Genomic DNA, 144,179 nt, shown 5'->3' with positions numbered 1-144,179 from the left:
CTGGGTATTACATGTCCTTGATCAAAACCTATTTCCATATTGTTGATGTTTCACTAGGGTGATCATTTAGAGTCTACATCCCCAATCACATCCTTGCTGGCCCATGTGATCAAGCAGTTGTTTTTCTTCTGTGTTTCTACTCCCACAGTTTTTCCTCTGAATGTAGATAGTGTTCTTTCTCATAAATCCCTCTGAATTTTTTTGGATCACTGCATTGCTACTAATAACGAAGTCCATTCCATTTGATTGTACCACATTGTATCAGTCTCTGTGTATAATGTTCTCCTGGTTCTGCTCCTTTCACTCTGTATCAGTTCCTGGAGGTCATTCCAGTTCACAAGGAATTCCTTCAGTTTATTATTCCTTTGGGCACAATAGTAATCCTTCACCAACATATACTACAGTTTGTTCAGCCATTCCCCAATTGGAGGGCATCCCATCATTTTCCAATTTTTTTTTTTGCCACCACAAAAAGCATAGCTATGAATATTATCATACAGTTCTTTTTCCTTATTATCTCTTTGGGGTATAAACCCAGCTGTGGTATGGCTGGATTAAAGGGCAGACAGTCTTTTAGTGCCCTTTGGGCATAGTTCCAAATTGCCTTCCAGAATGGTTGGATCAACAACTCTACCAGCAATGCATTAATGTCCCAACTTTGCCATTCATTACTTTCCTTTGCTGTCATGTTAGCCAATCTGCAAGGTGTGAGGTGGTACCTCATAGTTGTTTTAATTTGCATTTCTCTGATTATTAGAGATTTAGAGCACCTTTTCATGTGTTTATTAATAGTTTTGGTTTCTTTAACCAAAAATTGCCTATTCGTGTCCTTTGTCCATTTATCAATTGGAGAATGGCTTGATTTTTTTGTACAATTGGTTTAGTTCTTTATCAATTTGAGTAATTAGACCTTTGTCAGAGGTTTTTGTAATGAAGATTGTTTCCCAATTTTTTGCTTCCTTTCTAATTTTGGTTGTATTGGTTTTTTTGTACAGAACCTTTTTAATTTAATGTAATCAAAATTATTTATTTTACATTTTGTAATTTTTAAAACTCTTGCTTTATCTTAAAATCTTTCCCTTCCAAAGATCTGACATGCATACTATTCACCTAATTTACTTAAAGTTTCCTTCTTTATATTCAAGCCATTTATCTATTCTGAGTTTATATTGGTATCGGGTGTGAGATATTGATCCAAACTCAATCTCTCCCACACTGTCCACCAATTTTCCCAACAGTTTTTGTCAAATAATGGATTTTTGTCCTCAAAGCTGGGATCTTTGGGCTTGTCATAGACTATCTTGCTGAGGTCACTTAACCTGTCTATTCCACTGATCCTCCTTTCTGTCTCTTAGCCAATACCATATTATTTTGATGATCACTGTTTTATAGCATAGTTTGAGATCTGGGACTGCTAGGCCACCTTCCTTCACATTTTTTTTCATTATTTCCCTGGATATCCTTGATTGTTTATTCTTCCAAATGAACTTTGTTGAGTTTTTTTCTAATTCAGTAAAAAAAGTTTTTTGGTAGTTTGATGGGTACGGCACTAAATAAGTAAATAAGTTTGGGTAGGATTGTCATTTTTATTATGTTAGCTCATCCTACCCATGAACAATTAATGTTTTTTCAATTATTTAGATCTAGTTTTAATTGTGTGGAAAGTGTTTTGTAGTTGTGTTCATATAGTTCCCTTTTCTTTTTTAGCGAAATTAATTTCTTTAGAATTTTTTGGTCCATTTACCAAGTTGTTAATTTTTTTCATTATTTTCCTGTATTCCTCTCATTTCTTTTCCCAGTTTTGCTTCTATTTCTCTTACTTGCTTTTTAAAATCCTCTTTGAGCTCCTCCATTAATTCTTTTGGGGCTTGAGGGCAATTCATTTTTCCTAGAGGCTTTGGATACTGTAGTATTAACTAAGTTGTCTTCTTCAAAGTTTGACTCTATCCTGTCACCAAAATAATTTTCTATGTTGAGCTTCATTTTTTGTTGCATGACTTTTTCTGCTTTTTTCTTTTCTTTTAGTTAAAGTTGGGCTCCTTAACTAGGGCAAAGGGAGCACAATTACAAGGTTCAGGTTCTTAGCTGCCTTCAGAGCTAGCACTGGGTATCAATCTGCTTACAGTTCTTTCAAGGAGTTATAATGAAAGGAGAGATATGTTTAATAGTCTCCCAGACTGTGCACTAGTTTGTGAGTAACCCCAAGCATTCTTTTATCCCTTTGAACTGTGACCAGGGTTCTTTGCTCTCCTGTGGCCACAGTGTTAGGTCTGCACTGCATCTGATGTGAGTTGTGCTGTTCCAGAATTCGTTTTGAGGTGTTATAACATGGATTTTTGGAGGGTAATTTGGTATATATCAGGTGGGTCCTTGTACTTTCTCTGCTATCTTGGCTCTGCCCTAACTCATACTTTAAATCTACTGTCCTCCCTGGGTCCTCCCTCTCTCAGTTTCCAGTCTTAAAGCTATCATTGAACTAATAATACAAATTAACTTTGTTTTTAATGGTCATCCAGATTTTAATCTATACACATGCACACATTGAGAAAACCCTTAAAATAATATGGATTACAAGCAGTTTTAAGAGCAGCCATTAAAAAAAGAAGAAGAGCAACTATAGTCATTGCTACAAGATTAGAGAAGCGAGTCATGGAATCTGGTACTCCTTTAGGGAAAGGCTATAGCTTGGGAGTATGAATGTGTTTGTGCATGAGTGTGTGTGTTTGTGTTTGTGTGTGTGTGTGTGCTTGTGGTAGGGAGGTAGGGTATCTAATAAGTTGGAGGATCTCTGCTTCCAGGAGCATTCAGGGATGGGGAAAGAGGATTGGAGAAACCAATGCATGGTAGTCTTAACACTCCATTCTTGAACCTTTAATGGTTTTGGAGGGTTCTGGGATTCAGTTCTGGAGTCCACATTGTTTCTCTCTGTTACAGGAGATGAGAGATGTCTGATAGTCCTTGGTTCAACCTACATTGGCAGAGTACAACATATAAAATTCAGCTGGGATGCTGCTGTGGCTCCAATACCTCACCATTCTTACCTTTTAAATCATGTCATACTCTTTTGTCCTTTGTTGCTTGTTTCTTTCTCCCTGTAGCTGACTTGGTTGACTTTTTTTTTCTACCCATATCAGGGTCAGGTTTCAAGAAAAAGTTCTCTGGGTAATTTTCCTTCAAGTAAAATCTGGAACCTCTCAGAGCTTAGAAGGACCTGGAAAGGGGACTTGCCCAATAGCCAGCAGGCTGCTTTGTTTCTGATTGTCCTTGCTCCATGTCCTTTTGAGGGAATACAAAAGGGTGAGCTACATTTAATTAGGCATTATAGGTACTTAAGGTCAAAGTCTGGTTCTAGAAAGTTTCACCTTCCTTAGATGAATGTTTTTGCTGGTAAAAAAAAAAAAACTTTATTAAGGAAAACATACAAGGAACTGGCCCAAGAAGACAACTAGGTAAGTGTATTTTGCTTACCTGATGTTTGCCTGAACTTTTATTCAGAGCCTAAAGTTGCGCAAGTTTCCAAAAAGAAGTTAAACAGTGTAATAATTCTGCATTTTTCTAATATGTCAGATCTTTCTATTTACTTTCTAATTATCACTTTAATTTATTTGTATATAACTCCTACTAAAATGTCATCTCCTTAAAGGTAGGGATTATATAATTTTTCTTTATCCCTTTTTCATCATCTTTGTATCTCTATCATTTAGTGTGATTAAGCCCATAATGCTTAGTAAATATTTTAATTTAATAGCTCCAAGGCCTCTCAAATTAGCAGGCTTCTTATATTTTCCATCTGTAGAAATCTTGTATCTCCAGAAAGCCATGCCCATAAAGCTGAAACAAGCCAAAAAGAGCAGAAAAGAATATGGGGATGGGGTGGGAGGATGAAAGGGGGAGTTAAAAGGTATGTATATAGCCAACACACCAATTTTGAGGGAGAAGAAGAAGCAAAGGGAAAACAGGGTGGCTAATGACTTTCTGAGTTTCTCTCTTTGCCTGACCTAATTTCAGTTAGACACTCAACAGCTCTACTAGTGACCTACAAGTTTCAAGGAGGTGGTGGGGATCAAAATCCTATACCACTAAGTGATAAGCAACCATATTCCAAAGAAGTCATCAAAGGATCAAGAGTTGCTGTCTTCACTGGAAACCAAGTTGGAAGCAACAGGAGCTGCTTGCCAAGTTCCCAAATGATTAGACAGATGTAGTGCTTCTTTTAAATGCATCACTCACAGAGACTACAGATATTATTACTGTAGCTAAAGGCTAAGGAGTCTTAAATGGAATGCTGAAACAGCTGGCGTTGGCATTTGAAAAAGTCAGCTTAAAAAATAACTCAATTTTAAGTGGTTCCTGTGGAATCAGGGATAAGGCATATCTTTTACCAGTGATCCATGAAATCTATGAAAATACAGGTGAGAAAATGATTTATTATGAGAAACTTCTCCCTGAGATGAAGGTGTGTAGTGCATCTGCAATCCAGGAAGAACACTATGAAGAATCTATGGAGAAGACATGGAGAAAGGTTATGTAAAACATTCCTCTTCAGGACTATTATTAAAGAAGATGTGCATTTTATCTATGAGAATCTCCTTGATAAACCTTGGAAAGGAATTCTAAGAATGGTAGCTTGAGAGAAGCTGAGGAGATTGTTTCCTGGGGAAAAGGTGATAAAGACCAATAAAGGAGATAGAAATATTTTTTCTCTCCTGATGAAGCTGTTTTCTACTTTATTTTTAAAAGTCAGAAGAGATTTTTAAAATTATGATTCATGCTGTTTTCTGTGAAGAAAAACAATGTTATAAGAATAGTTTTTACAAGTGAAAAGTCAATCGACATTAATATTGAGAATGTGAAGTGACATTGAGTTGTGATATTGATCATATCCAAAGTATTATGAATAATTATGTCATGTTTATTAATTATCTCAAATCATGTTAAATAATAGTTTTAATATAGAAAAATAAGAGTAATTACTATGGGAAAGGAGGCTTCATTAAATAATTTGTATGACCTTGAGTTGGGGCTTGAGCTGATTTCATTCATGAAAAATAAGTTAATATGCCCCTAGATTACTTCAGAGCTCAGGAGGATAAAATTAAGTATTTAGCAATGAGTCAAGAGGCAGGCTCATGTTGGTGACCTACAAGTGAGTGTAATTAGATGCCATTTAATCTTGCTATGCATAAGAGATTGTGTGTGGCATGACCCCTCTTCTCTAATTTGTTAGACAGTGACTCCCCTAGAGGCCATGTAAGGGAAATTCTGGGGGAAATGCTGACATGGGTGGGTCTGACTCAAGTTAGTCTCTTGATAGTTTGAGCCCAAACTTGAAACAATATGAGACATTTATAGTCCATTCAGTGGTTAACAAAAGTCTTACATAGACATTGCAATAGACAGGCATTCAGAGCAGAGGAGGCTGGGCAAGGTAAGAACAGAAGCATTTATTAAGCATTTACTGTATGCCAGGTACTATACTAAATACTGAGAATACAACTACAAGCAAAAAGAAAGTCTCAGGGAGTGAATATTCTATTGGGGGAAAATAATACACAAAAAGGATGAGGTGAGGTACTCTGAAGGTTATAGTATATACCCTTGCAGGGTACACTATGCAGGGGCATAGGGACAAAGTCCAGGAGAATCAGATACATAGCTGGGAGGGGAAAGAACCAGCCTAGACTCATTCCAGTTTGAAAAGGAAACCAGCATGGCAGAAGGCTATTCCAGGATGGAAAAGTTCCAGGAATGGAGGAAAGTTCTGGGATGAAATTGAGCCATGGTAGTGAAACCTTGGTGAAACAGAAGCAGAACTAGGAGAAAAATAAGAGAAGGGCTATCAATCCATATATAACCTTAAGCTATATAGAGGAGTTAAGCATAGATTTTCTGTTATTAATCAGACTGGTGGACTTTTGTCAGAGGCCTGAGGAAAGACCTCCAGTCAGTCCTTTGCATCTTGGCTTTTGTACCCAAGTGAACAAGAAGTTTCATCAGTGATATGAATCTTTGTCCCTTGAGCCAACTAAATGTCATGCACACTTTCAATATTTTAAAAGAAAAACTAGCCCCAATTTAAATGGGTGGTGGGAGGAGGCAAGGTGGTTAGGATATTTCTTCCATCTTACTTCATCCACTAATAGTAAGTTCCTAAAGGTTTTTTGGACACCTTTAAACACTAAAATGCCTTTAGTCACATTATATATATGTGTGTATATATGTAATATCTATATCCATATATATGGACAACTATGACCTCAGAAATACAAGAAGCCTGGGATAGGTAGCAAAAAAAAAGCAAATAAAAACTAAAATAGAAAGATAGAAAAACAAACACATCACCTGAAACAATGACATAATAAGGGATAATGAAAACCCCAAACCCTGGACTTTATCTTCCTCCTTCAGAAAGATGGAGTCTCAAAATGAAATAATTTGGTCTATGTGGTGAGTGATGTCAAATCTTTGCAGGTCAGGATGGGAGATCTTTAGATCTCCAGAAACTCATCATGAAACCAACTGAAACTTCTACTTCCTCAGCACCCTCCGTCCCTGGGACTTATCATGTCCCTTTTTTTCCTCAAGAGATTATGAACTTTTTGAGGGCAGGAATTGTCTTATGCTTACCTATCTTGGTATCTCCTACATTCAGCACAATTCAAGGATTTAGTAAATATTTATTGATTCTGACTCAGACCCTGAGTTTCTCAGTATAAATAGATCACCAACTGGAGCAATGCCAGGAACACCAGGGCTACATAGTGAAAATGAATTCATCTTATAAAACATTACTTGTTATTATAGACCAGGGTCATATCTAATACAATAATTTAAAAGATTGAATGAAAGTCTGAGGATAGGCCTCCTGCAGAAGGTAAGATTTTAAGTAAATCCTGAAGGAAGGCAGGGAAACTAAGATCTAGAGGGGACAGAGAAGAGCATTCTAGGCATGAAGGACAACCAATACAAAAACCCAAAGACAAAAGATGTGTCATTTGAGGAACTGCAAGTAGGCCTAAGAAGCTGAATTGCAGAGTGCATGAAGGGGGCTAAGTAAGAAAAGAAGGAAAGGGAGGAAGGGGCCAAATTGTAAAGGACTTATGGTGTTAAATAAGGGACTTCATATTTCATCCCAGAGGTAATAGGGAGCCACTGGAGTTGATTGATCAGGGAGAGAATACAATTCTACACTGTAGATAAACTGCCTTGGCAATTTAATAGAGGGTGATTTGGAAAGGGGAGAGATTTGAAGCAGGGAAACCAATTAGAATGGTAGTAAAGTAGTCCCGAAGGCAAGTAATAAGGGTCCGAACTAGGGTTATGGCTTTAAAAGTGGAGAGAGGGAGCATATATACAAGAGATACTGAGAAGGTAGAAATGACAGGATTTGGGATAAGTTTATGTTAAGGATAACGGTTGTGAGACTAGATACTTGAGAGGATGAAAGTATCCTTAATTATAATAGGGAAATTCAGAAGAAGAAAGGGTTTGGAGGGAAAGATAATTCATTTTGTTTTGAATATGTTAAGCTTGAGAAATCCATAGAACCAGGGTCAATACCAAGAATCGTCCTATATCACTGTTCCTTTAATGTTTCTTTGCCTACCACACAGGATCTTCCCTTTTCTAGGAGCCCCATGAGATGGGAAGGATAAGATATAAAGTCTTTGCCCACTTGAACCCTCTAAGAGACTGCATTTTTCTTCCTCTGGCTGGATAGACACTTGGACAATCCTCTTCTCTCTAGAAATCATTCTACCTCCCAACAATGCCAATTGATCCTCCAAGGTCTCCCTGGGGAGGAAATGTCCAATTAATGTAGAGTACTATACTATGAACAAGGTGGAGGGGCCAATCAGCTCCAGATTACCATAACCAAAGAACTGTAGACAGGGTCTATCTTAACCACTACCTATGCCAATACTCATTATACTGGGCTAAATATCTCTGTGCACTCCTCTTGCTCCTGGGGTTTCTTCCCTTGCCCACTTCACCAGGGCCCTGGCCAATGCCTATCATCACTTCTGTTGGATCCTAATATGTTAGGGTCAATTACTGCTCCATATTGCCAAGGCTTGGGCAAACTCACATTGTTGCCATTGAAGCTAAGAATGTCTAGCTCAGGATTACCTACTTATACTCAGGAAAAGCAATACCTCTCCCTTCAAAAACAAGAAGATACAGATGCTTCTCTAAGTTATTATTAGTGTTTCATCTGCCATGGGCAAACAGGAGCCATGTCTGCTAGGCATGAGGAGGATATCTGCAGCCCGAGCTCCAGTGCAGTTTTTTAATGGAGGGAAGAAGGGAGGGAAGAGAAGGGAAAGGGAGGGAGAGGGAGAGAGAGAGAGAGAGAGAGAAAGAGAGCATTGGGGTCTCTCCTGATCCTGCCTCTGTCCCCAGATTCCTTTTCTCTATATACCATGTGTTTCTTGGTGTTGTTTGCTTTTTTTTGTTATTGTTTTGTTATTGAATTGTTCTGACATCCCCAACCCAACTTCTCTAATCCTTATCCTACCCCTGCTTCCCTGGATTGCAATGTAAAATTCTTTTACCATATCAAGAAATTATTAAAAAAAAATACAATTACTTTGAAAATGAGAGAGAGATTTAGTTAACAATTGACTTGTAGAAATTAACTTTCTTTTAAAACTTTTTTAATTGATGTAGCCCACCCTTCTGTACATATCCCTAGTTCAGGAAAGGTCTCAGGATTCCTAGGGAAGGTCAAGTTATAGCTCCTAATGGTTCCAGCAAGGACAAGGTGAAGTCTCATTTTTCATCCTTTTTCTTCTTCTGCTGGGAATATTTGTTATTCTCAGATTTCAGTCCCTTCCTTCTGTTTTGAATTCTTTAAAAATACCTTAGCAGGAGGCTTGAATTACCAGACTAGAAGGCCCAAGGCCAAAAAACCTAGTAAGTATGGAGATTACTACTATCTGCAAGTACTAGAAATGATACAAATTCAACTAATAATGGTTAATTATAGTAACCTTTTAGGATATCATTTTTTAAGTTACACAAGCTATATTTACATCAATCTCTCCCTGCTGAATAGCTATAAACAATTTATTTACTAAGTTCCCTCCCCTCTCCAAGGGATCAAGGAAGTCTCATGATAAACTACCATCATTATGAGAGGCAGTACCAGAAGCACAGAGACCAATCAAGGTTTACCTTCCTCACATTGTCTATACATTCCTTTCTTGTCTCCATTCCTGCACAACTATCACCAAATGTCATGGGCAAGGACTAACTCAGGTCATCTCCCTGGTAGTTTAGGTCAAAAATAAGAATGAATTAAGACATTTTTGGTATATGTATTCGGTACAGCTGGATGATGTAAATGAAAGAAAAGTGACATAGTCCTAGCAGGGGAAGGACTTTCAAAACTGAAAAGACGTTCCTCTACCATGTAGCCTTGCTTTAGCTGGGCTCTTCTGTGCTAGTGTTGATCTTCCTACTAGATTTCAGTTAGAGTCCTGAGGGAAGAGCTCTACCTCTTTGATTCTGACTATTTTGTATGGGAGAGACCAAGAAGGCTAAGCCAATGGTTGAAGTCTTAGTCCCTTGAGTCTATAAATCTCAGAAAGCTTCACTACCTTCCAAATGAAAACTATCTAAATTTGTACGGCAAGGCTCTCAAGCTACTCTCCCAATCCCCACTTGCATTGGCAAGTCACGTTCCTAGAGCATAACTACTGTGTCTCCCCCCAAGGGACTAGGGTGGGGGGTGATTTTGTAAAGCTCTAGTTCACCAGGCCCACCAGCATCTTATCACATTTTGGAGAGGGATAATTGATTGATCCACTCAATGACCTCTACACTTACACTTGCAGTGGTAGGGAAAGCCTTAGACTGTGGTACAAATGCTAAGTCTTTGAATGGGAAAGCACAGGGGCTAAATCCAGCATTTAAAATAGGACCTTTTCAGCTTTTGGTAGAAGTGGTTGAATCTAGGCATCTGAACTGTACATGCAGACTCTTGAGTTATGTCATGAATCCTCTAGATAAACTCATAGTACGGGTAGGAAGGGAGAAGTGGACGTAACAACACTAATGGGGTACTACATGGAGGTATAATAGTCAGCACTGTATAGGACTTGGGGCCTCACAAGTCTCACCATTGCTATCCGAATTTGGCTCGTTCTTCCATCCTACTCCAATGTTAGCAAGAATAACTTCCCAGAACTAGACCACTACAACAAGGTTATTTTCAGACCCTCTCACAATCCTGGGGATCTCCTCATTGAGGAGAAAAATACTTTCTCTACATTAGCTCTAGAGCCTCTATTCATTATTTTCTGTGTAATAAGCTAATAATAATTACATACACCATAACTTTCCTCAAACATTCCACAATTGATGGGCATCCTTCAGTATCCAAATCTTTGTTACCAAAAATAGCTGCCATAAATATTTTTTGTATGTGGGTCATTTTCCTTTGATCTCTTTGGAGTATAGACCTAGAAGCAATATTGCGTGGTCTAAAGGTACACACATTTTTATAGATCTTGGAATACACTTCCAAATTATTCTCTAGAATGGTTCAACTAGTTCACAGCTCCATGAATAGTGTCTTGGCATACTTGTTTCCTACATCTCCCCCTCCCCCCCCCAGTATTTTCCATTTTCCTTTTCTATCCACTTTGACTATCTGAAATGTGTGAGTTGGTATTTCAGAGTTGTTTTAATTTGCATTTCTCAGATCATTTTTTTTAAATTAAAAAAATATAGGAACCTAGCATGGAAACATGAGGGAGGAAAATTGATGGACTAGAATAACTCTAACAGGAACATGAATAGAGGATAGAATAATTCGTATCTAGATTGCAGACTTCATAATTTTTGGTCAAATCAATAATAGTTGCTCCATACAAAACTGCTTTCCTGCTCTTTCTTGAGTCTTAAACTACACCACTTTCTAGCTTATATATATATATATCCTTTTCTCTTTTCTACTCAAACATAGTTGTTATAAGATCTTTCAATTAGCCCTTACCCTTAAAAGGTATTTAGAAAGTATTAGCTGTTGCGCTCTTTGTCGTGGCCAAAAACTGGAAAACGAGGGGATGCCCATCAATTGGGGAATGGCTGAGCAAATTGTGGTATATGTTGGTGATGGAATACTATTGTGCTAAAAGGAATAATAAAGTGGAGAAGTTCCATGGAGACTGGAACAACCTCCAGGAAGTGATGCAGAGCGAGAGGAGCAGAACCAGGAGAACATTGTACACAGAGACTAATACACTGTGGTATAATCGAACGTAATGGACTTCTCCATTTGTGGCGGTGTAATGTCCCTGAACAACTTGCAGGGATCCAGGAGAAAAAAACACCATTCATAAGCAAAGGATAAACTATGGGAGTGGAAACACCGAGGAAAAGCAACTGCCTGACTACAGCGGTTGAGGGGACATGACAGAGGATAGACTCTAAATGAACACTCTAATGCAAATACTATCAACAAAGCAATGGGTTCAAATCAAGAAAACATCTAATGCCCAGTGGACTTACGCGTCGGCTATGGGGGGTGGGGGGGAGGAAAAGAAAATGATCTATGTCTTTAACAAATAATGCTTGGAAATGATCAAATAAAATATATTAAAAAAAAAAAGAAAGTATTAGCTGTTAATGTGAAAAAAATGGTATTTTTCAACTTCATCACCCTGGTTATGTCTGGGCTCTAGCCTGTTATTCACTCATCCAGGGTAAAGTCCTGATAAGAACAGAATTCATATCTGTTCACGCCTGAGGTGGCCGCAGACAGGCACAAATCCTAATAAAAAGCTTTGCCTTTCTCCAGCTCTAGGTGACACTGAAGGGCAGTAGCTGCCATTTGAACTTTTAGTGAATGACTTCAAATCTCTCCAACCCATCAGGAATCATTCATCTGAAACCTTTTTTTATTCTGCTGACTGCCTTTAACTGCCACAGTTCTAACTGAGCAACTTCAACTGAGGTTCCTCATCCCCCCATCCCATCCCACCCCAATCTCGTGTGATGCCTCTTTCTCCAGCCTCTTTTTAATTATGTTCAAAGGCTTAAATGAAAGTATTAAGGTTTCAAAAGTCACAATTCTCCATATTTCCTCTTTCAAGTTGATAGTCCTTTTAAAATCATACTCCAGGCTCCAAATATTTATGTGATTTCTCATTTTCTCTGTTTTATTCTCTTTAGACATAAGCAAGTCCTAAAATCTATACTTCAGATCTTCTCTCTAAAACTGTAAAATCCTGTCTGAAAATGGTTTCTTAGTTATTTCCCACTTTTATTAGGTTTCAAAATGTTCTTAATAATAGCAATATTTTGTATTCTTTCACAAAAGTCTCTTCCTTTGCACAAAAAACTCTTTTTCTTCCCTTTGCATCATTAACTGTTCTATTTGAAAAGGACCAAAAGTTTGGTTTTGCTTAAAGAGGCAGTGCACTTTACATATAGTCTTAGGAGTATAGATTCCTAAAGTATCTTAACCCTGGAATACATTCTCTGAAGAACCCAAACAGGAATTCCAAGCTAAGGAAGTAGTCCAGAGGAGCTCTTCATTTATACGATACAAGAAATACTTTTTATGCCATAGATATGTTTTTTTTAAGTTTTATTTTATTTATTAAAAGCATATAAATTTCTCTGGAAGTAGCTGAGCTCTCACCTAAGTCTGGGGTATTTTCTATGTTGCTGCATATACAAGAAGATGTGACTTTGGTGGATAGAAGGCAGATATGACACTGAAGACCCATGTAAGGAACAAAGTTGTTACTAGAACTTCTTTAAGGAGAGATATTCATGGTTCAATACATTCTTCAGAGAGGAAAAAAAAAAGACTTTGGAAGCTGCAGATATATAGGGGAAGCTATATCTCAACATGTACTTGGTTTCCAACCTGCTTCCCTAAGGATTTTGGAGAGGTAATTTCCCTTTGGGTAAGAGTGGGTTTAATATAAGGAGTCAACATATCCATACATATTTTCTGGCATATTATAATCTGCATAACCTCTTCAATTTCCATTTACTATTTGCTTAGATAAATGAGTTTGAACTCGATTCACAATTTGTCATGGTCTTTCATGTAACCAGTGTTCAGTAAGAAGGAGGTAAGCTGACTAGTGTTAACTACAAGCTGTTAACCAGAGGAGTGGCTTTTGTTTTGGCCCATCTTTGTAATCCTAGCTCAGATATTGCTTAAGGAGTAGGGCCTGAAATATACTGATTTGTGTTTTAAATTGTTGCTTGGCTGGTTGGTTAAATATGAGTCTGTGTACTTATAATTTACTTATATCTGCATATAATTTGAAGCCATAGAATCACTTTACTAATAATCAGAGCAAACATGTATACAGCTCTTTAAAGTTTACTGATACTTGATAAATATTATCTCATTTAATCTCTCAACAAGTTTTTGAAGTAGGTGCTATTATTATTACTCCTATTTTACAAATAAGGAAAGAGAAACTTGGCAGAGGCCAAATGGCTTGCCCAGAATTGTACAGCTAAAATTAAGTGTCTTAATGGTCAGGTTTTTCTGACTCCATATCATGCTACTTCCATGCTGTAGTAAAAATAATTAAACTAACAATTGAACCATTTGTCTCCTCCATTCCATTTGAAGAGAGTTCTAATTGTTAGGAAGCTTTTCCCTATATAAAGCTGAAATGTTTCTCTCTGCTACTTGGTCATCCTCCTTTGGGGGCATCTTAGCTTTTGATCTTCTTAAAATGTTGCCTACAAGAACTATGGTATATTTCGTCTTGTGGACCATGTGATATCAAGGATAGACATAGACAGCTAAATTGATGGCATAATGAAGAGAGTTATCTTCAAAGTCAAGCAGATGAGTTCAGACATTACGTCTAACAAATGCTGGCCAATGACTCTGGGCACATCATATAACCATTTAGTGCTCTAGGTAACTCTCTCTTTAAGACTTTAAGTTGCAAAGAAGGTGCCCTTCTACATTGGTAGAGGAAGTTTCCTCACTTGAGAGTTCCCTATATCAATCAAATCACAGTTCTAATTCCTTTCCCCTAAGACATCAATAGACAAGATTTTAGAAGATCAAAGACAAGATTCATCAAAGGCAATCTTTCAAATGACAGCAGGCAATGTAAAGAAGGGTATAATTGGTGCAGGTAGATGGTTCAGTGGATTGAGAGCCAGGCCTAGAAAGAGGGGGTCCTGGGTTCAAATTTAGCTTCAGACACTTCTTAGCTGTGTGATTCTGTGCAAGTCACAATCTCAGTTGCCTAGCCCTTACTGCTCTTCTGTCTTGAAACCAATACTTGTATTGGTTCTAAGACAGAAGTTCCAGTTAAAAAAATAAAAAGAAGGATATAATCATCAGGAAGAATGGCATTCAAAAAGATTAACCAAAACTATAGCTAATAATAATAGGGATAAAAACTAATAAAAGGCACTTTTATCATAGAACAACAGAACCTCAGATCTCATAGGTTAACTTCTATCCATTGCATCTAGTTTTGCTTTTGAGGCCAACCAGAACAAGCCTGAGCCCTCTTCTAACAATAGCTTTTCATCTTGAAGTCAGGAATGTCACTTTTAACTCATATCCCTTTCCTCCCCAACTTATCAATGTTTTTCCCAAACATGGCACTCAGTACTGAACACAATACTTTAGCTTGGCTCAGTGTAAAAAAGCATGGAATCTTAAGCTAGAACACCTAGGTTCAAATCTCATCTCCAATAGTGCCTATGTGACCTTGGGGTTACTTAATCTCCCTGGGCTTCAGCTTCCTCTACTGTAAAATTAAGACATTAGATTAGATGGCCTCTGAGGTCCTTTTTATATCTAGAACTATGATCCTATAGATCTGTGTTGGTGAAGCATGGATGCCCAGGTGCAGGGGTGGGGGAACTGCTCTGTTCCCCCTCTCCCTAGTGCCTGAGGACATTTTTCACATGCCCTTCCCCTTTGCCTAGCAGCTTGAAAGTGCAGTTTGGGCATATGATTTCAAAAATGTTCACCAATGCTGCTATAGATGAAATGTAGGACAGAGAACATAGAGACCTCCCCTGCCCTGAACATTGTTCTCTGTATCACTTGGCAGACACCCCATAAGCAGAGTCTATTACCATTAATCTTCAGAATTAAATGCATGCCCCCCCCCCTGAAAAAAGCAATTTCAGATCTTGATAGAATCATAATGTAAAATAACATTGATAGAAAGAGTAGAGGATAACTAAGGCAGCTGCAAGAAAAACAGGATGATAAAATTTCTCTTCCCAAACTCTAGAGAGAAGAAAGAAAGACAATGGGGGCTGCTGCAAAGGGAAACTGCTCTATATATCATGGAAGCTCATCTGTGTGGTTGAAGTTGCAAGTCAGAGTCACCAAATTGCAGGAAATGTGAAGGAATTGAACTGACTCTAACTTCCTTTCTCCACTTACTATTTATTAACAAAAAGTAGTTTGCATTTGTTTTTGTGATATAAACAAAGCTGTTTTCCTTTATACTGAATTTTGTTCTTTTCCTCTAGTGCAGTGTAGTTAACTTGCATTTGAGTTTTCTTGTGTCTCTTGATTCAAGGGGTGTGTGTGGTGGAACAGCTCTAAAAATTTAAGATATTAAATTTTTGTGCAAACCTGGGATTCCAATATACAGACCATTGTTAGAGACTCCTTTTCTCTAAATCGGGGCATAGATATATAGTTGTCTAACTTTTGTAACTTTCATAGATTTATTTTATATTAAAAGTATACATTTATTCCATTCACTGAGAATAGTCATTATACAAATACTGTAAAAAAACTTTTTTAAAATAACAAAATATTACAAATTTTAAAAGTATAAATTGCATTACATGACCAAAAGTAGCTGAAATTGGAAATAATATAGCTTTAAGTTGGAAACATTTGACCCAGCAAACCATATAAACTCTTTTCCGATAGTTTTAGCATAATTCAGGACAATTCCATTCTATCCTTGAAAATATATCAGCAGAATAGAGTACAAAGATAATATTCTCTTGCCAAAATTAATTGCCATCAGGGGCATTTATACTGTGAATGAAAAATAACTTTTAAAAGAGAATTCCAGGGGGCAACTGGATGGCTCAGTGGATTGAGAACCAGTCCTAGAGATGAGAGGTCCTGGGTTCAAATTTGACCTCAGATGCTTCTTAGCTATGTGACCCTGGGCACGTCACTTAGCCCCCATTGCCTAGCCCTTACCACTCTTCTGCCTTAGAACCAATACCCAGGATGGATTCTAAGATAGAAGATAAGGGTTTAAAAAAGAGAGAGAGAGAACTCCAGCCTATTCATCATCCAGTTTCTCCATGAAAAGAACTTAACTTCCATTGTTGTGACTAGCGTTTCTGACTTTCTTATAAGCTCCTAGAGTAGCCTTGGGAAGGGTTTGTAAGAGGAGATCCTCCCATATTTCATTTGGGAAGGAGTAAGAAAGGGTCATCTTTCCTTCCTTTTTTTTTTTTAATTTACCGGCCACAAATATTCCTAACTCTAATCCTAATTTTATTTCTATACACACATATTATATATGCATACACATATTTTATGAAACAGTGACACCTAGTGGTTAGACTTCTATCAATACAGACCAAAATGGCATTAATTTTTTTTTTTGACTCATAAAAAGCTAACAATACACTTAAACCTCTAAGCTATCATGTTACCTAAGCAAACCACAGGGAAAAGTAGTTGTGGATATTTCTGTACAGGGATTTCCTGGGATTCCTGCTTTTTAACAATCTCAGAACACTGCTGTTCTCCAAACAATAAAAAATGTATTCATTTTATATAGACATGTAAAGGTCTATATGTGTGTGTGTATATATATATCTGGGATTTTGAGTGAGGGCTTGGGGGGGGGGATTGTCCTGCATTATTCAATTCAGCAGTTGACTCTGTGCCCAACTCTGTTGAATGCTGTTTGGTATACCCTCATCCCCCCAAAAGAGATCCAGTCTCTGACCTCAAAGAAGTCAGAATCTATGGCTTCTTGTTTTAATTGATGACTCCTTTTCTGGGACCAGCATTTTAGGAAAGACCACAGCCATGTGTTCTCCATTCATATCTGGACTCCCTCTCCAGATTCCTCATCTTTCTCACTTCCTGCATTGCCCCCATTCAGACACTTGTCTTCCCTCCAACTCCCCATCCCATGATCTCCACGTCCCCTTCATTTGTTGCTTTGTTCCATTAGAATGTAAAGTTTTTGAAAGCAGGGACCATCTTGCTTTTTTTTTTATTTGTGTCTGACATATAGTAAACCTTTAATAAATGCTTTTTCTAACTGCCTGTCTGTCTCTATTTATAATATATTTGGGAAGATAGGACACATGTATACTCAATAGTTAAACAACAATGTGCAATAATATATGCTTAAGCACCCAAATAAGTGGTATGGATTTAAGAGATACAGCAAATTAGAATGTTTTATTTATCATCATCTTAGTTACAAGTTTCATGCTTGATGCTTTATGAAATAATTTATTATTCAGGACACATATGTAGGTTGTGAGCAGGTTGTATTCCAAAAGTGAAATTTTTGTGTGGAATTAGGGATATATTCCCCCTAGGAAAAATGTTACAAATTGTACTCAGGTTCCCAAGAAAATGAAAGAAAGTCGATTTAATATATAATATATCTGTTAGAGCACTTTTCTGAAATTTGGATCCTGGAAGCAGTGATGTATAATGTATAAGAGGGAGGGGGAATAGGGAAGAAGAGAGATTCATTCTCCTTTCCTGGGTTCAAGGCTAACTCTAAGTAAAATTTATAAAAATTCTTCTATCTCCTTTTAAAAAAACATTTTTATTGCTCTTTTCATTTCCTATGTCACCATAGAATCCCATGTACCCTCTTGCTTCCCCTCTCAAAGAGCCATCCCATAGGAAAACAGTATTTTTTGGAGAAGAAAAGTCAGCACAACTGATCAATATATTAAAAAATGTTAAAACAAGTGCAATGTGTAACACTTGTGCACCTCAAACTTCCACAAAAAGATAGTTTGGGGAATGTCTTCTTCTATCTCGTCATTTGTGTCCTATTTGATCTTTATTACTTTGTTTATTTTTGATTCCTTCATTTATGGGTCCCCCCCCCCATTTACATTGTTGTTTTTCCTTTTCTATCATAATAACCAATCCAATAGGTGCAGGGCATAACTCAGTTGTTTTAATGTGCATTTCTCTAATTAATAGTTATTAAGAGCATTTTTTCACATAACTACAGATAATTTTAATTACTTTGTCTGAAAACTGCCTGTTAATATTGTGATATGGAAATCACTTTAAAAGACTGATATATATTAATTTAAGGTCGCCAAGGAATTCAGCTATGTAATTCCTTAATGAAAACTCAAGTCAGCAGTCAACCTTTTATGGAGTTTTTAATTACAAACAGGAGGAAAAAAGGTATTAGAGAGAGAGAGAGAGAGAGAAAGGGGAGAGAAGGGAATAGGGCTTAAATACCCACTCTGCTTAGGCTGGGCCAAAGGCCCAAGGCCTTGGATAGCAGAGGCAAAGAAAAGAGATCAGTCCCTATCACTCACATGACCAAAATGGAGAAACAGTCTGAAGGCCTCCACTCCAAGTACCAGGCCCCAAAAACCACCTCTCTCCCACACAGGAAGAAAGAAGCCCTCCTCAGCTGTCCTCTACCTCACTTCCTCTGTCTCACATGTGCCAATGGTGGCTCTAGCTTAACCCAGGACCACCCAGAGGTCTGTCCCCTTTGCACATATCTGTTGAAGGCCATATTCTCAAATAATTAAATCTTGAGCTTTGCTGCAGCCCTTCCTAAATCTTGTTACCCTGAGTAGGGTGGAGATTGTAGTTTCCAAGACCTGATTCTGTTATTCCAAGTATCTCTATTGTTATTGATCAGGAAATAGCCAAATCCCATCCTCTAAAGAATGGTTTGAACAGGGTTGAGTAGTTTTGAAATTCACAATATCCTTTGAACATTTATTAACTGGAGAATGACATATTCTTATACATTTGACTCATTTCTCAAAATACTTGAGAAATGAAGCCTTTATTAGAGATACTTGTTATGCAAAATTATTTTCATCATTATGATTACTATGTATTACTCTGTCCCATTTTCCCCCTTTATCCTATCTCTTCTTTTTTCATGATTTTCTGCATCACTTTCATTCCTTTTCCCAATTTTTCTTCTACTTCTCATATTTGATTTTTATAATCTTTTTTGAATTCCTCCAGTAATTCTTTTTAAGCTTGAGACCAATTCATATTTTTCTTGAAGACTGGATACAACAGTATTGACCTTGCCTTCTTCGGAGTTTGTGTTTTAGTCCTCCCTGTCACCAAAATAATTTTCCATGTTGAGTTTCTTTCTTTCTTGCTTTCTTTCTTTTTTCTTTTTTCTTTTGTGTTTGCTCATTTTCCAGCCCTATTCTTGTCTTTTAACTTAAAAAACAAACAAACTTTTATAGATAGTCTGTTACTGTGAAGGAGACATTGTCCCAAGCGTTAGATTCTTTGCATAGCTGTCTTCTGGGGATCTATATGTTTTCAGATCTTCCAAGGCTGTATGATTAAGGAGAGGTGTGTTTAATACTCTCCTGGCCTGTGCTCTCATCTGTGAGCAACTCCTTTCCACCCTGGAACTGTGGCCAAGGTTCCTTGCTCTCCTCCAGCCACAAGTGCTGGTGTGTGTGCTAGTCTCTTTGTTGCCCTAGGACTTGTGACCTGGATCAGGGCTATGCAATGCAACAGAGGCCTGCACCCAGAACCAGCAAAGGGACTCCTGTAATCTCCTTCTGACCAGTTATCCAACCTACCTTACCATCTAGGGCAAAGAACTCTGGAAGCCATTGCAACTGATTTAGCCCAAGGCTTGCACTGATTTGCAAGGCAGGACCTGCCTTCCTATGCTATACAGAGTATATAAGATATACTCTGTCAGGTTTGCAGCAAATACCTCCTGCCAACCTTCTAAGTTATCTTGGCCTGAAAAATTGTTTCACCCAGTCCTTTTGTGGGTTCTGTCACTCCAGAATTTGCTTTAATATCAAAATTGTTTGGAGGGTAATTTTGTAGAAATCTAGCAGGTCAGTCCCTACCATATTGGCTCTACCCCATCCCCATTTAATAAAAATGTTAAACATAGAGTCAAGCACTGATCTCTGGAGTATTTCCTTGGAGACCTACAGGGAAGCTAAGTGGACCATTAATTACTCTCCATTGAGTTTAGCCATTTGATGTGTTTTAAGTCCATTGTATTATCATCTGCATATTTCCATCTTTTCCATGAAAATAGTATGAGTGATTTTATCAAATGCTATGCTAAAATCCAAGTAAACTATATCTATGACATTCCTCATATATAACAACATTGTAATCTTATACATATCAATCAAGAAACATTTAGGTACTTCTTAAGTTCGAGACATTGTATTAAGTTCCGAAGATACAAAGAAAAGCCAAAATAGGAGTTTACATTCTAATAGAGAAGACAATATAGGAATAAATATGGACACAAATACAATAGCCATTGAACATCACGAAAAAGGAAAATGAATAGATGAGGGATAACGTTAGAGGAGAAGGCTCTAGTAGTTGGGAGACCAGGAAAATCATTCTGTACAAGGTATCATTTGTACCTTGTCTCAAAGGAAGTCAAAGGCAGATGTGAGGAGAGAGTAAGTATTCCAGGGTTAGGACATAGCCAGGGCAGTCGGTTACAGAGGGAAATATTTGAGAAGAAACAACTAGAGCCAGTGCAGTATAGCTGGTCTAACCGGTATAGAGGGAAGCAGAGTTTATAAGACTAGAAATGTAGGGAAGGGTAAGGTAGTGATGACCTTTAAATGCCAAAAAAGGAAATAAAGTTAATATGGCATGACTTGCTCATGCTGGCTCTTTGGAATTACCACTTCTTTTGTTAGATATCAGCTAATCATATCTTTAAAGCAGCAGGAGCACCTAGTGATGTGGAAGACAGAATATCAGGTGTAGAGCCAGAAAGACCTGAGTTCAAATCTTGCCCCAGAAATTTATTACCTGTGTAATTTTGAACAAATCATTTAATCTCTGTCTCAATTTCTTCAACTGTAAAGTAGGGGTAATGGTCATATTTACATTTCAGGGTTATTGAAAAGTATAAATGAAATAATATTTTCAAAAAGTGCTTGATCTATAGCAGTCACTCTAAAAATACTATTTATTCCCTTCCCCATAATGATCAATTCTAGAATTTCACCAGGAATTAATCCGAGCTTATTGGCCTATAGTTTAGAGATTCTCTTCTCTTCTCTTTTTTGAAAACTGGTCTAAGATTCTTCCTTTTCTAATCTTGTAGTCCATTGTTTCCCATGATCTTTCAGAACTCTACACATCTGCTGGTTCTTTTAGTTCTAGGTGACTCAAATTCGCAACTAGGTTCTCTCATACTATAGTTTGTCACCTCTAATATTTCTAGCACAAAGGCCATTCTCCTTGAAAGAGAATAAAAAAGCTTTGCCTTTTACCTCCTGTCAGTTTTGATAATCCTATTTTCCCCCAGCAATAATCATGTCCCTTATTCGATCACCCTCTTCCCATCCCCCCAACTATAGAATAAAAAAAACAACCAAGAAACCAAAACAAACCCTTTTTCTTCCTTTAGTTTCTCTTGCCAGCCTTTGTTCATTCTTAACTTTAACACTATTGACTTTAGTTTTACTGAACTGTATCAAACTGTTACATTCATTCTATTCTGTTTTTTAAAAAGCCTTACCTTCTGTCTTAGACTCAATACTAGGTATAGATTCCAAGGCACTAAGGGCTAGAAAATCGGGGGTAAGTGACTTGCCCAGGGTCACATAGCTAGGAAGTGTTTGAGGCCAAATTCGAACCCAGGACCTCCCATCTCTAGACCTGGTTCTCTATCCACTGAGCCAAAAAGCTCCCCCTTTATTTATTCTATTTTACCTAACCTGATTTCTATCTTCTTTGTAAATCTTTAAAAATTCTAAATTGGTTGATGAACTCCTTGACATGCATATGAGTTTTTTTAGACACTTACTTTTTCATCATTGGGATGATTTCTATTTGTAGCTTCAGAACTGAATTCTTGATTTTTTTTATTTTGCCCTTTCTGAGCTAGTTTTCTCTTTAGAATTGTAATACCTGGGATTCTGCCCATCCTTCCTCTGAATCATGACCAGGGATTTGCAACCTTTTCAGGGTCCCAAAGCTGTTCAATTCCTACGTGAACTAATATATTAAAAAGGGGCATCACCAAATCTCCTAAATGCTAACCCTGGCCATTGAACAGTCACTTTGGTGGGAGCAAATACAATGAAATCCTTACAAAAATGAGAATTTTCCAGACCTTAATCCACAGAGGATTTTGGCTTTTGATTTGAACTAATCTTTCTTCTTCACTGATGCTGTCAAAGGGAAAGTCCTTTCTTGGATAGGATGTGAAGGGATAAAAAGAAAAGAGATCTTATTCCTTTTTTTCCTTTCTGCTGTTTTCTGGTGTCTTGATCTAATAGACATTTTCTATTCTTGATCTAAAAGACATTTTCATATTTTATAAAAGTGGCTTGGGTCATGTGATATAAAAATGTTCTGTGCTGAGAAACAGATCAGTTCTTTGTCTGCTTTTATTTTCTAATATTATCTTTTCACCATAGGCTCAGGTTTAAACTGATGCTGATATTGCTCAATCAGCAAAGATTAGGAAAACTCATGGAAAAGATGAGTTGAACTTTGAAGGGAAGGAAAGGTTCTGTAAGCAGAAGTGAATTCTAATATAACTGGAGATTACATAAAGAATGGGCAGCAATTCTCTCTGCTTCCAGCTGACTATGTGTGTATTTGATTGGTGCTAGTATACTTTGGGGGTGATGAAACCCTGGCTAGAGTTGGTATCTCAACAATGGAGAGTGTTCTAAGAGTGAAGATGCTGGCCCCTTCTTGGCTACTGAACAGGAAGAATTGATGACTCAATGGGCCTTTAAAAAGGGAACATATCCACTGTTGGCTCTCTTCTCCCTTCCACTCTTTGTGTAGCAAGGAACTTTTCCTTCTGGAGTTTGGGGGGAGGATCTATCGTTCCCCTTAGTTCAACAGAAATAGAAAACTGTAAAGCATATGCCAGCTAAAGCCCATGTCCTGTTAGGTTAATCTGATCCTGGTTTTTAGGTTGCTTTTTCTTTATTTGCTCTTTATTTCTCTTAAGTAAACAAATATTGATCCCAAGATGGCTACATCTAGGCGTGGAGTCAACTTTATGAGTTTGAGAGGCTTGGTAGTTTTAAGTCCTTTGGTCAGAGCTAATTGGGAAACAGTCTCCAGCAATTAATCCAGTACTCTTGGAGTTGACCGCCAAGTAGAGAAGTAGTTCAAACCTTAGTCTAGTTGTCAGAAAATATCTTCTTTCCAGGAAAGGTATGGCGCAGAACCATTAGAATCTAAAATGCTTCCCCTGTAGTCCTATAGACTTCTTTATCTTTTGTTGACTTAAATATCAACCTCTGGAGTAGTATAGCTGTAATTAGAAGTTATGATGAATCCTGCTTTTGACCTTTCTTTCATTGTGCTTTTGTAAGTGTTTTCTGTTTAGAATTCTTTTGTACATACGAAATATCTCTTCCATATCTGATTCATTTTATACATTGAGAATCCTTCTAATTGCCCCTATGGTGAGGTCCTAGACATGAGTCAAAGACTTAAACCTTAACCAGCCTTCCGGGTGCACTAAAATGGGGGACATAATGAGGCACAGAGTATGAAAAAAGGCCTTTGTCTTTTTCATTTAGGTAGATGGACAGACTCTCCCAAGGCTAAGTCTGGTCCCGAACAAAGGGGCTATTTAGTGGAAGTGTGATCAACTCACTGCCCTAATCTTTTTGGCCCAGCAATGCTTCTAATTTTTAGACCAGGCTGGGAGGACAACCTATGCAATGGCCTAGAGACCTGGGAATGAAATGTCGTGAGTGAGAAAAAGAAAGACAATTCCATTAAATCAAAGAGTGCATAAAGTGGAGACATGTATAATATTACTTTAAAGGCAGATTAGAGTAAACATTCAAAGGGCTTTAAATGTTAAACAGAAAAGTTTATATTTGATCTTCAAAGAAATGGGGTAGGAACAACAGGTGGTTCAGTGGATTGACAGCCAGGCTCAGAGATGGGAAGTCCTGGGTTTAAATCTGGCCTTAGATACTTCCTATCTATGTGACTCTGGGCAAGTCACTGAATCCCCATTGCCCAGCCTTTACCTCTCTTCTGCCTTGGAATCAATTCTAAGACAAAAGTTAAGGGTTTTAAAAAGAAGTAATAAGGAACCACCAAACTTTATTGAGTAGGTGAATGTCCTAGTCCTGTGCTTCAGAAAAAACCTTTTTGGTCATTGTGTGGAAAGTAGAACTGAAAGGGGAGAGATTTGAGGCAGAGAGACCAATTGGATGACTTTTGCAATAATTCAGACTAGAAGTTTTGGAGGCCCTGAAATAGGGTGGTTGGCTATGTTAGCTAGCACAGAGAAGGGGGCAAATGGGAGAGATTTTATGTGGAGAGAAATGAAAAGATTTGGCAACTGATAAGATATGAGGGAAGAAGTAGAAAGGGGAGTTGAGGATGACTCAATAGCAAAACTGAACTATTGGAAGGATGATGATACTCTCAGTAGAAATAGGAAACTTCAGAAGAGGGGTGGGCTGATTAGGGGTGGAGCCGAGTGGAGAAGAAGATACTATATTCTGTTTTGGACATGCCGAGGTTAACTTTTCTGAAAGAGGCTGAATCACCCAGTTTTTAATGACTCTTAAATTGTCTCTATTAGTAAGAAGATTGGTTTTTTACAAGCTTCAATGTCTCTAGACTTTATTGTTAAGTTGGAGTTGTTTGTCTTTGGAATTCCACTTCTCATCAATATCCTTGGAACAAAGTATCCTTTTGCTGGTTCCCTATTGTAGGATTGTAGATTTAGAGTTGAAAGGGACCTGAGTGGTCAACAAGTCTAATCTCCTCAATCTACAAATGAGAAATATAAAGTCTCAATCAAAGATCCTGCACTCAACCCAGTCCTAATAGTCCATTCAAAAATAATTTGTATTTTATTCCTTTGTGGTCCTATTCTCTATTTTCAGGAATAATCCAATATATGAATACATGATTTCATGAGTGGTAGTAGTTAACACCCCCTAATCATTAAGCAGAACTAAGAGAACAATTTTACAAGGTCTTCCTAGAGATAATAAGACCACAGTGCAAAGGGGCTGTGCCTTTAGTGAGAATTTCAGGGACCATGGAAGGTCATTGGGGTTAGGGTTGTTTTTTAAATGACATGTGGATTCAGCTACCTACTTGTCTCTATTATTTAGATACTCCAAATCTAACAAAAAGATAAAATAGTTAAGGACATGTGTAGAATTACTGAAAAGCTGGATATACTAGAAATTTGGAAATTATTTAATGAGAATAGATAGGAATATGCATATTTCTCAACTGTTCCTTGCTCCTTTATAAAAATTGGGGGTGTGTAAGAACATAAACCTTATGGAGGTAGGTTGGTGGTACAGTAGATGCAATGCTGGGGCGAGTGGGAACTCAGAGTCTTTTTTTTGCTCAAGTCCCTTCCTGAATGCAAACCCTCTCCTTGCCCAACCTTATCTCAACTTAATTTATCTGGCCTGACCATGTGGCTTGGTGGGTCCCTTTGTGGCTACTTGTCAAATGGGTCAGGGTTGGTTAGGAATCTGGGACTTAAAAGAAACATCTCCGCCAGGAGACTACACTAGTTAGAAACACCTGACAATATTTTTCTTTCACTCTTTCTCTCTTTTACTAATAAATAATTATAAATTTGATATAAAGTCTCCAAGATTAATTTTAATTATAATATTGACTATACTTATTTGCTCCAAGAGAACCTTTACTTGTTTATTTGCTGGAGTTGAGGTGAAAGGAATTGGGGATAGTGATAGTGATACTTCTTACCCCCAAATCAAAAGAAAAACGTTAATGAAATACTTTAAAAGTACACAAAAGAGAAGAGAAAAAATTTCAGGAGGGTAAACAGAAAAAGCAGAGTTTTATTGAAATTATCATATTAAATCTATTACATATATTTTTTAAAGACCAAGTTGCATGTGAAAGTGATTTACATCACATACAATTCTCTTTTTTTGTTCTTTGTACAAGACATCTTCATGTTTTTATTTATCATGTATCACATTTTAAATCACAATGAAAATTAAATAATTGATATTTAAAAAGAAAAAAGCGTGAGAATCTACTTATCTAAAGGTACCCCTTTCCCTACTACCCTGAAATTACCTCATTAGCATTCAAAATTTTATCTTAAAGGTTTTAGACTTTAAGAGTTTCTCAGTATATCTCAAAGTTTCTCAATAAAATATTTCCCAATTTATGATCTATAAAACATTCATGTCATTTTCAAGGTAGATACCCTACGTATATGTTTTCAAAATGCGGTTATCAAATTATTATCTTTTTTAAAAGGCTAAAAATTTAATTATACTCTCTTGCTATTAAAACACTCCAGTCATTGTTTTTATTGAGTAAAGTTCAAACTCCTTAACCTAGAATTCAAAGTCTTTTACAACCTGGCACCACACTATCTTTTCAGTTATCTTTTCTATGTACTGTGCTTCATCCAATTTGGCTACATGCTATTTATTGTTCTATACATGCCTCACTCATTCCTTTTCTCTTCTGACTCTGACCATGTTGTTCTCTGTACTCAAAATGGCCACCTTACCTACCATACTCTGTTAAATTTCTTTTTCCCTTTTCTCATTCAGATATATAACTTATCTATAATTTATAGTTCTAGAAAACTACTTGAGGTAATAGAAAGGGTAAATGAGCTATAGGAAGACACACAAAATTGCTGGTCCCAGTCCTGATGCTCCTTCTTTTTATCCAGGAACATGAGTTATGGAGGGAGTAGTTGCACATACTTGTCTACATGCTGTCTTTCCCATTAGACTATGAACTCCAAGAGGGCAGTGACTATCTTTTGCCTTTGGCCAAGAAGCCAGATAGTCATTCCCTGGAAGTGCACACAGAGGGACCCCAAAGACAGCTGGACCTACCCCCAAACACCATAGAAGGATACAATGCAAGCTTGGAACAGCATTCCATCAGCCTCAAGAATAGAGAAGAACCTCAATAGATAAACAAGGTAAATGAGGGAGAGGAAGGGATAATAACTAGAAAAATGAGCAAAAGACAAAGAAAAAAGCCTAATCTTAGAAAGTTACTTTAGTGCCAGGAAAATCAAAATATATACTCAGAAGACAACAATGGCAAAAAGAAAACATGAAGCCTCAAAATAATGTGAGAAAGGATGTCAGATCCCAAAAGACCTTCTGAAAGAACGTGAAAAGAAGTTAAAAAACAAATAATAAAAGAAATGATAGATTTTATAACTTGGAAACTAGAATGGGACAAGGCGAAATGGAGGCAAAAAATTGAAGAAAACAACTTCCTAAAGGCTAGAATGGGCCAAAGGAAACACAAACACTTAAGGAAGAAAATAACCCCATCAAAACTAGAATTGAGCAAATGGAAGCTAATGATTCCATAATATATCAGGAAACAATAAGACAAATTCAAAAGAATGAAAAAATAGAAGAAAATCTAAACTGCCTCACTGGAAAAACAACTGATGTGGGAAATAGATCTCTTTTTAGAAGCCAGTGTTCAGTATTGAACCTGGTACCCACCACAACAGAGAACTTAGGCATCCTCAGTGGAAGAGGGCGTACCAGTCCCCCAGGACAATAGCAAATCCATTGTTATGAAAAGGTAAAAAGAAAATGGGGAGAAAGTTAGGAAACATTCAAGTAGAAGTTGACACAAGCTGAGTTTTCAAGGAAACCAAAGGATTCTAAGAGGTGGTGATGATAAAGTACATTCCAGACTTGGAAGTGTAAAAAGTTTGGAATGGACTGTTGTGTATGAAGAATGGCACAAAGGCCAGTTTTGCTCTTCAGGTGAACAATTACTTAGAGGAACATCTGAACAAAAATTCCTTTAGTCCATCATCAGATATACTCAGTGACCAGTCCCACTCAGTACCCCAACAAAGCAGCATGTAGGCAAGTTTCATCTTGTTTAAAAAGCCCAAGCCCAATAATTAACGCTGGCTTTCAGACCCACACTAGAATTTCAGATCAATCTGCCTTTGGAGAAGTTAATTCTAGCTATTCTTTATCTGCTTCCAGTATCCCAGCCTCTGACATTATGTTTTCCTGACTTTTAAGCCATCCTCTCTATCCACCATGCCAAGAATTTGTTTGGATAAATTTACATAGAGAAGCACACAACTTAGAAACAATTTTCTTATGCTCATACATTTGACAATTGCTGATTCACTCACTGCCTCTGCTGAGAAAAGTGGTCATTTCAACCCCTGCCAACCTTGCAACCAGTGCACTTCCCAAAATTATCTCATGAGCTACTCAGCTACTGGAGTGTCAACCCAGTTTGACTGGCTGTAAGGGCTCATAGAAGATCAGGAAGGGTATGCTGTCAGAGCTTCTGGCTTGAGGCTACAGGAACAAAAAATGAGAATTGGTGGGCTAGCCCATAAACCACAAGCATTGTGACTATGGAGAGATATATTCCAAGTTCTGGATAACCAACTAATTCAAGATTCAGATGTCTCTGCTACTTACTGGTTGCATGAACATGTGAAAGCCAATTTACCTTTGTGAGCCTCAGTTTCTCATCTGTAAAATGGATTGGGAGGAGAAAGAAGGGAATATTTATATAGTGCTGTATGCTAGGAAGCATTTTACAGATATCTTATCTGATCATCACAACTCCCACAAGGTAGGTGCTGTTATTATCCTTATTTCACATTTGAAGGCAAACATGGGTTAATCCAGAATCACATAGCTAATACGTATCTGAGACTGGCTTTGAACTCAGATTTTTCTAAAGCCAGCCCCAGCATTCTATCTCCTGTGCCACTAGCTTCCTGAGTAAATATAAAACAAACATAAATATATATTGATATATTTTTGCAAATACAAAGCATTCTATAAACACACTTCAAAAGCATTATTTTTATTATTACATAGCACATTGATAAATCGAAGACAGCCTTCCTTTAGCTTATTACTATAACCAATTGTGTTATTGGTTTAATTAGGTTTATAGTTTGATAAACATTATAGATTTGTCTTTTTAACTCAAGTACACATCCTTCAGATCTTGGGAATCCCAAGAAGTTTGATGTTATTTTTGTATAGAGCATATTCAGAGACTCATAGGATGCTTCAAGATTCATATTTTGAGCCTGGCGTAGTCTAAATAATTTCCCATGTGTTTCCTGATATAGTACATTGCTGGCATGTAGTTTTACTCAACTTTCACTTATATTGTTTTTTTTTTAATAGTGAACTCCTGAAATATAATTTTACAATGAGTCTTTCAAACACAGATTATGCTTTCTTCTACTTCTGAGTCAACAATTCAGATACACTTCAGCCCATTTTGAGACTATAATCATTTTGTGTAAACTATCATGCTGAATGACTCCTGGCAAAACAGAAATCTTTCTTTTTGAATAAAAATATGAGGCTTTAACAGCAGGGGGCAGATCCTTAATAAATAACCTCACAAATTAACTAAATTCATCTTTTACAGGAAGTCTTTCCCAATCCCTCTTAATCTTAGTGTTTTCCTTCTGTTATTTCTTATTAATCCTATACATAGCTTGTTTGTACATATTTTTTACATGTCTTCCCCCATTAGACTGAACTCGTTGAGGGCAGGGACTGTCTTTTGACTCTTTTTGTATCCCCAGGGCTTAGGACAGTGTCTGAGACACAGTAGGTACTGACTAAATATTGATTGATTGATTGCTTAAATATTACCCCAAGAAAATACAAAGTTCATTCAATGTGATGGAAGTAGCATCATTTTCATAAAATCTATGGCTGATGTCATTAACAAAGCATTTACTTTACACTTTTAGGATGGTCCCAAAGTGCAGGGGGAAAAGATAACTGCTTATTCTGATAAGACATTTCTTTGAAGAATTTAATGATCCTTTTGACAAAGGTGATTTTTTAAGAGGAGATTTGAAAACAGTAATTCAATCAATAGATAATTTTATAGCTCACTAGAATGTAGCTGCCAGGTGATTATTGACCCCTAATGCTAGCTCTAAGCACCTTCTTAATGAAACTAAAATTCAATTTAATTTTTATTTTAATCAGTTTTTAGTCAGCCTCTGATTAATGCATATAATCCTTCCAGTAGAGGGCAGTGTAGACTCATTTGTGGACACAGCAATATTGTACAATGGTAACTTTAAAAAGTCTCTCTTGGACAAAGATTGTCATACATACCCACAGAAGGCTTAATGAAATAAATCAATAATCTATAATTAATATTTTATAAATTTCTAATAATTCATAGAGGGATAGACTCATTTGCTTTTAGGGAAAGGACTAGCTAAACAAATTGTCTATAAGATTACAGGGAGGATGCTAAAGTTACAATCTATCAATCAATATTCATTTGTTCAGAACCCACCATGTGCCTTGCCTTAGCTGTACAGATACAAAAATGGGACAGTCTCTGCCCTCAGGGAGCTTACATTCTAACAGGGAGATGCAACTGGTACACAGAGAAGTAAATCCAGAAAATAAAAGAAATAATGATGGAAGGAAGTGGCACCTGATTCCGTCTGGAATAACAATAATTATCTTTTATAGCATTTTACATTCCTTACCTCATTTGATCCTCAAAAAAATCCTCTGAGGTAGATGTTATTATTAAGTCCAATAACTTTACTTTTTCACCTTGATAATCTGTTACCAAGTCCTATTGATCCTACCTAAACAACATATCTTCTTTAATCTCCCATTTCTCTTCTGACATTGCTACCACCCTGGTACAGCCTCACATCTTCCTGAAGTACAGATTTGATTAGATTACTCCCTGCCATCCTCTCCTACCCATTTTCAGTAAACTCCAGTGGCTTCCAGGTTCAAATTATTGGACTTTTAAAGTTCTTCTTAACTTGGCCCCTTCCTGTCTTTCTAGTTTTCCTAACACTTTATGTCCTGCCATTTGTTCTTCCATCCAATGACACCGGATGACACCTTGATATCCTTTACACAAGACACTCCATCTCCCAGTTCTGTGAATTTTGACTGGCTGACCTCCATGCTCAGAATTCTCTTTCTTCTCATATCTGCTCCCTGGAATTCCTGGCTTCCTTCAAAGTTCAACTAAATCTTACTTTCTGCAGCAACAGCAACAACAACAACAACAACAATAACAATAACAAACAACAAAAACAAGAAGAAGCCTTTCCCAATCTTCTTAATGGGAATGATGGTCTGTATATCTTATCTCTGCATAGTTGTTTGTCGATTATCTTCCCTATTAGATTGTCAACTTCAGGTCTTTGAGAGAAGGAATTGTCTTGTTTGCCCCTTTTTGTAACCCCAGCACTTAGCACAGTACCTAGCACACAGCAAGCACATGATAAATGCTTGCCAAAGGGCAGCTAGGTGACTCTGTATATAGAGAGCCAGGCCTGAATATAAGATGGTCCTGAGTTCAAATCTAGCCTCAGACACTTCCTAGTTCTATGACTCTGAGCAAATCAGTTGTCTAACCTTTACTGATCTCCCCACTTAGTATTGATTCTAAGGCAGAAGGTAAGGGTCTTATAAAAATAAATAAAGGATTCTAGCAAGTCATTTAACCCCAATTGCCTAGCCTTTACTGTTCTGTTTTGGAACTGATACTTAATATTGATTCTAAGACAGAAGGTAAAGGTTTGTTTTACTCTTTTTTTGTTATCATGCAAAAAACACTTCCATATTGGTCATTGTTGTAATAGCACACTCATACAAAACCAAAATCCCAAAATAAAACCATAAATACACTGATGTGAAAGATAGTATGCTTTGATCTGCATCCAACTCCAACAGTTCTTTCTCTGGAGTTTGATAGCATTCCCTGCCATAAATACTCCAGGATTAACCCAGATCATTGCACTACTGAGAGTAGCCAAGTTTTCATAGCTGATCATCCTAACTATTGCTATTACTGTGTACAATGTTCTAGCAGTTCTGCTTATTCCACTGTGTATCAGTTCATGTGGAACTTTCCAGTTTTTTTCTGAAATCATCTCTTATAGCACAAAAGTATTGATCAGCAACATGTACAATTTGTTCAGCCATTCCTCAACTGATGGATATCCCCTAAATTTCTAATTCTTTGCCACCAAAAACAGAGCTGCTAAAAATATTTTTGTACAAGTAGGTCCTTTCCCCTTTTTATTATCTCTTTGGGATACAGACCTAGTAGTGGCATTACAGGATCAAAGGACATACACAGTTTTATAGCTTTGGGGGCATAATTCCAAATTGCTCTTCAGAATGGTTGGGCTGGTTTACAATTCCAACAACAATACATTAGTATCCAATTTTTCCACATATTTACCTACGACATATACCACTTTCCTTTACTGCCATATTGCCCAATTTGATAGTTGTGAGGTGGTACCTCAGTGTTGTTTTAATTTGTAATTCTCTAACCAAGAGGGATTTAGAACATTTTTTCATACGATTATCGATGTCTTCAATTTTTTCATCTCAGAATTGCTTGTTCATATCCTTTGACCATTTGTCAATTGGAGAATGGCTTGTAGTCTTATAAATTTGTCTTTGTTCTATAAATTTGAGAAATTGGATTTTTATCAGAGACATTTGTTATAAGTTTTTTCACCCAGGTTGTTGCATTCCTTCTCTTCTTGGTTATTTTAGTTTTGTCTGTAAAAGAGCTAATTTGATATAATCAAAATTATTCATTTTACATGTTATAATAATCTCTTGTTTGGTCATGAATTCTTCTTTTCTCCAAGATGTGCCAGGTAAACTATTCTATATTCCCCTAATTTAGTTATGGTATCACTATTTATATCTAAATAACATATTCATTTTGACTTCATTTTGGTGTAGTATATGAGATATACCTAGATTCTGCCATACTGTTTTCCAATTTTCCCAGCAATTTTTGTTAAATAGTGAGTTCTAATTCCAAAAGCTGGGATCTTTGGGTTTATCAAACACTAAGTTGCTACCCCTTTGCACTATGTATCTAATCTACTCTTTTGTTTTACCCTTCTATTTCTTAGCCAGTACCAGATTGTATTGATGACTGCTGCTTTATAGAACAATTTGAGATCTATTATTTCTAGACCTCCTTCCTTCACAATTTTTTTTTATCATTAGTTCTCTTGATATTCTTGACCTTTGGTTCTTCTAGATGAATTTTGTTCTTATTTTTTCTAGTTCCATAAAATAATTCTTTGGTAGTTTGATTGGTATGGCACTAAATACATTAATTAATTTAGGTATAATTGTCATTTTTATTACATAAGCTCAGCTATTCATGAGCAATTAATATTTTCCTAGTTGTTTAGATCTGACTTTATTAGTGTGAAAATGTCTTGTAATTGTGTTCATATGATTCTTGGGTTTGTCTTGGGAAGTAGCTTCCCAGGAATTTTATATTGTCTAGAGATATTTCAAATGGAATTTCTCTTTCTATCTCTGGCTGTTAAAGTTCATTGGTAACATATAGAAATGCTGATAATTTATGTGGATTTATTTTATATTCTGCAACTTTACCAAAGATAGTATTTATTTAAACTATTTTTAGTTGATTCTCTAGTATTCTCTTAGTATACCATCATGCCATCTGCAAAGAGTGACAGTTTGGTTTCCTCATTGCCTACTTTAATTCTTTCCTTTTTTCTTTTCTTTTTGCTAAAGCTAGTATTTCTAATATATTAAATAATAGTAGTAGTAATAGGCATCCTTGCTGCACTCCTGATCTTCTTTGGAATGATTCTAACATTCTCATTGCAGATGAAACTTGCTGATGGTTTTAGATAGATACTACTCATCATTTTAAGGAATGACCTATTTATTTCTAGCATTTTAAATTAAAAATGGATATTGTATTTTATCAAAGATTTTTCTGCTTCTATTGAGATAAACATGGGATTTCTGTTAGTTTGGTTATTGATATGGTAAATTATTCTCATAGTTTTCCTGATAGGAAACCAGTCCTACATTCCTGGTATAAATCCCACCTGGTCATACTGAAAGATCCCTGTGATATATTGCTGTAGTTTCCTTGTTAGTATTTTTTTTATCTATATTCATTAATGAAATTGGCTGATAACATTCTCTCTCTGTTTTTGCTCTTCCTGGCTTATGTAACAGTACCATATTTGTTTCATTAAAAAAATTGGTAGGACTCCTTTACTTATTTTACCAAATATTTTGTATAGTATTGGCATTGATTGTTCTTTAAATGATTGACAGAATTTGCCTGTGAATCCATCTGGCCCTGGGGGATTTTTTCTTAGGGAATTCATTGAAGATTTATTCAATTTCTTTTTCTGTGATGAGATTTTTTAAATGTTCTATTTCCTATTTTGTTAATCTGGGCAATTTATATTTTTTACAAATATTCATCCATTTCACTTAGCTTGTCAGATTGATTGCATATAATTAGGCAAAATCATTCCTAATGATTGCTTTAATTTCCTCTTCATTGGTGGTGAGTTCACCCTTTTCGTTTTTTTATACTGATTATTTGATTTTCTCCTTTCTTTTCTGAAATAAAATCAATGCTCTGTCTTATTTTTTCTTTCATAAAACCAACTCCTAATCTTATTTATTAGTTCAAATGTTTCTCTTACTTTAAATTTTATTAATTTCTGCTTTAATTTTTCAGATTTACAATTTAGTCTTTAATTAAAGATTTTTAATTTGTTCTTTTTGTAGTTTTTTTTAGTTGCATGCCCAATTCATTGATCTGCTTTCTCTATTTTATTGATGTAAGTGTTTAGAAATATAAATTTCCCCCTAATTACTGCTTTGGCTGTATCCCATGAATTTTGATATGTTGCCTCCTCATTGTCATTTTATTTAAATGACATTACTAATAGTTTCTATAATTTTCTCTTTGATCTACCTCTTTTTTAGTGTTAGATTATTTGGTTTCTAATTAATTTTTGTCTTTCCATGGACCCTTATTGATTATAATTTTTATTGCATTATGGTCTGAAAAGGATGCATTTGTTATTTTTGCTTTTTTTGTATTTGGTTGCAAAGTTTTTATGCCCTAATACATGATCAATTTTTGGGTAGGAGCCATTTCCTGCTGAAAAGAAGGTATATTATTTTCTATTGCTATTCAGTTCTCTCAAGAGATCTATTAGTGCCAACTTTTTAAAATTTCATTCACTTCCTTTTCTCATTTCACTTCTTTCTCATTTATATTTGGTTTGATTTATCTAGACCTGAAAAGGGGAAGTTGAGGTCCCTCACTGATAAAGTTTTACTGTTTATTCCTTCCTGAAGTTCATTTAATTTCTCCTTTAAAATTTTAGAGGGGGCATCTGAGTAGCTCAGTAGATTGAGAGCTAGGCCTAGAGATGGGAGGTCCTAGGTTCAAATCTGGCTTCAAGCACTTCCCAGCTGTGTGAACCTTGGCACGTCACTTGACCCCCATTGCCTAGTCCTTACCACTCTTCTGCCTTGGAACCAATTCATAGTATTTATTCCAAGATGAAAGGTAAGGGTTTAAAAAAAATTTAGAGACTATATCATTTGATGTACATATGTGTAGTATTGATATTACTTCATTGTTTATAACACCTTTTATCAGGATGTAATTTCCTGCCTTATCTCTTTTAATCAGATCTCTTTTTTTGCTTTTGCCTTGTCTGAGATCATAATTGCTACTCCTGCTTTTTTTCTTTTTTTACTTCATATGATGCACAATAAATTCTTCTCCAACCCCTTACATTTCCTCTGTGTATGTCTTCCTACCTCAAATGTGTTTATTGTAAACAATATATTGCAGGATACTGGTTTTTAATGCAATCTGCTATCTTCTTCCATTTTGTGGGTGAGTTCATCCCTTTTACATTCACAGTTATAATTACCAACTGTGTATTGCCCCTCCATCTTATTTTCTCCTTTTGATCTTGCTTATTTCCTGTCCCCTCTCAGAGATGTTTTGCTTTTAATCACCACTCCCTATTTCTTCCCCACTTCTATTTCCCTACTTCCCCTTTTTTATTTCCCTCCTACTTCTCTATAGGGTAAGATAAGATTCTATACTTAAATAAATATGGTTGTTATTCCCTCTCTGAGTCAATTACAGTGAGAGTAAGGTTTAAGCATTACCCATTACCATTCCCATCCTCCCTTCCACTATAATAAGTCTTCATGCCTTTTTAGGTGAGATAATTCACCCCATTCCATGTCTTCCTTCCCTTTTCTCTTGTTCCCATTCTCTTTTTCACCCCTTGTTTTTTTGCACATCATATCATCCTAATCAACTTATTGCCACACCCTTTATCTATGTATATTCCTTCTAAATATTCTAATACTCATTTAAATAATTTCATGAATTGCAAATATTATCTTAACATGTAGGAATACACACAGTTTGACCTTATTGAATCTCTTAAATTTTCTCTTTCTTATTTACCTTTTTAGGATTCTCTTGGGTCTTGTCTTTGTACATCAAATTTTATATTTATTTCTGATCTTTTCATCAGGAATGTTTGTAAATCCTTTATTTTGTTAAATGACCATTTTCCCACCTTAAAGAATATACTCAGTTTTTCTGGATAGCTGATTCTGGGTTGTAAATCTAGATCTTTTGCCTTCTACAATATCATATTCCAAGCCTTCTGATCCCTTAATAGCAAAGCTTCTAAGTTCTGTGTAATACTGACTGTAGCTCCATGATATTTGATTTTTTCTGACTGCTTGCCATATTTTCTCTTTAGCTTAGAAGTTATTGAATTTAGCTATAATATTCCTGGGAATTCTTATTTGGGGAATTTATTTTCAGAAGTGATCTGAGGATGCTTTTAATTTCTATTTTACTCTCTAGTTCAATAATATTAGGGCAGTTTTTTTCTAATAATTTCTTGTATTATGTCATCCAGATTTTTTTGAAGTCATGGCTTTCAGGTAATCTAAAAATTCTTAAATTGTCTCTCCTGGATATATTTTCCAAGTTTTTTTTTTAAGAGATATTTCATGCTTTCTTCTGTTTTTTTTTTTTTGCTTTATTGTTTCTTGATGTCTGGTGAAGTCATTAGCTTCTACTTGCCCAATTCTAATATTTAAGAAATGATTTTCTTCCATGACCTTTTGAACCTCTTTTTCCATTTTGCCAATTCCATTGTTTTTTTCTTCTTGCATTGCTTTCATTTCTCTTCCCCATTTTTCCTCTGCCTTTCTTGGTTTTTTAAATCCTTTTTGAGCTCTTTTGGAGCTTGAGACCATTTCACATTTTCCTTTGAAGTTTTGTATGTATTTGCTTTACTTTCATTGTCCTATTCTGTGTCTGTGTCTTGCTCTTTGTCATCATAAAAATGTTCTTATGGTTAGGGATTTTTTAATGTTTACTCATTTTCCCAGGTTTTTTCTTGATTCTTACTTTCATCTTAAAGGTGGCCTCTGATCTCAGGGTAGAGAGGGCACTTTATTAAACTTCAGTTTTTCGTTGATGCTACCCTTAGCTCTATTTCTGGGTTTCTGCAAGTTTCAGTACTTCCAAGGTTGATGGCCTGTGGGCTGAGAGCTCTGAAAGCTGCCTCCCTCAGCTGATTCAATTGCCCCCTGAAAGTTTGCAGAGCTCAGAGCACAAGTGAGCTATTCTATGTTTGGAAATGACCAAATAAAAATTAAAAATAAATAAATAAATAAATAAAACAAGTGAGCTATTCTGTATTGGGGCTCAAAGTCTAGCCTCAGGCTCTGGTAGGGGCTTTTGTTCTCACCCTGAGCTTAGTCTGATCAGATACACTGTGGACTGCCTTGCCTCGGGGGCTTGTAGCTTCTCCTTGAGCTAGTTCTGGGCCTATGTTAAGCCCCCATTCTGGGCTTACATGGGCCAACAAGTTGTGGACTATCTTGTGCTTGGGCTCAGGGCCTCTCTCTGGATTTAATACAGACCAGATATGCTGCACAAACTGCCTCATGCTGGGATTCTGGACCTTACTGCAGGCTTTGGCTGGGACTTGGAACTTTAAGGAGTATATATGGTGTTGCGTTGCTATAAGTTTAGGCAGAGTCTCAGAATTTGGACATTGGCTTGGGCCTAGATTCAGAACCTTGAACAGTAAATGTGGGGAAGTGGGGCTTGCTGTTGGCTTGCCTTGGTACTTCTTGGTGAACCAGATCCTCTCTGACTACCTTTCAAGTTGTTCTCTGCTTGGAAGTTACTTCATTTCATCTCTGTGTTGGTTCTTTCACTCCAGTATTCTTTTTCAGGCATTATTTTAAGTTTGGTTGGAGAGTATTCTCATAGTGGTTTGAGCTTTCTATTCTGTCATTTTGATTCCACCCCCTCAAGATAAAAAAATACTTCTTACTTATTGACTATGCAGATAAAGAAACTGAGGCCAAAGGGGGTTAAATGAATTTCCTAGAACAGTGATAGGCAACCTTTTGAGCTTGGTATGTCAAAATTCACCAAAAAACTGAGTATAACGCAGGTGGTGTGTCACTTTGAGAAAAAAAAGATAATTTCGTGATATTTATAGTTTAAATAACAAAAATGTATAATTATAATATATAACTGTATTTAATAAACCAAAAACTAATTATTTAACTTACCTGCTTAGTGACTTCTTTGTTCATCTGTCAGTCGGTTTCTTTTGTTGGTCTTGATATTATTTAACTTGTGTGGGGTGCTGTGAACTAAGATAAGTGAGGGGGAGGGGAGATTTTTTAACTAACCTGCCTATTAGTGACTTTTTTGTTGCTGAATTTCATTGGCTAAATCTTCAATTGAAGGTTGATATTTTGTACACTTCAAGCCCAAGCAAGAGCTATTAACCTCATCTGCCAATCTGTTTCTTTTGTTGGTTTTGATATTAATTAACATTGAGAATAAAGTATCACAAAAGTACGTAGAGGGATAAATTGTGAGTAAGCCATTGCTATATTTTTCAGGGTGCTAAAAGTGTCTGGTAATTGGTTCCAGGCATTCCTCCCTTGCCTATGGGCCAGAGTCCCACCCAATCTTCCACAGACCTGGCCCCACCCTGCCTTGGCCCTCCCCAACCTGATGCCTGGAGAGCAGGGGCTGCTGCCCTCCAGCCTTCCTGCCTAAGGGCATTACTTCTGCATGCATACTCCTCTTTCCCACCCCTTTGGGAGCCCCATAGGCCCCAGCTGCCAACAGTGGAGCAGCCCTCCCCCCCCTCCACCGGGCTGGGGCATGGCCGTGGCTATGGCTGTGGGTGTGCATGGCTCCCTGATGGGCTGCAAAGAATGTTGAGCCTGTATGAGGCCCCATGTCATCGAAAATGGCTACACATGTCATAGGTTTGCCATCACAGGCCTAGGAACATACAGCCAATAATTATCTGAGACAGAATTTGACCTCAGGTCTTCTTGACTTTGACAGTGCTTGAAGAAAACTAAGGTCTCCATGAGACAGAGGTGAAGGGGGAGAGCATGAGTAACAGCTTATGAGAAGGCACAAAGTTTGGAATGAAATGGTCAGACCTGTGCTTTAGGAATACTTCCTTGGTAGAAATATGTGTGTAGGAGGAAAAGATTGAGTGTTGAATGAACAAGTAGGAGGATATTTCAGTAGTCCAGAGAAGCAGTGAGGAGGTCCTGGACTCATGGGGAGGTGGGGAAGAAAACCCATGAGAAAGCTACTGGAGAAGTGAAACTTATGAAGACTTGACCACTGATTGTTTATGAGGGAAGGAAGAATGAAGAATCAAAGACAACTAGATTGTGAACCTGAGTGACTGGCATAATGATGATTTGCCCAGTAGATTTAAGGAAGTTAGAAAGGGCACAGCTATAGAGAAAGATGATTTCTGCTTTGGACATGCTGAGTTTGAGATACTGATGGGAAATGGAAATGTGGGAATGGAGCTCAGGAAAGAGATGTGGGCTAAATTTATAGATTTGAGAATCATCTATGTAGAGATGATAGATTTAAAAGGAATTTAAATCAATGAAAGAGACTATATAGATAGAGGATGAAGGGGCTCAGAATAGAGCTCTGGAATATTTTTGAGGCTATGCTAGAGGCAGCTCAAACCAGTCACAAAAGCCAAATTTTCAACAGTAACATTTATAATCTCAGAAACTGGCTAATGCTACGAATCAAGGATTGATCTGTTGTTTTGTTGATTATCTACACTTTAAAAAAGTGATCAAGAAAATGTTAATAGTGCAGCTTAAGCTTGAAAGTATGTCATGCATGCATTTTTTTCAGAGCTGTTTGTTTGTTTGTTTGTTTTATTAAACACTTACATTTCATCTTAGAATCAATAGTGCATATTGGTTCCAAGGTAGATGAGTGGTAAGGGCTAGGCAATTGGGATTAAGTGACTGGCCCTGGGTCACACAGCTAGGAAGTATCTGAATCTAGATTTGAATCCAGGACCTCTTATCTCTAGGCTTTACTCTCAATCCACTGAGCCACTTAGCTGCCCTCAGTAGTTTGTTTTTTTAAAGATATCATTTTATAATTGATCAATATGCATTTATTAAAAACTTACTATGTGTCAGAAACTGTGCCATGTGCCAAGGATACTATATATTCATTTGACTGTGGTCACAGGGACTCTGGATGGGCTTCACTGCAGCAATATATTTAGATAGATAAGGTCTAGATTACCTCATTCTGCATCTCCAAGAGAAAATAAGATTTCTGGGGGCAACTAGGTAGCTCAATAGAAAGAGAGCCCGGCTTAGAGATGGAGATCCTGGGTTCAGTCTGGCCTCAGACACTTCCTAGCTGTGCTGAGCAAATCACTTAACTCTAATTGCCTAGCTCTTCTTACTGCTCTTCTGCCTTGAAATCAATCCTTAGTCTTATCTTATCAATATACTTAGTATTGATTCTAAGATAGGAGTTAAGGGTTTTTTGAGGGGGGAATAATTAAAACATGATTTCAGTCTCAGTGGGGAGCAAGAGAAGGGCCAAGACTGTGCACTTGTGTCTTCCCTTCACCAATTTCCAAGTGTGATATTGTACTAGAATTATATCTATCAATTACACGTAACATATTTTTGCAGTCTAAGTTGAAATGATGTTCTACTTTGGAGTTCAGAATTAAACCTACTTCCCATGGTCACTCTAAAAGAAGAGCAACAGCTTACTGTCGGCCAGTTTAGCTCCCATTCACCAAATGCTCATTACCAAAAAGACAATCATGGATAATAATTAAAACATATTTAGGCGAGTGAAGATAGAGGTAGAATATACAAGGGTAAATGGGCTCTGATTCAGGAGGGAGATAAAAATCTCATCTCAACCAAGAAAAGATCTCAACAGAAGAATCAACTGTTGGAAGAAGGGATGAATTTGATATGTGAATCAAGGGACATATTGTGTGTGAGAAAGAGATATGACTTTCACCATGCAGTTGAAGCTCTAATGACTCAATATATGTATTCAGAATTTGTATTTTGCTTTCATGTACCATCTCCCTCAAATTCTACCTCTTTGCTTCTCTTTCTTAAGTCTTTTACATATGTCATGTTCAATGTCATGGAGAATGACTATTACTCTTACATATATGTATTAATTATCATTATAATTATAAATTTATATATCTCCCTTATCAAATTTGTTATAAAGTATTGTGACAATTTTTTATTTTCTCTTATTAATCTTATTAATGGGATTCAGAGCAATTTCTCCTTATTAGGAGATTATTTGGCTGACTGAAACCTTTTAAATTCCTGAGATAGGAAGTCAAAAGAGATCTAGGACTTCCCAAAGTAATGTAATCTGCTTTATTTCTGGAAAGATCCCTCCTGGCTCAAAATCTATATTTTAATTTGTGAAATATAAATTTCCACTTAGACCATTGTAAACACTGAACTTTGGAATTAATTTTTTTCCATTTTAAAATTTTTATTTGGTCAATTTCAAACATTATTCCTTAATTACAAAAATCATATTCTATTCCTCCCTACCCTCCCCCCACCCGTCTCATAGCCGATGTACAATTCCACTGGGTATTACATGTGTTCTTGATCAGAACCCATTTCCATGCTGTTGGTGTTTGAATTAGGATGTTCATTTAGAGTCTACATCCCCAATCATATCCCCTCGACCCATGTAATTAAGCAGTTGTTTTTCTTCTGTGTTTCTACTCCCACAGTTTTTCCTCTGAATGTGGATAGTGGTCTTTCACATAGATCCCTTAGGGTTGTTCTGGAACACTGTATTGCCACTAATGGAGAAGTCCATTACATTCGATTGTACCACAGTGTATCAGTCTCTATGTACAATGTTCTCCTGGTTCTGCTCCTTTCACTCTGCATCAATTCCTGGAGGTCATTCCAGTTCACATGGAATACCTCCAGTTTATTATTGCTTTGAGCACAATGGTATTCCATCACCAACATATACCACAATTTGTCCAGCCATTCCCCAATTGAAGGGCAGCCCCTCATTTTCCAATTTTTTGCCACTACAAAGAGTGCAGCTATGAATATTCTTGTACATGTATTTTTCCTTATTAACTCTTTGGGGTACAAACCCAGCAGTGCTATGACTGAATCAAAGGGCAGACAGCCTTTTAGTGCCCTTTGGGCATAGTTCCAAATTACCCTCCAGAATGGTTGGATCAGGAATTAATTTTAATATGTAAGTTTTATAGTTGCACAAGATTATGATTCTGTTTTGATTAGTATGACTATGGTCTAAGAAGATTTTAAGATTGCTATAGATCAAAAATTATTTCTCTATCTCTCTGACAACTTTTCTCTGTATAAAGCTTTGTTCAGAGTTCATTTTTGGAACTCAAAACCTGTGATTAAGGATAATAAAACCTAGGTTTTAACCTTTGGAATTTTCTGTGTTGTGATAGAGTTATTCTGTTCTGTTCAGTTCTGGTTCCGATTCCAAGGAGGAGACACACACGGTAATGCAATACACAAGAGGTACTTTATTCAAGCTATAGCTTGGGCCTCCATGAGAAGTGGAAGACCCTTTCCTAAACCTGGCTTATATAGATGGAATAGGGAAGGGGGTTTGTCCTGAAACCTAGGCGCCAAAAGGGAAGACACATTAATCTTAGTCTCTGCTACCCAGATGTTTCTCTTTAACATATGGTCATGGTGACCTTGGTCAGGTCAGTGAAACCTAAAGTTCTGAGATAACATATCTTTATGGTACTACATAAATAAGGACACGTCAATCAGTTCTTGGGATAAGGAATCCATTAGGGGGTCATCTGGAGGGCAAGTTCCCGTGATATCAGTCTGTTTCTTCATTCCCCACTTCTTTTTTAGGGAAATGAGGAATCCTACTCATGGGAATAGGGTCCTCGTAGGGGCATTGATGTTGTTTAAGGGTAGATATTTCTGTCTTAGGACCATGAGTTGGACTGTGTTAATCTGGTATTTCACAAACTGGACCAAGTGATTGAGTATACAAGGCTCAAAAGCCAGAAGGAGGATGAGAATGACAAAGTGTCCTACAAGTGTGGAGATCAGGGAGATCAGGGTGAGCCAGGGGGATCAATTAAAGATTTGTTGGTTCCAGGGTCCCGCCTCAATCTGCACTTTCTGGTGTTGGTCAAGGCTTTTCTTAAGTTCTGCTAGAGATTCCCTAGCAATCCCTGTGTGATTGGTGTAGAAGCAGCATTCTTCAAGTGCAACACATAGGCCTCCTTCTTGGAGGCCAATTCTGAAGCACTACTTCCGAGAGGGAAGTAAGGGATTTCTCTAAGGCCTTCAAGGATTGTTCAATGCAGCGGAGATCAGTATCAACTGCAGCATGTAGGGAGCTTAGTTCTACTTTAAAGGAAAGAAGAGAAGTTATCCCCGTTCCTAACTCTGCTAAACCAAAAATAGATGTGAGGGTCATGGCTAGGACTGGTTCACGGCATTCCCGGAGGTGTAGAAGTTTCTGCCAAGCGGTTAGGAACTGATCATTACTGTGATAGAGGATCCTGGGTGGGACCATAACTAGCAGACAGTATTCCTGGGATAAGGAAGCCATGGAAATGCAGGGCGTAAGGCAGTCCTCGAGCAAGCCCATCAGGTTCCCTGGGGTAGAATGAGATACTTAGCCTAGGACTTAGGAGTATCGGGGATGCAAGTAGAAGGGGCTAGGGTAAGATTCTCAACACAGATGCCAGAACCTGTGATAGACTGGAGGGTAAGGCCAACCTTCCGGTCTCCCCAGTCACACTCAGGAGGGGAATCACTCTGGCAGGAGTTGTAGCTGGTATTTAGGGCTATGGCGTCATAGTAAGGTAGAGCTGCACTCAGGCAAAGCCAGCAATGAGAAGTAAGGTTGGGGAAGGAACTGTTCAGGGAATGATAAGATTCTTTGACTATGGGCCACAGGGGGCTAAGAACAGCAGGGGGATAATAGGAAGGTTGGGGGCCAGGGGTCGCAAGGCAGGATTCGGTCCAGCTGAGGCAGGATTTGGTCCAACCATGACTGCAGCTGGGGTTCTGGGTATAGGTGATTTTTTGATGAGCAAAAGGCCTCCTGAGTCATATCCATCTAAATAGTAACAGAATCCCCAAGTTTTTCCCGTCAACCATCATGGGTGGGTTAGATTACAGTGAGGTTGAGGTATTGGCAGTTTCCCTATTTTAATGGTCAGGTGTGCCCTGTCCCATCAACCTTACATGGGGTACAGCCATAAGGGCCCCACTGAAGTGTGAGCCATGGGTCAGGGACCCCAGGGACCCAGTTGGTGGCAAGGGTCTCACAGCCCCAATAAGCACAATAATAGTGATGGGGCTCATTGCAATAAGATCTACCCACTTTTGAAGTGGGGCAGAGATAGTATCTGAGCTGGTTCAGGTAAGGTTTTATGGGGGCCAAATCACAAGGGTATGCTGTGAAGGAAGGGGCCCCTGATGTAGCGACCAACTTGACGACAACTTGGTCTTCCCATCTCTGCAGAGTCCATTGCCAGGATTGATGGGGATTAGGAGATTCTTGTACCAAATTAAGAGGTTGGCAGAGCAAGAAGTACAGGATCAGCAGGAACCTTATTTCTATGGGTCACTCAGAGCTTGAGTGGATTGGATAGATGTTTATGGATAGTCCAGGAGTCTGTGGGTGGAAAGTCAGTAGGTGTTGCTTTCTGGATCTAGGAATGGTGTATCCAAGGTCCAATCCTGTCCACTTTGAGTGCTGAGGGGGTAACAAAGAGGGTTACAAAGGGACCCTTCCACCGGGGCTGTAAGGAGCCTTTCTGATGTCTTTTAATCCACACCCAGTCACCAGGTTGGTAAGGGTGGGGGTCATAAGGGGCAGGTTGAAAGAGGTCCCTGACTTGAGGCCAAAGGTTCTTCTGAAAATGTGCTAGACACAACAGCATAAGCCATAGTTCAAGAGGTATGTTTCTTCCCTTCGGGTTTGGGAGTGTGGGAAGAATGGGGTATAGGGAACCATACAGGATTTCATAAGGGGTTAAGGATGAGGGTCCTGAGGTGTTCTGGGCTTGGAACAAGGCCAAGGGAAGGAGGATCACCCAGTCTATGCCAGTCTCGAGGACCAATTTGGTTAAAGTCTCCTTAATTGTTCTATTCATCCTCTCTACCTTGCCTGACCTCTGGGGATTATGTTCACAATGCAACTTCCAATTTGTCCCCAGAGCTGTGACCACCCCTTGTGTAATTTTACTCATGAAAGCCAGACCATTGTCTGAGGCAATGGTCTCAGGTAACCCATACCGAGGGATGATTTCTTCAAGAAGCTTCTTTGCAACTATTAATGCAGTTTCGGTCTTAGTCAGAAACGCCTCTGGCCATCCTGAGAAGGTGTCAACTAGAACAAGGAGATATTTAAACCCAAACTTTCCCAGTTTTATTTCAGTAAAGTCAATTTCCCAATGTTGGCAAGGCCTTTGTCCCCTTATCCTCTGCCCAATGTGTTTGTCAGGTTTGGCTGCCCGAAGGAGCTGGCATGTTGTACAAAAATCAACCAGTCAGCAAAGGAATCAGCTTCTCTCTATATACTTGAATTTGCCTTCGTCCAAGAGTTGTGTGAGTTTTTGGTCTCCTAGGTGGGAGAGGTGGTGCAAGTGGGTAGTAAGGAGCTTCCCTAAAGCCTCTGGAAGGAGCAGATTCCCATTGGGGTCATGGTACCACACTCCTTCTGTTTGTCCTAGGTGGCACTTGATCTAAGTAATGTCTTCCTCAGTATATTGGGGTTCTCCATCTGGTGGTGATGGGATGGTAGTTGTGGTGAGGATCGTGACTTGTCCCCGAGCTGCCTGTTTGGCTGCCCAATCTGCCAATCTGTTCCCTCAGGCTTTGTGACAAGGAAATCACTTTAAAAGACTGATATATATTAATTTAAGGTCGCCAAGGAATTCAGCTATGTGATTCCTTAATGAAAACTCAAGTCAGCAGTCAACCTTTTATGGAGTTTAATTACAAACAGGAGGAAGAAAGGTATTAGAGAGAGAGAGAGAGAGAGAGAGAGGGAGAGAGAGAGAGAGAGAGAGAGAGAGAGAGAGAGAGAGAGAGAGAGAGAGAGAGAGAGAGAGAGAGAGAGAGAGAGAGAGAGAGAGAGAGAGAGAGAGAGAGAAGGGAATAGGGCTTAAATACCCCCTCTGTTTAGGCTGGGCCAAAAGGCCCAAGCCTTAGATAGCTGAGGCAAAGAAAAGAGATCAGTCCCTATCACTCACGTGACCAAAATGGAGAAACAGTCTCAGGGGCCTCCACCTCCAGCTTCCTTCAGAGCAAGCTTCTCAGAGCACAACCTCTAAGAGCAAAACCTCTCCAACTCTCCCTCAGTCCTCAGACCCCTCTATCTTTAAGGAAACCATCTCAGTTCCCTCCCCTCAGTTCTCACATCTACCAATCACTGTCCATGTCTTCCCTGTGCCAATGGTGGCTCTAGCTTAACCCAGGACCGCCCAGAGGTCTGTGGCTTTGCACATGTCTGTTGAAGGTCATATTCTCAAATAATTAAATCTTGATCCTTTGCTGCAGCCCTTCCTAAATCCTGTTACCCTGAGTAGGGTGGAGATTGGAAGTTCCAAGACCTGGTTCTGTCATTCCAAGTATCTCTATTGTATCAATTCTAAAATCAATCATGACTCAAAGAACTTCCTGTTCTATGCTTAAGCATAGGTCAAAGCCCTTTCCATTGTTCAGCAAAAGATTTCTGTCGTAAAGTAATCTTAAGTAGGGAGGAGAAGGACCCTCCCATGCCAAGGGGGGGTTCACATTCCAATAGACTATCAGTAGGAAATTTTCAAGTATGAAATTTCCCAATGGTGAAATTTCCAACATTTATAAGTCTAAGAAATTTTAAGGTTTACAGCTTCCAAGGAGTCTCCCTTTTGATGCCACTGCTTTTGGTTCCCAGACCACCAATAGGAGATCCTGGATTTCAGGAAGATTATGGACTGGGGCTCCAACAGAGGTAACAAACTCCCTTTCCCAATATATCGGGGCATGCACATGCAGGGTGGCAAAGGCATACCTGCTATCCATATATACTGTGGTTCTTTTCCTTCTGCTTTCCTAAGGGCTTGCGTTAGGGCAACCAACTCAGCTTTTTGGGCTGAGGTTCCTTTGGGTAAGGCTGCTGCCCACACAGTTTCACCTGCTGCATTCACGATGGCCGCCCAGGCCAAGCGGTGCCCATTTTCAAGAAAGCTGCTGCCATCCATGAATAGGATTAGCACTGTTTGGTAGGTGTTCATCTTATAACCCGGGTCGAGCAGTGATCGCTTCCGCTAAAACCTCTCCACAATCATGTATAGGGGCCAGATTGGTAGGAGATAGATTGGGCAGTAGGGCAGCCGGGTTGAGTGAAGAGATGACCCTGAACAAGATGCATAAAGTATCCAATAACAGTGATTGGTAATGTGCCAGTCTGGCATGTGAAAACCAGTGGCTCGTCGGCTGTTTCAATACCCCCTCAATAGCATGGGTGGTAGAGAGAATTAAAGATTGTCCATAAATTAGTTAGCATCCTTAGTTAACAAGGCAGCTGAGGCTACAGTGAGAAAAAAAGGGGGCCACCCAGCAGTTACAGGGTCAAGGCATTTTGAAAGATATGCCACTGGTCTATTCCAGGGTCCTAACCTTTGGGTTAATACCCCTTTTGCAACCCCATGTTTCTCCTCAATAAAGATTTGGAAGGGTTTTTCGGGGTTTGGAAGTGTTAGGGCTGGTGCCTCAAGTATGGCCCTATGAAGGTGTTGGAAGGCCTCTTCGGCCTGAGGGGTCCATTCCAAGTCTGGGGATTCTTTGGTCAGATTGTATAAGGGCTATGCAATTTCAGCAAAGGAGGGTATCCACAATCTGCAATACTCCACAGAGCCAAGGAACTCATTGAGTTGCCTGGCTGTGGAGGGCCTTGGAATCTGCAGAATTGTGTCTTTCATGGCTTGAGTTTGCCATCTATGGCCACCTTTCAGTTTATACTCCAGGAATTTGACTTCCCACTGGACCAGGGATGCCTTTTGGCACTTACACAGTAGCCTAAGTGGTCCAGGGTCTTTAAAAGATCTAGGGTGACTTGCTCACAATCATCTGAGGTACAGGAGGCCTTCAAAAGAAAGTCGTCCACATATTGGAGGAGGGTGACCTCAGGGTGGGTAGTTTGAAAATCTTGAAGGTCCTGAGCCATGGATTCACTGAACAGTGTGGGGCTATTTTTAAACCCTTGGGGTAGTCTAGTCTAGGTGAGTTTCCCAGATGTCTGAGTATTTTCATTAAACCATTCAAATGCAAAAATTGGCTGACTGGAGGGCACCAGGGGTAAGGTAAAGAAAGTGTCCTTCAGATCTAGAGCAGTATACCAGGTCAAGTCGGGAGAGAGAGAGAGCTGAGCAAGATGTAGGGGTTAGGCACAGTTGGGTGGATGTCCTCAACTCTAGCATTCACTTCCCCTGGATCCTGGACTGGGCGTTATTCTATCCCTCCCTGATTCTGGATCGGTAGTAAGGGAGTATTCCAGGGGGAGTGACAAAGTACCAGGATACCCAAACCTAGGAGTCTGTTGATCTGAGGGGTGATACCCCTTCAGGCCTCCAGGGTCATGGGGGTATTGTTTAATCCGAATAGGCGTTACACCTGGTTTTAAGGTGACAATGACGGGAGTCTGTTTTTGGCCAGACCTACCTTGGAGAGTTCTGCCCATACCCCAGGGGCCCAATCCACTCACAACTGGACAACCTTATGGATGGAAGCTGGTGGTTGGGAGTAGAGGGGCTCATAGAGGCGGTATTCTTCTGGGATGGTTAAAGTCAAGACCTGTAAGGGGGCATCAGTATTGTCTGTGACAGAAACTGCTGAATCTGTAAAATGAATGTGGGCCCCAATTTTGTGCAAGAGATCCTGGCCCAATAAGGGAGTAGGACTCTCTGGAATAACAAAAAAAGAGTGGGACACCAGATAATATCCTAGATTAACAATGTGTTTCGTAATTCAATTATAGCGGTGGGTTCCAGTGGCCCCTTGGACCCAACTAGCCTGCAAATAAACATCTCCAAAGGGGTTCCTAAGGATGGACTTGTCAGCTCCAGTGTCTACCAAAAATTTAACCAGTTTTCCCTCCACTTTAGCAGCTACCCAGGACTCGGGGAGGGATGACAAGTCCCATCCTCTTCAATCCTCCTCTCTTTGAAGGGTAAGGATATTTTACCTTCTTTCTCACACATCCCCACCCCAGGCAGGGTTGAGGGCAATTTAATGCCCAATGGCCCCCTTCTCCACAGTTAAAAACACCTGTTCCTCCACCCTGGTAGCCTTTGAGGGACAGGTCTATCAGGTATCCCCTGAGGTTTTGGATTACCCATTGGAGGAGTCTGAGGAGTCTGAACCAGGCTGGCTGCCAGGATGTGGGTCACCTCTCTTTAGCATCTATGGTCTTTCTGCCTCTCTTCCTGCCTGTGTTTCTCTTCCCTCTCTTCTCTCCTTTTTCTCTCCTCTTTTTCTTCCAGATCCTTCCTTTTGGCCCTATCTTCTGGAGTGTCTTGGGTGTTAAAAACCCTCTCCACAATTCGTAAGAGGTCAGATATACTCTGGTTCCCTAAATCCTTCTTCTGGAGCTTGCGGTGAATATCTGGTGCCGCTTGGTTAACAAAGGCTAAAAGAATGGCAGCCCGACTTGTTTCTGCTTGGGGGTACATGGGGGCATACAGCCAGAATACCTCTTGCAGATGTTCTAAAAAGGCTGCTGAACTTTCATCTGCCCCTTGTCTAACTAAATTAACCTTGGCCAAATTAGTGGGCTTGCGGGCCGCAACCTGGAGACCAGTCATGAGAATCTGGCAATAGACATGGAGATGTTCCCTACTTTCAGGTTGCTCAAAATCCCAATTGGGACGAGTGAGAGGGAAGGCTTCTTCGATGAGGTGTTGCTGGGTCATGGGACAGCGTCGACCCCGTTAGGCACATTTTTGCGGGCCTCCATGAAGATGCATTCATGCTCTTTGAGGGTGAAAAGGACCTGCAAAAGCTACTGACAATTGTCCCAAGTGGGATTGTGGGTGGATATAATAGACTCTCATAGATCAATTATTTTGGGGGGCTCCTAGGAAAAAGGAGGGTTTTGGGTCTTCCAGTTATAGAAGTCACTGGAGGAAAATGGCCAATATTGGTAAAGTCGGGGGGCCCTTGGAACTGACAGGTCCATGACCCACACAGTTAAGATGGCACTAGTAGAAGAAGGTTTCTCAATCTTGGGCTCAAGAGTTGGCACCCTCCCTCTTCCCCTTGTGCGACTTGCTGGGAGACTAGAGTGGGAGCTAGCTGCGGTGACTGCCTCCTCCGGAAGATGATTTAGATCAGGATACAAGGGGGCATAAGGAGGCGGGGAAGGATCAGGGGGGCTATTGTCTGAAGCCTGTAGAACTGGTTTCTTGGGTGAGGAAGGGGGAGAAGTGGTCACCTGTAGTTGGAAGACTAGAACTTGGGGAGAGTCCTGCCTTGTGGGGGGTAGGGAAGGGGAAGGTTGCAAAGGTTGTAGGAAAGGCTGCAACCACAAGGGTGGGTTCAGAACCAGATCCTGCCAGGTGATTATATATGGGGACTGATCTGGGTGACCAAAGAGTCTGGGGTCCAGGATGCAGGAACTGAGGAAGGAGATAACCCCCAAGTTAAAGGTGCCTCCCTTCAGCCATCCAAGCTCAAGGGTAGGCCACTTCGAATCACAATAGGTGACAAGTTGTCCCTTCTTAACAGTGAGGGATTCTGGGCTCGCTCCTTAAAGACGGAGAAGTGAGCCAGGACCAAATCTAAGGGGGTAGATGTTTGTTGGCCCATGAGGATGATGAAAGACCCAAATATAGAAAGACACATGAGACAAATAGTAAAATCCAGACAACAAATAGATGTGGAAGACAAACAACAGAGATACAGACTTTCACTAGGTTTTGGGGCAGGCAAGCTTACACTCCCCCAAACCCAGGGGCTTATCTTAGAGATCCTATTCCTTGGCATGTCTGCCAGCGTGGAAATTTTTCATACTCACCATCTAACGGTGCTCCTTACGACTCATTGGGTCCTCAGAGGACTTGAACCTCTGTTACAGGGATCCGGTCCCTGTCCCAACTCCAACTTGGGCAGGGGGCCTCTAACCACCCCAAAGTTCCAACTGAGTACTCTTTTTTTTTTTTAAACCCTTACCTTCCATCTTAGAGTCAATACCGTGTAGTGGCTCCAAGGCAGAAGAATGGTAAGGGCTAGGCAATGGAGGTCAAGTGACTTGCCCAGGGTCACACAGCTGGGAAGTGTCTGAGGCCAGATTTGAACCTAGGACCTCCTATCTCTAGGACTGGCTCTCAATCCACTGAGCTACCCAGCTGCCCCCCTACTGAGTACTCTTAACAAATCCTCTAGAAGGGAAATCTCTCAGTCTCTCAAAACAAAACTTCCACTTCCTGGTTGTTCTGGCCCAGCCCCTTGTGGGACTCGGGAACCGCATACTTGGCAGGTCCTCACTCAGAAACAGGTGAAAGGGGGTCTTAATGGATCCAACTTGGCCATAAGCTGTCTCCATATAATCCACAGAGCACAGAATCTGCCAGCCACTTAGCTATATGCTGTGATCCAGACTCTTCCCTTCCCCATACACATTCACACAGACAAACACACTCAGATTTCCCTTCAGGGATTCAAGTACCTTTACCATTGTGTGGTCCAAACCTTTGGAATCCTGGACAAGCCCCACAATGTTCTGTCCAGTTCTGGTTCAGATTCCAAGGAGGAGACACACACGGTAATGCAATTCACAAGAGGTACTTTATTCAAGCTATAGCTTGGGCCTCCACGAGAAGTGGAAGACCTCGAGCCTTTCCTAGACCTGGCTTATATAGAAGGGGGGTTGTCCTGAAACCCAGGCGCCAAAAGGGAAGGTGCGTCAGTCTTAGTCTCTGCTACCCAGCTCTTTCTCTTTAACATATATGGTCATGGTGACCTAGGTCAGGTCAGTGAAACCTGAAGTTCTGAGATAACATAGTCTTATGGTACTACATGAATAAGGACATGTCAATCTTAGTTCTTGGGATAAGGAATGCATTAGGGGGTCATCTGGAGGGCAAGTTCCCGTGATATCAGTCTGTTTCTTCAATTCATCAGCAATTGCTATCATATAAACTCAGTGGGAATATTTTTCCCAAAACAAAAGTTCTTTTTCCCAGTGGCCATTTCCCTTTTTATCTTGTGTATAGACCAAGACATGCTATATTTCACTTTTCTTTTGTTTTTTTTCAAGTTCTCTTCCACAAAAGGGCTAATATGGAAGCATGTTTTACACTATTACACATGTAAAATCTATATTAGATTGCTTGCTGTCTGCGGGGAGGGGCAAAGGGTAAGGGGAGAATTTGGCTCAAACTTTTAAAAATGAAAACTTAAAAAATTGTTTTTTTATTTAATTAAGGGAAAAGTAAACTGTTAAAAAAATAAGAGAATACACTTGCTTGAGCAATTTGGAACTATGCCCAAAGGGCTATAAAACTGTGTATTTCCTTTGACCCAGCAATGCCTCTACTGTATATATCCCAAAGAGATCAAAGGAAAAGGACCTATATGTATAAAATATTTATAACAACTCTTTTTGTAGAGGTAAAGAACTAGAAATCAAGGGTACATCCATAAATTGGAGAATGATAGAACAAGTTGTATATGATTGTGATGGAATCCTAATATGCTATAAGAAATGGCGAGGGGGGATGATTTCAGAAGAACTTGGGAACGTATATGAACATGCAAACAGAAATGAGCAGACTCGGGAGAATACTATATACAGTGTTACCAATATTGTACAATGTAAATAATCCATTGTGAATGATTTAGTTGTTCTTTACAATACAATTTCTAAGGACTTAAGATGAAAAATGCTATCTACTTCCAGAGAAAGAACTGATGCAGTGTGAATGCAGACTGAAATCTAATTTTTTCACTTTAAACTTTTTCTAGTTTTTTTTTCTTTTGCAAGATGGCTAATATGGAAATATGTTTTTTATGATTTCATATGTATAACTGAGATCACATTTCTGGCCTTCACAATAGGTGAAGAAGTCTTAGAAGGGAGAAAATTCAGAATTCAATTTTTTAAAAAATGTTTAAAACTAATAAATTTTTAAAAAAGAATATACCTCCTCCTTCCATCCAGATCACATGAGCAACAAAATGGAAATCTAGACTTCCCTCTGATTCCTCATGACCTCTTGAACTTCTCCAAAATAGAAATTATGCCCCAAAGATAAAGCTACTTCAGCTGTCTCCACCCTCAGAATCAGATGATTAAAAAACAAATTCATTGACCCAGAGGTCACTCAGAACTCTGCTCCCCATCCCACACACCTTCTACACTAAGGACAGCACACAGGAATCCATTTCTGTTTGACACTACTAGTATAAGATGTTAGCCTAAACCTAATTTATGCCAGAATGCTTTTCAGGTTTTTCTTTAGCAATTTTCATCATAGAAGGAATTTAGTCCTAGACCATTTGTTTTCCTCTCTATCAAATCCTGGGTTTGAGTCCCATTGTTTTTTGATTATCCCTTGTCAAATCTGTATCTTTCTATTTTTTAATCAATAGTAGATAGTTTTGAGGATTGCTACTTTATAATACAGTTTGAAGTCTAAAGGTACTATTCCTCCTTAATTTCAACTTTTTTTTTCACTATTTTCCTTGGTATTTTAGATTTTTTGTTTTTCCAGATGAATTGTTATTATTTTATGAAGTTCCATAAAGAATTCCCTTGGTAATTTCATTAGTATAGCATAAATTAACGTTGGAAGTATTTTCATTTTTATTAGCATAGGCTAGCCATGATTACTGAATGAATTCCACCACCTATTTAAATTATTCTTTATTTATTTAAGGAATACTTTGTAATCGAATCTATATAGGTATTCTATATGCTTTGGTAGGTTGGTCCCCAGATATTTTATATATTTTGTAGTTATTTGGAATAGAATTTCCCTTTCTATTTTTGCTTCTTAGGTTTGATTTTTATTATCTAGAAATGCTGTTGATTTTTGAGGGTTTATTTTATAGTCTGTAACTTGGCTGAACCTACTAATTATCTCAATTAGTATCCTTGCTGATTCCCTAAGATTTTCTAAGTATGTCATTATATCATCAGCAAATAAGGATAGTTTTATCTCCTCCTTACCAATATTCATGCCTTTAATTTCTTTCTCTTTTCTTATTACTGTTTCTAGTATTTCCAGAACAACATCAAACAATAGTGGGGAGAAGCATCCTTCCTTCACTTCATTGGAAAAGGTTCTAGAACATCCTAATAGCATGTAATGAAGGATGCCTTTTGTTTTTTATATAAATGCTTTAATGAAATTAAAGAAAAGGTCCTTCTTTGTCTAGATGTTGAAGGGCTTTTAGCATAAAAGAATGCTATACTTTGTGAAAGGCTTTTTCTGCACTTACTGAGAGCACACAGGTTGGGATATTTTGGCTTTTAATATGACTAATTGTTCTTTTCCCCCTCCAATGTTGTACCATCCTTGCATCCCAATTTAAATCCTCCTTGGTCACAATGAATGATTCCTTAGGGTACAATGCTAGAATTTGATAGATTTTATTTAATGTTTTTGAGTTGATATTCATTAATGACCACTGACCTATGGTTTTCATTCTATGTTATATATTTCATAATTTTTATTATTTTTATTATATATTTGTTTCATAAAAGGATTCTGGTAGAGTAATTTCTCTCAATTTGGGAGGAAGATGTGTTAAGTATGGGTACTAATTGTTCTTTAAATTTTTGATAGCATTCTCCATTGAATCCATTAAGATCAGGAGTTTTTTCCCCCTTTGGTAGTTCCTTTATAGTTAGATCTATTTCATTTTCTGAGACTGAGTGATTTAAGACCTCTATCTAGCCATCCTATTGTTTTGGTATTTTATCTTTTCGACATTAATCCATTATTTCTTTTTTTTTTTCAGTTTTGTTAGCATGTAACTGCATAATATGTTCTGATTATCCTTTTTATTTCTTCTGGTTTTGTTGTGATTTCATCCTGCTCATTTGTTATTTTTATTGATTTGATTTTCAGCTCTCTTCTTTTTAATAAGATTAGTTTAAAGTTAATCAATTTCATTAGTTTATTCAAAGAATCAGCTTTTCCTTTCATTTATAATTTCTTAGAGTAATTTATGCTTATTTTAGATTTATTTGTTGACTTTCCATTTTTTACAAAAGTTTATTCAGTTCATCAATATTCTCTTTTCTCTTTTGTTAATGTATATTTGTGCAGTTATAAATTTCCCTTTAATGATTGCTTTTACTGCATGCTAGAAGTTTGGGTATATTATTTTATCCTCATGATTTTCTTTCTCTGTTAAAATTTTATCTTATATTGGTCCCTTTGACCACCTTTCCCCCTTCTAGTTAGTATAGTAAATAAGTTTCTAAGTAGCAAGGATAAAGTAATAATAGAAGAAAGTAAGATTGCAAAGGGGAACCTAGAAATTATTTTTGGCCCATTCTAAAAGATCAAAGGGACATATTGGTTACTAACAACTATATATCATAAGTTAATTAAAAGTCATATTCTGAGATAATGGACTAAATCAGGGGAAGCCGGGTAGGCGTGTTGTAAGAGCCCTTTGGTCCTGCTAACTGCTAATAGTCTTTAAGTCTCAGATAAACTTCCAGACATGGGCAGTAAGACCTGCAGAAAACCAGATATTGCTGATAACTTTGAGATGATGTGGATATGTTAATTAACTAACTCCAAGGTAACATGGAAAGGAGTTAGACCATCCCCCACTAATACCATATTACAATGAGAATTCCAGATTTCTCCCCCTACCCCCAGCACTCTTCCATCTCCTAAAGGTTGTTGCCTTAAGTGCTCCCAATGCCAATCCATGGTCATAAAAGTGACTCTGTAGCTCTCCCTCTCCCCATTCTCTGCCCCATGCTGCTTGCCTTCCTCCATCATTCCATCCCCATCCTCCTGCAGTTCACCTCTATTCCTGCATAATTTGCCTCTGTACTTTCTGTGCCATCTGCCCCTGAACTCTCTGTGCCCTATTAAAATATGATTGAGGTATGACTCCTCACTGCCATTATGTTCTTTTCCCTCAAATATCCAAAGAACTGGATATACCTGCCCCATTTTGACTCGGAAGAATTCCCTGGTAGTTTCATTCCCGTATTTGATGAATAATTCCATAAATTAAAAAAAAATCACTTTCACATAATTATTTATTATTTCCTTCATTTGTTCTTATTTTATTTATCTTTAAACCATTGCTTTCTGTGTTAGAAACAATACTATGTATGTATTGGTTCTAAAGCAGAAGAGTGGTAAGGGCTAGGCAATGGGGATTAGGTGACTTGCCCAGGGTCACACAGTTAGAAAGTATCTGAGGTCATATTTGAACGCAGGACCTCCCATCTCTAGGTCTGGCTCTCAATTCACTAAGCCACCCAGCTGCCCCCAATTTGTTCGTTTTCTATTCCTTATTTAAGTTGATTGTTAAATCTCCATTTAGGTTTATGCTTTTTATTCATGGTCTCAGAACCAATGACTATTTTTTTATTGAGTTATGGCCTGTAAAGAATTTATCAACTCCTTTGGCTTTTTACATTTGTTTGTAATATCTTGTACATGCGGGACCTAGAAAAATGTAAATTCTTTTGCCATCCAATTTAGAAAATACCATTAGTCTTTCAATTTACCATTAGTCTTTTATTTCTAATATTTCCAGCAATTCGTTCAATTTCATATTTTCCTTTGTGTTTATCTTTCTGCTAAACTTATCCAAAAATGTGGAAGGGATATTGCATTGTCTTGCCATTGTGTTATATCTATTTCCTTTAAGAATTTGTATGCTAAGGCATTTGGAGAATATGTTCATTATGCTGATATTGGTTTATTTTCCATGATTCCTTTCACCATAATGGAGTCTCCTTGCTTATCCCTTTATATTTGGGGATATTTGTTGTTTATTACAACTACTGCTTTCTTGGATTTATTTGATGCATAATAAAATAAAAATCAAATTAAAACCCTCAGTTTTGTTTTCTGTGACTTTATCTTTAAAATATATTTCTTGTAAGTAACAGATGAAAGTTTTGCTTTCTTATCCATACTATTATTTTTTCATTTTATTGGATTATTTAATTCATCCACACCTAAAGTTATGAGTTATATTGGTATTTTCTTTCACTTGTCTCTAATATTGCTTTTTTAAATATAACTTTTCCTTCTTCTGCCTTAAATACAGTACTAAATTTCCATCAGTTACTTTAGCTTATTCTTTTTAAAAATGGATCTTTTCTAATATCTCTCTTCTCCTATCCTTAATCCTTTTCTTTTACTATACTCTTTCCCCTTCCCTAAGTTTTGCTTACTAATTCTTTTTTTTCTGTCCTGCTTTTATCTGGTTATTTAATTCTTCTCTTCCTTTTTCCTCTCAATCAAGTAGACTCCAGATTCCTCTCCCCCTTTCAATTAGTTTGGTATATTCATTATTTTATTTTATTTTATTTTTTGTGCCCATCTCCAGAAAGGGTTTCTCTCATGCTTTTCATTATGTATCTTCTTTTTCTGTCTATTCTAGACCCTTATTCTCTGGTTACTCATTCTTATAATTACCTTATCTTTATCTATTCTCTGTATTCCTCATGGAATTATTTCCATGGTATCCATTCTGGGCTCTCCTTTCTTGGGAGCTTCTGCCACTGCCTTGTAGAGCTTGCCTCAGGGATTCCCTTTTTTCCATTATTCCTCACTCCCAGAAGAGTCAGTTCCTGAAGGTGACAGAGAAGATATTTTCCATGGTAGAACCCTTCTCCTTCAACTCTGCCTCTGATTATGGAGTCCACCACTGATTTATACCCTCTCCCTCAATACATTCTTTTCCTCTTTTGCCTCAAAATCTCTTCCATGGGTTCATGTGGTCTCAACACATCCAAATCCCTCCAAAGTTAGGTCAAGAGGTCTTTTCAAGCACCAAATAACCCAGGTCACACCCAGAACAAGGTTCCATCTTTCATGATACAACTCTTTACCTATAGAAGTCTTCATCAATAGAACCCCCTCACTATTAAAACAAGGCTTGTCTTCTTTTCCTCTGTTTATTTCAATCCTTCTGCCCTTCTTTTCTCCCACTCCCTGCAGGTTCTTCTCATCCTCAGACCACTCAGTGTCACCATCCCCTCATTACTAACACTTGAATTAACTCCCCTGCATCACACATCCCTTTCTATTCTCCTTATTCCCTCCTTTCCTTTCAGTCACCCTCCTATGTTATAACATAGTTCCATAAAACAATCAAATTAGAAAAAAAAATAAAACATTGATTCTCTTTAAGGCAGAGTTTAGCTAGGTTCCATCCGTAATGCTCCAGACCCATCTCTTCATTATAACCCTCACTGGAATTTCAAGGTCTCCCTTTTCTCTCTCACTTTTTAAAACCCCTACCTTCCATCTTAGAATCAATATTATGTAATGGTTCTAAGTCAGAAGAGTGGTAAGGGTTAGGGAAAGGGAATTAAGTGACTTGCCCAGGGTCACACAGCTAGGAAGTGACTAAGGATAGATCATTTTTCTTTTTAATGTTTTTTCTCTTCTTCAGTATTTTCCTTCAATATTTTCCTTCTGTCTAAGAAATCTGCATTCCTAATCTATTGTTCTCTCTTGTTTCTTTGGAAGGACTTATTGCAGATTCCAGTTTTTCTATTCTTTTTCTGTTTTTGCTGTGAAGGCCATGAATTCTGCTCCCATAGTTCTCAGTTCTCTTCTCAACCACTCAGAAACAGCACGTTATTTTCCCATATTATCCTCAGCTTCCATAGAATCCTCTGTCTCATCAAATTTTGGATTATTTTCCATTGTTTTATAATATTTTTTCATAGATACTTGAAATTGTTTACTAAATCTGAAGGTTACATTTCATTTCTTTCTGCTGATAACGTTTTCCTTGTTGATATATCTGTTTATGTTCTAAGTCTTCAAGTTTTCTAATTTCCGTATTTCCCCCCTTATTTTCCTTTATTGCTCAGTCTCTGTTTTCTGACTCTCTGACTCTCCTTGGGAGCTCAGTCTCAAAGTATTTCAGCTTCCTCTGACTCTGGGTAATTTGTCTTTGCCCCAAAGTGACTTTGAGGTGGATAGAAATGAATCTAGTTGTGTCTTGAGTATTTTCCCTCATGCTTAGTGCAGTGCCATCCTCTCCCCCAGACTGCGTCCCATCCTGGTGTCCTCTTTTCTTTTCTCTGATCCTCAGTTCTCTGGTCCAGCACTGGTGATTCAGAGAGTTGCCATGCTTCAGGTTAATTTTTGTCATTTAGGATTCTGAGGTTCTTGGAGGAGAGAGGGGAGGTGGCATTGAGCTCTACTTCAGTCCCAGAAATTAGTACTGCCCCTTTCCCTCTGTTCCTGGATATTCTGCAGGGATCTGTTGGCAGACAGATGCTGCAGGCTATGTAGCCCCAGTGAACATCCAAAATCTGAAGCACTGTAGATCTGGCTATCTGCCTGGACCTGAGTAGACTTCAGTGGTCTTCAGTCTGGGATTTACATGATACTGGAAAGAAGGAGGTTGTGTGGGGCCTGGGGCAGGCATGCTGAGTGAGCTCAGTGTAGAAAGTAATTCTTTTGAGGGAGTTTTTTCAATGCTTTTGGATTCTGAGTATCCTCAGTCATGGAGACAGCTGAAGTTTTTTGATCTTTGATGTATAATTTCCATTTTAGAGAGGTTTGAGTGGTCAAGGGAATCAAAGAATATGTCTGGTCTTCCATCTTGTTTATATATGTGACCTGGGAGTTGAGGAAGGCCCACTTTTTTACTCTCAATATTCCTCTGATGATATTGTATTACTATGAGTCATGGAATATGGAATTTCATAATCTCTAAGGAGTTGAGAATCTCTCAAATTGCTACAGAGAAGTACATAATGGGCATAATCTTGTTACCAATAAAATATAACAGTTATGATCAGAGACATTTATGACCAGAAATGAAGTTGGCCCAGTTACAGAGCAAGAGCAATAAAGTGTGCTCTGCAGGTATCCAAGAAATGTGACAAGAACTGGAGAGAGATCCCTAACACAGTAGGTGGAACTGATATGTTAAGCTTATAGAAGGACATACATCAGTGAGGAACCTAGAACCAAACTTTCAGCATTTTTGATTCATCAGCATTATTACTCACAAGATTGTATTATTCTTCTACCTATATTGTTGATTCTTTGATGGAAAGTAAGGGTTTAAAAAGTTTAGAAACTCAGAAATGCATGAAATACATGTATAGCATTGTATAATAAGAACATTTTCCTATTTTCTAAAAAAATTTATCTTTTTATACCATAAACATACAAAATTTCTTTTTTAAAGTTAAAATAAGTAAAAAGTTAAAGTTTGCAAAAAAGAACTCAAAAGTCAGAAAAAAATGACACAAAAGGCTTCAGTGTAGAGATAACACTGACCTCTGTATAGCCTATGACCAAATACTTAACCCAAATTTTTAAATAAAGTACTATAAACACCCCACAAAAGAAAAAGAACAAGTTCAGACTTCTCTGGTACAATGGCAGAGCCAAAAAATTGGACATGTTTTTTCCAGATTGAAGGCGCCTAACCTGAGGTGTGGAGGGGATACCTATAATTTATTGTACCACAAAAGCAGCCACATATCAACAGTACCAGAAGGTACATAAAAGCTGTAGGGTCACTCCCCATAGAGATCTTAGTCCTTGACTTTCAAAAAGCTAGTCACAAGAGCATATCTGGTTTTTTAATGCATACAATCTCCCTTTTCCTGAGCCAAAAGTTTGTCTTATTTCAAAAGTCTCGGTGTCACAGCAAAAAGAAATTTGAAAGGGACTCAAAGTACTGGTAGATTGAATATAGGCCAGCTATTAATTTCCTTCACACAAAAGAAATTTTTTAAGCCACAAAAGATTTTTAAGCATGAAGTGACAAAGCTTTAAACCATTAACCATTTCTGATAATCCCTACTATACTTTTAGGATATTTAAAATATTTAACCATGGAGCATTTAGCATAGACTTTTGATTTTATTTTTACCTCACCAAACAGCTCCTTCAGTATCTGTCTTCTAGCAAGCCAGGGCTACTCAGGCTCATCTTTCTTTTGGTGCTTATATTCTCCATAGTTGCATCTGCTTCCAGTCATCCTCAAATGAGAAAATCAAGAATTCCTAGAGTAGCCACCTCACAAAAGTCTATCTCAAGATCCTTGTTCTTTTCGGTGTACAGAGGGAAAGAAACAAGTGGAAGAAACAGCTTGGGGTTGTCTAGTTTATGTCAGCACATACATTTTGGAGCAGCAGCCCTGAAATGCAATTAGATGGTAAACAAAATATTAACTAATGCACTCCTGGGAGTTGGGGGGGGGAGGGGAAGAGGAGGAGACTTTCCTTCTGCTTCTTCCTTCCCTAACCAAGCAGGAAATAGAGTGGAACTTGTAGTGACATCACAACACTTCTGAGTGTCCAGTGTGAGTGTATCCTACCAGAGCTTTGAAAGTGGGAACAAGGGAGCAAGTACCTAGAAATCAGACTCTGTTCGACTTTGCCTGACCTTTCTCAAGGGTTATTTGTTGTTTTGTTATGTCTGACTGTTTATGACTCCATTTGGGGTTTTCTTGGCAAAAATACTGGAGTGGTTTGCCATTTCCTTCTCCAGCTCATTTTACAGATAAGGAAACTGAGGCGATTTGCCCAGAGTCACACACAGCACCTGTCGGAGACTGGATTTGAACTTAAGATGAGTTTTCCTGACTCTGGATCTGACATTCTATCCACTTGGCCACCTAACTGCCTTCCGATTAATGATACAAAACAAATAATTTCCTTGCTCTCTCTCTTTCTCTCTCTTCTCTCTCTGTCTCTGTCTTTCTTTCCTCCCTCTCTCCCTCCCTCCCTTCCTCCCTTCCATTAATACTGTGCATTGGTTCCAAGGCAGAATAACGATAAGGGCTAGGCAAATGGGGTTTAAGTGACTTGCTCAGGGTCACCCATCTGGGAAGGGTCTGAGGCCACATTTGAACCCAAGCCCTCCCATCTTGGGGCCTGCCTCTCAATCCAGTCACCTGGCAGCCCCCTAGTGTGCACACTTCAAAATAGCGCCCCAAGAGGTTGGAGCCGCAGGATGCAGAAAGAGAAAGCCAGAGTATCGATTTGTAAGAGAAACTTAGGTTCAAATTTCCCCTCCCCTCCGACCCCCTACCCCCTCCCTTACCTGCCCCCACCCCCCCGTCGGACTTTGGACAGATCACTTCCCCTTTCTAGGATTCAGTAGCCTCATCTGTGAAACGAGAGTGCCGAACTAAATGACTTCTAAAGTCCTTCTCGGATATCCGTGTACCTTGCGCTGTGATCTCTAAAGTCCTTTCTCTCCTCCTCCCTTGGCAGAAGTACATACAGGGCGGAACCAGTTTGCAGGCGGGGCAGGAGGCGGGGCTTGAGAAAATATATTTAGAGTCTTGTGGAGGTCCCGGGGCTAAGTAGCTTATCGATTTGCGCCTGTGCTGATTCCGGATTGCTCGGCCAGAGCCCAGGAAAAGAGGGAGGCGGCCACTACGTTTGCATTTTCTTTGGGAGCTGAGCAAGACGCAGTGAGCATGAGCTGGGACCTCTTCCTGTCCTTGCTGCTGGTCTGCGTGCTCCTTTACCTAGGGGTGCAGCTGGTCCGTTTCGTGCGGGCGGACGGCGACCTGACTCTGCTGTGGGCAGAGTGGCAAGGACGCCGGCCAGGTGAGGACCTTACTCGGGCGCCGTAGGGACTGGCGGGTGACTCAATTCCGGGGGTGGGGGTGGCTGCTGCTGGCCTCCCTTGGTGGCTGGGGAGCGGCCTCCGCCCTGCTTCTAGTGAAGAATAAAAGCATCCTTCCCAGAGCTGGAAGAGTTCCGAGTGGAGCGGCTGGCGCTTCCTGGCAGAGCCAGAAAGCAGGACTGTGCAGCGCCCGGGCAACCCTTCTCCAAAGGGAGGAGAGATCGGGGATTCTGACTTTCTGGGAAGCTCTGGATTCTGGCTGGGAAGGAACGCGCTGGGGGTTTGGACTCGCTGCCTGTTGTTTTGGGACACGCCTCCAGTCAAATCCAGATGGGGAAGAGTTTCCAGACTGGAGAATCCCCATTGTTTGGCTAGAGGGTGGAGTTTTTGCTTTCAAGTCATCAATCTGGGATGGCCCCTCCCCTGGTCATTCCTGCTCTTCATCCCATTCTGGTTTCCTTAGCATCAGAAAGCTTATTATTCTGCAAACTCAAGGAGTTACTCCCACTTACTTAACTTGATGTGAAAGATGAGGGTCGTTTATCCTTTATGCTTAGTAAACCTTGCCCAGGGTGCCCGTAGATATTACTGTTTCATACTTTGTTATGCAAATATCCTTTTTACGAAGTTCAGAGAAAGGCAATTCATTTTGCTAGTTTGCATTTTTTTTTAAACCCTTGCCTTGGAATTAATACTATGTATTGGTTCCAAGGCAGAAGAGTGATGAGGGCTAGACAATGGGGATTAAGTGTTTTGTCCAGGATCACACAGCTAGGAAGTGTCTGAAGCTATATTTGAACCCAGGACCTGGGCCTGACTCTCAATCCACTGAGCCACCTAGCTGCCCCCTAGTTTGCATTTTCTAACATCCTCTCTGCATACATCTGTGAGTTGCCCCAATCCCACGGGTGAAAGATGAGATTTGAACAAAGAATCTCCGACTTCCCAATCCATGCTCTTTCTGCCTTACCCAAAATAAGTGGGAAAAAATGAATGATCCACCCCAAGGGCCTTTGAATTCTAATAGCGAAGGTAGAGCCATGCTTCCAGCCAACAGGTGTTTGAGCATTTTTTTTACATTTCCTGAATATATGCCCAAATAAACAAGTGATAAATCATATACTTCCATCAGCTTTTCTACTCCAACATTTCCTTTTCTGGTGGTGGATAACATTCTTTTTCATAAGTCCCTTAGAATTGTCCTGGATGTATTGCTGTTAGTAACAAAGTCTATCACATTGATCATTCCACAACATTTCAGTTATTGTGTATAATGTTCTGGTTCTGCTTATTTCACTCTGCATCAGTTCACCTAGGTCTTTCCAGCTCTTTCCGAAATCATCCTGTTCATCATTCTTTAGAGCACAATAGTATTCCATCACCATCATATACTACAGTTTGTTCAGCCATTTCCCAAAAGAGGGACATCCCTTTAGTTTTCAATTCTTTGCTACCACAAAGAGAGCAACTATAAATATTTTCATACAAACAGGACCGTCCCCATTTTGATTGAGCATTTTTGAAAGCCTTTCTAATAGTCCCCTGAAGTTAGACTGGTAGCTTTTATCTTGTTCACTGTCTTAACACAACTTTAATAGCATTAGAGAAACAGAATAGATGACAAAATGTGAGCTTGGCTGAGCTGTTCCTTTCATGGGACCATCTATCAATAGGAGAAAGATTTCACTTTTGTCCTGTGTGTTTTTCTCAGGTCTTGGGTGTTGAGAGTGGTAAATGGATTTGCCTATTGGGAGATTATAAATCCTTCCTTTTATCTGATTGAACTGACAACATTTTACTTCTCCTGATCCGTGTTGGGTAATAATGCAAAATACTTGGCATCATGTATTGCATTTTATTCCCACAAGAATTTTCTGAACTACGTAGGGCAGAGCAAATATCATCTGAGGCATCAATGTCAGACTGAGGAACATCTGAGTCAGATCAAATTTGGAGTGGTGGGGATCAACCTTTAATTTTCTTTGCATTGTCAGGGGCAGGTCCTTGCCACAGGTCAGGAAGTGGAGAATTAGTTCCACTGAACATTCCTGGGAGGAACAGGGGTGCAATAACCACTCTGGAGAAGGATCTGGGACTGTGTCTTCCTGTGAGCCACGTCTCTGGCTTCAGACTGCTCAGGGCATGGATTTGCATTACGAGTCCCCACAGGCCTGTAATATATTAGTTCTCTGCCCTGATTCACAGCCACAACTCACAGAGTTCCCTTTCCTCGCCCAGGGCCCACTGAGGACAGTGTTCCCTCTTCACTGCCTCTCTCGCCAACCTAAGAACTCTCATTTCCAGGAATCTGACCAGAACCAGGGTCCAGAACCCCAGACCTCTTGTTGTCAGAACCTCAACTGGTACTTGGGCTTTTTCAAGCCTAATGATTTGCTCCAAATGCAAGAAACTCCTCAGATTTGTCTCATTCCCCCACCACATAGACGTGAAGTACTGGCTAGAGTCTGTCAGTTCATTTATACACTGCCTATTATTATTACTCTTCCATCCCTTGCCTCCTTCTTCTATCCATTGCTCATGCTTTATTATCACCCAGCTCTGGCTACCTCTACCCTCCCCTTCTGCTCTCCTAAATTTGTGCCACTAGAGTTAGCCACACAATAAAGTTTGCTACTTAACTGGGCCTTTACTGCCACACAACCACCTTATAATTTTCCCTAATTGACTCCCTATTTTCCACACCAGTTATTACCAACTTATTGTTTTTATTTTTCTTAAACCCTTATCACCTTCCATCTTAGAATCAATACTGCCTGTATATTGGTTCCAAGGCAGAAGAGCAGTATGGGCTAGGCAAAGGGGGTTAAGTGAGTTGCTCAGGGTTGCACAATTAGGAAGGGTCTGAGGCCAGAATTGAACCCAGGACTTCTTGTCTCTAGGCCTGACTCAATCCACTGCATCACCTAACTATCTCCTTTAAGTCTCTTTTTATATCATCTCCTCCCCAAGTCTCTTTCAGCAAAGGATCCTGTTTTATTAAATTTATTAAAAAAAATAAAAGTTATCCTTTTTATCCTCATCCTGCACCTTAAAACCTTCAAAATAACCCTCCAATTCTCTCCTCTTTTGCCCTAGTCTCTGATAAAAGATATGATCCTTCTTGCCTAAGGCCAAAAACTTCTACTTGTGTCCTTGATCCCTTCCCTTACAATTTTCCTGTATTCTGCCTTCTTGCCTCATCATTCAACATGACATTAACATTTTTCTGAAGACTTGATTTTTATATTTTCCTTGTAGGTGATGCCTTTGTCTTTTGTGTTACAGTTATTTTTTGGAGAGTGGAATAGAGTTTTTATCATTCATTTACATGTTAACATAATAATATACTCCTTTTTCCCCCATTTTTCTTTGAACAGAATGGGAGTTGTCTGATATGGTTGTTTGGGTGACTGGAGCCTCAAGTGGAATCGGTGAGGAACTTGCCTACCAGTTGTCTAAATTGGGAACATCCCTTGTGCTATCATCCAGAAGAGCCAATGAACTAGAAAGGGTGAAAAATAAATGTCTCGGTAAGTAAAGTTGCCAGTGTACTTCCTTTATACATGAATCTGCTCTAGGCAAAGTCTAAACTCACACACAATTTTGACAATTTGGTAGAATCTTTTTTCTTTTGTGAGAGAGGGTTCCCCCATCCATGATTTGAGTGCTTGGACCCAAATGTTGCCTTTTTTACCATCTCATTCTTCTCTACCCCCTTCATCCCGTCCCTGTGCTCTGGGTTCCAACCAGAGCAGTTACACATGTCATACCATGATGCCACCTTGCTAACGTCATTCCCCATACTTTGTTATACTTTGCACACTTACATGGTCTTGCCTGATCCTCCCCTCCCTATCTGTAATTCATTTCTCTTTCCTCAGAACTCTTTGGTTCTTTCTTATGCATTTGCCCCCTAGAACTCATACTCTACAAAGTAAAGAGATAGTCCACCAGAGGTAATCATAACAGTAATAATAATAATAATAATAAATATTTCTAACAACACCTTAAAGTAGTGTCAAGGTAAGTCAGTCTGTCACAAGTACTTAGCTAATATTATTGAAAATTCAAGCTCCCAATTCTGAGAATTTCAGATTTTTTCTTAGAAACGTTTCTGTTCCATCTGTAAGCATACTCTTGCTTTGGTGATAAGACAGAAAGAACTCTATTGTATTCAATCAATCCTTCTAAAATTCTTTCTTCAACTTGCTTGACTTATGTGCTCATCCTGAAAAGAGGCTGACAAGTTAACGGTGAGGTAGGGTCAAAGAATCTTTTATGGCCAATTCTTACTTTGCCTTATTTACCACTCTTTCTGGCCACTATGAAAACTTGCATGCTTTTTGGGCTTCCTATGCAATTCTATCAGATCCTCCCAATCTTTCTAGGAAAAAAGAATGATTTCAGAGATTTGCAAAAATACAGTTTGAGAATTAGTAGTGAAAGAAGCCAAATCAGAAATTGTGGGTCTATAAGAGGTAAAAGATCACCAATCACAATCCAACATTTGATTCCTCTTAGACCTCTAAGTTTCTTTCAGAACCACCTGGCTATCATTTTTGTTTTCATCAGTAAGTTCTCTATTGTCCTCTCCTGGCAGAAATGACCCTGATCTTAACTGATAGCAAGCGGAAACACACACTTATCTGGATGCCAGCTGCTTATTTGCCTTCACAGTTTATTATTCTTTGAGCCTCTTGGGGTCATTTGGCTGTTACTCCTTCCCTTTCAAACATTGTTGCTGCATTTCACAAATACCTCTGCAGAGAATATTCTCTGAAAAATTGATTGGGACGTCTTGCTCGTGTTAAACACTATACTTTTTGGAGCCAAATAGGAACTATGTAGTACTTTTGTGTTTTCCATAGGGTTGTCCTGAATCTGATTTCATCCTCATCAGACTTTAATAATAGAGTCTGGACTTCCATATGATTTCTTCATCCCCCACTGCTGGACTTCTGCCTATGGAAATGGTATATCCCACTCTTTGCTAATCCAAGCAATATATTTTCCCAATAAAGTGGCTGTTCTACCGTCCGAAGATATACATATTGGACACCTCTTAGAAACTGAGAGAAAACTGCACCCTAGTGCTGTGCATTTTTTTAAGGGTGGGATGGAGTTGTTTTGTTGGGAATGTGATCAAGCAGTGATCTGGCCATCATTTAGGTGTTTCAAACTCTTCATTTAGAGATTAGCAACTTGAAAGAAAAGGATATCCTTGTTTTACCCCTTGATTTGACTGACAGAAGTTCACATCAAGAGGCCACAAAAACAGTTCTCCAACAGTTTGGCCACGTAAGTTGCATTTTGAGTTGACATTGTCTTTTTTAAAAAGTAACTGCAACCTACAAGGGAGAGTCAGTTAGTTGGACTTTTGCTTCAGCATTTTTCAAAATCCTTTGTTTCTGAAATATGAATGAAAATGTTGCCAGCTTTATACTGCAGAAACTGTGAATGCTACATAATTAGACTTAGTAATAAAGTAAAGAAATAGCCCCAGGCAAGAAGGCATGGTAAGGGGCAGAAAGATAGGAATGATTTTATGAATCAAAAACATTTTTTTAAACCATAGGTAGGATTAGGTCTATGGTACAGGAGTGAGAGCTGGTTCATTCTTGCCCCATTGTGCTTTCTTTATAGAAGGTATGTATTAATGTATGCAGGAGGCAGCTAAATACTTCAGGGGTTAAAACAAGGTCTGGAGTCAGGAATCTCCAAAAATTCAAATCTGACCTCAAGACACTTACTAGCTGTGTAACCCTGGTCAAGTCACTGAACCTCTCTTTGTCTGGAGAAGGAAATAGCAAACCACTCTAGAATCTTCAGCAAGAAAACTCCATGGACAGTATAGTTGATGGGGGCTTGAAGAGTTGGACACAACTGAAAACAATGAGTAGTAATACACATGGTATACATAAATGATTTCTATGAAAATTAATTCATTTGTTGATTACCCTTTGTCAGTTTTAGAATTGTGGACTTTTAATTCTGAAGGGCTTATAATAATAATAGTTTTATATATTTAAAAAAAATTTCTGTTTATATCGACATATTTATATATTTATATAGTGCCTTAGAGGTTTTCAAAGGACTTATAAAATATCCCATTTTTTCCTCACAACAGTCCTGGGAGGTAGGTACTATTATTATCATCATCCTAATTTTACAAATGAGGAAATTGATGCTGAGAGACGTTGTGTCCAGGATTGCAAAGCTACTAAGGGTCTAGAGATTGGATTTGAACCCAGGTCTTCTTCACTCTCAGGCCAGATCTCTATCTAATTTGCCATCTCATTTACCTATAAGTGATTTGTAAATGGAGCCTATGGATTAGGGATGTGGATGATAATTTTATCTGTGAGTTATTAAGTAGTTACTTTTTTTTTGGTTCTTTACTAGAATTGTGATGTCTTACTTAAAATTTTAGTATAGTAATCTTCAAATGAAAAATCTTTCCAATTAATGTATTTACTTTGTCTTTTTATAATTTTTTTAACCCAAGATTGACATTCTGGTAAACAATGGTGGAAGGAGTCAGCGTTCTTTGTTTAAGGACACAAGCCTGGATGTCTATAAAGAGATAATGGAACTTAACTTTCTGGGTACCATCTCCTTAACGAAATGTGTTTTGCCTCACATGATGGAAAGAAAGCAAGGGAAAATTGTTACTGTGTCCAGCATTTTGGGCTTTATAGGAGCCCCCCTTGCTGGAGGATATTGTGCTACCAAACATGCTCTGCAGGTAAGTTAGTTTGTTTTATTTTAAACCCTTACCTTCCTTCTTAGGATCAATATTGTGTATTGGTTCCAAGGCAGAAGAGCAGTAAGGGCTAGACAATGGGGATTAAGTGACTTGCCAAGCTAGGAAGTGTCTAAGGTCAGATTTGAACCCAAGACCTCCTGTCTCTAAGCCTGATTCTCCATCCACTGAGCCACCCAGCTGCCTTCCTGGTAAGTTATTTTGAACTTAGGTAATATGTCATATTCAGAATTGACCCCAGGATACCATAGCCCACCTTTTTCCTCCCTGCTGGCCAGTGATTGAGAGAGGAATGTGGCAGTCAAACATGTCCAAGTTGGTGGTTTGGAAAAGTTAGTTCATATTTGTAGTTAGTGTTACTGTAAAAGAGATTGATTGTAAGTGTGACATTATATATATACACACACACACATATATATGTATATACATATATATACACACATATGTATATATGCATATATCTATTTGTGTCCATGTGTTTATATGTATGTGTATATATCTATGTATGTGTGGATCTCACAACTGAATTATAATTTTTTAAAAGAAAATGGCAGGTTATTGCCTGTGCTGTGACTGCTTTGAGGGGAAAGACAGTCATTTTCAAGATGGTAATAAAGCTAAATTTCCAATTCCATTCAATAACAATTTATAAAATACCTAAAGTGAATATGGTCCCAATTAGATATTGGAGCCTCAAAGATGAAAGACACAATCTTTATCTTCAAAGGACTTCTTATCCAATACTAGAGAGATAATTTAAAAAACCAAATAATTATACTACCTGAATGTGAAAGGGGCAAAGAGAACCCTTTTTCATGGAAAGAATCTTGAACCTGGCATCTAACAATATGAGGACAAATCCTTGTACACATCATGTCACTTCTCTGGACCTGGATTTCTCATCTGGAAAATGAAGGAATTTTTAATTAGGTTATCTCTCAGTGTCCCTTTCAGTTCTTAGATGTCTTGATCCTTAGGAAAGATCCAGGTAAAATTCTCTTATAAAATCAAAGAGGAAGGTCTGTTGGTCTATCAATTGATCCATAAGAATTGTGTTCATCTACTGTGTGCCAAACAATATGATTCCTACCCTCAAGGAAGTTATATTTTATCAGGACAAACAGTGCAGAGAGCACATGGTAAAGAAAGAAATAAACCCTTTATTCATTAAAACATCTTCCATATATCTTAATATGCTAAGGACTTTACAAATATTTTCCCCACCGCAACTCTGGGAAGTAGGTTTTATTATCCCCATTTTACAGGTGAGGAAACTAAAGCAGGTACAAGTTAAGTGATATGTCCAGGGTCACACAGCCTAACGTGTCTGAGGTTGGATCCAAACTAAAGTCTTACCGGTGCCAGGCCCAGCATTCCATCCACTACACCACTTAGCTATCCCTAGGCATTCAATCATAGGATCTCTGATGTCCTTCCAGCTCAGATCAGCTTTGATTTTAAGAAGAGATCCAGAAAAAATTCTCTAACAAAACCAAAGGAGAAAGATCAGCCAGAATTTAATTACTTTAATAATTTAAAATTTTTAAATTAAATTTATATTTATATTATTTTAAATATTTTAGTAATTTTCTTTGTTTCAAAAAAATGATCCCTGCTTTTAAAGATATTTCATTCTACCATGGCAAACAGCATTCATACATATAGGTGATTCAGTATACTGTTTGTATGAAGTAAATTGAGTACAAAATATTGCCCTAGAAGCATTGAATCATGGAAACCATTGCATAATTTTTTCACTTAATCCAAATATCAAAGAGCAATGATAATGATTTAAATGTAATATGATTATGAGTGTTTAGGCTTGTTTCACATTCCAAGAATTGGAATTGACTTATTAAAGATAGGCAGTATTTTTAGATTTTGTCTTCATCCCTCCCAGATTTCTTATTTCCTTTCTAGGTACCAGCAGGAACAGAAAGAAATACACCACCCATCTCCCTCCCTCAGACTTAAAAAAAAAAACTCTCACCTTTTTTCTTAGAATTTATACTAAATATTGATTTCAAGACAGAAGAGTGGTAAGGGCTAGGCAATGGGGGTCAAGTGACTTGCCCAGGGTCACACAGCTGGGAAGTGTCTGAGGCCAGATTTGAACCCTGGACCTCCCATCTCCAGGCCTGGCTCTCTACTTTCCTCAAGGTTTAAGAAAAGAAACACAGATCCTAGGATCCTGGGGCTTAGAGCTAGAAGGGACCCCAGGGATCAATGTCTAATCCCTCCATTTGATGGGCAATGAGAAACCTCCTCCGATATGCTCTTGCCCTGATTCCAGCAGTCAGGGGTGCCATCAGAACAAGGTTCCATCCTAGCAGTGACCCAAAACAGGCATGTTCTTTATTGGTACAGATGAGTATAAAAGCAAACTCTCTATTTCCTCCTACTCTGAACAGGAGAAACCATAAAGATCTCCCCTGGAGGTTATTTAAATGCCAGGGTTTCTTCAGTGAGGTGTTAACAATCTCACCTGGTTGTAGTGACTCCTTTTATCGTAGAGGTTTAGAGTTGTGCCAGCTCACAGGCCACTAGCAGATGGAAATTATGTGGCAAGGAAAAATACTTTGAATTTTCTTCCCCAAAATTAATAAAGAAATTAACTTAGGGTCATTGATCTCAAGCTGGCTGGAAACTCAGAGGTGAATTAATACAACTGTGTCATTTTATAGAGAAGAACAATAAGACCCAGAGAGTATTTTGCTTAAGGGCTTATAGGTGGCAAAGGCAAAATTTGACCCCAGGTACTCAGACTTCCAGATACACTGGATCAGCTAGGTAGCAGAGTGGATAGAGTGCTGGACCTAGATTTAGGAGGTTCTAAGTTCACATCCTGCCTCAGACACTTACTAGCTGTGTGTCCCTGGACAAGTCACATAAGCCTATTTTGCCTCAGTTTCCTCATTTGAAAAATGAGCTGGAGAAGGAAATGGCAGACCAATGCAGTATCTTTGTCAAGAAAATCCGAAATGGGGTCATGAAGAGGAGGACACAACTAATCAATTCAACAACAGCACTCGACTCCAAATCCAGCTTTGGTTGTTCTTTAAGGAGATAATAGATCAAAGAATTGTAGCAATACTACAGCAATACTACTCCTCTACAAAAATGATGCTATTTATTTATGGTGTTCTTCTTTGGATGCCCCAAATCCCAACCCCTTGACCACCTTAAGGTCTCAATAGGCTAAACTGAAGGATTTGGTCACAACTTGTTAACTGTAAAGATACTGCAGAGAATGGGATGAGGATGTCTTTCAGTCTGTCCACTAGGGTTGCAGGTGTCATATACCATCCCTGTAATGTTCTGAATGTTCATGATAAAGCATTTCATAGTAGATGATGGGACTAAATAGGACTAGGCAGAGAAGCACAGATTGGAGAAGAATTTCTGCTCATTCCACATGATTTTTTAACCAAATGACAGTGGCTTTATGTCTCTCTGGCTTTCAGAGGGATTTATAAAATGAATTAAGCGGCCCATCATTTAATTTTGTTTGTTTGTTTTGAAACTCATGATTTGCCCCCTAACAACCTAGATGAAATATTTGATGAAACTAAGTATTCACTGCTAAATGAGAAAGGGAAGTAGAGGAGAGTCATCTCTGCCACAATGTCAGTTTCTGTTGGGCAGTATTTCCTTCTCCTATTTCTCTCTTTTACACACACACAGCAGATGCTGGCATTTTCTTTGTTTTTTTTTAATGCTGTCTACTTGTTTCAGTCATATCTGATTCTTCATGATACCATTTTGGATTTTCTTGGCAAAGATCCTGCTGTGGTTTGCCATTTTCTTCTCTGGATCATTTTGTACAGATGAGGAAACTGAGGTTAACAGAGTTAAATGACTTGTCCATGGTCATACAGCTAGCAAGTGTCTGAGACAAGACTCAAACTCAGGTCTTCCTGACTATAGGCCCATTGATCTATCCCCTGAAACACCTACCCATCTCTGTGATACCATAGTTTTAAGAAAGTAGGAGTCTCCTTTTTAATTTTTAATTACAGTTAGATGTGATTATTAAAATTCACCATAAGTCTTCCTTGCATCATGATGAATTCACAAGATCGTTTCTGATTGAGTGAATGCATAACACATAAGTACACTTGACTCTCGGAGGAACATTGATGAGCTGAAGTATGTCCAAAGAAGGGCAACTAGCATGATGAGATTTTTGGAAGGAACTCGAAATTTGGTTGGAGAAAAGACAGTCTAGAGGAGGACATGAGCACTGGCTTTTCTATTCTTTCAGTGACCTCACTGGTGCACACAGGTTTAATGATGGTTTCTATGAAGGAGATTCCAGATTCCTAGGTATTCCTAGATGTCTGACTTTAGGCCTCTTGAGCTCTAATCCCACACCACTGTAAAAATGGAGATTTGAACCGCAGACTTCAATCCCCAGAAGTCCTTGCTAGTTCCCAGAATGCCCTATAATCTCCCTTAGTTCTCACCTGAGTGCGAGAACACAATGGGTATTTAAACTGACTGTACCGCCTACTTGACCTCTCCCTGCTTCTGCTTCTAAGCACACACTGCTCTACCTAGCAGGCAAGATGTAGAGTAAGTGGTTGTGCCTAGGCACATGCTTTTCTTATTTTGTATTTCCTCTAATTCTTAATTCTAATAATCTTTAATAAACCTCATAAAATATAATACTTTTAGCAGAGAAACTAATTTGAACTGTTATACCACGAAACACTTATTAGACATGTTGTACTAGATTATATCAAACTCCCATAGAGTTTGGGTATTGGATCATTATCGAAGCCACCCCTCTTCCATTCTTCTCTATTTCTGTTGAGGGCATCAGCATCCTTCCAGTTCTCCCAGGCTTACAAATTTAGCATTATCCTTAATTCTTCATTGCCACTACACCAACATATCCAAACCATTCTCCACACTAAAATGATTTCCCTAAAGCACAAATCTGACCACATCACTCTCCTCTTCAGTAAACCCCAGTAGCTCCTGATTACCTTTAGAATCAAATATAAATGCTTCTGTTGAAGATTTTAAGCACCATTTTCTATGGGAGACCTTTCCTGCTCCCTCTAGCTATTGATACCTTATTCTCCCTACCTAGATTATCTTGCATCTACCTGTAGGCTTTGTCTCCCCTGCTAGCATACATTGTAAATTCCTCCAGGACAGCCACTATCTCACTTTTCTCTTTGTATCCACAGTGCCTAATGCACTAGATGCTTTTAATAAATTGATAGGTGCAATTAATAAGAACTTCATAAGCACTTACTGATTGGTTCGATTATTTGAAGTGCTTACTCTGCTTATCTCCAGGAAGTACTAGGATCAATGCATTGGTAGAATTTATAGGGAAGCAGAACTTTAAAATTTTTTTTTATTTTATTTGATCAATTTCAAACATTATTCCTTGATTACAAAAATCACATTCGATTCCTCCCTCCTCTCCTTCTACCCTTGCCTTAGCTGCCGCACAATTCCACTGGGTATTACGTGTCCTTGATCAGAACCCATTTCCATGTTGTTGATGTTTGCACTAGGATGTTCCTTTAGTGTCTACATCCCCAATCATATCCCCCTCGATCCATGTAATCAAGCAGTTGTTTTTCTTCTGTGTTTTTACTCCCATAGTTCTTCCTCTGAATGCAGATAGTGTTCTTTCTCGTAGATTCCTCCGGGTTGTTCAGGATCACTGCATTGTCACTAATGGAGAAGTCCATTACGTTCGATTATACCACAGTGTATTAGTCTCTGTGTACAATGTTCTCCTGGCTCTGCTCCTTTCATTCTGCATCACTTCCTGGAGGTTGTTCCAGTCTCCACGGAATTCCTCCACTTTATTATTCCTTTGAGCACAATAGTATTCCATCACCAACATATACCACAATTTGTTCAGCCATTCCCCAATTGGAGGGCATCCTCTCATTGGGAAGCAGAACTTCTTAAAAGTTACGCTTAACTGAAATTGAAATGGGTTGTCTCATGAGAACATGGAAGTGCCCATTCTGAAGCCAAAAGCCTACTTGTCAGGAATGTTCTTAAAGGAATTTCTGCATTGGTTTGCAGGTGGGACTAGATGACCCAAGATCCAGCATTAAAAAGTTCTCTGCTGCTTTTAAAATGTGAAATTTTATTACATATTGTCTAAAGAGCAGATTATGGTAAAAGAGGTGTGATGGGATTATGATTTATAAATGATTAAAGAAAACTATTCTTGTATCTATATGTAATAACAAAAACATCTTTTGGGGGTGCTCTGTCAGGGGTTTTTCAATTGTCTCCGAGCTGAACTTACGACATATCCAGAGATAACCGTTACAAATATTTGTCCTGGACCTGTACAGTCAAACATTGTACATAACGCCTTTACTGAAGACATCTCAAAGGTAAGAATTTTTGCATTTAGGAAAATGTGAGTTATAAGTATCATTGTTATCTTCATAGAAGTAGACGGGAAGTTTTACTAGGTTAGATATACTTTTGAATATTTTATAACTCCAGCCCTGGCTTGTAAATGTAACTGGAATCAGAGATGCCAGTTCTCCTATGTAGCTTTGTTACTTGCTTTTGGTTCATCTCTTTATCTCGTCCTGAGTGCTAAGGCAATTAAGGAATATAATCAGACATATCCTTATAAATTAACAAAGCTAAAACTAATTAATTGATTAACTTTGAGTTCAACTTATAAACCAAAGATATGGGCATCTAAGAAAAGTGTTGACTTGATTAGGTTAAGTAGAAATGAATTTTAATTAATTTAAAATATTAACTATTTTTGATATTCTATTGAAGGTGAGCACATGAAATTTCACAGGAAATACATTTTATTTTTATAAACCCTTATCTTCTGTCTTAGAATAAATACCAGTGTATCAATAGAGCAGTTAGGTTAGGTAATGGGGATTAAGAATAAATACCAGTGTATCAATAGAGCATTTAGGTTAGGCAATGGGGATTAAGTGAATTACTTAGAGGTTACATAAGTAGGTAGTATATGAGGACAGATTTGAATCCAGGATCTCCTTGCTCTAAGACTGGTTCTCAATGCATTGAGCATTGCCCCCCTCAGGGAGGGGGTACATTTTTTTTAACCCTTACCTTCCACATTAGAATCAATACTGTGTAAGGACTAGGCAATGGTGGTTAAGTGACTTGCCCAGAGTCACACAGCTAGGAAGTGTCTAAGGCCAGATTTGAACTTGGGACCTCCCGTGTCTGGACCTGGCTCTCCATCTACTGAACTACCCAGCTAAGGGGTACATTTAAATGTTACTCTATTACAGGAACTTTTTTTTTAGCTTCCTATTAAATTGTTACCATTTCAGGTTTGCCCTATCACAGGTCAATTGATCATACATGACTGAGAAAATAAATAGCCTGTGTACAATATATAGAACCTAATAAATAACTAATCTTGGATGACTACTTAATTATTGAATTTTTTAAAAATTTTCCAGAAATTAGAGAACGTAGGAAGTCAGGAGCATAAGATGGCGACCAGTCGCTGCGTTCGTTTGATGCTGATCTCCATCGCCAATGATCTAAAAGAAGTTTGGATTTCAGAACAACCATTTTTGACAGTTTGCTATATCTGGCAGTACGCCCCGACCTGGGCCTGGTGGCTCACAAACAAGCTGGCCAACAGAAGAATTGAAAATTTTAAGAATGGAGTGGTATGGTCTTATATATATATATTTTTTTTTTCCCCCCTATAGCATTGTGGAAGAATACAAAGAATTTGATGGTTCTCAAGTTTTATTATTTTCATGTTTATCTGTCTATCTCCTGGGTTCAAATCCTAAATCTGACCCCTACTTACTTGGTGACTTGAACAAATAATTTAAATCCTCAGTGCCCTGCGCAGTTCTCAAAAATGAATTAATTAAATTGGCAGAACAGATTTCCTTGTTGGCAATTCCCAGTAGTAACGAAGTCATAGGTTACCATCAGATCGTGTGTGTTCCTATTTTGCACATACATGTGTATATATATGTGTGTATGGACTACATACCTCTATGTATATACATATGCATGTACACATGTCCTGTAAAAATCAGCATGTTGGTTTTATAGCCATTTCCTGCGTCATGTTCATTGGTTCTTGAATGAAAAAGTAAAAAAACATTTGTTAAGTGGCCACCCTGAACCAGGGATAGTCTAATGGGAGAGGGAGAGAAGGACTTTCATAACCAGAAAATCACAGGAGTGGTGTGAAGTCATTGTTTAGTCAATTGACGTGCTTTTCCCAGAAGCAGTGATGGAGTGGGTTTGCTTTCTGAGCCAGGAGAGGAGGTGAGAGTGCAGGGGGTGGGGGTGAGGATATGGCTGCAGGTCTGGGCCAGCTCAATAGAGGGATTTCTCAACCATCAGGACAACACAGTTCCATCAGGCGCAGGAGTATTGTCTGGGTAGTAGCGCATATAGGCGGTTGGCCAATATTTTGTTCTGGAGGGGAGTTCATTCCATAGCAGCCATGCTGTATACATAGGTGACTAATGCCTGGGTCTGGTGAGAATATGTTCTGATATTTCTTTAAAACAGAATTTTTCAGGTAATCCGGTGTAGAGTATGCCTGGGTAACATGCTAGAAAGTAGTAAAAAATATTGTCTTTACATCCTTTTCTATTGACTTATTGCAAACTGTCCCTAAATGAATTCCTGTACTAATTCCCTTTCTCTGTTATAGTTCTTTCTCTGCAATATCAATAATACCCTTAATGTTGTCCAAATTGGCCTTTCTTGTTTCTTTATGTATAAAATGAGAGGGGTGGTCTCTAAGATCTCTTCCATTTGTAATGTTTAGTTTTGATTTTATGACATTAAATCTGGGAAGAGTAGTACAGTATTACTCAATTTAACCTTGTTCTCACTGCCTTCCCTCCTGCTCCCTTCCCTAGTGGATCTGGAATTGGTAGATCTGGGTTAGTCTGTGTAGAAAGTCAGGGCCCCCTCTTTTTTTTTTTAAACTCTTACCTTCTGTCTTAGAATAGATCAATATTAGTTCCAAGGCAGAAGTGTGGTAAGTGCTAAATAGTTGGGGTTAAACAGACAGCCCCCCTCTTTACACCATAGCATTCTCATCTTTAAAATGATAGTGTTAGCCTAGCCTTTAAAAAAAAAAAACTCTTCTGTCTTAGAAAAGATAATATGTATTAGTTTCAAGGTAGAAGAATGGTAAGGGCTAAGTAATTGAGGGTAAGTCATCATCGACCCTTTTTTTTAATTTTAATTTTTTATCCATTTGAATAAGTTTATTTAGTCCATTTAGAACATTATTCCTTGGTTACAATAATTTCCCTCCCTCCACTCCCACTCTTCCCTGCAGCCAACGTGCAATTTCATTGGGTATTACTTGTATCCTTGATCAGAACCTATTTCCATGTTGTTGATGTTTGCATTAGAATGTTCATTTAGAGTGTCCATCCCCAACCACATCCCTTCAACCCGTGTATTCAAGCAGTTGTTTTTCTTCTGTGTTTCTACTCCCACAGTTTTTCCTCTGAATGTGGATAGTGTTCTTTCTCTAGATCCCTCAAAGATGTTCAGAATCACTGCATTGCCACTAATGGAGAAATCCATTACATTTAATTGTACCACATTGTATCAGTCTCTGTGTACAATGTTCTCTTGTTTCTGCTCTTCTCACTCTGCATTAATTTCTGGAGGTCCTTCCAGTTCACATGGAATTCCGCCACTTTATTATTCCTTTGAGCGCAATCGTATTCCATCACCAACATATACCACAATTTGTTCAGCCATTCCCCAATTGAAGGACATCCCCTCATTTTCCAATTTTTTGCCACCACAAAGAGCACAGCTATGAATATTTTTGTACATGTCTTTTTCCTTATTATCTCTTTGGGGTACAAACCCAGCAGTGCTATGGCTGGATCAAAGGGCAGACAGTCTTTTAGCACCCTTTGGGCGTAGTTCCAAATTGCCCTCCAGAATGGTTGGATCAATTCACAACTCCACCAGCAATGCATTAATGTCCCAACTTTGCCACATCCCCTCCAGCATTCATTACTTTGCTTTGCTGTCATGTTAGGCAATCTGCTAGGTGTGAGGTGATACCTCAGAGTTGTTTTTATTTGCATTTCTCTGATTATAAGAGATTTAGAGTACTTTTTCATGTGCTTATTAATAGTTTTAATTTCTTTAACTGAAAATTGTCTATTCATGTCCCTTGCCCATTTTTCAATTGGAAAATGGCTTGATTTTTTTGTGCAATTGGTTTAGCTCTTTATAAATTTGAGTAATTAGACCTTTGTCAGAGGGTTTTTTTTTTGTTTTTTTTTAAACCTTTACCTTCCATCTGGGAGCCATTTGGCTTCAAGGCAGAAGAGTGGTAAGGGCTAGGCAATGGGGTCAAGTGACTTGCCCAGGGTCACACAGCTGGGAAGTGTCTGAGGCCAGATTTGAACCCAGGACCTCTCATCTCTAGGCCTAGCTCTCAATCCACTGAGCTACCCAGCTGCCCCCGTCAGAGGTTTTTGTAATGAAGATTGTTTCCCAGTTTGTTGCTTCCCTGCTAATTTTGGATGCATTAGTTTTGTTTGTACAAAACCTTTTTTAATTTGATGTAATCAAAATGATTGATTTTACATTTTGTTGTTTTTTCTAGCTCTTTCTTGGTTTTAAAATCTTTCCTTTCCCAAAGATCTGACATGTATACTATTCTGTATTCACCTAATTTACTTATAGTTTCCTTCTTTACCTTCAAGTCATTCACCCATTCTGAGTTTATCTTGGTGTAGGGTGTGAGATGTTGATCCAAACCTAATCTCTCTCACACTGTCTTCCAGTTTTCCCAGCAGTTTTTATCAAATACTGGTTTTGGTCCCAAAAGCTGGGATCTTTGGGCTTATAGACTGTTTGGCTGAGGTCACTAACATCAAGTCTATTCCACTGATCCTCCTTTCTGTCTCTTAGCCAGTACCAAATTGTTTTGATAACCACTGCTTTATAGTATAGTTTGAGATCTGGGACTGTAAGTTCTCCTTCCTTTGCATGTTTTTTCATGGTTTCCGTGGATATCCTTGATCTTTTGTTCTTCCAAATGAACTTTGTTACGTTTTTTTCTAATTCAGTACATCTCCCCTTTTTATATCTTAGTATTCTCATCTTTAAAATGATAGTGTTGGCCTAGCCTTTTTTTTTTAAATAAACCCTTCCCTCCTGTCTTGTATCAATTCTAAGACAGAAAAGTGGCAAGGGCTAGAGAATCAGAGTTAAGTCACTTGCCCAGGTCACACAGTTACAAAATATCTGAGACCATATTTGAACTTAAGACCTCTAGACTCCAGGCCTGGCTCTCTGTCCACCTATCTGCCTCTGGCCTAGACTTTTTTTTTTTTTAATTAAAACCCTTACCTTCCGTCTTGGAGTCAATACTGTATATTGGCTCCAAGGCAGAAGAGTAGTAAGGACTAGGCAATGGGGGTCAAGTGACTTGCCCAGGGTCACACAGCTGGGAAGTGTCTGAGGTCAGATTTGAACCTAGGACCTCCCGTCTCTAGGCCTGTCTCTCAATCCACTGAGCTACCCAGCTGCCCCCTGGCCTAGACTTTTTAAGAGTTTTTCCAGCTCTAAATACTATAATGCTATGAACTTCTTAGGAGTGTCCTGGCTCTGTCAATAAGGTGGCCAGGCATACGAAAGTGACTTGTACCACCAACTGCCTGTGCTTCAGCCTGATTTTATAGCAGAGAAAGGGAGAGCTAAGTAAGCATTCCTAAGGAAAGGATGAGCATTGAAGTAGAAACGAGAGGCAACATGCACAGAAGCATTGGGCTGAGCCAGGAGAGGCCTGAGCTTGAATCCTGCCTCTGCCAGGGAACCATGTGATTATGGGCAAGTCAGTCAGTAACTCTTTACAAAGGGCCAGACACTGTTCTGAGTGTTGGAGTTTGAGTCACATAAAGTCCTGGAACTTCAGTTTCCTTATCTCTAAAATGGGATTGCTTGCTGTATGCCACAGAACTGTTCTGAGAACAAGAGGAGGTACTATTCTGTACATAGAATTCTCTGCAGACTAAGGGAGTGCTAGGCCTGGACTTGGGAGGACCTGAGCTCTGATCTGGCCTGAAACAAGTCACTTAACCCTCTTGGCCTCACTTTCTTTATCTATAAAATGAGCTGGGAAGGAAATGGCACCCCGCTCCAGGTTCTTTGTCAAGAAAACCTCAAACGTAGTCAGAAAGAGTTGGAAACGAATAAAAAGTGACCGAACAATAAAGCCCACAGGTTTGCCTAAATCCCCTGTTATTATAGTAACATAGAAGGTTAAGAAAAAATATATATGATGCTATAAACAAGGGTTTTCTTCTTTTTTTTTTTATCCTTACTTTCTGATTTAGGATTAATACTAAAGTATTAGTTTTACTGCAGAGGAAGGATAAAGGCTAGTAATTGGGGTTAAGTGACTTGTCCAGAATCACACAATTAGAAAGTATGAAGTCATATTTGAACCCAGGACCTGCTATCTGTCTCTAGGCCTGCTCTGTCTCCACTGAGCCACCCAGCTGCCCCCTTGCACGCTACATTTTCAGGGGAGCAGAGGACTCTAGCAAGCTTGCAACAAGGGGTCACAAACACCACGCTTTGTATCTAGTCTGATCACAGCCTCAGAGACTGGGAGCTGGTTGCGTAGTCTAGGGCTCTTTTTACAGACCAGGGAGAACCTCTGAGAGTCACTCACCCAAGGCCACACAGATAGCAAGTAGCAACGCCAGTATTCAAGCCCAGAGTTAATAAAAAGCTATGTTAATAGAGAAAGGAACTAAGTGAATAATCAAAGAAAGAATCACCCAACTAGCATTTATGAAGTACCAGCTGTTTGCCAAACGGAGCTAAACTCTAGGGCTACGAAGAAAAAGGGGAATCGACCTGGTGGCCCTCAGAAGGAAGGCTAGCCTCCGCCATGTTGGAGCCTTTTAGAGACCCAGTGCCTTGCCCCGCCCTTACTCCAGACTGGGGAAGGAGGAAAGTGCCTCCTTTGGGCTGCTAGGCTGAGGGGTGGGTCATGTGAGAAATGACCTCAGGCACGTGGGGAGGGGGAGGGGAACAGCTCCACCTACCCTTTACCCTTAGCTCCTCTGGCTTTATCATAATGAACTCTGGTGGTGGGGGGCACCTGCATGTGTGCCCACAGAGAGGGTTCACCACCATAGTTCTAGAGGGACCAAAGGACACTTTCATGCTATTATATTTAAGCCTCCTGAAGGAAACCAGAGGTGTAGGGGAGAGCGCTCCAAGTGTGGTGTAGGGGGAGAAAACTGCAGCTGGGACAAAAGCTTGGAGGATGAGGCAGAGAGAGCACCACCTAGAGGGGAGCGAGGGAACAGCTGGGACAAAAGCTTGGAGGATGAGGCAGAGAGAGCACCACCTAGAGGGGAGCGAGGGAACAGCTGGGACAAAAGCTTGGAGGATGAGGCAGAGAGAGCACCACCTAGAGGGGAGCGAGGGAACAGCTGGGACAAAAGCTTGGAGGATGAGGCAGAGAGAGCACCACCTAGAGGGGAGCGAGGGAACAGCTGGGACAAAAGCTTGGAGGATGAGGCAGAGAGAGCACCACCTAGAGGGGAACGAGGGAACAGCTGGGACAAAAGCTTGGAGGATGAGGCAGAGAGAGGATGAGGCAGAGAGAGCACCACCTAGAGGGGAGCGAGGGAACAGCTGGGACAAAAGCTTGGAGGATGAGGCAGAGAGAGCACCACCTAGAGGGGAGCGAGGGAACAGCTGGGACAAAAGCTTCTAGGACATGGCTTCCCACCTGGGCAATTAGTAAACTGACTTGACTGAATAGACTCCAGGGGATGTGGTGGGGAGAAATGTGGAAGTAGAGGAGGCATATAGAAAGGAGCCAAGCTGGGAAGAGCTTTAAATGCTCGTCAGAGCTGTTCAAAGAAGTAATAGGGAGCCCATGGCGGTTAGTGACTAGAAAAGTGGGCAAACGCTTTAGGGAAATCATTTTGCCTGCTCCGGGGAGGGTGTTTTGGAGTGTAGGAGAGACTTGATGCAGGAAAACCAGCCGGTGGAGAAGAGATAAGGTTGGTCCAGTGATTAGATACGTGGAATGCAAAAGAGAAAGGAGTTGAGGATAGATGGAGTTTTTGAACCTGAGTGACTGGAAGAATTTCCTCAGAAAAGAATTGGGTTTGGGGAGGGCAGGGAATAGGTTTTGTTTTGGAAACACTGAGTTTGAGCTGACTACAAGGCATCAACTGAAGATCCCTTTGGGAGAGGGGCCAGAAACAGAGATACCACTGAAATGCCCCAAAGACCTCCTAGACAGAAAGTGAGGGGAAGAGGTTTTGGCATGAAAGAATAATAGAGTGATCATGGAGAATTTAAAATTTCCATCTGCCAGATCTTTCTCTTTCTGCCTCAAGCAAAGCTTCTAAAAACATGTTTGTTTGTTTTTATTTTTATCTATTACAAACACAAATTACATGTCATAACAAATTTCCACATACGTTTACTGAATTGTCTCCTTCCTTCTCCCTTTCCAGAGCTGGCAAGCAAATTCAGTCCGAGTTATACACATATTATCAAGCCAAATATTTCCATATTGCTCTTTTTTATAAGTGAATAATCTTATAAAACTAAAACCCCAAACATGTACCCAAATCATGTTAGCTTGTTTGGAAGATTATTTACATCCTTTAAAAAGTGTAGAAATCTGCAAAGGAAACTCCTATTCATAATATGATTTTCATTAATAGGAGGAATTGGTTACTGGAGTGAAAATCAATGGAAACCTTGGGGAAGGGGAAACAACGGCTCTATATTAGCATTTGTGGTAGAAAAGAAAAGAAAAGAAAAGCTGGGCACAGTCTGATAAGCACCTTAGATTTGAGGAGAAAAGATTTCATAGGATTGTGAGGGATAATAAGAAGTGTCCTATGGCCTAAGATCCCACAGGGGCCACTTAGGTGTCTAGACTGCTTGTCTAGAGTCAGGAAGACTTGAGTTCAAATCTAGAGTCAGGAATACTTGAGTTCAAATCTAGCTTCAGACATTCACTAGCTTGTGTGATTCTGGACAAATGACTTCACTGCTGTCTGCCTCAGTTTCCCCATTTGTATTATGGGGATAATAATAGCACCTACCTCCCAGGATTGTGGTGAGGAAAAGGCAGAATAATATTTTAAAGTGTTTTGTAAAACTTAAGGTTCTATATAAATACGAGCTATTAGCTATTATTATCCCATGGAAAGTGAGGCTATGAGAATGTGGGAGTCTCTATTCTGAAGACAGAAAGAGAAACAATTCTGTGGAGGAGGCTACTGGAAAGTTGTATAAAGCAACTTTTCTGCATATACAGGAAACAAAACACATTGATATTTTTTTTAAACACATACAAAAAAAGCAGAAGAAAATACAGAGGATTTAGAATGAATGAAAAGTGTGACTCTTCTGTAAGAATAGTGTCAGGCATGAAAAAAATCCTGAATGAGCCAACATGGGTGAGAAAAAGCTATGAACAATAATAAAAGTGGCTTTGAAGGGCTATCTGAGAGTGGGAATAAAGACTGATTGTTTATAATTGTACCATCAAAAAGAGGACGACCAAAGAAGGAATGTCACTACTTCTTGGGGATGGGAAAGTAGAAACAAATGAAAGAAGGCATTGTTCAACTGTTACTTGCTTCTGTTTCTTCTGTCGATGATCAAAAGACAGAATAAAATTGCTCATAGAGAGGTGCACCAAGAGAAATCTGGAGATAGTCAGAAAGCACTTAGCTGCCCTTGAAGGGTGGAAGTCACCATTGTCACTGAGCCCAGATGAACTCTTTCCTACAGTATTGAAAGAACTGACAGGCATGATTGCTGAGTTTTGTATAATAGAGGCTCTGCAATATAGTTAAGTCACTAATAAATAAAGAGAATAAATAATTAAGTAATAAATATTTTTGTTAGCTTATTTATATGCATATATATTTACACACATATAGATGTGGCATAAAATGGAGATGGACAGCTTTATATAGAATCTTCCTTTTATATTATGCTGTATATATGGAAAAAGATTTCTTTTTGGTGTTTTAAGTCTAGAATTTTTAAATGTTCTAAAGGGGAAAAAAAAGAGAGACCATTAGTCACGGGAGGAAGTCGTTTCAGTTGAGTGATGTGGTCTTCCAACCAAGAAGCCAGATAACCAGAGTTTGAGAAATTAGTGAGAGGAGAGGAAGTAGAGGCAATGCTAGGTGCTTTTCTCAGGAGCTTGGCTGAGAAAAGGGGAAGAGATAGAACAGTAATAGCTTGAGGGGGACGGTAGGACAGGAAGGATGTGATGAAGGCATTCTAAGAACAGGGAGGCTTCATCATATTTTTATGCAGCCGGGTGGTAGGAAATGGAAGACTAGAAAGGGGAGATGATTCAGAGGCAATCTGCTGGAGAAGAGAGTTGGGGAGGGGATAAAATGAGGAGGAATTAGCCTTGGTGAGATGAATGGCTACTCCATTAGTAGACACTGGAATAGAGGAGGGAGGGGGAAAGGGATTTCAAGGTTTTGATATGAAAAGAAAAGCCAGAGTTCATGGTAAATAGTCTTGACAGGTTGGAACACTGGGTTGAATCTACTCCAAAGAAATTTAATAACATCTTTATCGATTTTACAAGCACAAATTTAGAGAATTAGAGACATCTGGGAAAGATGTGGGGGATATATATATATAGGATGACCTGCAAGCTCAGTTTGAGCCCAGTGATAGCTAATGAAATCTTATGGGCTGTTAGGTGGTGCCATAGTACACAGAAGGCTGGGCCTGGAATCCAAAAGGCTCATCTTCCTGAGTTCAAATCTAGCCACAGACATTTACTATGACTTTGTGACCCTGGGCAAATCACTTTACCTTGCTTGCCTCAGTTTACTCATTTGTAAAATGAGCTAGAAAAGGAAATGGCAAACCACTTCAGGATCTTGGCCAAGAAAACACCAAATGGGGCCCTGTAAGTGTCAGCCATGACTGAACAAATGAAATCTTAGACTGAATTAATTGAGGTGAGATGTCTAGGATTAGGGAAGGGATAGGCCTGCTGGACCTTGCCCAAGTCATACCACACTTCGAGTACTTTGTTCACTTATGTGCTCTCCATTGTAGAAAGGGAGGCAATAAGTTGGAGAGCTTCCAGAGGAGGATAACTATGATAGTGTAAGATCTATTCAATTGGGAGCAGTTTGAGGGCAAGAATTTTCCCCCCTTTATTTGTATGCACAAAAGTATGTAAATAAATAATTTGACTAAACTCAACAAAGGCAATAGCAAGATAAAGATGAAAACTAAATATTACTTTAAATTTATTTTTATTTAATTAAATTAATAAAGCAAATAAAGCTCCTTCATTAAAGTATTGCTTTAAATTTTAAATTTAGATTTATAAGTTTAAATTTGTATCTCTCACTTGATGGCATAACTTTGGAAGAGTATCCTATATACAGTGTTCACATGAATCTTTATTCATCTTAGCACGTGAGGAATCAAAAGCATGGTCTGCATTGTAAGTTTAGTGTTTCTACCAGCCTACAAATTCTGTCTGTTAGGCATTTACTGGTTTTTCGTTATCAGTATTACTTTTGAAACCCAGCAAATAAGCTAATCTGTCTTTCATCTCTTGTCAAATATATCTATCTTCCCTATAAGTGATTAAACATTACATTTGTACTCTAGCAAGTCAGAGCGGACATTAATAATTCCCTCAGCCAGAGATGCAGAAAAGTAGGATGTGCAGATGCCAACTGCTATTCTTAATACAACAATACAGTTGATGGCATAACTGGCTAGATGACAACCCTACAGAAGACTGACATTTTGCCTAAAGCCTGGAGTTTTGAGTGTATGCTTATCATTCTCATTGGAATCCTCATCCAGTTTTTCCAAGAATCTTACCAATTGAGCACATTCCTTCAGTGTGGTTCAGAGAAGTAGGAAGATTGTAACAATCAGTTGCAGAAATCTTTGAAGTTTCTTTCTCATGAGCAAGAAGAGTTCAGGGAGACATCTCAGCAAGGATGAATTTAATATTGACATCTGTTACCCTTGCCCTGGGGTCCCCAGAGGTAGGGCTGTCCCTTGTGAGAGAGCTGCACTTAGTGAGAAAATCCAGATCTTTTAGAGAAAAATTTTCTAGTCCACACAGCTAGAATTCAAGGCCTTATCACATCAGTAACACAGCTCACGACCAATATCACTTCAATCCCCTATAAGTTTTATTTCACATAAGAACCTTTCTTTCTTTCTTTCTTTCTTTCTTTCTTTCTTTCTTTCTTTCTTTCTTTCTTTCTTTCTTTCTTTCTTTCTTTCTTTCTTTCTTTCTTTCTTTCTTTCTTTCTTTCTTTCTTTCTTTCCTTCTTCTTCTTTCTTTCTTTCCTTTCTTCTTCTTTCTTTCTTTCTTTCTTTCTTTCTTTCTTTCTTTCTTTCTTTCTTTCTTTCTTTCTTTCTTTCTTTCTTTCTTTCTTTCTTTCTTTCTTTCTTTCTTTCTTTCTTTCTTTCTTTCCTTCTTTCTTTCTTTCTTTCTTTCTTTCTTTCTTCTTTCTTTCTTTCTTTCTTTCTTTCTTTCTTTCTTTCTTTCTTTCTTTCTTTCTTTCTTTCTTTCTTTCTTTCTTTCTTTCTTTCTTTCTTTCTTTCTTTCTTTCTTTCTTTCCTTCTTTCTTTCTTTCTTTCCTTTCCTTCTTTCTTTCTTTCTTTCTTTCCTTCTTTCTTTCTTTCTTTCTTTCTTTCTTTCTTTCTTTCTTTCTTTCTTTCTTTCTTTCTTTCTTTCTTTCTTTCTTTCTTTCTTTCTTTCTTTCTTTCCTTCTTTCTTTCTTTCTTTCTTTCTTTCCTTCTTTCTTTCTTTCTTTCTTTCTTTCTTTCCTTCTTTCTTTCTTTCTTTCTTTCTTTCCTTCTTTCTTTCTTTCTTTCTTTCTTCCTTCTTTCCTTCTTTCTTTCTTTCTTGCTTTCCTTCTTTCTTTCTTTCTTTCTTTCTTTCCTTCTTTCTTTCTTTCTTTCTTTCTTTCTTTCTTTCTTTCTTTCTTTTCTTTCTTTCTTTCTTTCTTTCTTTCTTTCTTTCTTTCTTTCTTTCTTTCTTTCTTTCCTTCTTTCCTTCTTTCTTTCTTTCTTTCCTTCCTTCTTTCTTTCTTTCTTTCTTTCTTTCTTTTCTTTCTTTCTTTCTTTCTTTCTTTCTTTCTTTCTTTCTTTCTTTCTTTCTTTCTTTCTTTCTTTCTTTCTTTCTTTCTTTCTTTCTTTCTTTCTTTCTTCCTTCTTCTTCTTTTTTGGTTAACATATTTAAGTGTTATTTTTGGAGGAGATGCTGAGGAGCTTGACTTGATCTTAATATATTTTGGCCAAGACTTTATTTATTTATTTATATTATTTATCGATTTATTATTTATGTAGGTTCTGAGGCAGCTAGGTGACACAATGGATAGAGTATTGGGCCTGGAATTAGGAAGCCTCATTTTCCTGAGTTCAGATCTGATCTCATACACTTTCAGTTCCTTCAGCTGTAAAAAAATTAGCTGGAGAACAAAATGGCAAACCACCCCAGTATCTTTGCCAAGAAAATTCCAAATGGGATCACAGAGAGTTGGATACCACTAAAATGACTGAAAAACAAAAAATTTGTGGGTCCCAAATTGTATTTCTCTTCCAAACATTCCAGTGAACAATAAAACAGAGTTTGACCGTAAGTACCATGCAAAATTATAGGATTAACCTCCAAATGTCTCCATCATTGACAGAAGTGAGAAAAATGTGGAATGATTACTTTTGATTAATGTAACTATTTATGAATTATAGGATGCAGATTCCTCTTATTTTAAACCATTGAGAAAAAAACAAACTGAAAAGATACCAGTGTTTTTCTACCCACTGAAGAGATGGAAGAAATACTTTGAGTAGTTTGTATTTCTGTAACTTGATTCATAAAACACATGTTTGTTATATATACTGCAATAAAGATTTTGAACATTATGTTTTGTATTCTTGAGTTTAAAAAAATCAAACATTTTTACAGTGGTAACAAATAAATATCCATCAGCTGGGGCATAGCAACAGATTGTACAAATATGTAAGTAAATGTAATGGAACATAGTAAACTGTAAGAAACAACAAATAGAGGCAAGAAATAATATATGTGATGATTACAACAATGAAAATAGCACAACCACCACAAAACATTCAAACTAGTGTTGCACGTGTATAAAGAACAAGCTTCGCACCAAATGAGATATGAGAAGACAACCTCCCTCTGTTTCTTTGCAGAGATGGAGGAGGAATCGGGTTCATGGATATGTAACATTTCATATTATGTCAGATTTTTTGTGTGTGTTGACTGCTTTTTCTGAATTTCTTTTCTTCCTTTAAAAAGGTTCTTTGTTAGAAAGAGTGGCTTTCTGAACTGTTGGGAGTAAAAATGTAGAAGAAAAACATGATTTGCCACTTGTTTATATGGGTATATGATTTGGGGTTTTGGTTTTAAAAGATTACTCTATAATCAAAATGAATAATATGGAAATAGGTATCAAGTGATAATACATGTGTAACCCAGTGCAACTCCTTGCCAGCTCCAGGAGAGGGGAGGGAGAGAATAGGAATCATATAACCGTGGAAAAAATACTTTAAAATAAATAAATAAATAAATATATATATATATATATATATATATATATATATATATATATATAAACAGTGGCTTTCTGGGAGGAGGAAGGGGAAAGAAGATAAAGAGAATGATAGAAAAACTAAAGAAGTTAGTTTTTTAAATTATTTAAAACAGCTACAAATACTGTATGTACTTAAATTTTAGGTCAAAAGAAAGTGAATTGATTGTTTACCTTGATTTGTTCAGCATTTACATAGACTGTTTAACAAGATGTCTGCTTGTTGTGGGAGATACAAAAATGTTTAAAATTTGCTCCCTACCCCTAAGGAGTTTACAATTTAGTAAAGATTAAACAAACACAAACCTAACAGTAATAAGGGTAAAACATAGCAAATGCTATTAAACCCAATTAAGGTTATTTCTGGTTTTATTGCCTTAACAGTTTAAAATATATTCTTGCAAAATAGTTTTCTTTCAAATGAATCTACAATCTAATAGATAGCATCCTTGACAAGAGGAGAGGGGGCACCAAGGAGGAAATAGGTTTAGAATTTGCTTGCAAAATGTTATAGATGGAGAAGATAGAAAAGAATAAGTAGTGTCACCTTGTACTTATCTTGTGTTTTACTTAATACATTTCTAAGTATTAATCACAATAATTATTTTTTTATAAATATGACCACATGTAATCTAAACTGATATCAAAATGATGTAAGAGAAATTTTGCTCAGAAAACGGGAAGCAAAAAAATTGCTTGTTCCATTTAGTACTTCATTTTAAAAAGAGTTTTATGATTGCTCTAAAGGGAAAAAAAAGATGGAGTTAGGAAGAATGGCTGGATCTGACCATATATGTGCAGAATAAAACCTTGGAGGCAATTTAGTGGTTAGTTTTTAATATATCTAAAAGAGAAGATTCCAAGAGAATAGAAAAAGATCACAGATGGTACTTTTAAATCAGCTCCCCTCATCCCAGATGAAGGGGGAAGGGAAGGAAATAAATATTTAAAAAGGGTGTTGGGCACTGTGCTAAGAGGTTCTTATAAATATTTCACTCTATCCTCACAACAACTCCTACAAAGTAGTGTCTATTATTATCTCTATTTTACAATCAAGGAAACTGACACAAACAAGTGGTGACTTGCTCAGAGTCATGCAGCTAGTAAGCGTCTGAGGCTGAATTTGAACTCAGGTCTTCCTAAGTCCAGAACTGGAGCTCTAACCACTCTACCACCATCTGACCAAGACATTAGCAACTACCAATTTATGCCTCTAAAAAAAGACATTTAGCAGAGTCTGTTTACATATTAAGGCTATCTTTAATATAATTGTCAGATGGTCAGAACAAGCCTTGAAAGATTATTTTCTTCAGCATATCACATATTCAGAGTCACACCAGACAGTACAGAGAATACTGTATCATTATTTGTTGATTAAAAAAAGGGGGGGGGGATTAACTAAAGAAAAAATGTATCTAATTCAGCTAATTCAGATAGTATTATTCATATGACACTCGAGTTGGTATTTGTAACAAAGGCATTTTTAGGTTTTGTAGGTTAACATAGTTAACCTACAAAAAATTGGAAGTATTAAAAGTAAAATAAATTTTAAAATAATTTAAAAATAATAACAAAAGTAAATTTAAAAAAATTAATTGCCTTTGTCTTATTTCCAGTTGAAAAAATAATTGATACAGAAAAAAATAACAGTCATCTGGATAGGAAGGAAAAACTCCAAATGGGGCTTGCCACCAAAAAGGGAGATAAGGTGTCTCTGAGAGACACCTCCATGAAGAAAGTAAGAGAAAAGAATTATTGTCTATACCAAGATGCAGTGATTTGTATTCAGATAATCCAAGTTAACTTCCAAACCACTAATAGCCTTGCAATATAACCATGCCCCCATTTGTTGAATGTATCTCCTAGGTCAGTGATAGAGACCAAGTGCCCAAACTGCAATCCTCATGTTGCATGTGAGCCCCCCTAGATAGGGGAGGGAGAAAAAGCTCCCATTGGGCTGTTGGGCAGAGGGGCAGGTCATGTGAGAATGTCTTCAGGTGCATGTGGAGAGGGGGAAGGGAGCATCCCCCTTTGGCATACACACCATAAGTTCACCAGCACAGTCCTAGGCCTTTAAATTTCCTTCTCTTACAAAGTGTTTTCTATCCAAGAATCTAAGAGACATGTCCACAGAGAACTGTTCCGTGATCTCCTAGGCATAAAACAGAGGCATATATGGCCACCTAAGGTGTCAAGAAAGATTTCCTGTAGAGTCAAAATTAAAGAAAAATTCTATTGATGATGATAATAACAATAGCATTGAGATAGCACTAAAGTTTGCAGTGCACTTAATATATGTTATCTCATTTGATCCTCCAACAACCTTGAGAGGGAGGTACTGTTCTTATCATTCCCATTTTACAGATGAAGATATTGAGACATGGAGATGTTGAGGTACTTCCTTAGGGTCACAAAGCTAGTAAGAGTCTGAGGTAGGATTTGATCTGAGGTTTGGCTCTTATGTCCAGTGTTCCATGCTTGGTGCCACCTAGTTTCTGTGTGGATATTATAAGTTTTATAGATCTTCCTGCTCATGAATGATACTAGGGTGATTGCATTAAGTCCTAGAGCATTCTGGAGACTCTTCTGTGAGATGCACAATCAAAGACATCACCTAAATTATCCACATTGTAAAAACAAAGGTAATATAAAATATATAAATAAATAATATAATAAATAATGATATAATGTTATTATATAATTATATATAATAAATAACATAAAACATAAATGAAATGCAAAATACACACCTAGTTTACAGATTAGATTAGATTAGTACAAATGGTCTAGGTTAAATTCTACCTCTGACACTTATTTACCTGTGTGACCTTCAGCGAGTCATTTCAGTTCCCTAGGCCTCAGTTTCCTTATTTGTAAAATAAAGGGATTGTACTAGATTTATTAGAGAATATTTATTAGATAATTTTTTATTTTCTCTAATATTAGATATTTAGAAATGATTAATATTAGAATATTAATGTTAGAAATATTAGAGGAAATGGATATATTAGAGAATAAATTTTTTTAGTGCCTTGTGGCTTTATTTTTTTTACCAGATTTTATCTTTGCAACAACCCTGGTGTGCTAGTAGTATCCCATTTTATAAGGGAGATGGATGGATAGAGGTTAAGTGACTAGTCACACAACTAGTAAGTGTTTGAGACTGGATTTGAATCCAGGTCTTATTGACTCCAGATCCAATACTACTGCAGGTAAAGCACTGTTCTATTTAACTGCCTTGGCTATAACATTCAAAACAATATAAGAACAACCCAAATGTTGGATAGTCTGGTACACATTCTGATATATATATAGTAACTGCAATAGGAATTCAGAAAAGAGAAGAGATGACTGGGGTGGGGTAGCTGGTTTCACAGGAAGAGGTGTAATTTTCACTTTGAAGGAGAGGGGGAAAAGGCATTTTAGGCTTGTATAACAAGAAGATCAGGATCTTTTTTTCCCTCTCTGCTTTAAAAAAGTTTGTCATGGATTTGACAATGTTTCCACATACGAAGAAAAAAAGAAAAAGGTTTTATATGAAATGGAATATTGGGCACAGTTTGTTTTAAAATATGTATATATTTTATGTATTTTGAAATATATATATTTAATAAGGTAATACCTTTTCCTGCTTGTTTGCATTTCCTTCCAACTTCCTTCTCTCTTCTTCTTCTTTTTTTTTAACAATGCTATTTTCTTTCTTTTCAGTTTTTTGGGGAAAGAGGAGCATCATCATTATTATTATTTAATCTTCTTCCTCTCTCCTCTTCCAAAAAAAGAAAAAGAAAAGAAAACCCTTCCTCATAATAAATAAGTGTAAACACAAGAAAAACAAATTCCTAGATTAGTTGAATTTGAAAATATGTCTCATTCTGCACCACAGTCTATTAATTCACTGTTAAGAGGTGGGAAGTATGTATCCTTATGACCTCAGTCTTATGGTGGCATAACCGTTTATTGAACTGATCAGTGTTTTTCAAAACTATTTTGTATAGTGGCATAATAATTATGGAAATTGTGTTTCTTCTCCCTTCATTCTGCCTGAATTCATAAGGACTCCTCCAAAATTTCTCAGAATCTTCCCTTTATATTATTTCTTCCAATGCAATAATAGCCATTATATTCCTATTCCACAAATTATTTAGCCATTCCCCAATTTATGGGCATCCATTTTGTTTTCAGTTCTTTGTCATAACAAAAAAGTGCTGCTATAAATATTTTCATGCAAACAAATCCTTTCATATCTCTTTGATCTCTTTGAGGTATATGAATAGTAGCAGTTGCATTCATTCAAAGGGGAATGAATAGTTTAATGATTTTTTTTTGAGTATAGCTTCTAAGTGGAGCCCAATCAAAAGTGCACTAGTGTGGCTGCCTGTCAACAACAAGAATTATTTTCTTTTTTTATCATCACATCACTCTGCCATGGAGCCCAGTGTTTGGGCTTCTGATTGGCAAAATTTCATCATTTCCCACCTGAACCTGATGCAAAGTGAAGTGAGCAGATCTACGAGACATTGTACACAATTATAGCAGTATTGTATAATCGTCAACTCTGAATTATTTATTCTCAGCAATACAATGATACAGAACAACTTCAAAGGACTCAAATATTTTTGAATAGAATATAATATTTAAATATAAATATAATTTTTCCAATTACCTGTGATATGTTTTTAACATATTTTCCAAAATTATGAGATCCAAATCATCTTCCTCCCTCCTCCGCCTTCATGAGATTATAAGCAATTTAATCTAGGTTATATAGGTATGATAATGCAAAATCTATATTTCCATATTGATCGTGTTGTAAAAGAATACTCCTAATAAAACCAAAAACCCCAAATAAAAACTCACACAAGTAAAATAAAGTGAAAAATTGTATTCATTGATTAGTATTCAGACGCCATCAGTTCTTTCTCTGGAGGTGGACAGCATTTTTCATTATAAGTCTTTTGGGATTGTCTTGGATAATTATATTGCTGAGAATAGCCAAATCTTTCACAGTTGATCACAAGATGAAAAAAAAAGGACTTTTTCTTGGATGTGAATCTTCACAACATGACAAATATGGGAATATGTATTGAATGATAGCAGATGTATAACATATATCAAATTGTTTATTATTGTTTATTATCACAGAGGGGAGAGAGGGAGGGAGAGAATTTTTTTGAATTAATTTATTTAGTCAATTTAGAACATTATTCCTTGGTTACAAGAATCACATTATTTCCCTCCCTTCCCTCCCCCCCCTCTTCCCATAGGCGAACGCACAATTTCATTGGGTATTACTTGTGTCCTTGTTCAGAACCCATTTCCATGTTGTTGGTGTTTGCACTAGGATGTTCATTTAGAGTCTACATCCCCAACCATATCCCTTTGGCCCATGTAATCAAGCAGTTGTTTTTCTTCTGTGTTTCTACTCCCACAGTTTTTCCTCTGAATGTGGATTGAAATCCCTCTGGGTTGTTCAGGATCACTGCATTGCCACTAATGGAGAAGTCCATTACATTTTATTGTGCCACAGTGTATCAGTCTCTGTGTACAATGTTCTCCTGGTTCTGCTTCTCTCACTCTGCATCAATTTCTGGAGGTTGTTCCAGTTCCCGTTGAATTCCTCCACTTTATTATTCCTTTGAGTGCAATAGTATTCCATCACCAACATATACCACAATTTGTTCAGCCATTCCCCAATTGAAGGGCATCCCCTCACTTTCCAATTTTTTTTGCCACCACAAAGAGCACAGCTATGAATATTTTTGTACATGTCTTTTTCCTTATTATCTCTTTGGGGTACAGACCCAGCAGTGCTATGGCTGGATCAAAGGGCAGACAGTCTTTTAGTGCCCTTTGGGCATGGTTCCAAATTGCCCTCCAGAATGGTTGGATCAATTCACAATTCCACCAGCAATGCATTAATGTTCTGACTTTGCCACATCCAGGAGGGAGAGAATTTGGAACCCAAAACGTTAGAAAATAAGTGTTAAAATTGTTTTTTACATGTAATTGGGGGAAATAATCATTACTGAACTAAAATAATTTAACTCTTAATTATAGTAACAACATAAACTACTCAGAGATGAATGACAACAGAAATCTAAGGCACAAAGCTTTTAATGACTGATATTTTAAAAGTACTTTTTTTTTTTAAACCCTTACCTTCTGTCTTGGAGTCAATACTGTGTATTGGCTCCAAGGCAGAAGAGTGGTAAGGGCTAGGCAATGGGGGTCAAGTGACTTGCCCAGGGTCACACAGCTGGGAAGTGTCTGAGGCCAGATTTGAACCTAGGACCTCCCATCTCTAGGTTTGGGTCTCAATCCACTGATCTACCCAGCTGCCCCCTTAAAAGTACTTTTAACTTTTAAAAAGTGCTTTCTGATGGGTCTTCATTTTCCAAACCACCCTGTGAATGTGATATTACAGACATTATCTGTACTTTAAGGATGAAAAATAAAACTAAAGCTCAGTGAGATTAATCGATTTACCTGTGATGATATAGTTAAGCATCAGAGCCAAGATTCAAAATCAGATTTTGCCCATTTCTAAGTCCAGCTACACCTAAGCAGCCTTTCCAGATATAAAAATTAAAAGAGACATAATAAAATTTTTAGAGATGGAGGGGACCTTAGAGTTCATCTTGTCCAAAACCTTCATTTTATACATGAAGAAATTGTGAAATATATGAATAAAAAAGTCAGAGATTTTTAAAATTAATTTTTTCAGTGAACAAAAATCTTGGAGCCAAACAAAACAACTGATGGCAAATGATGAAATGGTTAGATTTCTGAGTCCTCTATAAAAGGAAGTTATGGGAGGAGGGTTTTGTTTCCATTCTCTTGATCTCCAAACAGAAGGACAGAAAGTAACTGAGGTTACTGATGAGGTGTGAGTATGAAAGGTGAAGCAATCTCCATGATGATAGATTTCCTGTCATGAGATTTTCCTGGATGGGGCACAATAAAGATGTTGGTATAGTTGCCTATTGTGTGCCAGGCACTGTGCTAAAAGCTAGGGATACACAAAATACCTAGTTATTCTCAGCAATGCAGTGATCTAAGATAATCCCAGTGACTCACGATGAAAAATGCCATTTGCCCTCCAAAAAAGAACTGATGGAATCTAAATGCAGACAAGCATACTATATTTTGTTTTCTTCCTCCTCCTCTCCCTTCTCTTTCTCCTCTTTCCCTTCCCTTCCTCCCCACTCCTCTTGCTCCTCTTCTTACTCCTTCTCTTCTTTTCTCCTCTTTTCTTGTTCTCCTCCTCTTCCTCCTCCTCTTTATTTGAAAATTACTAATGTGAGAAATGTTTGACATGCTTACACATGTAAAATCTATATCAGATTGCTTACCATCTCAGGGAGGGGGATGGCAGAGAAGGAGAAAGGGAAAAGGAGGGTCAGAAGGGAGAGAATTTGGAACTCAAAACTTAAAAAAAAAGTTAAATGTTACATATAATGAGGGGGGAGAAATGAAATATTATTTTAAAATAAAATAAATACAGAACAGTTGAGGGGGCGGGGGGAAGCACCAGTATCTGGCAAATCAGGAAAGACTCCATGTAGAAGGTGACACAAGTTGGACCTTAAAGGAAACCATTAATTCCAACAGGGAGAGGTTAGGTATGCTACACTTCAGACATGCTGTTGTCCAGTGGTGTCTAACTCTCCACGACTCCATTTGAGGTTTTCTTGCCAAAGATACTGGAGTGGCTTGCTATTTCCTCCTCAAACTCATTTTACTGATCAAAAAACTGAGGCAAAATAGGGTAAAGTGACTTACTCACGATCATACAATTGTTAGTGTTTGAAGCTGGATTTGAACTCATAAAGATGATTCCAAGCTCAGTGCTCTATCCAATGTGCCATCTAGTTTCCCTGGTTTTGGGCATGGGGGTTAGCTGTTACACAGGCAGAGAGACAGGGGACATAGATGTATGCGTGAGGACCAGCAATTAGACCACTATGGTTAGAAAGTAGAAGTTGAGGGAAGTAATATGTGACACTGGAAAGGCTGTGAAGAGCTTTAAATGACAAATAAAAGTCGGAGGACAGATAGAAAAAAAGAGAGATGAGTCAGGAGGAACAAATAGGAGACTGTAGTAGAAATATTGTGTTCCATTTATATGCCAATGAACACCAGAACTTTTGGAAAAGGCTTTGATTTGAGGTGGGCTAGGCATGAGATTTGGTTTCAAATTTTGGAGATGAACTGAGAGTGGAGTTAATATCCCTCAGTTTGGCCCAAGAACTTAAGGAACTGAGTAGCAATGGTGGTAGTGAGGGTAGCAATCCCCTTGGTACCTAAGGAATTAGGAATTGAAAAGAGAAATTGTGCATTAAGTGTGGGAGATTAGCCACGTGGTTAAGCCTGTACTTTGGGTAAAAAGAAATCACAATGAATGTATTAGGTACCATAATCCATTTTAGGAAATGAGAAAGAATAAAATATACTGAAGAAACTACAGAAAAGATTTACTTTCTCCTTTTCTTCTCCTTTTGTCTAAAAGGACTGATGTTTAAATACAGATTTTACTATGCTTTTTAAATTGTCTATTTTTTGAGGAGCATTTTGTGAGTGAATAAATATAGCATGCACATATGTGTGCACATATAACATACACATATTAAGTACCCTTTGGAAGAATGACCCCCAAATATTTTATGCATTTCATAGTAATTTTGTATTGGACTTCCCTTTCTATTTTTGCTTCTTAGACTGCATTATTAATATATTGGAATACTATTGATTTTTATTAGTTTATTTCATAACCTGCAGCTTTGCTAAATCTATCCTCAATTAGTTTCTTTGCTGACATGTCAGGATTTTCTAGGCAAACCATCGTGTTATCAACAAATAGAAATAATTTTGTGTCCTCAAAAAAAATGTCCATGTGGTCTCCCCAAATAGAATGTAGGCTATCTGTGGATCCTCAGTGTCCTTGGCAGAGCAGACTATGCCAGAACTCTCAAGTTTTGGCTGGTCTACAAAACTTACCATTGCTGGCAGAACATATCTATTTACTGTCAAAGTACTTGCCACTAGGTTGATCATAAGATAATAATAGTTTTGAACATGGTACTTCTTGAAGATTGTCTACTTAATCTCTATATTAAACTCCAACCTCTTCCCAGAGTTCTAAGTCTTATATTTAACTACTTGCTGGATGTCTCACTGGTATCTCAAACTCAACATGTCCAAAAGTGAACTCTCATATTCTTCTCCCCAAAACTTACCCCTCCTCCTGATATTTGCATTTTGATATGACTGGCATCCTTCTAGTCTCTTAGCCTTGCATCCTCTCATGTTTGACTCTTGTCTCTTTCCACATAATTAGTTTGATAGTCTTGCAAACTGTGTTTTGTTTTGTTTTTGCGTTAGTCTCTTCTTTTATATTCTTACTGTAACCATCTCATTTCAGATACTTGGCACCTCTTTCAATAAGGTGGCATAATGCAGTTGAAAGAATGCTGGATTTGGAACCAATTTATCTAGGTTAAAATCTATTTATCCAGGTTAAAATCCTGACTTTGCTATGTGTGACCTCAGGCAAGTCACAACCTCAGTAGTCTTCAGTTTATTTATAAAATGACGGGTTGGACTAGATCCATGGTGGCAAACCTATGGCATACATGCCAGAAGGGGCACTCAGAGTCTTTTTGTGGGCACATGTGCCACCACTCTAGCACAAAATTCACTAGAAAGCCAGAAGACTGCACTCTTCCCCATCACCTGAGGACATTTCTCACATTACCTGGCTCTCTAACTAGACTAGACCTTTAAGATATTTTCTAGCTCTGCCCTGTAAAAATAGACTCGAACTCTGGACTTCAATCCCCACAAGCCCTTGCTCCACTTCCCCAAAATGCTTTGTAATCTCACGTGAATTCTCAGGTGGGCCGAGATCGAAAAGGGATTTAACCTGATTGCAAAGGCTTTTGAGGTCTCTTTTGGGACTTCTGTTTTGGGGCAGACGTGGCTCTTTCCAGAATGTAGGTGAGGTCTTGTCTAGGCCTCCCTGGCCTAGGCACGTTTTCCTTATCCTGTGTTTTCTTTAATCATTAATCTTCAATAAACCTCTAAAAATATAATACTCCTTGCAGAGAGAAACTAATTTCTACCTGCCTCAGTCTCCCCTAAATTTTCATCTTTACAGTTGGCGACCACTAGATTGGCTGAGAACTTCTCAAATTTTTTAGCCTAGATAATGATTTTTTTAAAGCCATGTTTCTCCAAGATGCTTTTTAGAAAACCATCTTGATCAGCTCCTGCCTGTGGACCTCTCCAGCTCCTGCTTCTGCTCCTGGCCTCTCACCTGGTGCCCGAGCTCCCGGCCCTGTTTGTCTGCGCTCCGGCTCCCGGCCCTGCCCACCCCACGATCTTTCTCTCACTCACCTGGCCCACCTGATTCAACCAAGATTGCAATCACCTGGTGACCTGCCTGCCCCACAAACCCAGTTCCTTGGAGCAGATCGCTCGGGACTCATTTCTATCAGCTGGTAATAAAACGGGGGTATTGGCTCCACTTAGGTGGCCTGGGCTCCATGTGGACTGGGGCAGGAGGAGGGATCATAGCAGGGGAGAGAGAAAGGGAGAGGAGAAGAAACAGATTTTTCAAACAGAAACTCAATAGCAATGGGTTGTTTAAAAGGATACCTTTTGAGTCTTGACTTCACCTGCCTGTCAGGGAGCAGACTCAGCCCAAAGATTCAACTTTAACTTTGAAGGGGCAAATGGGTGGCCCAGAAAACTGGGAGCCAGGCCCAGAGACAGGAGGTCTCTAGTTGAAATCTGGCCTGAGACACTTCATGGCCGTGTGGCCCGGAGCAGATCGCTTAGACCCCATTCCTTAGCCCTTACCACTCTGCCTTCGGACAATAGACATTTAAATGGATAAACACACCTAAGGAACTTTAAAGACTAGAGGCTATATTCTAAGACATTTCAGACTCCAATAGTTTATAAAAACTCTCTGTATTTCTATTGCATTTTTTGTTATGGTTTAACTTTGTGATTTTAACTTCATATATTACTGGATTCAATATTCGTTACACTGAAGGTTGATTGAATTTATTTTGAATGTACTGAGTTTTGAAATTCTGTTGTCTTCCCCCTATAACTGTGCTCAACAAATATTATTGTAATTAAGCCCATATTAAAAAAAAAACAGCCTTTCTATTTTGACTTTGTAAATTATCACATAGATGGACTTCAGGACTGGTTATAATTGTATAACAACCTTTGGAAAATTTAATGTGCTAAATATCTCAACTGATTTTAAGGGTTTTTTAAAATATGATTTTTGGAATTTTTTTTAACAATCTCTGGTTATTTTTGCCTGCCCCTACCACGAGGTAAGGCCCATTCTAGTAGCTGAAGTGAAATACATTTTATAACTCCCAAACCTTCGCCCATTTCTAAATATGTGAATGGAAGTTGGGCAGTTAATCTCAGGGCATTTGCACCCCTAAAAAGCCTCTAAAAAAGGAGCACCCCTTTATTTATACTCTTCAGCTCACTACTTTACTTGCACCAGAATGATATATAGATTTCTTGATTATGTTCTTAACCCAAGATGAGTTTTACTTTGTTTAAAAATATGTTTATTACCAAGGTTGAAAGATTGCTACGTTTGTAAAAAAAAAAATTGTGACAAATGTCCATCAATTCATAGGTTTTTTTAAAATGCCATACAGCAACTTATGCGAAATATGATAGTATTTGTTTGCTATTGTAATTAATTGGGCTATTGAGAATTTTGGGGATATTGATATCTACATATTTGTACTACTGTATTTTTAAAAATGAAAAATTGTTAACCTTGTTCAATTCATTTGCCTTTCACTCACAGTGGAGCATGGCCAGATATTAAGAGGAAATGGATCTCATTTTTGGTGAGAAAGCCTTGTATTCTATATTTTCTTAGCTGACACAGAGTGTCAATGATTATAAGCTACATTTTTGAAGTTTTTAAAGCTCTTTTATTATTATATTTTTCTTGCATGTGCAATATACTTTTTCAGTTTAATTTTTCTCTCTCTTTTTTATATTTGAAGCACGTCACCAGTATTAAGATTTTTTTTAACTTTTTGACTTTTCAGTAATACAAGTGTAAGATACATTTGCTAATGCATGCCCTAAAAAGCTTGTGACTATAAAAATGATGCCACTAATTATTTAAAAAATTATGGGACTTTGCTTAATGATTCTGTCTGATTCCAGGACAAGATATACACAACAGAGCCATTTCACAGAGCCAAAGAAAAGCCAATCCAGGATGGATTGATGCACTTCTAGGCCAATACAAAGGTCTTGAACCTAGTGTGAGACTTGGGGTTGTGACACTTGACTTATGTTAAGATGTAGGCCTTCCTTGTGTCCACACTCACTCTGAAGATACTCAAAGATGAGTATCCCCAAAACTTGGCTCCTCCTTGGCTTCTATAATCTGGTCCCTTTCTTTTCTGTTTCTCATAGTGTTGTACCTTTTTGTAGTCCTGGCTACAGACTGGGTAAATGCATCATTGCCTAGATCATTTTGATTGGGCCCTGATAGAAGGACCTGTTATAGATTTATTTTTCTTTTTACTTGGAATTTTACACATAAGACTTTGATAGTCTATATTTTCATGCAGAAATTTTTCTTTTCTTTTTGATTTTTCTTATATCTTTTTAATATCTCTTGCCAATTAATTCATATACCTCATACCTCAGCCATGCATCCATAAGTGATCCTTTTTTTTTCAATCACCCTGTTAATGGGGGAAATGTAAAAATATCATTATTTAAATTGCAAAGTTTAAATTCCTTTTGAGAAAAATTTTAGGTAAAGAAGATGCTACCTCTCTGAATCCAGAACTGAACTGTTGGAGAAGCCACCATGAAGAAGCCTCCAGACCACAAGTGCACAAAAATAAACTTTGGGTGTGGTTGATTGAACATTTATTTGTATGTATACTTTCATGTCAAAGGGGACTGCCCCCTAACTGGCTTTTTGTCAATGCGTTTCAACAATTATTGGTTTTATTTTTTTTTCCCTCTTATCCTCAAATTACTGTAATGTTTAAGTTGATTATGTTTTCATGATCCTTTTTGGGGAAACTTGTCTCCCCAATAACGATCAAATGGAGGTATGTAAAAATAGACTTGAACTCTGGAGTTCAATCCCCACAAGTCCTTGCTCCACTTCCCCAAAATGCTTTGAAATCTCATGGGAATTCTCAGCTGGGCCGAGATTGAAAAGGGATTTAACCTGATTGCAAAGGCTTTTGAGGTCTCTTTTGGGACTTCCGTTTTGGGGCAGACGTGGCTCTTTCCAGAATGTAGGTGAGGTCTTGTCTAGGCCTCCCTGGCCTAGGCATGTTTTCCTTATCCTGTATTTTCTTTAATCATTAATCTTCAATAAACCTCTAAAAATATAATACTCCTTGCAGAGAGAAACTAATATCTACCTGCCTCAGTCTCCCCTAAATTTTCATCTTTACAGCCCTTTGCCTTCCTGTAATGCTATTTTTCAGTGTTTGTTTCATTTTCTTTCAATATTTGTTTTACTTCTTCCTTTATAAAGTTTCAGAATTCATAGTTTTGTACTAAAATAAAGGAGGAACAAAGTGTTTGCTTATTCAGTTTCATCTCACTCTTTTTAATTCTTCTAAATCTATGAATGGATTAAAAATGTTCTAAAACCAAAAGCATTGAAGTAGCTCTGGTGTATATGTAATTAAGAAAAAAAAAGGTTTTTGTCCAACATCATTTGGATGGTTACCTATGATGTGATGTAAAATACAGGGTGCTCCAAAAGTCTTACAGCAGTTTAAAGTCTTAGCTAAGACTTTTGGGACACCCAATATAGTTAGGAAAACTTAAAAAAGTTTGATGACTAGATGCTATAAAAATCTTGTAGATTGGGAAGTTTGTTAAAATTGTAGTTGTTTTTGAGAAGAGATATCTTAGACATGTTTGTACATAAAGCTTGGTATATACCTTATTACCATTCTAAGGATAGCTTCTATTACTCTATGCTAAACCAGCAGAATGGGTCAGGAGAAGGCAAGCTGGAGGGGAGGATCTTCCCATAGCCCACAAGGTTACCAATCAATTCTCACTACCCTAAACCTGTGGGATGAGAAGAGGATGTAAGTGAGGTACCTTGCTTCTCTTTAGACCCTGAATAATAGGAAGGAAGTAGGGGATAAATCAGTGGCACAAATAAAGCCATAATTTTGCAGTCAGGTACACCTGGATAGTGCTTTCCTAAACCGCATGGGTTGCTAGACCAATAGATTACAACAGAAAGGTTAGAGACTTTAAGCCAAGTAAGCCAGGAGCTTCTACTCCCTGTTCTGTCTCACTTGCAGATATGTTCTACTCTGTAGCCTGAACTCCTTTCTGTTAATAATTCCCTTCTTTATATTAGTTACACTATCTCCCTAAAACAAAACTGGCTTCAAAACAACATTTATGCTGGAATGCTATTTAATAGCTTCTCATTTATTCTTCTTGTGTTCAGCTTCTTTTCTTTCCAATTTTTACTTTATACCACTACCCATAACCACTCTTCTACTTTAAATAGAGGTTCACTTGCTGAAAGTAATCTATCCCTCCACAAACATATCTCTTTAAAAAGCAGAAAACAATATTAAAGAAATAAATTATGAGTAAATATAATTCTAACAGGACAAAATTTATACAGGGATATACAATCTACTGAAGGAAACACTGGTTTAAACTATTCTATTCATGTAATTTGAGATTATAACAGTTCAAAAATAAGCCATAGATTATCATAGAATAAGGATTATGGAATTTTTGAACTCTGACTGACCTCAGAAATCATCCTAGTTCAACTTATCCATTTTAGAGAGGAGAAAAATAAGGCCCAAAGATGGTAAGTGATTTGGACAAGGTACCACAGCTCATTTCTAATATTTAAAAGTAAAATCTGGTCTCATGATTGGCCCTGGTGCTCTTTCAGCTACATTGTATTCTATTTTTCTCCAATACCACCTCATTTCTTTTAAAAAGAATAAATACTTTTAATTTTTCAATTTTTTCGGGGGTTTATGTTTGGGGTTTTTGGTTTTATAAGCTTACTCACTTACAAACCCAAATCAAATTGCTTGCCAACATCAGGTGGGGGGGGAGGAAGAAAGGGAGATAAGTTTGATCTTTTAACTCAGGAAAACTTGTGTGGAAATTTGTTATTACATTTAATTGGTAAAAAAATATGATATAAAAATAAAATAAGGAGAATGTTTTACTGTGCTATAGGACAAAAATAAACCAAAATAGGATATGTGGGGTTTTTTTTAGCTAATAATAGATGCATTCCTCTTTTAGCACAGAATTGCCAGTTAGGAAACCTAAGGTTTCATTAGGAATCTAAGAACCAATTTTTATGAAAATTTTATCCCATCCTCATTTAAAAAAAAAAAAAAAACCCTTACCTTCCATCTTGGAGTCAATACTGTGTATTGGCTCCAAAGCAGAAGAGTGGTAAGGGCTAGGCAATGGGGGTTAAGTGACTTGCCCAGGGTCACAAAGCTGGGAAGTGTCTGAGGCCAGATTTGAACCTAGGACCTCCCATCTCTAGGGCTAGCTCTCAATCCACTGAGCTACCCAGCTGCCCCCCCTCCCCATCCTCATTTTTAAAACTTGCTTTTTTAAGACATTGGTTATTTCTAATTTTGTAGGTATTTACCCACTAGAATAAAACATGATTATTCCCTTTCACATTTACCAAAAGAATTCTTCAGAAAGGATGGAAGAGATTTTAAATTTTACCATTAACAGTAATATTTAATTTTACAATTTAAGTTTAAGGCTTCCACTTAAAATATGTAAAAATACAGCAGGTTAAAAATTAAACATGAATGCAAAGTAATAAAATATCAAAATTTTATTTTAAATAAATTTTATATATACAAATTTGGTCACCTACAATAGGGTCCATTATCATTTAGAAACACTGATACAGATAAAGCTGTAGCTTGCTTAGAAAAGCAAGTTACCTGTCATGTTTAAGAAAGCACAAAAAGTTCATTATCTAGCCTAGTAGAAAGCTGTTATTCTAGAAAACTTATCTAAGTTTCATTATATTTTCCAAAAAGACTACCAGAGTCCACATGTCACACATTTTGGATAAATCATTCTAAATTCCAAATTACTGGGTTCATGAAGTTGTTTTTTTTTTTTATCATTTCTGTGGGCAAAGGATTTTAACTTCATGCAGTTTATTTTTTCTCAGATGAGTTTTTAAATTATTTCTTTGAAACTATAGGAATCTAAACTTCATGCTGCTTCTTGGATTCAAAAATTAAAACATTTCTTTGACAATATTAAAATTACAAGTGCAAGAAGGAATTCTAGATCAAAGGCACATGGAGAGGTATAGAAGAATAAACTGGATATCCCAGGGGTGGATCTGCCGCTTGTACAGTAAGGTTTCTTAAAAGTACTGGATGAGCTTGTATGCTATAACGTTCTTCATCATCATTGGTGGCATAGAGCAGTTCCCATGAAAGATTCGCCCACTGCCCCCTGACAGCTTCAGCATTCAATTTCCCAACTTGAACTAATAATTCCTGAAGAGTAAGAATTCTCCCAGTGTAAACTCCCTTTAAAGAACGGGGGGAAAAAAGGAAAAGACAATTGATCATTAAATTCTTACATTTTACTAGTACCTTTGAAACATACCTATTTAATGCTGAATATTAATTACACTTGCATACAGTCAACAGATCTATGTTAAAAAAAAGTATACATCAAATTTTCTACACTGGATCTCAAAGTAGGAAAGGACCTCAGAGACAGTCTAATCTAGTTCAACCAAAAATTCCCACTATAAAATACCCAATAGGTGGCTATCCAACCTTTGCCTGAAATCATATTAAAAAAATAAGTCTAATTGGTACTTTTTCCCTTTAAATCAGTCACTTCAACCCCTCTTCACACACTGAATCCTTCCTTATAATAACAAAGTAAATCATATAAGCAAAATATGGTGACTGCACCAGACAATGCACACAATACTCTACTCTGGTTGTCTCTTGTCTTATTTCCATAATAGGGAAAGAATAATTCATGAGTGTGTTCCTGAGGACCTTGACTGCTTTTACATTAACTTACCATGTGTATCTGAGGTGGCATGTTATTAGAGGGGGAGTTGATTTGTAAGCAAAGGGCATAAATACATAATTTTCCCTTTAGTAGCCAAATGTAAGCTTGCAATAGCATAAACTCAACAAATATTTGTTATGTTTAAGACCTGAGAATCAAAACAAGCATTTAAGTGTTTAATTAATTCTCATATTAATGTATCAGAGTTGAGTGATTTTGCTGTCTGGGAATGCCTAATGTGGCTACCTATGTAGATTCCAACTCCTCTAGAATTTGCAGTGTGAAAGAATTTCCTGAGCTATTGTAAAAGTCAGGATCTGAACCTAAGTCTTCATGAAACCCAATCCAAAATTCACTGCACTGTCTCCCCCAAATCATTATTATTATTAATATATATTATTAACAATATGTCTCTCCACGAATATCCTATTCTCATACCTCATTGTGCCACTGATAAGACCTTGGATTTTTAAAGGCTATGCCAGTAGAGCACAAATTTGGGCAGGTCCATTAAGTTGGAAAAATTTTGAGAACAGGCCTAGAAACACAATGCATATAAGCGGTCACCCCTCAAATCCCAGCTAAATGTAAGGAAATTCCTAAGTTAGTTACTATGTGCTAGGATTCCACCCTTCCACACCTCTGCCTTCACCCCACCCCAACCCTGCTTCCTTAAAGGAATTCATGAAGACTATTTATTAAGGGATGGAGAGGTTGGGATAGGAATTTATGGAGGGGACATCCAATGGAAATCACAGATCTCTTTTAAATATAACAATGAATAGTTCTCTAATTTTTAACAGTTTACCAAAATCAACTCACTACACTGTGGACTAAGGAATACCTAAAGCACCTAGTTAAAACTTTGCTAGGTAGTTCTAATTTTTAAAACAATAACTTGTATGTCTCTTCAATTTCCTTTCCTTAAGAGTCATCGACTCCACCATCTCATTTCTCCCATTCTACCTGGCTCCAATACCCTCTCCTTTCATCAGTCTGCAGCATCTATTAATCCACTGCTGTCAATCTGCTTTACTCTCTCAATTGTTCACTTGCCTTTTTCTTATTTGCCAACTATCTCCTCCTTTTCCTTCTTGTGGTTCTATTTCCCATCCATGTTCTACTCCCTAATCTCACATTCTTTAGGATTTGAGTTTCTAGTCAGTAGGGATTGTTTCTTTTATTGTATTTGTATTGCCAACAGTGTGTCTTGAGACACAGTAGGGACTTAAATGCTTGTTGATTGATAGTTGACATAATTTTGGCTACCTTAATGAATGGCTAGTTCTATCAAACAAATAAGAATGACTAACTTTATAATAATTTAAATTTGTTATTAAGAAGGCAAGATCAAATGGCCTCATCATGCATAAAACCACAATCATGAGATTCTTAAAAGACATAATCATATAAGGAGAGTTGGCTAGATTATGCTAACTTTCTATAAAAAATAATTGTAATATTTGAAAAAAATTATTCTTGGGTGAGGTTTAAGGTAGGCCACAAAATATTTCTGAAACTTTGCCTTTCTTACCATATTAGGATCATGACCCAGAGAGAAAAGGTATGGCTTTTCCTGTATAACTGCTTCTTGCCATTCTTCATCAGACGCTAACCCAATGTACCAGTCATGCTCATATTCTTTTAAGCAGCTAGCCAGGTCTCTGAAGTCCTCTATTGGACCCAAAATTGCTTTATCAACCATAAGCTTAAAGGTATACCTGAAAAATGTGAAATCAAAAGGTTTTTTAACATACTTTTGATCAATCTCATTAATGAAAATTAATTTAGTCCAACTCTTCAGGGACTAGAATGGAATTACATATATTTCATACAGATTAGAGAGAATGTATTTATTCTTCTGTAGCTAAAATGAAAAAAATTATTCAGTCATATGAAAAAAAGTTTTCATGTAACCAAAAGTATAAATACAAATCAAATGTAATTTTATCAAAGCATCTGGAACATTCAAGCACTTTAAACTTGAGGGAATATTCTTTTCAACTCCACTATAGCAACAATATTGTCATCTCACTAATGTGGGTATTCCTACCAAAATGCAGATTTTAATTCATTCATCATTTGCATAAATTTTCTTTGGGTCCCCTGACTAGTCATTGTCAATAAACTAGCATGTGAAATGGAGAGGAAAACTATAGTTCATTTATTCAGAATAAGATACACTCCATCAGTAGTTGATGGACATAGATGTCTCATAATTTTACTGGTAACATCTATACTATTCTACCATTCACTTGGGGCAGTTAGATGGCTCAGGGGACAGAATTCCAGGCCCAGAGTCAGGGAGACTCATTTTCATGAGTTCAAATCTGGCCTCAGACATGTACTAGCTATATGATCCTGGACAAGTTTGCCTTGATCTGCTGGATAAGGAAATGGCAAACCATTCCAGTGGTATGGTCCACAGGATCATGATGAGTCAGAATTGACTAAATTGTTGAATAAATCATTTCTTTAACCATTCAACCATTCCTTAAGTGAGTCAAAGAGGATGTCTGTCATAAAGCAGCAGAGGAAGTTAAAACAAAAGGGATGCTTATCACTTATTATTAAGAAGGAATATGCACAGCTCTTTGCACTAGATCAAAATCATAAATCCTGTATGAGACAAGATAAAGTAGAATTCCTTGAGCTATCAAAGTCTTCCTTTGCAAAATAAAACTGTAGTAATTAGAGATGCTAAAGGGAGCAAGCTTATTTGGAAGCAGATCTTCTAATATTTATTGAGGTAATATATACCAAAATAGAGGAAAAAATGGAGTTACTTAAAGCAACTCTTAAAAGACCACTCTTATCCCATATCAGTGGATTGAGAGCCAGGCCTAGAGATGGGAGGTCCTGGGTTCAAATCTATTCTCAGACACTTCCCACCTGTGTGACCCTGGGCAAGTCACTTAACCCTCATTGCCTAGCTCTTACCACTCTTCTACACAATATTGATTGCAAGATGGAAGGTAAGGGTTAAAACAACAACAACGAAAAAATCAAACAACAAAAAACCCCCTCCACTATCAACACAGCCCAAGCTATGTAACTACTCTCTGTACTGTCATGAATATACCACAAGAAGCACATTCAATGGAGTTGGCTGGAGCCATTCCTGATTTCTTTGACATTGAGCATATACCATTTAAGGGGCCACAGGCTGTTCACAGGGCAGCTAAGTGATGCAGTGGATTAATGCCAATCCTGGAATCAGAAAGACTCATCTTCCCGAGTTCAAATCTGGTCTCAGACACTAGGCAGGTCTTGCTTGCCTCTGTTTCATTATCTGTCAAGTGAGTTAGAGAAGGATATGGCAAACCACTCCACTATCTTTGCCAAAAAAAACTTTAAAAGGGGTCACAAAGAATTAGATATGAATGAAAAGCAACTAAACAACAGGCTTCTTCTTCCACAGTTTCTTCTTAACTTTTGCTATGTGACCAGCCTATCTTTCTTTTTCAGGTCATATGTTTCTCTGATTACATCCTTTATACAATTAAAAAAATTTTTCCGTTTCATTTTTGTTCTTAACTAAAACACCAAATAAAATGACCATGTTCATATATATTCTACAATAGAAGAATACTGCACATGAAACTCCAAATTCCCATGCTATGGAACTTGCTTTTCTTTTAAGGCATAAAATAAATTCAATATATAACTTTCATTTTAATAAAATTTTTTGAGATCTATTTTTAATATAACCATAATTTCTTCTAGTATCTTTCCCTTCCCTAGAGAACTATGCCATATAACAAATAGTATTTTTCTAAAATTAAAAAGTAAAAAAACATAAAAGATCAAGATGTTGAAAAAGTATTAAAATATGTGTAATATACAAAACTTATATGAAAAGTATATGATCTGCTTTCCTTCTAATTGTTTTAATATGGTTTTTAATATGTCATGTATCCATTTGGAATATATTATGGAATACAGTATAAGGTGTAGGTCTAAGTCTCATTTCTGCCAGATTGCTTTCCTAAAAAACAGTTTTTAATCAAATAGAAAATTCTTTCCTAAGGAATTTATGTTTTGGGATTTACTGGTCACTGGGGTGTTGAATTCCACTGTTCATTTCTCCTTTGTCTAGTCTGTTTCATGGCTCCACCTCTATTTTTAAATTATTACCAGATGACTTTTTAAATTGTGGCTTTATAATATAGTCGGAGGTCTAAAAGTGCTATTCTCCTTTCATCCTTATATCTTTTTAAAACAATTAATTCTTTTGATGTTCTAGATCTTTTATTGCTCCAAATGAATTGTTATTATATCAAAATGCATATTCTTTTTAGATTTTCATTGGTATATCATTGTATTAATTGTTCTACTGATTATGTTCTACACATGGCTTTTCAAATTTAAGCCCCTCATTTATAATGTGTTACAATCTGCTCACTTTCGCTATTTAACTCTCTACATTCTACTTTTTCACCCACTTGGATTTTCTTATGTTGGTTGATAGTTGGTCCACTTTACCAAAGTTTCAAGCATATGCCCTTCCTTTCCTCTAACAATCAGCAAACTGTAAAAGTGATTTGTAAAGTACATAAGCAATGACATTATTATGTAAATGTTTTCAAAGAATATATTCTTAGCAATTTGGGAGTGTTCGGTATGAACTATCTAATGTTAAACAAAAAAAATAAGATCATTTTTTTCTAAGAAATTAAAGGACTTCAGGGAAAGTAATTATCAATATCATGTCACAAGGAATCAAAATTATTTCTTACCTGAAAGCTTTTAGTGCTTGTCGGAACAGTTCGGGTTTTTCAGCTAGCCAGTCTAAACCAAGTGACCAAGGAATGCCACTATTATAAGCTCTAAATATGTGGCTAGGGCTAGGGAGCGTGTTGTCTATTCCAAAAAAACTAAAATAACAAGACATCACTAGGTGAAAATACAAGTCTTTCAAAACTTCATCCTTTGCTATTTCTTCAGGTATATTTGAAAGGTTTTCTTTTGGATGAAAAGATTCCAATTGACTTAAAACAAATTTGTACCAGTCTTCTGGAAATAACTGCTTTACCTCATTAATTTTGGATTTGGGCAAACAACTAGATCGCCATTCTTCTGGTATTCTTAACAGCTGTGAATGAGCACAACTAAATTCCAACAGAGGAAGGTGTGTCATCTCTCTTTGCTTCCCTTTGTCAACAGCAGGAAGTCCCAATGCAACTGCTTTATATAGTTTGTCTTCTGAAACAGTCTCTGCTGACTTACCAGATATGCTCTGTGATTCTACTGATCCTGGAATAGGTAAAGATGTACTTGGCAAAACTTTTAACTTCCCATTTTCTTTATCTTTTTTGATGGTGGCCTCATCATCAAAAACATCATTATCAGACCACTCATCAAGTGTGTCTATATTTAAACTATCTATATCACTGGGGACTTGAGGATATTGTGAATTATTCCACTCAGGCTTACTGATTAGAGGTGGCACACCATTATTTTCAATTTCAACTTTCCCTAGTGCGTTGGATCTTTTATAGCAATATCGTAAAAGCATCCATACAAGTACTTTAAGGAGGTCACCTTTAAATTCTTGTAAATGTTCATTAGAATCAATTACACCAGATAAAACACTCCTGGCATCAGAATATAATCTCACAGGCAGAACAGTACAGGGTGTTAAAATATTTCCAAAGTGCTCATTGATTGGAAGTGCTCTTGCATATTCTTCTTGCTCAAAGGCTGCTTCAAAAACTTCATCAACTCTTCTGGCTTCAACAGTGTGGCATGATGTTTCTTGTAATTCTAATCCCTGAAAGAAGAAACCAAAACTTCTTGAATCAGCTCCATCTTCTATACTAAGCCTTTCTCAATTCCTCTTCATTCTAGAGCCTTCTTATTAAAAAATTTTCCCACATATCTTGAACCATAGCTTGCTTTACCCAAATTTCTTTACTTTTGCTTGTTTTCTCCACCCCTCCACTCCCCCCACTCCTCCCTTAGATTGTAAGTTCCTTGAGGGCAGGAACTGTCTTCAACTCTGTTCTGTATCTCCAGCACTCACCACGGACTCTTAATAAATGTTTACTGATTGATCATAATTACTTAAACATAGACAAGTTAGTAACTTTAAGACTATTTTTGTATTCTCCCCTAATAAAAAATATGGCATATAAAAAGAATTTCTTAATCAAGAGCTATGCTTCTCTTTTAAACCTAGAGGCAGCATGGTATAGTAGAACAATGGAGAGTCAAAAGACCCAGGGTTTGCATTCTGGCTTTGCAATTTACTACTTCTGAGGCTAGGGGCATGTCATCTAATCTCTCAGCTCTAATTTCTTTGCCTGTATGTCACTATAGGTCATTATGGGCAACTGAAGAGTGCTAAATTAGAGAATCATTAATAACAGTATTACTCACCTGACAACCAGAGAGAACACTATATTTAAGAGACCAACTATATTTTTTATAAACTCAATTTCCAGAACATTATATACCAACTTGAAAATTTCTTTTTTCTTCACACTGAGCATTGCCTTCTATTTACATATATTGATTTCAAACACTGCTAACTTTTTGTGTAGGGAAACTACACAAACTATTTGTGTAGGGAAGCTTTAATGGTAGTTGCCACTTTGCTATAAAAAATAAAATCATGCAAATAGTTGTTCTATCTGGCAAAAATAAGGTCAAAGAAATTCTATTTAGTAGGGCCCACTGGTATATTACATGATACTTCAATACTACAAACTGGCTTAATAGCAAAAAAGGAAGAAGTAGGAATTATTCTGATATTATGGCACATTTTCTGCTTTTTCTTATTAATGAGGCTGTAGTGATAATTTTAGCAACAATTTCACTCTATTAAGTCATATTTAAGAAAGCTCATACTTTACTGTTTTGCATACATTGTTCATTCCGTAAGCCAAATAGTATTACAGAATCATACTTTGGGCAAAAAGAATGAGACTTAGAAAAGAAGTGACTAGTCTAAATAACTTCTTTGGCCACTTATCTATCTATTAACAGACTATACGACATTTCATTGTAAATATTTTAAAATGCATATTTATTTTCAAATTTAACAACAAAAAGATTTCCTCTAAGTTCCTATGTAGCTACTAAATTGGTCACAGAAATGTTTTTATATTGAATATATCAACTCCAGAGAGAATTTCAGTGGTCTGACCTTAATGTTAATACAGCAATATGTATAACCTCGTTCTAGAACTAGTATCCAGATAAGTCGATCTTGAAAACGACATAAGTAATGTGACCCAGGCAAAACGAGACCTAAAATTGAGTAGAAAAAGGTGAATTAATTTTTACATGGGGGTTAGATAGTTTGTTTTTATTTTGGTACATTAATAGAGTAACCTTCACATCTGACAGCATTTTGGAGAATGACTTTTAATTCCTGCTACTCTTGCTCAAAATCGAAAGTGAAAAACTATTTTCTGCGCAAGGAAATCAATTTAAAGTCTTATAACACAGAAAGCTCAACAATTTATATTACTAATATGATTTAAATTTATTATTATTATGCTATGCATAGAAATTGTTTTCAAATTCCCAGAAAAATAACAATTAGAAATGACCAAATTTCTACCTTTTACTACATCTCTCAAATATATATTTCCTCTCCATTTGCATAGCAACAATTCTAGTTCATATCCTCAATACTTCTTGCATGAAGTACCACAACAACCTTCTCACTGTCTCTCTACTTGAATCCATTTTCCAAGGTGATTGTCAACATGATTTTTCTAAAGTATAGGTCTATGTTACACCCTGCTTAATGAGTTCTAGTGTTCCCTTATTAGCTTCATTCCTGTTTGTCATTTAAAGTTCTTTAGAACCTGGGCCTTCCCTACCCACAGTCTTCTTACACCTTATTCCCCACTCCCCTGCACCCACCTCTATCTATCTATTTCCTGTCTTACTCACTGCCTTCATATAGTTATCTTCAATGACAGGAATGCTTTCCCCCTGCTGGTCACCTTTCCCTTCCTTTTAGCTTCCTGGTGTTCTTCAAGGCCAAGGTCAAGGCTTTCCTTCTACAGAAGGCCTTTTTGATTTTCCATCTACTCTGTACATATCATGTACACATCTATTTACTTACATAGTTTTCTGTACTAGAACGAGGCTAGGGGCTATAAATTTTTGTCATCTGTAGCAATTGGTACTGTGCCTGGCACACAGTAAGTGCTTAGAAAATGTTTATTGACTGATTCCTCATTTAGGTTCTCTTAGGTCAGGATGTCATCATTTCTTTCCTTATCTTTCCAGCAGGCTTTAACTCTTTATAACCTGACCCTTCCTACATTTCCAGTCTTCTTACACATACTCCCCTCCACATACTGCAAGATCCAATGATTGTGGCTTACTTGGATTTCCTCAGATATATTACTCTATTTCCCTATCTCTCACCTTTGTGCTTTTGCACCATCTGTCTTCTATGATTGGAAAGTTTCTTCTCCTTACCTCCTTTTTTCCCTGGCTTCTTTCAAGGATTCATCTTCAGATCCACATTCTGCAGAAGGCATTCCTTAGTCCCCTCTAGTTTCTAATGCTTTTTCCTTTCAGATGACATTCCATATATTCTGTGTATATATATGTATGTATCTTGTCTATTATCTAGTTATTTACATGTTGTCTCTCCCATTAGAATATATACTTTATGATGGCAAGGAATATTTTTCCTTTCTTTGTAGCCCAAACACAGCACAAAGTAAACAATAAAGATTTACTGATGGATTGATTTGAAAACCTACTGATAATGCTAAATCAGGAAAAAATTTCAATGTGACTAAGAATTTAAATGAACATTATATAATAAAGGATACTTGCATTGGTCTATGCAATAACAGAATTACCAATTGATGTCAGCATGAAATACAAGTTTATAATACACTATAAAAATGTAGCCTATTATACAATTTGGACACATTGCATGATTTATATAATCAATCTTATGTATTGAGAAATGAAGAATTGCAGTTTTCAAAGTTGTTATAGGAATGATAAACTTTATAAAAATGATGCATTAAAAGGAAGGTTATTTGCAAATATGGGAGCAGATCATAAGACACTTCTAGGATGTTATGAAACATACTGCTTTTCTTATGCCAAATAAACTTCAAAGTTTATTTAGTCAAAAGGAAAAAATGCCCTTTTAAAAAACAATAATAATAATAAGGATGAAACAATTTCATTTTATGCCAAATTCTTCTGATATTTTTGAAAAAGGGAGTATTTTAAGTAGTCAATATCCTCTGATTCATACTGTAAACTAACAAAATAAAGATAACTGTTTTTAAAAAGTTAGAGTTTAGCTAATGTATTCTTAATTTTAAAACTCCTTGACTTGCAAATGAAACAGAAGAAAGTAGAACTAATCAGTCATCACTTGACTGATAGAGAGAAGCAATTTTTACTTTAAAGACCTACATATTTCTAAGTATGACTGGATAAGAAATAAATTTGCTATGGATATGTTACAAAATAATAAATGATAATTTTGATCTAATTTTTACTTTGTGACAGAAAGTTGAAACAAGCATTTGAATATGATAATCTTACTATTTTTAGCTAAGGGTAAACAACTAGTTCTCTAACTTAAAGCAATATATATTTCCTTATGATTTTCAAAATGAGAGAAATGGGTTTTTATGCTATTGAATGCTACTTGAAAGAGAAAATATTTTTCTTAATTAGCACATGGAAAAGAATTATGAGTAGCAATATTATAAATATAACATATTTTGAGAAACTTTGTGAAGGAAAAAATCTATTATATTAATAACTTTACAACAGTTGTTATATGAAATATAAAAATCATGAAAGACTTTATTAACAAATTTGTTGCTGTTCAGTTGTTTCAGTCATCTCTGATTCTTCATGACCCTATTTGGAAGTTTCATGGCAAAGATATTGGAGTGGTTTCCCATTTCCTTCTCTAGTTCATTTTACAGATGAGAAACTGAGGCAAACAGGGTTAAATGAACGGTTAAGTGATTTGCCCAGAGTTGCACCCCATTATCTGTCTGAGGACAGATTTGAACTCAGGAAAATGAGTCTTCCTCACTTCAGACCTGGCACTCTAATCTACTATGCCACATAGCTGCCCAGTTATTAACAAATATATATCTATGTATCTTATTTTATTGTATGTTTAATATTTTATTTGTGACACACTTGTAATAAATTATTCACTTATTTGAATAAAAATTCAAATTAAAAAATTAAAAAAATATTTGAATAAAAAAATAAATTATTTGTATAAATTGTTTTGTGAAAAGAGAGGGCATGCTTAAAGGTGGAACCATTACAATATAAAGTTTAAAAACCAGTGCCTTAGAGGGTTTTATACTTATTTTTCTCCCTTTCACTTTGTTATTAATAGTCCTATCACTAAAGACAGACTGGACCGTACCTAAAATAGCATGGGGGTAAAGGGAGATATGCAGGAGCTATTTAATTATTTTAATGATAATCTTTTTTAACTGGATGAAATTAACTGAATTAGTAAAGTATCATTAAAAAAAAGAAATTAAGTAGGTAATCACTCTAAAATAATTCAGCCTTTTTCAAGAGAAAGCATATTAATGCCAAGAGTGATGTTGGTTCTTATTTTTCTTTTAAAATTGTTTTTCTAAATTTCTTCAACACATAATTAGAAAAATTCCAAGTAATTGTTTCACCAGGGTAGAGAACATATACTCTTTCTTCCTTGCTAGAAAGTTAGCAGTCATCATTTAGGAACCACATGAGATTACATATCAGCTACCAGATTATACCTTTTCTTCAAAATGATCTTGAGAATTATTGAACAACTAATACAAGGGAGAAAAGTTGCAATGCAGCCATATTATTTTAGAGTAAGTTTACCTCCATCAAATATTCCATTTTCTTCCTGAAAAGCATTACTTTTAGTATTATATTTGTTTGGTGGGTAGTAGGGCAAGGACAAAAGAAAAAGTTACATAAAAAAGTTTTGTTTCTTTGACATTATTTTTCAACAACCTGGTAAGGCTGATGAAATCAGCATGTTAGTGGATAAAACATTAACTTTTGATATTTTTCATTATGATATATGGTTCCTATTACTTTACTATTAATAACGCTAATGAAAAACTTCATGTTTACATAGTATTTTGAGATCTGAAAAACATTTACCTATAATCTCACTTTGTTTTTATGACAATCTCATGAGATAAAAATGAGTTACTACAGGCTCAGGGTGGTTAAGTGTTTGATGAGCTTGAACCTAGATATTCCTGACTCCAAGGCACTACTTGGTTTTAAAAAAACTGAGGCCATTTGCCAGGAGTTCCCTCTTTTCCACTCTTCTCTCAGAGGTTTTTTATTGCTCCCTCTGACACTCCTTACAAGCCCCACTTTTACTCCTCGTTGCTACCTCCAATCCCTCAACCACTTACTTTTCTCCCAAGCCATCTCTTCTGCACTTGCCACATCTTTTCCTCATCTTGACCCCTTGGTAAACCAATTTAACTCTGCCATGTCCTCATGTCCCTAGCCCCATTATCATTTCACTGATTGCTCCCTGTCAAGCCTCAGCCTTGATCACTCCTACCATTCTTACACACATGCTACTAGACTAAGGTGGAGAAAATCACATGACTTTTCTGTCTGGGTCTACCACAAATTTATGTTATGTAATCTTACCTGGGACCTCACTGCTGTTAGGTAATCCCTCTATAGCTATCTATCAGGATTAATTAAGCCATAGGGCTAATGAGGACCTTTTGGAGTAATTGGGATAAAATTACAGAATAAAAATACAAAAAATATTTTGCCTGGCTGGGAATTGATGAGATTATGGTTGCAGGACTTGGGACAATAGCATGTCTTTTAACTACATTAACTAATTCATGGACAGGGGTCATCATTGGAATCTCTCTCAAACGTAAAAAATGCCCACACTCTTCTCTAGTTCTGCTGTTTTCTTTCTTTAATTTAGTTTTGCCCTTTTGTTTATCGGTACCATTTTTCTCTGTCTCATATTTCTGTATTATAGACTCTAGGTAATTCACTTTTAAGGTTAATTCGCTAAATCATATTTACTGTAGTTTCAATTCTTTAAATTGAAGATGTAGGAGAGTACCATCTTCACCAGTAACAATAACAGTATTACACCCACTACTAATGGTATATAGCTCAAAAAATCCAATAACATAATGGTAAGCAGTCCTATCATGCAGTTAGGGAATGCTATTCCCTTAATATAAGAAGGAATAGTCAAGTAAAATAATTTGTTTACAACCCCCAGGTACATGGTGTTGTAAAACCACATTGCTCACTGAAGTCACTACTTGTAAAAGCAGGCTTCTAGGCTGTGGCTGTGACTAACTGGCTCTTTAGTACCATCTAGGATGACAGTGAAGGAAAAAAATTGCTTTTTAAAAAGTCCTGACTGTGTATCTGTTATGGATACTAGTATCAATTCTTTAGGCTCTATCTTCATTTAGCTTGCCAAGAATGTTAATATAATCTATCTATAAGAGTGTTACAAATAAGAAAGTTACAAATAAGAATAGCCAGGAATGTTAACTGGATACAGTATCTTTTATTATTTGTAATAGATTGGGCAGGTGTCTAATAGTTTGTGGCTACTGAAGTTCCATGTAACTGTTTTTGGCCTATGCAAGGATAACTGCCCTCTATTTAATAAATATTGGAAAGGTTTGAGGAAAGGTAATAACAGTTGAGGATAGGATCCCTAAATCTAACAGGGGCTAAGTTTCCCACTCCTGTCTGATTCTCACAAATCTGCTTCTTGTTTGGGTTTCCCCAAAGCCTCCTTATTCTCTTTAAAGTACTACTAATTCCCCGGGTCTATACTAAATATCCTATGCTAAAACACTAATCTTCTCAGTTATGTAATTAAGTTTACTGCCTCCTTAAATCTATTTCAGCTTTAAATCAGTTCAGTTATTTACTCTCTCTGTCAACTGCCAGCCTTTTTGGGCCTAGTTAGGCTTTTCGACCTAAGCCACAAAATGGCTTGGCCCTCTCAGTAGCCACACAAAGGAGAAAACAGTCTCTCTTTCTCTTTTCTGTTGATTATCCTCACAATCATTCCAGAAACTCTAACCTGCTTTTCTTCTTCACTTGCCACTGGGATTTTTCAGAAACACCAGCACTCCTCCTAGGCAAAAAAACCTCCAGGAGTCCATTAGCAGTTGGAAAATCAACTTACTCAGGCTACCCTGAATTCCAACTGGCAACCTTCCAGATTCTATCTGGCCTTAAAGAAACCTTATCCACTATTCTTTACCTTGTCCTTAGCTACTACGATCCCAATTACTCCAAATGGTCCTCATTAGCCCTATGGCTTAATTAATTCCAATAATCTTATCAACTTGCTATCCCATTTTCCATAGTGGCTCTTCCAAACTTTTTCAAACATCCTGTAGTTTTCTCCCCTTACCCTCTCAAGTTGAGCTTCTTGCCTGGTATCTTACAGAAAACACCAAGGATATTTGGCATGAGCTCCCTCTTCTTCATCTCCTAACTCATATATCTCTGCCACTATCTCCTTCACCCCTCCTTTAATAAGGCTAAACCTTCTACTTAACTTACCCATTCTATCCTAATTCTTCCAACAGAGTATTCCTTTTATCATCCCCACTACTCTATCATTTATTTCCAATTTCCTACTGCCTAGAACACGTCTACATTCCCCTATCTTGCAGAACCCTCATTTGATCTTTCCATCCCCATTAACTATCATCCTATATCTCTTCTACTTTTTATGTCTAAACTCCTTGAAAAGAGTTATCTCCATTTTCCCTCCTCTTTTGCTCTTCTTAAACCCTGACAGTTTGGTTTCTGATCTTACCATTCCACCAAAACCACTCCCTTCAAACTTACTAATGATCTTTTAATTGATAAATCCAATAGCCCTTTCAAAATCTTCATATTCTTTGACCTCCCTGCAACCTCTTTGTCCTCCTGAAATACTCTGACATTATTGATCACTCTCTCCTCCTTGATATTCTCTTCTTAGGTTTTCTGGACATCATCACTCTTTCGGTTCTCCTCCTATCTATCTGACTACTCCTCGGTCCCCTTTGCAGGTTCCTTACCCAGAATACAACCATAGGTGTCCCACAGGTTGTCCTGGAAATTTTTTTCTTTTTCCTCAATACTACTTCATTTGGTGATCTTAGCACCTATGGATTTAATTACCATTTCTATGCTGATGTTTTTCTGTCCTAATTTTTCTGCAGAACTTCAATCTCACATCTCCAACTGTCTTTTAGATACTTTGAAATGGAAGCGTAGTAGACATTTTAAACTCATCTCCAAAATCAAACTTACCTTTCCCCCTAAACCTTCATCCTCATGTTCCCTGTTATTGTAGAGAGAAACATTATCCTCTGAGTCCCTTGGGCTCTCAACCTAGAGGTCATCCTGGACTCTTTTCCATCTCTTCCCCTCTGTATCCAAGCTGTTGCCAATGCCTGTCAATTTCATCTAATATCACTTGAAAACTCTGCCTTCTCTTCTGTGACACTGCCATTGCTATATGGTGCAGAACCTCATCTTGGACAACAGACTGCCAGTGGGTCTGATTGCTTTTAGACTTTCCTCACCCCAGCTACCAAACTAATTTTCTTCCAAGTTCGGATTGGACCATGTCACCTTCCTTAACTGGATAAATTCCAGTGATTCCCTATCACCTTTAAGTTAAAATATAGTTATTTATTTGGCATTCAAAGCCTTTTATAACCTAATCCCTCCTACCTTCCCAATTAACTTACCCCTAATTCCCTGCCACAGATTCTTCAATTCAGTGACACTGGACTACTTGTTCTACAAATAGGGTAATCCATCTCCTGGCTCTGGTTGTCTAATTTCTCTGGCAGTCCTTTATGCCTGGCAAATTCTCTCTCAGCTCCCTTCAAGTCCTACCTAAAATCTCACTTACATAAAACCATTACAACTTCTGATACCTCAATTCTCATGCTTCCTTCTGTTATTATTTCCTCTTTGTCCCATATGTAGCTTATTCATATTTTTTCTTTGTTGTCTCCCCATTAGACAGTGAACTCTTTGAGGCAGGAATTTTCTTTTGTCTCTTTTTGTATCTCCAGCACTGAGCATAGTACCTGGCATATAGTAGTTATTTAATAAATGTTTACTGACTGACCAACTGAATCTACAATGCTAATTCTCTTAAAAATGTTATTTATTCCCTGTACTTGAATTTCTCTATTTATAATTGCCTCAGATTAATGGAATTCTTTAAAAAATATTTATATTTTGATTACAGGACAGAATCCTGAACTGTTATAGAAATCACAACTTATTTTTAATCAGTAAGATGAACCCTTTTCATTTGCCAACTCTCACTTTTCCTGATAACAAAAAATGAAGATTCTGACCACCTTGGAAGTTTTACTCAAAATGGAATATAAAGTAAGTTTGTTTTTTGTTTTGGGCCTGTCAGATTTTTTAAAAATTAATTTTTATATGTCAGTACAATCAAAAGACTCAAGTTTTCTTTCTTGTGAATTATCTTTCCATTTCATATTAAATTCTACATTAAATTCAGAGATGAAAATACTTCAAATACAGCTTAGTCACTTACCTAAACTACCAGCTGCCATTGCAGATCCCAGTGCAGCACTCAGACTTGGGACCATCTGCTCATAGTAAATTGTATCTGGACAAATGCATGCTGTTGCACCTACTGGTCCCGGCCAACTCTGAACTGGTCTTGGAAACCCAACCAGAAACACAGGAAGGGTGAAGAGGGGAAGCAAAGGAGAAGAAAGTAGTGTAGAAAGAACTATGACGAACATCACAACTGGAAAGAAGATGATATTGACTGTAATTAAAGTGGTAGTAGATTTTCGACGCTGTTTTTTCTCTGTCCATGATGTCAAGAGAACAGCTATAGCAAACTGCAATTTGGTGATAAGCTGAAATAGTCGATCATGAATAATACCAACCTGCAAAAATTAAAAACAAGACAAATATTTCTATTTCATAATCTCAGAATTGGGAGAGATCTCAGAGTCCCAATTCAAAGATGAACAAGAATTCTCTGGCACAACCTAACAATTAATCTAGAATTTATTAAGCATATACTATATGCCAGGTGCTGTGGATACAAACACAATGGATGAAACCATCAGTGTTCTCAAGAAGCTTAATTCTAAAAGAGAAGACAGTAGGTACTTCTATCCAAATTTATCACTATCCACAGGACATTTCTCCATCTTCAATGAGTTTAATTGCCAGTTTGAATTTCCTCTCCTCTCCATCTTCTAGCTTTATATGGGACTTCAATAGGCATAGTGATATGGTCCTCCCATTCCTATCTCACACAACACAAAATAAGGTGAAGAACCATTGTTGTAGATTCTTTCCAGTTTATAAGCCTTTCCTTAAATGTGGTTCAGTTCACCAAATAGGTTAGTTTCCCTTAAACCCTCTCCTTTGCTAATTTCCTTTTAATAGTGGGGGCACCATCATCCCCCCAGTTAGCCAGGCCCCCAACATGTCATTTTTGACTTCTCATTTTCATTCCCTCATATCCAATTGGTGGCCAAATCCTGTAGTTTCTACCTTCTTAAAATCTCTCTTCTATGCACGCCCTTGCCTCTCCTGTGCTACTTTCATCATTGTGCTATATGCCCTTGTGTCTTCATATCTGGATTATTCCAAGTCTGATGGTGGGTCTCCCTGCCTTATGTCTCTCCCCATTCCAGTCCATCCTCCACTCAACTGTCAAAGTGATCTTACTACAGTCTAGGCATGACCATTCCACTCTCTTATTCATTCAACTCCAGTGACTTCCTATTATTCCCAGTATTAAATATAAAATCCTCTCTTTGGCTTTTCAAGCCTACTTGCTCCTTCTTGTTTCTGTAGCCTTCTTATACTTCACTTCCCTGCACATACACTATGATCTAGGGACATTGACCTTCTTGCATTTTTACTTGAACAAGACACTCCATTGCCCAACTTGGATTATTTATCACCCAGACCTGGGATTCTCTACTTAGTAGCTCAATCAAAATCCTACCTTCTACAAGAAGCCTTTTCTAGTCTTCCTCCATGCTACTCTCTTTTCTCAATGATTACCACCAATTTGTCTTGTATGTGTGTATCTTGTTTATATGTTGTTGTTTGTATATTGTCTTCCCCATTAGACTGTGGGTTCATTGGGGTGACTATTTTTTGCCTTTCTTTGTATCTATACTACTTAACACAGTGCCTGCCACCTAATAAGAACTCAAATGCTTGTTGACTTGACTTCCTATCACTGGCATCTCTACTGCTATATAGGAGTGTACTAACTTTGCTGGGTGTCATATCACTTTTGACACAAAGAACTGCTGCTTAGTTATACTTTACATTTCTTCTTGTTAAATTTTATCTTGTTAGATTTGACCCAATGCTGATCTAGCCACATATTTACAGAGTACCTTTCTTTACAAAAAAAATTCATAACAGCATTTTATGCTCTGAAAACAAAGTAGGTACAATTAGAAATAGTTAAGCAAACTGTGGTATAAGAATGCAATGAAAAATTCACAGCATTAAAGATGAAAAGGGGGACAGCACCTCCAATGAGGAGGAAATTAAGGCAATCATTAGAAATTACTTTGCCCAATTATATGGCAATAAATACACCAATTTAGGAGAAATGGATGAATATATACAAAAATACAAACTGCCTAGACTAACAGAAGAGGAAATAGAATTCTTAAATAATCCCATATCAGAAATTGAAATCCATCAAGCCATCAAAGAACTTCCTAAGAAAAAATCCCCAGGGCCTGATGGATTCACCTGTGAATTCTATCAAACATTCAGAGAACAATTAACCCCAATACTATACAAACTATTTGACATAATAAGCAAAGAGGGAGTTCTACCAAACTCCTTTTACGACACAAACATGGTACTGATTCCAAAACCAGGCAGGTCAAAAACAGAGAAAGAAAACTATAGACCAATCTCCCTAATGAATATAGATGCAAAAATTTTAAATAGGATACTAGCAAAAAGACTCCAGCAAGTGATCAGAAGGATCATTCACCATGATCAAGTAGGATTCATACCAGGGATGCAGGGCTGGTTCAACATTAGGAAAACCATCCACATAATTGACCACATCAACAAGCAAACTAGCAAGAACCACATGATTATCTCAATAGATGCAGAAAAAGCCTTTGATAAAATACAACACCCATTCCTATTAAAAACACTAGAAAGCATAGGAATAGAAGGGTCATTCCTAAAAATAATAAACAGTATATATCTAAAACCAACAGCTAATATCATCTGCAATGGGGATAAACTAGATGCATTCCCAATAAGATCAGGAGTGAAACAAGGATGCCCATTATCACCTCTACTATTTGACATTGTACTAGAAACACTAGCAGTAGCAATTAGAGAAGATAAAGAAATTGAAGGCATCAGAATAGGCAAGGAGGAGACCAAGTTATCACTCTTTGCGGATGACATGATGGTCTACTTAAAGAATCCTAGAGATTCAACCAAAAAGCTAATTGAAATAATCAACAACTTTAGCAAAGTTGCAGGATACAAAATAAACCCACATAAATCATCAGCTTTTCTATATATCTCCAACACAGCTCAGCAGCAAGAACTAGAAAGAGAAATCCCATTCAAAATCACCTTAGACAAAATAAAATACCTAGGAATCTATCTCCCAAGACAAACACAGGAACTATATGAACACAACTACAAAACACTCGCCACACAACTAAAACTAGACTTGAACAATTGGAAAAACATTAACTGCTCATGGATAGGACGAGCCAATATAATAAAAATGACCATCCTACCCAAACTTATTTATCTATTTAGTGCCATACCCATTGAACTACCAAAATACTTCTTCACTGATTTAGAAAAAACCATAACAAAGTTCATTTGGAAGAACAAAAGATCAAGGATATCCAGGGAAATAATGAAAAAAAACACATATGATGGGGGCCTTGCAGTCCCAGACCTCAAACTATATTACAAAGCAGCAGTCATCAAAACAATTTGGTACTGGCTAAGAAACAGAAAGGAAGATCAGTGGAATAGACTGGGGGAAAACGACCTCAGCAAGACAGTATACGATAAACCCAAAGATCCCAGCTTTTGGGACAAAAATCCACTATTCGATAAAAACTGCTGGGAAAATTGGAAGACAGTGTGGGAGAGACTAGGAATAGATCAACACCTCACACCCTACACCAAGATAAATTCAAAATGGGTGAGTGACTTAAACATAAAGAAGGAAACCATAAGTAAATTGGGTAAACACAGAATAGTATACATGTCAGACCTTTGGGAGGGGAAAGGCTTTAAAACCAAGCAAGATATAGAAAGAATCACAAAATGTAAAATAAATAATTTTGACTACATCAAACTAAAAAGCTTTTGTACAAACAAAACCAATATAACTAAAATCAGAAGGGAAACAACAAATTGGGAAAAAATCTTCATAGAAACCTCTGACAAAGGTTTAATTACTCATATTTATAATGAGCTAAATCAATTGTACAAAAAATCAAGCCATTCTCCAATTGATAAATGGGCAAGGGAAATGGATAGGCAGTTCTCAGATAAAGAAATCAAAACTATTAACAAGCACATGAAGAAGTGTTCCACATCTCTTATAATCAGAGAGATGCAAATCAAAACAACTCTGAGGTATCACCTCACACCTAGCAGATTGGCTAACATAACAGCAAAGGAAAGTAATGAATGCTGGAGGGGATGTGGCAAAGTAGGGACATTAATTCATTGCTGGTGGAGTTGTGAACTGATCCAACCATTCTGGAGGGCAATTTGGAACTATGCCCAAAGGGCGATAAGAGAATGTCTACCCTTTGATCCAGCCATAGCACTGCTGGGTCTGTACCCCAAAGAGATAATGGACACAAAGACTTGTACAAAAATATTCATAGCTGCGCTCTTTGTGGTGGCCCAAAACTGGAAAACGAGGGGATGCCCATCAATTGGGGAATGGCTGAACAAACTGTGGTATATGTTGGTGATGGAGTACTATTGTGCTCAAAGGAATAATAAAGTGGAGAAGTTCCATGGAGACTGGAACAACCTCCAGGAAGTGATGCAGAGCGAGAGGAGCAGAACCAGGAGAACATTGTACACAGAGACTAATACACTGTGGTATAATCGAACGTAATGGACTTCTCCATTAGGGGCGGTGTAATGTCCCTGAACAACTTTCAGGGATCCAGGAGAAAAAAAAAACACCATTCATAAGCAAAGGATAAACTATGGGAGTGGAAACACCGAGAAAAAGCAACTGCCTGAATACAGAGGTTGAGGGGACATGACAGAGGATAGACTCTAAATGAACACTCTAATGCAAATACTATCAACAAAGCAATGGGTTCAAATCAAGAAAACATCTAATGCCCAGTGGACTTACGCGTCGGCTATGGGGGGTTGGGGGGGGGAGGAAAAGAAAATGATCTATGTCTTTAAGAATGCAATGAAAACACAACCACACAACACTTTTCACAGAAATAAGACTAGATCTAAACAACTGGAAAAAACATTAATTACTCATGGGTAGGACAAGCTAATATAATAAATATGACAATCCTACCTAAATTAATTTACTTATTCAGTGCCATACCTATCAAACTACCAAAAAACATTTATAGAATTAGAAAAAATTCTAACAAAGTTCATCTGAAAAAACAAAAGATCAAGAATATCAAGAGAACTAATGAAAAAATGTGAAGGATGGGGGTTTAGCAGTACCAAATCTTAAATTGTACTATAAAGCAGTGATCATCAAAACAATATGGTACTAGCTAAGAGATAGAAGGCTGGATCAATGGGATAGATTTGGGGTAAATGAGTTCAGCAAGCTACTTCTTGATAAACTGAAAGATCCCAGCTTTTGGGGCAAGAACCCATTATTTGATGAAAATTGCCAGGAAAATTAGAAAGCAGTATGGAAAAAACTAGGTTTAGATCAACATCTCACACCGTAACTGACAAAGGTAAATTTGGGTCATCCAACAAACTCTCTAAAAATCAGAATGGATCAAATGGAATTATGGCTCCAGGTGACAATAAGAATTCTTAAAGTCAAAAGAATGAGAAAACAAAAGAAAACATAAGATATCTCATATAAATTTTAAAAAATAGATCAATGAAAACCAGGTCAAGAAGAGATGAATTAAGAATTACAGGGGGCAGCTGGGTAGCTCAGTGGATTGAGAGCCAGGCCTAGAGACAGGAGGTCCTAGGTTCAAATCTGGCCTCAGCCACTTCCTAGCTGTGTGACCCTGGGCAAGTCACTTGACCCCCATTGCCTAGCCCTTACCACTCTTCTGCCTTGGAGTCAATACATACATAGTATTGACTCCAAGGCAGAAGGTAAGGGTTTAAAAAAAAAATTACAGGATTACCTGAAATATATCACAAAAAAAAAAAACTCGCCAAAAGAGGGCAGATTACATACATATATACCTAAAGTTTAGTGTAAGATACTTTCAATGCAACAAGGAAACATGATAAGCACAAGAAAAAGGGAAAAGGGATTATAAGAATGAGGGTAAATATAAGAATGGCATCTAGGATAGAGTAGGTAGATAGTTCCAGATAGGATACAATGGACAGAGGTCTGGTTCTGGAGTCAGGAAGATTCATCTTCCTGAATTCAAATTTGGCCTCAGATATTTACTGGCTGTGTGACACTGGACAAGTCACTTAAACTTGTTTGCTTCAATTTCCTCATCTGTAAAATGAACAGGGGAAGGAAATGGAAAACCACTCTAGTATCTTTGCCACAAAAACCCCAAAGGGGGTCATAAAGCTTCAGACATGACTGAAAAAAATTTGGGAAGGTATATTAAGTAAAACCTTAAGCTGGGGGAAAAGATGGTGACAAAAGATAAAAGAAAAAAAAATAAAGGGCAATAACTTGAAATTAACAGGGAGAGAGGTATATAGATTAAAAACTACTGATGATTTCATTAAAGTATGACAAAAATTCCAAGACTTGGTTCTAGGAAAGAAAAATTAATTTATTAATAAGGCTAGCAACCAATAAGTCTGTGAGCTCAGTGACCAGAGACAACTTATCTGGAGTCTTGAATCATTTAAATACAATTCTGAAAGCTCATTATTTAGCCCTTTCCACAAAAGCCAAAGATATCTATAATTGGTGGATACCTAATGAGGAAGTGGTATTATTTTTCAGTTGCTCTCTGATCTTCTCATAACTGGGGTTGGGGGAGTCACATGCTATATTACAGGATTCCAATATCCTTAGTGATCTAATTGGAGAAATCAAGTTAGGTATATTTAAGTTCAAAGAAATTCAGGATACAGCCATGGTGCCCTTGAACACGCTCAGTTGGAGTCAGATTTGTTTACAGGAATAAGGATAGAACTTATTTTCTCATTCTTAATTACCCCAATTTTAGAAGATACTCTGGGGCAAAGAATGCAAAGACATTTCTAGGTCTATCAGGACAAAGAGGAAAAGGCTTAGATATAAAATTCAATATTACAGATACAGAGTGAAATTAGAAATTAAATGACAGTATTAAGAATAATTTTTGAAATATGATGGCAATGAAGCATCATTCCAAAATTTTGGGGATGCTGCCAAAGCAGTACTTATGGGAAATTACATATCCCTAAATACTTTTTTATTAACAAAAAAAGAGAAAGATAGATTAATGAATTTGGAATACAACTAAAAATACCAACAAATGGGCAAATTTAAAAAGTAAACAGCAAAAGAGAAGCCTTGAAAATTAAAGAAGAAATTAACAAAATTAAAATAAAAAAATTAGAAAACTACTGAATCTACATAAAACTAGGACTTGGGGTGTGTGTGGAGGTTAGAGGTAGGAATAACACCAAATCAATAAAACAGAGAAGCCATTAGCTAATTTAATTAAAAGAAGAGGAAAATCAAATTACCAGTATCCAAAATGAAAAAGGAGAATCCACAATGAATGAAGAATAGAGCATATTATTAAAAATTATTCCTCCTAACTATATATATATCAACAATACCAACAACTTAAATGATATAAATGAATATTTACAAAAATATAAAATACTTGAGTTAACAGATATAAGAGAATTTAAAATAGCCCAATTTCAGAAAAAGAAATTGAACATGAGTAAACTTCTAAAGAAAAATATTTCAGGATATTCATAAGCAAAGTCTATCAAACATTCAAACCAGTTAATTACAATATCATATAAGTTATTTGCAAAAATAGTAAAAGAAGCATTTAAAACAAATTCCTTTTAAGATAAAAAGTTGGTCTTGATAAATAAAAGGATAAACATAAACTAGAGAGAATTAAAACAAACCCCCCAAAAAACTATACACTCGTGATGGTGAACCTATGGCATGCAGAGACCTCTCCATAGGCCAGCTAGGAGCCTGGCCCTGCCCCCAAATGCAGGGGTTGGGGCATTCTAGCCTCCCTCTACCACCATAGGGGCTGAGTACAGCTGAGCTCAGCCCAGCCCAGGGAGAGCAGCAGTCCCCCTATCTCCCCCCAAGCCTAGCAGAGGCTGTGGCCACACCCCTTAGGCCCCAGGAGCCAAGAGGTACAGCTGGTCCAGGGCTGGTAGTCTGGCCCTGCCCCAGGAATGTAGGGGTGGGTGGGTCACTGCACAGTCAGGGGGTGAAGCATGCAGTTGGGGACAGGGCATAGCATAGAATGGGGGATGGGCACTGGCATGCAGTCTTTGGGGTTGGATGGGGCATGGCACAAGGTCCCTAAAAAAGTCCAAAAAGATTCTTCATCACTGCTATATACCAATATTCCTTGTAAACAGATGAAAAAATTTAAATAACATATTACAAATTGACCAAGTCGGATTTATACCAGAAATGCAAGGCTAATTTAATATTGGGAAAAATACAACCTTAATTAACCAATATTAATAACAAAACCAACAAAAACCTTGGAACTATATCAATAGATGCAGAAGAAGCTTTCAACAAAATATAATGCCCATTTCTGTTAAAAATGTTAAAAGTCACAATATTACATAGGAAATATAGTAGAAATAAATAAATCTTTTCTTTTTTTTAATTTAAAAATTTAAACCCTTACCTTCTGTCTAAGAATTGATACTGTATATTGGTTCCAAGGCAGAAGAGTGGTAAGGGCTAGGCAATGCGGGTTAAATGACTTGCCCAGAGTCACACAGCTAGAACATGTCTGAGGCCAGATTTGAACATAGGACCTCCCGTGTCTAGGCCACCCAGCTGCCCCCTAATCTTTTTTTTTTTTTTTAATGGTAAGTATTATATATGTAAACTAAGAGAGCTACCATTATTTGTAGTGGAGATAAACAAGAATCCATTTCAATATATTTGGGGATCAAACAAGTATGTCTATTTTGATCATTTTCACTCAGACATAGTATTAGAAATGCTGGATATAATGATAACACAAAAAAAATGAAATTGAGAAAATAACCATAAATAAAAGAACAAGTAGAAGAATAATTTTCTTTCTTTCTTTTTTTTTTTTGTGCTATCACATTCTACTGCTGGCTATTATTTAGCTTGCAGGCCACTCAAATGGTTCTTTTTGTTTTTTTTTTTTTAAACCTTTACTTCTGTCTTGGAATCACTACTGTGTATTGGTTCCAAGGCAGAAGGGTGGTAAGGGCTAGGCAATGGGGTTTAGGGGCTTGCCTGGGGTCACATAGTTGGGAAGTGTCTGAGGCCAGATTTGAACCTAGGACCTCCCGTCTCTAGGACTGGCTCTCAATCCACTCAGCTACCCAGCTGCCCCCTGGAACTTCTGTAGAATGGCTATCCACGCCTCCATCTTATATTCACGAGGTCAATTTCCTTTTTTTTTTTTAACCTAAGTATAATATATTCCATTTGTTCCTACTGAATTTGATCTTATTATATTCAACCAAATGCTCTACCCTGTCAAGATCCTTTTGGATCCATATTCGTCACTCAATATTAGTTATCCTTCCTAATTTTGTGCTTTCTGCAAATTTATGAGTATATCATTTATGATTTTATCTAAGTAACTGATAAAATGTTAAAAAGCACAACTCAAGTCACAGATCCCTGGGATTCTCACTGGAATACTGAAACATTAAAGACTACTCTAAGACTGGTCAACCACCAATTTTGAATCCAATGAGTTGTACTATTATTTAGTCTAGACCTTTTCATCACCTCAAGAATACTGTAAGACACAAACCCCTTTTTCTGTGCTGTCTCCCAATTAGAATATGAACTCATTGATAGCAGAGAATATTTCTTGCTGTTTTAGATCTATCTGTAGTACTTAGGTCAGTGTGTGGTATGTAGTAAGTGCTAAATAAATATTCATTCATTGCAAAAATATGCTAAAATCTAGGTAAACTAAATTTTCTCAACTCTAAGTTTAGTAATCTTATCAAAATAATATTTTGCAATTGCACATTTTTTTTCAACAAGTGAGTAAAGTTTTATTAAACATTTACTGTATTACACATTGTTCTAAGTACTAGAAGTATGGACAGAAAATTAGGTTAGTCTAATCTTGGATGAAAACATGTTGACTCATAGTTATCTCAGAATCAAAGTCAGACTCACTGTTTATAAATTCTGTTTTATTTCCTTTTGGGAAAGTTGGAACATTTTCCTTCCCAACCTTGTTCCTATTCCATTTTTTATTATATTCATTCAATTACATATGCCATATCTTTTAATAACCAAGGAAGTAGCCAAATAACATGAATAGATCAAGGGCAACTTGCTCATTACATTTCCTCCAAACCTGTCCTTGGTTGAAGACATTTTTATTTTTGCCTCCTCATTTTCCCTGAGTCAGTTGTGAAATATTGTTACTCCTATCTTATTTCTATATACACTCCCATTTGTCCCTTTATCTCCATTCATTCAGGCCCTCATACTTATAGCTTTGACTTTTTTTAAGAGATACTTTCTTAGTCTCTCTGACTTCTGCACTTACCTCTACAATATATTTTTTTACATAATTGCCAAGATAACTTTATTCATAAACTCAACATTCCTACTGCCTCTAAATATAATTTTTTCTCTCTTTAGATTTTAAAGTACTTTACTTCCTGCTCCCAAACTATGCTTTTAGAAAGTCCCATTACACATTACTCCATTTTAGGTACCCCTTGGTGGTGACAAACTGGTCTTTTCATACTTTACACATAACTCTCCATCTCCTATTTCTTATGTCTTTGCACCGGTTGTCCCTCATGGCAGGAATTTACTCTCATTTTACTTCCTTCTTAAAGAATTGTGTGTCCTTCAAAACTGCTGAGATGCCACCTCTTACATGAAGCCTTTCCTGTGCTATCCATCCCCACCAAGTGTGAGAGCTCTCCCAACAGATACATTTACCCCTATGTATATTCTAAAAGTAAGTAGATGTTGTCTCTCCAATGAAATGTAAGCTCCTTTTGTACAAGCATACTTTCATTTTTGTCACTGTATCCCTACTGTCTTTCATAGTACACCTGGAACATAGGGGCAGAGAGTTAAGGATGAGAGTTAGAAGGGACCTCAATGCCCATCGAGTCCAACTCTCACACAACTGCATACACAAGTCTTTCCCTATGATTCCCCATTGTAGTACTCACAATTTTTCTTTTTCCTTTCATCTTTCTGATTAATTTGGAAGCCCACATCAATTCTGCTAAATACTCAAGGCTGCTCATTTTTTATATAAATATATATGCATATGATAAAAGATACAAATATGTAAATATATTTAGCAATGCCTTGTATTTTAATAGAAGTTTTTACTATTCTATCTCTTCCCTTAATAAATAAATTTTTAATAATTCTTTCTGAAAATATTTGATTCTTCAAAGAATTTTTCAGTGAGGATGCAACTTTACCATTGCCTCAAACTTACCTGTAGCAGCTGAATGTTTTCAGAAACATCGCTTACCAAAAAACTTTCTATGCAAAAAATGTCTACTTATTATGCGTGACCAAAAATATGTTATATTTTGTCTTTGTACTGAGTAATAATCAAATACTTCTACCTTCTAGCTTAATGGTAATCAAATACTTCTGGTTTTATACATAAAGCTTTTGCCATGGGGGTAGATGGGTAGCTCAGTGTACTGAGAGCCAGGCCTAGAGATCAGAGGTCCTAGGTTCAAGTCTGGCCTCAGACACTTCCTAGATGTGTGACCCTGGACAAGTCACCTAATTTTCATTGCCTAGCCCTTGTTGCTCTCCCACCTTGGAACCAATACACAGTATGGATTCTAAGACAGAAGGTAAGGGTTTAAAAAAAAAAGGAAAAAGTTCTTATTAATTTATTCATAAATAATCTTACTATAAGTGATCAGTGGTATCTTAAGACCTCAAATTGATATTTTCAATGGCATGGAAAGTATTAGTGTAAAGAGGTTTACTCAAGTGGCTGTCTTTTTTGTTACTTACAAATCAGTCTCTACTTTTGAACACTTCCCAACACTTCATTTTTGCTCACTGTAGCCAATGATATCATATTAGTTAAAATTTTAAAAGTTTATAATTTCTAAACCTTTTTTAACCTTCCAGCATTAAAGTAAATGAGCTAGAGTCAAATCAAAGACAGGATTCATCAAATTTTTAAAAAAGGTAAAGTGGAAGGTCTATCCCATCTGAGAAAAATTAAAAAATTAAAGGGGTATGCATTAATTATTAAAATCAATTAGGTTTACCAATAAAAGTTTGATTCCTGTGTCCAAGCTTTGGTTCCACCAAAAGTCTTTATTGAATATGAGCAACTTCATCAAAGATACAACTGCCATTTCCAATAATGCATTTTCTGTATTCTGCCACACCTGTAATAAATACATTAACAATTTTTAGTAAGCAAATTTTTACTTCTAAGCAAAATTATATTCCACTTGACTTTGCTGGTTACACATATTTAGAGAAGTCAAACATTTCCTCAAAATGGCAATAGAAAAATACTTTAAATACACACAAAAATTACCATTCTAAAGGCTCTTGTGAATCCAATGCAAACAGATACAGAGTGGAGTACTTGTAAGGAACTGTCAAGTGAAAGAAATGCGATCATAGCAAAAGGTGACACTGAAATAATAATAAACAAAAATTAAATTCTGGTATAGGTATTGCCTTCTACCATAACTTACTTTGGTAAATTGAGATAACTGAAAAATTAAAGTAACTGATTAAGAAATTATGCCAGTAAATATTTTTTTACTTTAGAAAAATTCAGAAATTTAGTAATATGTTACTAAATTGATTTTCCTACCTAGAGTTAGCAATATTCGTCTGACAACACCAACTTTCACAAGTCTCGTTTGCTTCTCCAAGAAATCAGTCACAGTTCTCACATCCTTTGGATAAAAAGGATTTCGGAAAATTCCAAACACATATACACTTTGAATTTCCCTAAGCAACCATGTTACTATAAATAGTACCATCAAAATATAACTAATGATAGTCTGGGGGCTGATTTCAGAAAAGACTAAAAACTCAGAGAAGAAATGCAGAAGGCTAGCTTCAATTAGTGCTAAAACAAGTAAGATGAAATAAAAAAGGCATTCCCACCACCCAAACAGTTTTTTTGAACTATTATGTAGAGTCTTTGATTTGGCTGGAGCTCTCTGTCTGATTTTGCCTTCAATCTCAGAATAACCAATCACACTTAGGTTAAGACTGAGTAAGAATCCAAATCCAGTCATGAAAAGTACCACACCAATGGTGCTGGGAATGAAATAGGATGCTATAGCTGTTCCAGCAGAAACGAGAAACATAGCTAATAACCTGTGAAAAAAAGAAAAAAAATTCTGTAATCTTACAAGGGAAAGTCCATATTTATTTGGAAATAAATGCAATAGAGCAAAAGAAATTAATCAAATTTTAAAAAGAAAAACACTTCCAAAAACATTTTCCAAAAACATTTACCTTAGGTGGCTTGACATAGGTGAACCTCCAAGGCCAAACTCCAAAATCTGTTCCATTGCCCACAGAAAAAGTGCATCAGGAGGAGGCAAAGTCCCCATTGCCCACAGAATGGGCAAAAAAACAAATAAGATGTGGAAAATTTGATTGATTTGCTCTAAAGCTGGTAAATTAACTGTAAACCTACAAGAAAAAAAATTCTAGATCACACAAAAATAAGTTATTACATGGTATTTCAGAAGAATCTAAATTCCTTGAGGCTAGGAACTGCTTTGACCTTGTATCTTCTGTAGTATAGTATATAGTGCCCTGCATGTAGTAGACAGTTACAATATCTGTTGAATTGAATTGAGTTGGAATTTTATCTATTCCAAACCTCTCATTATATATATATATATATATATATATATATATATACATATATATATATAGTATAAGACTATACACTAAGAGGTAGGGATATTTAATAATATTAATAATATTTAATATTTAATAAGAGACAAGACAGTCCCCATCTTTAAGAAGCTTACAATCTAATAAAGGTCACAGAATCAGCAAACAGCAGAGCTAAAACCCAGGTCCAATCTTCCAGTGATCCTTCTCCTATACCATGGTGCATGATGAAGAAAAAAGAAACTTACATACAACTAATTGTAGACAGCACAGTCTAAATATTTAAGAAGACTAAACATTACTAATTTATGTGAATTATTCATGAATGATAACATTAAATTCAGTTAACTGAGATCAATTAGAATCAAAGATACTAATCTGTACAAGAAAATTATCTCTATTTTTCTAACATCACAAATCAACTAAAACAAGCTAATGTTAAGATTATAACTATGTAGAAAAAATGAAATGTCTCTTATTATATTGTTCAAAGTTATTCTCCATAAATAAAATTTCATGTTTTACATTTGCCTTAATTCAAATCATGACAATCCAATGTTATTTACATTAAAAGAAAAAAACATCCCAAGATAGCATGGAAAAATCATTTCTATATGTGGAAATAGGGGTAGTTCTATGGTTAATCAAAAGTGAGCTAGTCTACTAAAACAGGGAAATCAGTCATTTGGTTATTTGTAATAATGTCCTTTAATTCTTTAATTGGGTAGAATACTTAAATTTACTTTTATTCACTTGAGAAAATATTTATGATGTTTTGGAAAAACTGGTTAATCTTGTAAAAATTATCAGCCAGGTAAAGCGGAAAGAATATTAGACTTGCTGAAGAAAGCAATGTTCTTTTGAAAAGGTATGAGCAAATTCTGTATGTATCTGTATGTATCTGAATCTTTAAAAACTTTTAGGTAAGTTTTTTTTTTTACCACTGACAGTAAATGGGGTATTTTATTATTTTCTTTTCCAACAAATTTTTAGAAATTGTTTTAACGAAATGTGCCTAATCTGTAAAATCTGTTAGATTTCTAGCAAAAATTTATTCTAATGTTAATTTAAGAATAAATAAAATGCAAAGGTATAAAGGTGCCTGAGTTATATTTATACTTTCTCTTCAAAAAAATTTCTGCTGGGTATTATACAGGGAGTTGACTTTCCAAATCAAAATCAAAATGTATGTCATCAGGTTTGTTATTTTTTTTAAACTAGCTGTGGGTTATTAGACTATTTAAAAATTGTGATTTTGAAAAAAACTCAAATAAATTGAAGGGAAAAAACCTTTCTTTTTTGTTAATGGGATGCACATATATACATTAAAATATATTTCTTCAAAACTTTTAAATATCTATCTGGCCTTAGATAATCTATGATTACTCTAACTTTGTAAATGAGACCAGAAAAGAGATTAACATGTAAACATGCCTTCTTCTGAAGCTATTCATTACTTATTATATTTTGTTACAGTGATGAGACTATTTGAATACTAAAGTTAGTCTTGTTCAGAAATGTAGTAAAATTAAAATGCCTATTGAAAAATGAAACATACTAGATGTTTGTTTTCTTTTGCTGACTAAAAATGTAAGAGTGCTTGTTAAAGTACTACCTGGACACTAACCTGGAGAATAGAAAGCTTCAATCTATAGAAACTGAGAAATAAGTCAGCTTTTAGGGGAGAGAACAAGCAAAAAATGGTTATGATTTAATAAATCTTCTACACAAATTGTAGGAAATTAAGTGCATTTTCCTGTATTAGAGCTAATTTCATCAAAAGTTTCAGTTATAAATGAACTTATAAATTTTTTACCTGTGTGCAAGATCCACAGCAATAAAGAAAAAAATATAAAGAGGCCTCATGAGAGCAGTAATTTCATAAGTGTCGAGTGTTTGGAAAGTAGCAGTCTCAGTAGTCGTATTTACAATTAATGAATATTCTCCTATGCATACTGTTATCCATCCAAATATAAATATCATAACAGTGCCTCCAATGTTACTATACAATAAGGTTAGTCTGTTGGGAAGCAGATACCATGTTCCAAGTCCACAAATTAATCCAGCAAGAACAGAATGGAAAACAATGTTGACTACATATTTCTTTCCTGGAATTATAAACTTAATTGTTTCAGGATCTGCACAACCTGCAGATTCATATTCATCTTCATTTGTCAGAGTATCTGGATTCAGCATGCGTTCTATAGTCACTGATTTCTTTTTTGCGTATAAACTTGTCATCTGGATGATAAATCCAACAATAAACATTAATCCACCTGAAAGTGCTGCAGTATAATAGTCTTTCAGAATGTCTAATTGGTATAAGAGTGTTCCTATTCCTCCCCAAACCCATGGTATCAGAAAAAGAATTATTTGATTAACATATATGTAAGGAGGGGCACAATAGCCTAATTTGAATCGAGCACCTCCAAGAACTGTTTGTGGAAAGCGCTTCAAAAAGAAGTCCTGCTTGTAATCATTCAGCAAAGGTACATCTGGACCCATTCTTTTCACTCAGAAATATGGTGAAAGTCTCATCTTCCCTGCCATATGGAGCTCAATCTGAGAGGAAAAAAAAAAGAGGTCATCATTTGAAGACATTATTAAAAATATTTTAAAGTAATTAAAATTGTATTGTTATATACTTTTATCATTTCAGATTGTGCCAAAATAAATCATTTGATATTTTTAAAATCTTGTTTAAAAAACTCCACAAGTTTTTTCCTGGCGATGCTGCATGGTTGCAAATCCTAGAATACCATCCTGAAGAGTTGGCATGGTTTGTAACTCAAAGGGCGATGGAGAGAAAACAGTAAGTTTTGGTCAGCTGTCATGCATTTCTAGTGGTGTTCCATTCAGAAGAAGTGGTATGAAGGATTTTAGGAAATGTAAGACTAAAAAAAGAGGTGTGGCACAGGCAGGGAGAGTGAGAGAGTATAATTGGACAGCCCGAGTGTTACACTGGATACCAATTCACAAAATGTTAAAAAGGGCTAGAGGATGGACTAACCCATGTTGCACATAGTTCTAAGGAAGAACACAGGCAACATAGAATCATATAGGATAAATAGATGTACATCTATTACAATATATACCAAAGGAGAGACCACATTAATGAGTCAGTCATTTAAAAAATAACATTACAAATTCTGAAGTTAGGACATGACCAAACTCCATATATACTCCCCTCAGGTTTTCTAATGACAATAGTTTAGCTTATGTGGGTCATTTTTGTCCCCCTTCAGTAAAATTCTTCAAAGGGGTAGGCGAGCAGAAATTCTAAAGATTCATATGATCTTAAAATTCAGAGCTGGAGAGGGTCTTATGGATCATTTAATCAAAATCTCCTCATTTTATACATGTAACTTAATAATTGAACAAAAGAAAACATAGTCCAAAATGAAGTGCAGTTTGAACTTTTCCTATATTATACAGTGTTCCCCAGAAATACCCATATAAATTAAATCATTTTAAGTGTAAGAGGAGAGTACATATTCTTTGATCCTCTTCTAGGCCTATTCTTCCAAAAGTAATTAAAGAAAAGAAAAGGATCTATATGGACACAAATATGTATAACAGCTTTTTCATGGAAGGCAAAAAATTAGTATTCTCCAATTGAGGAAGAGCTATTTTATTTCTGTTAAGGAGCTCACCCTATCAGGTGACTCAGGTTTATAATCTCAGTGTTATCTACAGTTTCTGTCTCCTTCACTGATACATGCAATCATTTTTTCAGATCTTGTTTTTATATCTACAACATCTCTTCTTTCCCTTTCTCTCTACTCCCTACATTTACTCATTCAACAAATATATACTGAGTACCAACTATGAAGTAATAACATTTTAAATGCTATGAGAAATACGAAGACCAGGAAGATTTTTTACCTGTCCTAATAAAGTTTTATCTATTAGGGTGATAAGACACTTACATATATAACCAGAATATAATTTAAAATATTAAAATACTTTAAAAAATGCAAAGTTTTATGCCATTCCTTAAGAAATATATAATTAAGAGTTCTTCCAAATTTGATTTAAAAAATGAAACCAAAATCTAAGTGTTTTCTGCAGGTTTACAGATAAAATATATAAGAAGTTGGAAAAGAAATACTAGATTACTTAAGATAAAGTTTCCTAACTGTCTAGCTCCTTGAGAATTACCTCAAGTACAACAAAAAATATCTCCAAATGAAGCAAAAGTTTAATGAGAGGAATATCACTGAGATATTTTCCACTCTTCTTTAAAAAAAAAAGTCACAGCAAAGGACCATATGATGAGCTGTAAATCTAAATCAATACTTATACCATTTCACTCCACATCCCTCAGTCTGAAACCAAAATGAGGATTAAGATGACTGAGAAGAATTTAACCTAAGATGACAGGATCCCTGAGAGGTGTGAAAAAAAAGAATATCTTCTTTTGCTTTCCAGTCTTGCATAGGGAGTTGCTAGACAGTAGTCCTTGAAGTTGAAATTGTTTTGCCTGCTTCCTAACAAAAATTCAAATATTTATTAAATGCCTGTTGTAAATACTGTGCAAAACATCAAACAAATACAACATAATAGAAGATATAACTTCCTGTCCTCAGGGAACTGACTATCTAGAGAAAAACATAAATGAAAAATTAAAAACCAAAGAGCAACATGGGTCCAGTGGTTGCTATGGAAAATAATGCTATAAAAGTTAACAAAATCTCAGAATTGAAAGTTCACATATAAATTAGTTCAGAGAAAGTAATGTGGTATAATGGAAACAAAAGATTTCAGATTAGACAATTTGGAGTTTGAATCTAAATTCTGTTTACTGCCTGTGTAGCCTTAGACAAGTTTCTCCAATTCTGAGTTGTATCCCTCTAAGTCAATGTCTATTTCTTTTATATACCTCCTGTATTTAATTATCTATGAACCGTATAACCCATGTAGGATAAAAGCTTCTCTAGGGCAGGGACAGTGGGTCTCCCTAGTAGCTAGCAAAGTTTCCCAGTCCCTAAGTGCTTAATATACGTGTACCGACTTACACTGGCCAGATTGAGCTAGGCCTGGAAAGGGACCCGATTAAGACAAGCAAAGAACAAGAGAGACCATTCTTAATGTGTAAAACGGCATGTGAAAAGCCAGAGGTAGAAATATAGGAGTTTTTTAAGGGGAATTTTCAGTAACCAAGTGAATAGTTGCAGTGGCAGGATCCTCAAGGGCAAAAAGGTGAAAAAGCAGGAAAAGAAAGGTCAGTTTTAAAGGTTTTACAATGGACAATTTGTAAACCAAAATGTGAGAACATCAAACATATCTAATGATCAAATTCCACAAAAAGATTTGAAGAAATATTAAAAAGTGAAGTTTTTTTTTTTAAATAACGAAACAAGTTAATGTATTAGGATTTAGTTTACCAATGGGATGGAAACTAATCACCTAGAGTAGTAGTTTATAGAGTTTATTCTGAGAAAGGGCTTCACAACTTAATTCTTTTAAAGTTCAATATTCGCAGAGTTCTACCGAAGGAGTAGGGAGGAGGGGCTGCAAATTATGCAAAGCAGCGATTTTACATAGCAGGATCAATGTAGTTCTCTATCTGTCCCTAACAAAGCAACAGAGGTATGTTCCATGTGGATGAAAGGGAACGTACCTCATCTTATCCTAGTGAAGACGCATAGATGAGGGCTCCAGGAGGCTGCATTTTAAAATTTTTATTATTTTTTGCAAATGGTTGGGAGCTCTCGCCCGATGGGTATCAACGACCTGTAGGGCGGAGGAAAGACCTGTAGAAGAGTTCTCTCCAAGACACATACACATCCCTACCCACAAACAACCTCGATCTGGACTATCCCCAATTCTCTGGCCAGTTCCCAAACAAAGCCTCGTTTCCATAGCTCAAGTAAACTTGATCTTCCTAAGGTCCGGCCCGCGTCCAGGCGTTGCCAGGATCCGGGGCCGGCATAGACTCCGCCTTCGCCAGCCTCCAGAGGCCGCGCCCACGCTCCAGCCCGGGCCCTGGGTGCGCTCCCCGCCCCCATCCCGTTCCACCCCCTAGGGACATCAACCCCCCCCCCCGCCCCGCCCCGGCGGAAGGGGCAAGTTATGCAATGCATCCGCGATACCCAAAGACCAGAGGAGAAGCGGGAAGAGAGGCTGGGTCCACCCCCGTGGCCCCTCCCAAGTTCCCCCTCCGCCCGCTGCCCCAAGCCTGGCGGTGAGGCGCCTGCTTCGGAGTAACCGGGTGAGGTGAGGGAAGAGAAGTCATGGAGGCTTACGGGGGCGGAGATGAGGTACTGCAGAGAAAGGAGGCCGTGATGATCCCGCCTCTGACCTTTCACCCGGACGCGCCACGACGGAAGCGTGGTTGCCCAGACGACCGCGACGTTTTCCTAATCCTTATGTGGGGGCGGGTGAGCGGGGTCGGTGGCCGGGCTAGGCAAATGGGTGGCCGCTTGTCTTCTTGTTCCTACCTATTAAGCTCACCTTTCTCTGCTTTCTCTAGGTGTCGGGTTTTTCTCCTCCCCTTTCGGCAGTTGTGCTTTGTATTCAGGGAATTACCCTCTCCGAGACTGAAGACCGATGCTCCGTCTACCCCACCCCAAAACCAACCCACCATTTTTTCCCTGCTCCGCCCTCTTCCTTTCTTCCCTCCCCCTTCAGTGCCAGTCACGTGACTGCTTGAGAGCCTCTGGTCCCTGTCAAAAGCGTGACTGCCTAGAAAGATAAGGCTGACAAAATTTCTGTTTATTCCCAGTGGGAGTCAAAAAACATGATTAAAAAAAGGGGGGGGGGAAGCCAGCATAAATAATCCAACCTATTTTTCTTCACATGCTTTAAACATTTTTTTAAAAACTTAATTCGTGGCATTAACGCGCCAAATTCTTCCTCCATTACTCAAGTACGTTCATATGCCTCTAAACAAACTATGACTCTTGCTTTAAGTGTGCTAGCTTGAGTGAGTCTCTTTTAACTTTTCTTGGTTTTATGTATAAAATAATAAAGGACTACCAAAACAGCGAATAAATAACTAACATTTAGATAACACTTGCTGACAGTAACTGTGCTAAACTTTTTAATATTATTATATATCTTCCAATACAAAATCTATGATCCTGTGGTAATTTTGT

At 37.4% G+C, this 144,179-nt stretch overlaps 2 protein-coding genes across 6 annotated transcripts; one reads left to right on the top strand and one right to left on the bottom strand.

Moving 5' to 3' along the window:
• Positions 1-62,926: 62,926 nt before the first annotated feature.
• Positions 62,927-89,967, top strand: DHRS7 (dehydrogenase/reductase 7). The gene is made up of 7 exons (XM_007472966.3): positions 62,927-63,235; positions 66,632-66,784; positions 68,446-68,552; positions 69,760-69,999; positions 76,275-76,397; positions 77,469-77,684; positions 89,794-89,967. Exons 1-7 carry the CDS (start codon positions 63,103-63,105, stop codon positions 89,893-89,895), a joined length of 1,074 nt encoding a protein of 357 aa, XP_007473028.2. The 5' UTR covers positions 62,927-63,102; the 3' UTR covers positions 89,896-89,967.
• Positions 89,968-106,539: 16,572 nt separating this feature from the next.
• PCNX4 (pecanex 4) lies at positions 106,540-143,674 on the bottom strand. 5 transcript variants are annotated; one of them, XM_056810846.1, is made up of 12 exons: positions 143,536-143,674; positions 142,703-142,815; positions 138,896-139,641; positions 136,690-136,869; positions 136,034-136,548; positions 135,749-135,849; positions 135,471-135,593; positions 123,355-123,718; positions 114,925-115,028; positions 112,514-113,547; positions 109,309-109,495; positions 106,540-107,272 (listed from the first exon to the last, which is right to left on the bottom strand). In XM_056810846.1, the coding sequence occupies exons 3-12, from the start codon at positions 139,582-139,584 to the stop codon at positions 107,021-107,023; spliced, it is 3,549 nt and encodes a 1,182-aa protein (XP_056666824.1). In that variant the 5' UTR covers positions 139,585-139,641; positions 142,703-142,815; positions 143,536-143,674; the 3' UTR covers positions 106,540-107,020. The 5 variants fall into 5 exon arrangements, with proteins under 5 accessions (XP_056666824.1, XP_056666822.1, XP_056666825.1 ...); XM_056810844.1 differs by lacking the exon at positions 143,536-143,674 and adding an exon at positions 143,328-143,463; XM_056810847.1 differs by lacking the exon at positions 136,034-136,548 and having other exon boundaries at positions 135,749-135,809.
• Between the last annotated feature and the right edge of the window lie 505 nt (positions 143,675-144,179).

Source organism: Monodelphis domestica, chromosome 1, assembly GCF_027887165.1.
Source record: "Monodelphis domestica isolate mMonDom1 chromosome 1, mMonDom1.pri, whole genome shotgun sequence".
In the NCBI taxonomy this organism is placed as follows: Eukaryota; Metazoa; Chordata; class Mammalia; order Didelphimorphia; family Didelphidae; genus Monodelphis; species Monodelphis domestica.
The sequence above is the reverse complement of the archived record's forward strand: the minus strand, read 5'-3'. Positions and strand labels throughout refer to the sequence as shown.

Excerpts from the sequence above, each read along its gene's own strand:
- DHRS7 (XM_007472966.3), top strand. The coding sequence starts at position 63,103 with ATGAGCTGGGACCTCTTCCTGTCCTTGCTGCTGGTCTGCGTGCTCCTT. Across the intron at positions 70,000-76,274 it reads CTACCAAACATGCTCTGCAG|GGGTTTTTCAATTGTCTCCG; the intron begins GTAAGTTAGTTT and ends GTGCTCTGTCAG. Across the intron at positions 77,685-89,793 it reads AAAATTTTAAGAATGGAGTG|GATGCAGATTCCTCTTATTT; the intron begins GTATGGTCTTAT and ends TATGAATTATAG.
- PCNX4 (XM_056810846.1), bottom strand. The coding sequence starts at position 139,584 with ATGGGTCCAGATGTACCTTTGCTGAATGATTACAAGCAGGACTTCTTT. Across the intron at positions 135,850-136,033 it reads ACGAATATTGCTAACTCTAG|TGTCACCTTTTGCTATGATC; the intron begins GTAGGAAAATCA and ends TTATTATTTCAG. Across the intron at positions 115,029-123,354 it reads AATGGCAGCTGGTAGTTTAG|GTCTCGTTTTGCCTGGGTCA; the intron begins GTAAGTGACTAA and ends ACTCAATTTTAG.